General features: G+C 34.2%; 2 protein-coding genes across 2 annotated transcripts in view; one reads left to right on the top strand and one right to left on the bottom strand.

Moving 5' to 3' along the window:
- Positions 1–15076: 15076 nt before the first annotated feature.
- LOC146993226 (eclosion hormone-like) lies at positions 15077–92450 on the bottom strand. The gene is made up of 2 exons (XM_085807318.1): positions 92037–92450; positions 15077–15516 (listed from the first exon to the last, which is right to left on the bottom strand). The coding sequence occupies exons 1-2, from the start codon at positions 92049–92051 to the stop codon at positions 15292–15294; spliced, it is 240 nt and encodes a 79-aa protein (XP_085663444.1). The 5' UTR covers positions 92052–92450; the 3' UTR covers positions 15077–15291.
- Positions 92451–107605: 15155 nt separating this feature from the next.
- LOC118188027 (chorion peroxidase-like) overlaps positions 107606–119152 on the top strand; it is a 240501-nt gene continuing 228954 nt past the window's right edge. Inside the window, exon 1 of the mRNA XM_035358359.2 lies at positions 107606–107831. Within this exon, the coding sequence (XP_035214250.1) occupies positions 107824–107831 (8 nt within the window). The 5' untranslated portion in view covers positions 107606–107823. The remainder of the gene's footprint in view (positions 107832–119152) is intronic.

Raw genomic sequence — 119152 nt, forward strand, 5'->3', positions numbered from 1 at the left:
CAACTCATTAAACAGAGAAAGGCTACCCGAAAAACATTGCAAAAATGCCGGCATCCCGCGGATAAACCCGCTCTCAACAGGCTCAATCACGAGATCCGACTCCTGACACGTAAACAAGCACAACGCAACTGGGCTGATTACCTGGAGTCTCTTAATCCAGAAGATAATTCTATCTGGAAAGCGACTACAAAATTTAAAAGATGCTACACAAATATTCCGCTCCTTATTGGCCCCCGAAATATTGCCTACACCGAAATTGAGAAAGCTGAGTCGCTCGCCGATCACTACGCTACTCAGTTCCGCACCAACAACGTTTCTCACCCACCAACAGAACACTTGGTTAATCATACGCTAACAAATTTCTTGACAAATCCCCACACTGACAACATCCCTAGTTATGCCGTCAGATGTCCCTGAATATATATGCAAACTGAAAACCAAGAAGAGTCCTGGTCTGGATAAGATTTCCAATAAAATGCTTGCCAACATGGGTATTTTTATGATCTTCAACCTGGTTACTATCATCAACTTTATTATCAAAAGTGGAATTTACCCTAAAAAATGGAAAACTGCAATCATATGCTCAATTCTTAAACCAAGAAAAGCTCCCTGGGATCCCAGGCTCCCTGCAGACCAATAAGCCTTTTATCAGCTTTAAGTAAAATCGCTGAATATGTCATTTAAAAAAGGATCATGCAACATGCGGAAGCAAATAATTCATTCATCAATGAGCAATACGGCTTCCGTAAGCGACACTCACCTCACTGACAAATTAATTAACCTGGGTTTCCCAGCTTACATCATTACACTCATTAACTCCTATCTTAAGGATAGACACTTTGTCGTTCGAGTCAATAGCACATAATCAACCCCCAGACCAATCATAGCTGGCGTACCTCAGGGCTCTTTAATTTCTCCAGTCCTCTATAATGGCTATTCGAACGATATCCCACAACAACAGGACACAACCACAGCCATGTATGCAGATGATACGGCAATACTCACCCAAAATGCATCTATCAGCTCAGTAAAACAATGACTCCAAAATCACATCCATGCACTGGAGTCTTGGCTGCTCGCCTGGAAAAATGGCATTAATGTCGAGAAATCCAACGCTATTTTGTTCACCAGGAAAATCAAAACTGATGAACACATTCAGATCATTATGTTTAATACTGCAATCCTTTGGGCCAAGCAAGTCCCTTACTTAGGAGTAATTCTTGACAAGCATCTCACACGGTCGCCCCACATTAAACACGTAATTAACAAGTTACGAGCTCGTAAAGCTACATTTTCCCCTCTAATCGCTCGGAACAGCGTTTTCTCAATAGAAAATAAAATACTCATCTATAAAGCCATGCTATGACCTATTATTACCTATGCCTGCTCCGTATGGGGGTACGCTAGCAATTCATCTATTAAAAGTCTGCAAATTGCCCAAAATTTGGTCTTAAGACAAGCCACTAATTGCAGATGGTTCATTCGTAATGAAGCTATACACAGAGAATTCAACGTAATGCCCATTAACGCCTACATGGCAAAGTTGGCCAAAATTTCTTTAGGAAAATTCCTAAAGTCCAAAACTCAACAATCCCAATAGTAGCTTACGACTACAGAAGCAACAGAAATAGAAGAAGACCGAGAGCAATTTACTATTAAACATCTAGTTTAATAGTAATATTTAAATATATAATTATATTAAAAATTAATTAATTAAAAATATTTCCAAATTTTAGAGACATTTTATCTTAAAATTATTCTTTAGTGCTGCATTTTCTGACTTCCCACTTTCCTCTCTGAATGGCCTGATAGTTTTTAGCACTTTACGTACCTGCTCTCTTATAGCCAATCAACACGACCTACTTGTGATGATGCAGATGAGACAGTGTTTCCTCGGAGACTCTCTACTGTTTATGTAATCAACCCACAATTCATCTAACTGCCATCTAACCCACTTGAACGTTTTCGGACTCACTCATGCTCAGTTACATTCCAGATAGAAAATTGCTAACAACATTTTCTGGGATTGCGCTGACGCGCGGGAGCCCGCTTCGTGAACTGCGTTCGTCTGAGTCGACAGGCAAGCTCAGATATTGTCGGCTAGCTAAGTCGGCCGAGGAAATCGCTACATGTAGACGGGCCTTAAGAGAAAAGCTGCAAATGGCCTATCATTCCCGTCTTCTTCAAGTATTTCGTAAGCGAAAATATCTGCAAAGCCGGCGGACGTATTCTGCGTAGCTTTATCATAAAATTTAGCATTTATTCTGCGCAGAAAATAAGAAATACGTTTCACTTTCAGGTCAGCATGCAAATTTGTGTTTCTAACGTAGGCCTAAATTCTAAATAGGTCTAAATATTTCTAAATATTCTAAATATTTCTAAATAGGCCGGATGACCTGAGGTGTAAATTTGCTTTTACGATATAGTGACAGGAGCTGATCCTTTAGAAGGGAATATAATCTCAAGGGTACTTTCCACGCCTTGCTGTGCACTCGTTGGATGTGAGAAGACCATGTGAATGAGCAATTTAATGTGATTCCAAGGTAGACAGTTTGGGTGACTTTTGGAACTTGATGTCCGAAGAGGGTGATGTTATTGGTGATGCTGCCTTTGGTACGAAATTTCTGATAAGTAAGACTTGCGAATTATCTGGATGAACTCAGGTCTTCCATTTAGCGCACCAGCCCTCGATAACAGAGATCTTTTTTTGTAACTTGGCAAGAGCGTGGTTCGGCTGACAAGACTTTATCAGGGGTGCAGTGTCGTCTGCATAGCAGGCGAGCAAGGCGTTGTGATCATTGCTGAAGTCCGGGAAGTCGGTACTACGGTAAACCGTAGTATTGAAGTTGGATGTGTTGGGTGTGACCAAAATGTCGAGGAAGGGAAAAGAATTGCACGTCTCAAGTTTAAAAGTGAGCTGAATTTGCTATATTAACCATCGAAACTAGTCCTGTGAAAATTTGCAAATATAACGTTGATGTTTGTTGTTTGACTTCTAAATCAATATTTGTTTGGCGTGTTATTTTACTTTACACATGTCGTACTTAAATATTTTGATATTTCTAATTTAATATTATATTATGCTTCAATTTTAAATGTCTGTGCTTTAGTACTTCCATAAAGAAATTCATAAATGTAATATTTATTATTATTAAAAATTAATAAATCAGCTTTCGCACTAGTCACCCTCACTTTCCAGGTAATCATTGAACAGGTAAGCCCTATGTGGACGAGCATTTTCGTCTATTAACAGAACCCGGGACCAACTGTACCCCTAAAATGTCGAACATATTGCTCAAAGATCTGTGTGTACCTCACTGCAGCCAAAAGGATTTTATTAAACACATGCAGCGGTGGGCAGCCGTCCAACGTAATGCCTGCCCAAACCATTTCACCTTCTCAACAATATTAATCTTTTTCCTTGATGAAGGAGGGATGATATAGCGTTCCAGGCTCTCTGTAGATATAGGTACGCCGAAAATCAGTTTCCAGGCTGAATCTCGACTCACCTGTAAAAAGCACGTTGCTCCACTAAAGTCTGGTCCAAGGCACATGTTGTCCGTAATATGCTAAAGCAGTGGTAGTATGCAGCTCACGGGAGATCTTTGAAGCTGTAACAGTCCTCTGTCGCAGAGCTGAAATTGCCAAATAACGATATTCTTTCGTCGTTGCGGATCTTGGTTAACTTTATTCAGGTCTTTCGGACCTGGATCTAGTGTCCTGAAAGTGTTTCAACAAATTACAGGCGGCACTGGGCGTTACATTGAGCTTTTTGCTCACCTGCGCTTGCGAATGACCTGCCTCCAATTTACCGACAATTCTCCATCTTATTCTCTCATCCATACTTTCGAGGCTACTCATGTTATCCGATAAATGTTTTAATTAGCGAACTCTTGCGAGAAAAACGGCAAATGTCGTGAAGGAGTAAGAGCACACACATCGCAAAAATCCCCTCGTAGGCTTGTATCCCCTCCATAATCACAGCTCCAAGGGCATGCACGTGTACGCTTAGGTATTTTACTTTGAATATCTGCAGAATTCTTCGGCTGCATAAAAGGTATCTTTGGTAAAAATAGACATAATTTAGAAATTCGTATAATTTTGCACGCGAGTGTACTTGTGATAGGAGAGAAGGTAGGTTAATTGATTAAGGAAAGGTAATTCGAGGACTACCTGCTTATGGGAAGGGATGCTTTTGTGAAGGGCTTTCTAAGGGAACGTGGTTTGTATCTACGTTGTACATAGGGAAAAACCATTAAAACTGAAATGCAGTTAGCCTGTTTGCCAAGATTCGTACCCGGGAGAACTACCACTGTTCGCCAATTTTACCGCTTGGCCGCCGGTGCGCTAGGAGAAAGGAAGTGACTGAGCGTGACGAATAGTACGTTCCATTTATTGTGTCCATGATAGCTGTCGACACAAATTAGGCAATAAAGTACTCTGAGAATTTGAAGCAGAAAATAATTTGAGAATTTCAAGTCGCAGTTAAGAAGGATTTCGGCGGAAAACTTTCTATAAAAAGTAAAAGAAAGTAACCCCAAAATTGTTTCATTGTTTAGAATTAATTCAGTCTTATCAGTATTTAATTTACAGGGTATTTGGCAAAGAGGGCTAGAAGCATTTCTTCCACAGATGTTGATTCTAAACATACACTGGTTATCATAAATTAAGGAAAAATCACAAAAAATCACGATTACTGAAAAAGTTACATGTAAAATTTTATGAAACGTACTCACAATATACAACACATAGTAAGGTATCAAATAACATAAAAATAAATTACCAGACAATTATGGTAGTATAGAAATTAGCACATGTATAAAATGAACAAATCGAAGGTTTCGGTTTGCTATAGCAAAAGTACTTTCAATATGGAATATGGTCGCCTCTAGAAGCAATACAACACATACAGCGATGCGTGATGCTTTCAATTATGCGGTCTATCAGTTCCATAGGAAGCGTGAGCCATTGCTCTTGCAAAGCTGTTGCAAGCGCGGCAAGGGTCTGAGGGGGGAGGATTGAGAGCAGTTAGACGTCTTTCTAAAGCATCCCACATGTGCTCGATAGGATTCAAGTCCGGGGATCGAGCTGGCCACTCCATGCGCATAATTGTTTCCTGTTTAAGATAATCATATGCGATGCGAGCCCTGTGTGGTCTTGTGTTGTCGTTCTGTAACAGGAAAGCATCACCTATTGCCCTGGCATATGGGCGCACATAAGCATCAAGGATGTCATCTCTATAAACATGAGCATTCACGGTTCCTCTTGGAAAAACATGTAGGTCTGTGCGTCCACCCAAAAAGATGCCACCCCAAACACAAACACTGCGTCTTCCGTGTGCATCTCTTTCACGGATGCTTGATGATTGATAACGGGTTCCAGGTTCTCTCCATATCAAATAATGCCTAGACTAAACCTGGACGCATCCGTAAAGAGAATAGCCCTCCATTGCTCAGGCGTCCAGTGGACATGTAGTCGTGCCCACTGCAAACGGTCCCTCCTATGGCGTGACTTGAGCAGCACGAAAATGGTTGTTCGCCTCGCATACAGACCACCTTCGTGAAGCCTTCTACGTACAGTTGACGTTGACGTGAACCTTCCGGTGGCTGCAGCAAGGGAGATCTAAGGAGAGTCGGAGTAGCGGTTCTATTCCTGCGTGCGCATAATGTCAAATATTGGTCATCGACGCTCATCGTAGCAGTTGGCCGTCCTTGGCTGAACCTCTTAGATGCCGAATCTGTGGTTTGAAATTGCCTCCAAAGTCTATGAACCACAGAAGGAGTCCCATTTAGCCATCTGGTCACTTCTGTTTGACTTTGTCCTGCCTCTAGTCTCCCAATGGCTTTCTGTCGTAGTTCTGCAAGCAAATGATGGCTGGAGATCATTGTTACGAATTGGCTATCTCAGATTTCTGATGTCCCTATCACAGTGAACTATGTGGGCTTGCTCTCAAACATGGAGTTTTATGGTCCTCGCAGATGACGTATTCCGAGTGCAGCGCCACTAATTTGCATATTGGAGTTTTACTCAGCTGCTCTTACTTGGCAACATATTGAATTTTTACACGGTTTGGCTTATTTTTGAGGGAGTTATCGGCATTTTTGTGATTTTTCTTAATTTATGATAACCAGTGTATATAGGATTTCGGTTACAACCTTTCTAGAAACACGGAAGAAATTTCAGCGACTGACCCGTGGCCGAGTGCGTAAGACAGCTGAGTTCTAGAAGCTCTTCCCAGTTCGAATCCTGAGGAAAGGACTCATTGTATGGGTGTTTTCTGGTTTTCTCTTGGTGTAACAAATATAAGAGCTCCCTTTAGACAACTAACCACGAAAGCATATGTCTGCTTAATCAGATGGTGCTACGGCCGTATACAAATAAGCAAATAAACAAGAGAATTTTGCGGAAACATTTCCGAATTTAGGAGTGAAAGTTGCTGCGTAAATAAAGTTCAACCGTTTGCATAGCCCAGAAAAGGTGAAAAGTACCGTGCTTGTATAAGCTGAATTCAGAATGCCCGTGTATTTGTGTGCAATACGTATAGAGATATCTGTAATCATTAATGCAACAGAATCAGTTTCGCAATCAATAAGCGTTATTTTACTAAATTTGGAACCACTAAGCTCCAAATTGAGCAGTTTTCGTTCTATAGGCTCTTCTTAAATCAACATCAGTATATATATATATTTTTTTTAAATTTCAGACTTATACTGTGATATTATCAGTACTTGTATTCCTCTTCACTTGCTTTGGAAACATGAACTGTCCTGACTCGGAACAGGGAGCTTACTTAAACTATGTTCAATAAGTTTTGAAGTAGACAATACACACAGGAAGGGTATACGAAACCCTTTATTTTTCTATCTTTACAGAGATTTCCGGAACTTCGGAATACAGAGACCAACCACTTGTGGTCTGAACGTAAGAATATAAAACTACTATCTAAAACTCTAACTAAAACTAACTTTGGATTAATATACAAGTGCCTAGCTTTAAGATTGGCCGTTATTTAACAAAATCCGTATGTAGTACAGAGAGCTGCTAGAATTACGATACGTTTAAAATTATCAAGAGGACTAAACCTCTGGCCTTGAAGGCAACCAGTTATATAAGTTAAAATTTTTGGCATTACTTTCACTTTTAACATATCACAGTATTTCTTACTTTTAAGATAACAGTTCACATTGTATACGAGGACATATTAACATTCCGTTAATTTTACGCATTTTAAAACATACATTAGTAGTACATTGTTAACTTCTATTTTTTCCAAGCAAGTGCCAATTCTTCTACATTGAAATACTACATTTCAAAAGTCTTTCAGACTAAAACTTCTTTCTTGCCAGAATCTTTTAAATAAAATTTTATACAATAATTTTTACAATTTTCTTAAGGTACCTTTCTCAAAGATTATCAATGCTTTTACAATATTCAAGTATTTACACATTCCTATTATACATTAATTTTAGTTTTACTCGCGAGTAATTGAAAAACATAATACCAAAATAGGTAACAACTCATTTCTCGCCTTTTTGGCGATAAAGGTAGGCCTCACATGAGGTAAAACTTCTTCAATTCTGCCACTTGCAGTAAAAATGAAAAATTAACTTAAAAGTTTCAAAGTAACATAAAGTTTTACTTATCTTTGTGATATTCAGACATCCTTTTTTCTGCCCAGACCTGGAAAGTGGCGAAGACTACAGTCTGGTTGATCTTCCGTCTTGTGCGGGTTCGCCCTTCGGTTCCTTCCTCCATGAGCTTTCTTTTTCTTCCAGTTCGGTCACCCTTGAAGACCTTCTTTTTAGCATCTGCTTGTGGTCTCGGCCGTTTGATGGCAACTGGACTTGGCGGAACCGGGACAACTCTCTCTCGTTGTTGCCTGGATCTCGTTGCTGCCTGTTCAAATTTTTCTTGCTTCTTTGCATCTGCAGCCGGTTTTCCTTCATCAATTCGTTGACATTTGCTGCGTAGACTCCTATCCGATGGGTAGATCTTCCGTTTTGGAGCCGTGTTATAATTGCTGCCATTTCTCCTGGCTCTCTTTGTATTAGTCGAACTTCTCCCTTCTTCATTCTGGGGGTGGTCGTGCCCTCTCTTTTCTGGTCGGTGGAACGGCTTCTTTTTCTTGTTACCTTCAGTTTTCTAACGGGGAAACTTTCTTTTCAATTGCTCCTGTCTACTCATGGCTTGCCCTTGTGATTGTCGTTGTTCCACCTCCGGAGATTGTGCCTGCCGTGCCGGATCCTGCAAAAGATCTTGAAATATTGGCATTTTATTACGATTATAAAATGGTTTTATCTGGTCAACGTTTGCGGTGCAGGTTTCACCATTCCTGGCTTTTAACACCACTACAGCCTGAGTTACTTTTTCTATGACATATGGTCCTTCAAATCGTGGACAGAATTTGGCAGTTTTATCTTCTGGTGCTGAAGAAAGTGGATGCTTAATTTTTAACACTTCATCCCCTACTTTATAAGTTACTCCGCGTCGTTTCATATCATAATATAGCTTCTGTTTTCTTTGTGCTACTTCAGTGTTCTTTTTTGCTTCTTTAATTAATTTTTATATATCGTCCATTTTAAATTCTGGGGCTCTTTGTTGAAAATAAAATAATTTATCTAACGGCGTTATAATCTTTCTGCCTAAAAATAACTCAGCAGGAGTTTTGCCCGTCGTATCATGTTTTGCGGTCCTAAGGGCGAAAGCTAATTCATTGACATAGTTATCCCAGCTTTTATGATAATTTTTAACATAACTACGGATAATTTTCACTATATTTCTATTGACCCGTTCCGCTATATTTGATTGCGGCCGATACGGGACCATTTTTAAATGACGTATGCCCAGTTTTTGGCACATGTCTTCAAATATATTACTTACAAATTGAGGACCATTATCCGATATAACTTTTAGGGGCACCCCGTATTTTAAAATATATTTATTTAAAATAGAATCAGTAACTAATTTCGCGGAGGCTCGTTTTAAGGGAACAATTTCGGTCCACTTACTAAAATGATCAACCATAACAAGGAGATACCGACTTTTAAGGCCCAATAAATCGATGCCAATTATTTCATTTGGAAATTCCGATTTAATGCTATTTAGAAACCCGGCCGGCGGAAATTAATATAATTAACTGCTGGACATGTTGGGCAGGACTGGACATACGCCCTTGTACTTTGCAGCTTGTACTTTGCATACTTCACTTTTGCAGCTCAGGAAAATAAACTGCTTCGCGTACGCGTTGGATGGTTTTTCGAATACCAGCATGAGAAGCTAAAGGGGAATCGTGCAACACCTGCAGTATATTTAATCTAAGACTAGCTGGGATAACAGGTCGAAATTCGTTGTTGGAATTCGTAGTTTTTGTATAAAATAATAGACCGTATATTAGTTCGTAATGGGCCGCCCTATTTCTTATCGACACAATATCTTGGTGGCTACAATTTTCAGGATCTTTTAAATAATCATAAATATTTTTAAATTCCGGATCCTTACCCAGTTCGGTTATTACAGTTTCTCGGGAATGTATCGTACATGCTGTGAGCATTGCCACCTTTACAGTATTACCTTCTTCATCTATTTTTATTCTGGATAGGGCATCTGCTACGATATTTTCCTTTCCGGGGGTGTGCTTAATTACCAAATTATAGTCTTGTAACTTGAGTGCCCATCTTATTAACCTTGGGGATAAGTTTTTTCCTGAGTACAATCTAGTTACCGCCGCATGATCAGAATACACTGTTACTGGCGCCCTTCCAAAATAGACTCGGAACTTTTGCACTGCTAACAGAACTGGAAGTGCCTCTCTCTCAATTGCGGAATAATTTCTTTGTGTTTGATTTAAAGTTCTACTAAAAAATGTCACGGGCTGCTGATTTTGCGAAAGTACCGCTCCTACCGCATAATACGAAGCATCCGCTGAAATTTCTAAATTCTCATCGTTCTCAGGAAATTTCAAAACAGGGGCTTGCGTTAATGCTTGCTTTAATTTTTCAAAAGCACTATTGGCTTCGGCCGTCCACGAGAATCTTGCCTTTTTCTTTTTTAATTTTAACAATGGTTCAGCAATAGCTGCAAAATCTTTTATAAAGGACCTATAATATGAACAAAGTCCTAGAAAAGAAGAGAGCTTCTTCGCCGTATTTGGTGGCGGATACTTTTGCACAGCGATTATTTTTGATTCGTCCTTCTCGATTCCTTTCTGAGATATTTTGTAACCTAAGTATTTTAATTCAGGGGCTGCATATTTGCACTTTTCGACATTAACTTTTAGACCGGCCTTATTTAATAATGAAAAAAAAACCTGTCTTAAATCCTGTACATGTTGGTCGAGATTATCACTAGTAATAATGATATCGTCTAAATAGATAAATGTGGTCTTTCCTAGAACAGGCCTTAGCACAATGTGCATACATCGCTGAAATGTTGCCAGTGCCCCTGAAAGGCCAAACGGCATACGCAAGAATGCATAAGTGCCAGACTTGGTTATAAAAGCAGTCTTAGGCACATCTTCTGGTTTAACACCTATTTGAAAATAACCAGTCGTTAAGTCTAACGTAGTCATGTATTTCGTAGAAGTTATGTTCCTTAAAATTTCTTGAATAATAGGTAACGGATATACCGGATATTTAGTCATGGAATTTAATTTACGATAGTCAATTGCAAAACGCCACCTTTTCGGATGTGTTACTGGATAGTCATTATTTTTCTTACATAACACAACCGGGCTAGCATAACTACTTGAGATGTGCGTTATGATCTTTTTACGTAACATATCTCGAATGTGCCACTCTATAATTTTTTCTTTATTTTTATCGTACCGATACGGCTTGTGGCGAATTGGCAGTGAATCTCCTGTGTCGATACTATGGTTAGTAACTTGAGTAAATCCGGGAATATCACTAAATAACGAAGCAAATTCACTTACCACTTGGCGAATTTTTTGTTGCTCTCCCGTAGGCAGGTGGTTGAGATTTAATGTGGGTGGTTCTCCTTTTTTCTTCCAGAACTGGTTGCATGGTCAGCTTAAGGGACGCTTGGTTGAAATTCAGCGTTGCTTCTGCCTCTGAAAGAAAATCTATCCCTAAAATGACATGTGCTTGTAAATTTTTTACGATAAAAAACATGATCTTTACTTGCTCGTCTTTAATGCGAATATATAATGGTATTTTACCTATGCATTTGCATCTTTCTCCCTGCGCAGCTAACACTGTCGTATTATCTGAATTATATATTTTGTATCTACGGAAATACATCTTAAAAAATCTTCTGCCACACAGGAACACTGCGCGCCTGTATCCAGGAGTGCGGTGGCTGGGATGTTGTTCACCAAAACTTCAATCTTTGGAAGAGTCAAATTTTTCACAATAACTGTAGTTAACTTGAAGGAAGAGGGGTTTTCTTGGCCTTCGGATTTCCGAACCCTCCCGTCAGGAGAAATCCGTTTTAGTTTAAATTTTCTTTCTTCCTTCCCATGCCTTCCTTCATTTTCAGCTGGCCTTCAGACTTTTTTTCTGGCTTACTATTGAACTGTCGACGTTCGCCGGTTGTTTTTGGATACTCAGGTTTCCTTGCCCACTGATTCGATTTGCTTCCGTAGCCGTGTTCTTGTCTTTGCTGTGGTCTTGGCGCACCAAATTGGCTTCGTTGCTCATACTGGCGTCTTCTTTCAATGTCCGCCGTTCTTCTACTTTCAAACTGGATTGCTAGCTCAAATAACTTTTCCAGTGTAGTCGGATTCCTTAATTCAGTAGTCTTGTACTTGGGGAAGTAACCTCGGGAAAATCACTTGGATTATCTCAGGATCCGGACGGCTTCCATACAAGAGTTTAAAGACGTGAATTTTTCTTAAAATAAAGCTTGAGAGATTTTCAATTTGTTGCTGGTATATGCTGAAGAGTTCCGCTTCTAATTTTGAACGATTTCTTACGACAGGGAAGGATTTTACTAAGTCAGTCTTAAAATTTTCGTAAGTATAGGTGGGACTTCCCGCTTGAACCAAGAGGTTTATGCCTATACATTTGAACCAATTAAGCGCTTGGCCCCTCAAAGCGCTGGTAGCTAAGGTGACTTTCTGGAATTCATGGACTGGATACAGCATGAAGTGGTCATCCAATTTTTCCAAAAAACTGGTTACCGGTGAGCTTCCATTGAATGTTGCTTCTGGTTTCATCGATGCGCGCATGGTCTGGACGATGTACCCAAATCCTTCGAGGGCGGCAGCTGGCATTTCTGGATTCTGAGCCGTTTCTGCAGGCAGCACAGGTTCTTCTTGAAACTCGGCCATGGTTATTCTACTTCGTCGGGCGCCACTATCAGGACTTGTATTCCTCTTCTTTTGCTTTGGAAACATGAACTGTCCTGACTCGGAACAGGGAGCTTACTCAAGCTATGTTCAATAAATTGTGAAGTAGACAATACACACAGGAAGGGTATACGAAACCCTTTATTTTTCTATCTTTACAGAGATTTCCGGAACTTCGGAATACAGAGACCAACCACTTGTGGTCTGAACGTAAGAATATAAAACTACTATCTAAAACTCTAACTAAAACTAACTTTGGATTAATATACAAGTGCCTAGCTTTAAGATTGGCCGTTATTTAACAAAATCCGTATGTAGTACAGAGAGCTGCTAGAACTACGATACGTTTAAAATTATCAAGAGGACTAAATCTCTGGCCTTGAAGGCAACCAGCAAACGAGTAAAACTACTATGGCAAGCGGCTTGCAATAACTCATTCCTCTCTCTTGCTTGGCAAAAAGCCACAACTTAAGTACTTGGCGTTAGCAAGACAAATTTGCATAAATAAGTTAAAGATTTTAATTCTGGCCGGAAGTAGAAAACAAGAAGTGATAGTAAAGATTTAAAATAAAATAAACGTTAGTAAAACTTAGGATCCTTACAATATGAGTTGAAAGGTGAACTAACTCAGTAAATTTGTTGTCTTATAACCCCTCTAATTTCGCTGGTAGAGGTATCTAAACATTTTTATTTAACTTACAAAGCACGACGAAAGTATGTCGATAGTTTATTAACTGGTCTTTTTGATTTGCGGGGATTTTATAAAATACAAGATTTACTTTTATACATTTCTGCCTCCTACAGAATTGAAAACTGATTCCATAAAATTTTCAACCCTATTTTAAGAAATTTACTAGTAGGAAATACATCTCTAGGATCAATATGCAAGAAAGTAAAGATTACTATTATCGCTTTGATATTTCCTAATAGATTTACAATTTTGAACTGAAGTTTAAGTAGAAGTTAATAATGTATGCAAAACGAATTGCAATTTTTCAAACTAGTTTCTCATAAAAGTGTATTTGGGAAAATTGTTAACAGGAAAAACAGATAAAAAAATAAAGGTACTTCTGCATTACCTCCGTTTGAAAAAAGCCTATATCTGATTTTTTCTCTTTCTTTTCAGTGCTATTTTCTTTAAGAAGCTTTCAGAGGCATTAGGTTATATCGATGCAGGAACATGAAAAATGTGCAATACCTTATTTCTGGAGCCAATTGTACAATCTTGTAGAATTTTCGATGGGAGGGGGAGAACTGAAAAGTTCCGCAATGTCCTCCCCGGGACTGGAGCTCCTGATCTCCTAGACACGCGTCGAGAGGGCTTCCAGTTAACACCACGAAGGCATGAAGGAAAAAGTACCTTAAAAAAGCTAAGCTTCACAGGTTTGAATATCATGTTCCAGTATAACAGTTTTAACGTAATTTGATAGACATGCAGTTAAACTTAGAATAACTTTTAGAGAGAATCTATAAGAGGCCAAAAGTAACAGATCCAAAAGCTGATCCCAAAAGTAACAGAAAAAGAAAACATTAAATAATTTGAAAAAATATAGATAGCATCACAATTTGGTTTTCATAAAGATGCACAAAAAGACAAGGTTTTTTAACAGCGAAAACTTTTATTGCCAGAATATTTACTTGTTTCGCTGATAGGTAGGATGAAGTGGTCTGGTACTGTGTTTCGTACGGTACCGTGTGAAGATCACATAGGTTCATCCTCAGATTTTATCCTTAGAAACCCAGCACATAGAAGCACTAAAATCCAACCAACCCAATTCGAGGTAAGTCATGAATCTGCAAATTGGAATTTTTCAACAAGCGAAAAACCGTGCGAACTAGCTGTCAAAAGTTCTGGGAGCCCCATTCACTTAATGGAAGAACAAACACACACAGCTGTCGCATTTGGGTAAGGAGGAACACAAAAACGAGTGTGAAAATCTCTTTGCATTAACCAGATATGACAGCACACTGCAGGTTTACTGCATCATTCCTTATAGGCCCTTTTCCCTTTGAGAAAGACCTCGGCGGTGCATTTGGAACTGGTTTCTATTAGATTCGAGCATTCAAAGAGACATTATCATTCCGCTCTTGCGTGGGAGGCTGCAGGAACGGAGAGCCTCCACGCAGATCCTGCACACCCTCTGCTGCGATCAACACAAAGCGTGACTTTTGATCGTAGGGTTACTTCAAGTCACAGGCGTACAGAAGTCCGCCGACGTTACTGAGCGCATTGAAAAATATTATTCTCCATTATGTGATAGGAATTGAGTTGAACCCTTTTGATGCTATGAATAAAGTCGTGCCACCTCTGGTGGTCAGTTTCATAAATTACGGCCATTACATTAAACATTTGTAACTGCCTGCTGCTTTGTGAAGTGTGTTGCGCCACTGTATAAACTTGTGGTATAATTGAAGTAGCACATGTTGGTGAAAAATGCAATGATTTTGGCAAGGCAATCTTTAATTATTAAAAAAAATCCCATGTCTTTCAGTATATTTCTGTGAAACCTGCATCATGATATTGTCTCCTTTTACAAATTATTAAACGTTTACTTTTGCTATTACTTCGGGATCACCTGGTACTTTCCCAAGATAATAAGCAAACATCTCCTTCCAGATTAAATAGAGAATACTAAATACTTTACTTTAAAGATTTACTCATGTTCTTAAATTCCTATATACATATTTGTACAATTAGCAACTGCACTAAAATATTTAGCTAATTTTTGAATGATTATCATTAGCTAATCATGAACAGAAACACAGAGCTACAATTTTCTATGCGTTTATTATCATTAATGAGAAATTATTCAAAGATAAAGTCAAAAATTTCATTTCAGACACCAGAATTTTACATTCATCATTTTTGAGTCAATTTATTGAATCTGCTTTCAAAGTATTAATTTCAAATTTTAATCTTTTTAAGTATTTATTTTCAAATGAATTCCAGATTAAAGGAGCTCCAAAGATGAGTTTCGATGACATCATTCTAATTTTGTAATAAACTCAGCTATAGAATCCAAATCAGAGCAGTCTGGCAAGGTTGAATCGGAGACTTGCATGCACCATTCAGCACATCGTTGGCCTTCGAAGAAAGGTCCAAATGTTCGCTTACACTGGGCACAGTTGTGAATACAAAGGGCAGCATGTCTGTCCAGAGCACCTTCGGTTGCTACAATGAGCAGCAGGGTTATAATGAGCATCGAAATCTGAAATAAAAGGATGTTCAAAGGATGAATTTATGAAACAAAGTAAAATTATGTATATATAATAGCAATATTAAGTAATTAAAGCTAACAATGACTACAGTGAGAGATACAAAAACGACTGCACTTTTTAAATATTGCATTAAACGTAAACGTTTACTGTCCTTTGAGTTATTACAAGATATAGCGTTATGTACTGTGTTCCAAAATTTAAGCATGCCTTGTGAATCTTCAAATTATTTGTGGAAGTTATTAGGTGAAATTTACTGATACTGTTGACTAAAATAGGCAAGTATCCCAACAAAAGGGAACAGTTACATGCTTGAAGAACTATTAATTTTCTAAAAATAGGCAGATTAGGGCTGAGGTGGGAATGACTTGCTTGTCCTAACAGTTTTAATGGTGAAAGGCAGTTTTAGAAGAGTGTTCGAACTGATTTTGAACTAAATTAGCTTTATTGTGACAGAAAGTATACATTTGGAAGTTTTTCGACGCTGGAGTCTTGCTTGGAGGCTTCGAGGAAAGGCAGTCTTTAAAATCACCTATATCAATTATTTATGCTTTAATTCTTTATCTTCAGTTTTTACATTAAGTCTACTTTTCTTAATTTTCTAAGCAGCAGAGACAAATGTAATTTTAGGATCAAGGCATTTCCAAATAAGTTATATTTTCTTCCTTAAATTTTTAAGATCATTCTGTATTCATCATGTATTATAGAACACAGTATCAAGGGATTCTGTTCAATTTTTCAGTTAGAATTTGGGACGAAGTTGTCATACCAACATTAAATGCTTGAACTGATTATTTGAAATATGACAAAGTAAGAGAGGGCCATCTGTCCAAGGAAACGCATATTTTAAGGAAAACTGGTTTATATTCATGTTACACAAACATTTACACAAGCAGCTCATTCTCTAATATTTGAATCCAGAGCCAAATGCTAGTTTTCAGCTTACTGTCTGGCTGCCTGTAGGCAATAAATGTTTTAGTAGAAGGAATACTTGAAAAATTAAATTTAGGACTAATTCTGCAATTTTGTATTCAATGAGAAGGATGTAATTTATTAATAATTAAGTTTTAAATCTGGCAAAATGCCTGTTCAACTGTCATTTATTACTTCGATTAATTAATCTATTATTTCAATTAATGGTCAGTAGCAGAAGAGATTAAAAAGCATTTATGCTTAAAAGAATTATATGTTGTAATTTAAATGAATAACACAATTAAGCATGGAAATAATTAATTTTGGATAGCTTGTGATAACTGAATTTAAATTCATTGTTGAGTTATATCTGTAATGTTTTTTAGAATTTAAGGAAATATTTATTTAGAATTGTTTATTGAAACAATTTCATTAAAATATTTTTTACTGTAATCATATCCAGTTGCAGTCTTTTTAGATTACACTGTTGGGGGAAAAGGAGCTTGATTTGGTTTAGTTTATTTAAGTATGGCAAAGCACACTAGGGCTATCTCCTTAAGGAGAGGGATGCCTTTGTGGAGGACTTTCAAATTTAAACTGGCTCGTATACATGTTACACATGGGGAAAACCACGAAAACGCCTATGCAGCCAGCCCATTCGCGGGATTCGAACCTCGAACCGAACTACCAGTGTTCAGCGGGGGGGGGGTGAGGAGGAATTCTAGAACATTACTAATTTATTGCCAAAAAAACCATTAAGTATAATACACCAGTTTTTTTCCAGCTATTTCATGATGCATATGTAACTTTCAGATGTCTTAAAATTCAATAAAGAAAAATAATGGAGATCTAAGAAAAGCATAAAATTTGAGTTTCTTTCTAACTTTGGGAATATTTTGCAAGGAAATGCTGTATATCTTTTAGAAAATCTAAGGTATTTTTCCTTAAAACAACTTAATAATAATTAAAGTTACATAACTTCCCTTTCCCCACAAATAAATTAATGCAGCATGTTTCGTTACAAGCAGTAGCTGTAGACATTTCACATGAAACATATGTTCTACATGTGTAGTTATTTATAGTAATATTACAATTAAAATATTTAATATTTGAGAATACGTCATTTATGTATTTCGTATAAGACAAATATGTTCTATATGCATAATTATTTGGAAGAACTTTTAAGTAAATTTTCTGCAAATTTTTACATGTATATCCTCTAATATTTCTAATATTTCACATGGAATATACATGTTCGTCTTACATAATCACTTGCAATAACCTTACAAGCAGAACACTAGTAATCTACAAATGTTACCTTTAGTAATCCACATACAAAAATGACGTTCTACTTACATTATTATTTCCTATAATCTTTACAGATGTATGCATTGGTAAACCTCATATAAAAACCATGTTATACTTACACGATAATTTCCTGTAACTTTACAGATCAAAGATCTGTATCCTTTACGGACACATGCTTCGGTAATCAACATACAAAAACTTCGTTATGCCTACAGAATATCTTCCTGTAACATTACATGTCAAAGATCTGTAACCATTACAGGTGTAATCTCTGTAAAGTTACTAAGAATATTCCTGTTATTGATTATTCAAATAGTCCATGGCATCCCAGTTTCCACGACTTTTCTTAGTAACCTTACAGATTTTTGTTACAGTATAACTAGATCCCGTAATCCCTTCTTCCTTCTGAATATCTGACCTAAGCAGGGAATATATTCGCCAGTTCGCAAAGTATTAAATATAAAATATAGAAATTTATCGTTCAAACTAGTTTTAGGGGTACACCTTTGCAGGAAAAGTTGTTTATTGCGTTTTGGGCTCCTAATTGTGTTATATGCTTTAGTTAAGTCTGCAAAATCACTAGTAATAAATAATAAATATTCATTTGTAATAAATATTCATTTATGGAAGCATAAAAGGGTTACAGCATTTTGATAGACCAGTACTGAAATTTGCTGAAAATATGATATTACTTCACTTGAAACTGCCTTTTATATCCTCAACTTATTTAACTATTGTTATAAGTCAGAATCATTAATCTCAAATGATAAATAAAATATTATTATCATAGAATCATACTTAATATTTTTATTACACGTTTAAAATATTTAAGTAATGTTAAGAAGGACTCAGAGGAAGTCTGTCAAAGCTGAAGTTTTTACGAAAAACTTTTGGAGAAAATTTCCTTTAAAAGTTTTGCTTTAAAATATTACCTTTCCTTATATTAAAGATTAAGTTAAAGCAAATAGTATAATCTCATATTAATAGTAATTAAAAATGGGCAATTAATAACAGAAATACAACAATCGTTTAGTTACAGAAGTTGTAAAATACATATATACCAATTCTCTTTCTTTGCACTGGAGTGCTCTATAACTTAATCTTTTAAAATTATAAATTTTTCCGCAGTTTCCCAGTTCAGAGTTTAGCACACTTCATACTTTAGCACAATTTGTAATTTTACAAAGCAGTAATGAGTACAACGATGGCTGAAAAGCAAACTTTTGATGAAGAATGTTGTTGAAACCCTGGAAATTTTTTTTTTCGCCAGATATTGGTACTGGTGCTGCAATCCGTAAAATATGCAAACATTAATATTAGAAGTTTCAAACGGATATTTTGTGTCATTGGCATTACTAACATTTCGAGCAAGAACAACCACAGCGACAAGCTTGCATGGAAGAATTTTGAGCAGCTATTTAATATAAACTGTACTTAAGCTGCCATTTGAGTTGCATGTTAATGCATGCTTACAAAAGTTTCAAAACGCTAATAAGATGATTATACATGGGCTAATACCAGCAAGAAAAAGAAAGGAAGATCTCACACCTGCAGAACTTAGATCTCTAACTTATCATAATCGCTGTTGTTTATTTAAACGATATGAGAAATTTGATGCATATGTAAAAATTAAGTAAAAATACGCTATTAAGAACTAAATGGCGGAAGGTTCGGAGCGTAATCGATCATCATATTTCAATTTTGACTTTTCTTCTTTTTTTTCTACATTTCTTAAACAGTTATCCGAATTTATTGACAAATGGGCATATATTTAGTGAAATTAGTAACAGTCTGCGTGACTCAGTTATTTAAGTGCCTTGAGTAATCTTGAGTAATCTGCCATCCAAGGACAGCTGTTAATTTGAATAAACAGACAATATAATATTTCTCATTTTTTATAACTCGCCAATTATAGTTTCACAGCCACCTAACGTAATATTCGGTTCTGAATATGCGTATAATGCTGTATATGTATAAACAAATTGCAGATTCTTTACAGACATATACATATTACCCTTTTCGGTACTATTCTGTTTTGAGGGCCGTAAAAAAATTGCAGCGAAAATGTATGCGCAAAAGCGCCAAATCTAGCAAACGCGCCCATTTAACAGCGCGCCAGATCTAGCGTACGCGTTGATTACAGATTGCGTAAGTTTATATAGTTCTATATTTCTTAAGACGCCAATGACATACTAGTTTAATTTTTAAATCCTTTTTTGATTTTAAATTTTTTTTTGATATCCTATGGATTTAACAATTTGGGAATTGCCCATGACGAAAAGTCGGCAATAGAATTTTGGGTAAAGTGCAGAATCACTCACTGCTTAATGCGTTTTTAAGAATTGCACATACTCAGTACATCGACCTATTTTCACTTAAAAAAAAATCCTAGAATAGCACAAAAATGGCACTGCGCACACCCTTGACTTTATCTATGTACACATCGACCTATTTTCACTTAAAAAGTAAAAGAAAATTGACAAACATCCAATTGTTTTTACCCTTGTAAAAAAGCGGCGAACAAATAAGTGAGCGATTCTGCACTTTACCGAGAATATTCTCAAAGAAAAGGCATCATTCATTATAGAAAATTACGTTTGAACAACCAACGACATGAAATTATGCTTTAACGATAAGTCGGTAGCGAAATAGATATGAAAGCATCATTCATTATAGAAAATTACGTTTGAACAACCAACGACATGAAATTATGCTTTAACGATAAGTCGGTAGCGAAATAGATATGAAGGCATCCATTCAGTTGTGTTTAGTAATTTTTATATAAATTATAATAATGATCTGAAATAGTTATTTACTCTTTTGGCTTCCATTCAGTCATGTTTAGCCTTTTTCATATAAATTATAATAATAAAAAAAGTATTATATGAAATTAACCTTTCATCTAAATTAAAACATCAATCTTAGATAGTTATTTACTATTATACCGGGTGATCAAAAAGTCAGTATAAATTTGAAAACTTAATAAATCACGGAATAATGTAGATAGAGAGGTAAAAATTGACACACATACTTAGAATGACATGGGGTTATATTAGAACCAAAAAAAAAAAAAAAAAAAGTTCAAAGGTACTGTTATCGGGCCTTTTTTTCTTCGAGGAAATGCGTGATTCTGGTTTTGTAACTGCTACCGTGACGGGTGAGAGTTACGCCGATATGTTACAGAATCGCATCGTCCCCAGCCTGGCTGATAAACACCTGCTGGAACGTATGATTTTTACGCAGGATGGCGCTCCACCCCATATTGCTAGACGCGTGAAAGATCTCTTGCGAAGGTGATGATCGTGTGCTCAGTCGCCACTTTCATCATGCTTGGCCTCCCAGGTCTCCAGACCTCAGTCCGTGCGATTATTGGCTTTGGGGTTACCTGAAGTTGCAAGCGTATCGTGATCGACCGACATCTCTAGGGATGCTGAAAGACAACATCCGATGCCAATGCCTTACCATAACTCCGGACATGCTTTACAATGCTGTTCACAACATTATTCCTCGACTACAGCTATTGTTGAGGAATGATGGTGAACATATTGAGCATTTCCTGTAAAGAACATCATCTTTGCTTTGTCTTAATTTGTTATGCTAATTATTGCTTTTCTGATCAGATTATTGCTTTTCTAATTATTGCTTTTCTAATAAAACCCCATGTCATTCTAAGTATGTGTGTCAATTTTTACCTCTCTATCTACATTATTCCGTGATTTATCAAGTTTTCAAATTTATACTGACTTTTTGATCACCCGGTACTTCCTTTCTTGCCGCAATTATTAGGGTTGCCGCAATTATTTTTGGCAGCATTGGCATCAACAATAGTTTGGCGATTTTTTACGGCCCTCGAAACCGAATAGTACTCATTTTTCTTATGAGTCGAAGAAAATAAAAGGATTGCGGTAATTATTCTTAGGCCAGAAAACAATCTAAGTAGTTATCACTATATTTAGAAATAATGTAATATAATTTCGCTGCTTAAGTAACGTTAATAAAAAATACTTCTCTACCATTGTTTTAGTTTAACTCATTTTCAGTGGCTGCTGAGAATAGGAATTCAGTGAAGTATTTTACTAACAAGCAGAAACTCAAACTTATTTTATTTAAAGTGTGAGTACAGCCACTTACCATACGGATATACTATTTCGAAAAATGCTTGCCAGGAACAATACGTTATTATATTTTACAGAGCCTATTTTTAAACGATTATCACTGTATTTAGAGAAATATTTTACCTACAATTTTTGTGTTTTAAATGTTCTATTTTATAACCCTTATTCTTCAATGTCTTTTTACTTCTTAATAAAGACAATAAAGCTTTTGGCAGTATCGGAAGAGGTTTGTCCCATTCCTCTTCAGTGGCTTTCCAAAGTCCAAGGAGTGATTTAGGTCGACGTCTGGACAGTGAGCTTTTCTAACAGTCTAAAAGCGTAAAAATTCATGGGTCCATCAGGAGATTTAGTAGGGGATATGAGTGAAGGGTATGGTCTTGATACCCACTTCTTGTTCCCTTTTTCTCCAGAAAATTAACAGTGGATTTTGATGTGTGGCTGTTTGCTTTATCTTGACTCAGTTCTACTGATTGATGGCACTTTGGGTAAAGAGAAGGTATTTAATATTTGAAAATTGGGTATAAAATATGTTTCTGATAATATGTGGAATTGATCTTAACATCTTTTCCCACTCTCTTAACTTCTCACTACACCAGCAACAATAATAAATCCCTTTCAAAACTTTCTTTAGATTCTTTGAACCATGTTTTAACATTTTGTTCTCCTCTTTGATGACAATAAATGGATCTCTTTTTATTGCAGCCATTTAAATACACCCAATGTATTGTGAGAACATTTTCCTTTTTTGTCCAGATTTTTCTGATAAAGAATTCTGCGTTCAGCGATATGTGATGGTAAACGATGCCTTTTTATGATTTAAATCAACATTAATCATAGTTGACACTGAGCATTTAAATGATTTTGCAACTGTCCTTTTAATTCGCATATTTTTGTTTTAACATTACAGGTCTTAACTATGCAACATTCGAAACATCCCTTTTTTTCCTTGGATATGTATTTGGAAAACGTTTTCCGCTTGAAACCAAATTTTGACGTTTTTTTCCCTTTCTTGTTGACAATATTACCTATCGTAGCTTTAGATCAGCGGTTCTCAACCTTTTGACTAACGCGTACCATCTAAACAAAGACTGAAAACCTTTAGTACCACCACTACAAAGTACTACTACCACCACCACCACTTTTGAACAAGCTAAGATCGGATAAATTTACTAGCGTTAGAGAAAAAACTCAATCAGGATGTTGGAGTTTTAATTTTTGAATTCAATAGTTAAAAATATCTTACTTCTTTGCGTACCACCTATTTTTCTCTTGCGTACCACCTATTGAGAATCCCTGCTTTAGATATCGAAAAATCATGGCTTTCACAGCGCTTTTTAATAATTAGAAGAGAATAAATTGCTTTGGAAAGAGCCCAAACATAGCTTTACATCCATTGCTTCTATAAAATCGCTATATTTGCTTGAAAAGAAAACTGTCAAGTAGCAGACGTTAATGTATACTTTCAAAAATATAGCTGCAGTTAAAAAATTAGAATAGACGATTTTTTATAGCTAAGCAAAATCGTCTAAAAAATGTGCGAACAGCCACTGTATCTTCAGCGTCTTGTTTCGTTTTTTTTATTACGATAAAGGGAAGAGATACATTTGTGCAAGACTTTCTAAGGAAACTGTCTCGTATCCACATTACACATAGGAAAACTCCGAAAACGTCCTTCCAGCCAGCCCGTTCACCTGGAATCGAAACCAGGTCACATTACTAGTGAATTTACCGTTCTAATAACGCCCTGCACTTAATAATATGATTAGAAGTACGATATAATATCTAATTTAAGGAATTTTTAGCAACTATACAGAAATGGAAAAATATTTTTTTTCCAAAGGAATTTTTGTAAATTAATATAATACGATTATACGAAATATAATACGAAATATAATACGATTAGAAGTACGATATAATATCTAATTTAAGGAATTTTTAGCAACTATACAGAAATGGAAAAATATTTTTTTTTCCAAAGGAATTTTTGTAAATTAATAATTAATATACATCTTATAACTGCAAGCCTGACAGTTAAACCTTTTAGTTTAATCTGCCCTACCCCTCTTATTTATCTATTTTTGAATGCTTTAGCAAGCATAGGTTATTCAAATAAAGCTGAGGAGAAACATAAGCAGTCCTGTGACTCAACGATTGTATCAACTGATGTGTTAGACATAATTATTACCTCAAATATTACACAATTACCTTACCTCTACGTAGACAATGATATAGACTCTGATCATCTCCTCGTAAGATTTACTTTGTATGGATTAAAACAAGGACTCCCACCTGCTAAAAGTCATGTAAATTGGAGTAATTATACCCATACCCTCAACTCTAATATTATCGCTACCACCAATCTTCAACACAGCTCTGATATTGATATTGCCATCAACTATTTAAATCAAAAAATTACTACTGCTATTAATGATTACAAAATTTCTAAAAATAAGGAAATTATCATCCTGCCCACGAATATTCAACTGAAAATAAAAGGAAAGAACAGACTTCGGTAGTTATCGCAAAATACTCAAGACCCTCGCGATATTCATCTATATAACAAATGCAATAGAGAACTCAGGAAACTTATAAAAGAATATAAAGATGACACCTGGAGTCAGTTTATCAGAAGCCTTTCGCATACAGAACATTCAGTCTGGAAAAGAGCCAAAGCTTTAGGAAGAAGTGACAATAATATCGACTCAATTACCCATAATAATATAGAAATTCACAATTTAGACTAAATAATAAATATTTTTGCAGGTTCTTTTGAACTTCAAATTCTGAAAACAATTTTCCAAATGCAATTGATCAAAATGTAGTTAATCACGAGAACAACTTCATCGCAGCCAATAGTAATTTAAGAAACAGCCCTTTCAACCCAAATGATATTAAATCGATTATTACTAAATTAAATCCTAGAAAAGCATCTGGATATGATAACATTTCGAACAAAGCCTTAGTAGAACTTCCAAGGAAAGTAATAGTCTTAATCAGCAAAATATTTAATGCCTGCCTCCGACTTAAAAATCTATCCTAATCTCCGGAAACACGCTTTAATCACAGTAATAAAAAGACCTACAAAAACGGGAAACAACACAAGTGATAATCACCCTATCAGCCTCCTGCCTGCTTTAGGGAAATTGATTGAAAGAGTAATTATAAACAGACTTAACATCTGAATCTTAGAAAATAATACCATACGCGACCACCAGTTTGGTTTTAGGAACGGATTCTCCACAACCCAATCAATCTCTAGGGTAGTCGAGTTCGTAGAAGAATGCTTTAATAAGAAAGAAATAATTTCAGGTCTCTTTTTAGATATAGAAAACACGTTTGATAAGATTTGGCATTATGGCCTCCTTATCACTTGTTTCTCACAGTCTGGTACCAATCTTAATAGTCCTCACCTCAAATTATCTAAATCAAAGAACCTTCCAAGTCCGAATTAAAGACAAAAACCTCAAGTATCAGACAAATAGCTGGAGGGCACCGGGGAACAATCATGGCGTCCCTGCTCTTCAGTATTTCATTAACGACATACAAATTAATAATAATACCTTAATCGCTTGCTATGCCGACAATACGCCATCCTTTGTAAATAACTCAACTTACAAGCTGCTCAAACGAAACTTTAAGATACCGTCAATATAATATCCATATGGTTTAAGGGATGGAGGATAAAAACCAATGCAACGAAATCCTCTGTTATCTATTTTAAAAATACTCCGCAAGACAACACTATGAAGACATCATGCTCGACGGAGCATTTATATCACGTGACACCAAAGTAAAATATCTGAAAGTTTATCTCGATGAAGAACTCAACTTTAAATCTAACAAAATTGGAGCCAAAGATGAAGCTTTTAAAGCTTTCTTGAGTATTTATACATTAATTGGAAGAAATTCCCAGCTTAACCAATTCCAGCTCAATACCAAGAAAATTCTATACAATTAATTAGACCTATTTTACTATACGCTGCGCCTACATGGGCAGCTGCTTCAAGAAACAATAGATTAATACTCCGAAAATACCAAAACGAAGCACTCCGTATCATTATCAAGGCTCCTTGGTTAACAAGAAACATTGTCATTCATAATGATTTGAATATAAAACACGCTGACTCCGAAATTCTACGATTACGATTTACGCATAAATTCTGCAATAAGTGTGATAAGACACCCAGGACGTATAAAAAAAATTAGGAACTACGAATATACCCATACTACAGCCTCATAGTGTTTAGCTTCGCTGACTGCCATGCCGAAGGGCCCGAGTTCGATTCCCGGAGAAGGCATGGATGTTTGTCCTTGCAACATGGGGGCACTCTAAACATGCGGTGAGCCGAAAGTCCTCTCGAGAGGTTGGTTGTAGGGAAAGAGGGGTGGGAAGCGTGTTCTCCATCAAAATTGGGGGCGGAACTGAGCTGAATCGCACTGTCACCTGTATGGTGCCTACAACAGGCGTAAGCTTGCGCTCATTGCCACGAGGAATTTCATGGGCTTGGGCTGACTATAGGTCAGACAAGTGGGTATTAGCAACAACAACAACCAGAACAGCCTCACAAAAGACCGAAAACCATCCATCAGAAGAGTGACTGGTGAAGTTTTCGATTTAATTTCGGATGTTTACTCATATTTACAGCGATCTCAGTAACCAAGCGGTGTTAGTCAAGGCTCCATTCAGGCGAAATTGTTGTACAGTTTCAATGCCACCCGAACAGAAAATATAACAAGGACTTGTAAATTTTATTTATTTTTATTTTTTCTTCATTTACTGCGTATTCAATAATTATTAGCGTATTATTATTCAAGAAAGTCTGAAATGCTTATAATTGGTTAAAGTGTGTAATAGGACTTTTCATGACAAATTACAATTTTTACATGTTTGCTTTACTGCTCTAAAGAGACTACTGCACAAAGGCGCTTTTCCCTCTGTCTAGAATTAGAATTTTTCAACTTTTCAGCCCAAGGGGAAATGTGAAATGATTTGGCAAAGTCCCTCAGGGATGGAAGACCTCTAATATGAATGACGATTCACGATCCACGATTGTATCACAGATTACTGCACCGACTTACCTTTATGAACACCATTAAAGGGTAGACTTAGTCTTGCAGCCAAGAAGTTAAGACTAAAATTTCGAACTGAAAACCCAACTAGAGATTTATTTAGACTTATTATAAAGTGGTAGATCAAGCCAGGGGCATCAGCCTAATATGACAGAAGCTTTCTTGAAGGATTTTCTAAGGGAAGCGTGATTAGCTATACCTACAGAAAACCAGGAAAGGGTATTGTTCCACTGGGGAATTGTGTTTGGTTTAATTAATTACGGCAAAGTACGACTAAGAGGAGGGATGCCTTCGTAGAGGATTTTCTAAGGAAAACTGGCTCGCATACACGTTACACATGGGAAAAACTACGAAATCTCCCATGCAGCCAGCCCGTTCGCCTGGAATCGAATCTAGGTCAAAAATACCAGTGTACACTATCTTTACCGCTTAGCCGCTAGCGTGCGTTCCACCGGTGAGTAGTGATGTGATGATTTCCAGTAAAGAGTAGTTGTTCGAATATATAGCAGTACTTTGCGAACTAGCGGGAACTTTGACTTCCAGTAAAGGGTAGTTGTTGGAATATGTAGCAGTACTTTGCGAAGAACTATTACATTTCTGGTACTATTAATGATAAAACTGAAATAATTCCATTATGTTTACACTTTATATTACGAGATTCAGGTAATGTACATTACAGGAATAAATAACATGTAAAGAACATGTTATTTATTCCTTGTAACATGTAAAGAAACTATTGTAATAACAATTAAATTTAGTGCTTATTTAGGAAATATAAAAGGCGTAATAGATGCAAAATTTCGTGTGTTTCAGAAATAAAGTTTTTAATTTAGATCACATAGAAGCAAACATTGAGCTCTGTTATATAGCTACACATAAAAATTAAAAAAAAAATAAATTGACCTGTTGCGGATGCATATTCAAAGAGCATTATTACAGTAACAATAATCTTACTATTTCATTCATGCGAAATCCTCTTCTTGGCGAGAATGAAAGCTCTGCTCTATTTATACAAAAATTTCACTACAGGAATTGCCGTATATTTCTGAAACTATAATTACAGCCCGTAGAGCCGTGTACTTAAGTTGCAGTAAATTCAATCTAACCGCATGCCACTGTTTTATTTTTAGTGGAGATACTACTTCCGAATGCTTAATTTGCTGCCTTTCAATAACCAAAGACTCTGTTATTTGGATTAAGCAATATCTTGAGCAGCATGGGGTACGTAAAAGGAATTAGCACTATCTAAATTTGATTTAGAAAAAGAAATTTTTCTGCAAAGCGTTGGCAAAGTTCGGACGCAGTACAATCGAATCAGAAAAGGAAACACGTTTTGACACGCAGAGTCACAATGCAAAAAACCTTATGCGACGGATTTGTTTTTTTTTCATATTTATCATTTGATTAAATTTCTGATTTATGCTTTTACTTTAAAAAATACTGCGACATATCTGCAGAAAACACAGAATTCTTGAATGGATTTAAAGTTCTTAGATCACGTAACAGCGCTAGATCAATAGATAAGAATTCAGCAAAATTTCAAGTTTTTAACCATGTCCTTGGACGGGAACGTTATATAAATGTAACCAGAGTGCAATATGTTTAATAACGAACTGGAGAAAACTAACATTTGCTTAAGGAGTATGATAACGCCCAATTGAAAACAGAAGAAGCTGGATATCAGGAGCTTCTGAAACGCATGAAATGTCTATATTAAATCAAAAACATAAGCTACAGAGCAAATATTTAATGTTTTGCATATAGTGAGTTCAAAAGAAAATTATCTAGTGTGTCGGATTTCTTGATTCCAAAAACTGACCCGTAATATTGCTCTTAAAATTCGATCCTATTTTGTTGCAAGTGAATATAAAAATTATCAGACATACTTTCATTTTTCCCTCGGGTAGCCTTTTTGTTTAGTTCTTTAAATATAAACTAATTTACATTTATTTAAATGAGGAAGATGAAGTACGCAAACCTGATTTTTGATTATTTTAACATTATGTACATATAAAAAAATGAAATAAATAAAAGATTACGATTGAGAACGATTCAGAAATTTATTCATATTAATTTGAATTTAAATGTTATACAATAAAGAAAAATATTAATATTTGCCGTACTAAATTAGTACACGAAGAAAATGAACTCAAATGAAAATGGAATGAAATGGAAAATCTCATGGATTGTCTGTGTATTTTCAAATATTTTTTCAAAAATATAAAGTGCCCACCAGCCGCCGAGCGGTAAAGTCGCTGAACACTGGTAGTTCGGTCCGAGGTTCGAATCCCGCGAACGGGCTGGCTGCATGGGCGTTTTCGTGGTTTTCCCCGTGTGTAACGTGTATACGAGCCAGTTTCCCTTAGAAAGTCCTCCACGAAAGGCATCCCTCCCCTTAGGCAGATAGCCCTCGAGGCTTTGCTATAATTACACAAACAAATCAAAAATATAAATGTTTTCTAAAACTGAGTAAAGTTAGTCAATCCAATTATGGTTATGTTTGATGATAAAAGATCATTAAATAATCTAAATATTGCTTTTATTTTAGTTGAATTATATCTAATCGTAAAGAACGCATCTCTTAACTGTTGTAAGTGTGCTGCGTATTAAAAATAGAAAAAAAATCTTGTGTGAGAAATGGATATTTATTATAACCACGTATATCAGCTCGCCTGAGCTTTCTGCTGTAGACAAATTTAATTGAATGTGAAGAGAGAATTTTTCTTCTGTAATACTAGATTGAATTTGGTAAACACTGTCTTTGCCAGCATCACCCAGGGAATTATTTTGACTGCATTCTCAAGATCTTATGTAATCATTAGAGGTATCAGCTGTATCATCACATCAAAGATATTATGTAATATTTATTACTCTAGCTTGTAGATTTTTCTTCTTGAAAATAGCTTAAAAGACATTTTCGTTGATAACCTGAGTTTTGAAGGAATTAACGATATCCTCCTTCTTGCGTTTATTTCATTTCTAATTTTAGTAACAATCTGTTATGTTATTTCTCTGCTAATTAAATTTAAATTTGCAAGTATTAATTTCTGTGCTTCTTACGTCCTGATCGTATCGAATTTTATGTTCTTAAACTTCTGACAGTGACTTAAGTAGTTTTACTGTTTGTCATCAAATTTTCAGCACTTCATGAATTCCTGTTATCGACGTTATCAATTAATGCTTATCAAACAGTGCTTCTTAATTGATATATTTATTTAAAAAATTCCCTCCTTTGCACTGTTTATATCGTCTTGCTTTGTAATTAAAACTCAATGATAATAGATTATTTTTGTGATAGCTTTTGCATGTTTTTGAAATAAATTACTATTAATAGTATAACGACTAAGCACTTTTACAATTTTCGGAATATCTGTAACTCTTCCTTGATTATTTCTCATATACTGATATGTTTAATCATTACACTTTCAAAATTATAGTCATATTCATATTGTGATAATCCCTTTTCATTACCGTTTTGTTATTCATAAAAGAAAATACTGAAATTAAAATTGAGTCTAAGAATTACGTAATAAAATTACATTAACAACATAAGAAAATAGAAATTCAGAATTCCCCCGATTCTTAAATCAATACGTCCTGCTGCTCTTTTTATCAAATGAAAATTATGTCAGTCATATAATTCTGGCAGTTTTCTTCAGGGCAAATTTTCCCGATTTTTTTCAAGCCCACTTTTGCTTTCTTACCACTAGAATATATCTACAAATAAGGTTAATTTTGTTTGGTTTATTTTATTATGGCAGACTAAGGGGAGCTATGCCTTTGTGGACGATTTTCTAAAAGAAACTGGCTTATATACACTTTACGTACGCGCAAAACCACGCAAATACTCACGCCGCCAGCCCGTTCCCGGGATTCAAACTCTGGACCGAACTACCAATGTTCAACGATTTTACCACTCGGTCGCTCTGGAGAATAAGGAACAACATTCTAATTAGAAAGTTCTTTGTAAAAAGCGCATAAAAATTAAAATTTCAGATATTCTTATTACAAGAAATCATGTGATCAAAATTATTATAAGTCTGTAATCTTTCTTAATTTCATTTTTTGAACACTCTAGGCCACTGATTTGGTATTTGGCTGTGGACCACAAAAACAGTTATTCAGTAGCATTGCTGTTAAAAATATGTCCGGATGTTTTTAATTCATTTTGTATGATTTAGAGAGAAAACCTTAGGTTTTGTGATGAAACTGGAATGCAAAAATATTTTAAATTGGCCTTTGTTTGAAAACTTTTTCATTAAAATTGTATATTTTATGCATTAAAATTTTATTTATTTGGGCTTATGAGAAACGGCTTCAAAACAACAATTGTTTTTTTAACCGAGATTTATCGAGTGTGTCTTCTTTTAAAAATGTTTTTTTTTGGAGAAGGGTAAATCAAATAAGTCTTATTTTTCCCCCAAAATAGTGCTAAAAATGGAGGTACAGACCTTTATGACATACATAAAAGTGGTAAAGATGCAGACCTTAATAAGAATGAAGAAGCAAACTAAAGCATGATTTTCAAATAGTGCGAACACTAGTTTTGCTTATGTTTTACTAATGACTCTATGTCGGTTGTTATTTCCGTTCGAAGTCCAAACACTGCTTCAGGTGTATGCCTATTACCTTATTCTTACCAGGAAGGTCTTTCAACCTGGAATTATCAATTAAAAAAACTCTATTAATGCATACATAATAACTCCTAATACTACACAGATAAACAGTATATAGATAGGATTGGATTATTCAATTATGGAAAAGCACACGACGGCTATCTGCCTAAAGGGAGGGATGCCTTCGTGGAGGACTTTCTTAGGGAACTAGCTCGTATATACGTTACACATGAGGAAAACCACGAAAACGCCCATGCAGCCAGCCCGTTCGCAGGATTCGAACCTCGAACCGAACTATCAGCGTTTAGCGTCTTTACCGCTCGGGCGCTGGTGGGCTTGTATATAGATAGAATCCGTTGCTAGTATTACATAGACCAGCAGTTGGAAAATTGTAAAAAATAATAAGATTTGGCGATACGGATCTATTTGGAAGCTTTTCAAATTGTCAACATGCAATTTCAAAAATCTGATCACTAAGATGGTCGATTCATGCAAAAATATGAAATACTAAATAGAGAGATATCAAGCGAAATATACATATTTTGGTTATCAGTTCAGAGTAGCTTAAAAGGGAAAATTAAATAGAACTAATGGGAATTAAATTCTCTGAAAAATTAGGTTAAAACTGGAAATTGTTTTAACGAGCAAGAAAGTTTTATACTGCTGTTATTTTAGCGCGATATGAAAAGTACACACATTATTTAATAATAAATATGTTGATTGCGGATTGAATGTACATTCGTGTGCAAAGTTAAGAGAATTTGCACATTATATCAAATTTCAGGAAAACTAATGGACAAATTTTAATGAAATTTGGCATGAATATACATTTTTAACAGAGCAAGAAATATACCATTCGAAATTCATTTATGAGAGCTTGATTATCAGTAAAGCTCATAGTGCAGAGACGTGACGGTATACTGGATGGGAGGCAGTTGATGAGACCCTGGGGTAGTTGATTTCACTCCCGCAGCAAGGCAGTTTTCAACTCCGGATTGCTTCTCAGAGAGCAATAGCGAGATGAAATTGTTCTCCCAAGAACGTCGCAGACATGCTCTATAGGATTAGGGTCAGGAAATCTGGATGGCCAATCCTTGCGGGGATTATTCCTCCCTTTCTAGGTAATCGTCGACCAAATGAGGCCCTTTGTGGACGAGCTTGGTCGTTCATTAACAGGAAGCCAGGGCCACCTGTACCCCTGTAAAGTACAAAAAAGGGCTCTAAGATTTCCTCTCTGTACCTCATAGCAGTCGAGAGCCTTTGTAAAACATATGCAGGGATGTCTGGCCGCTCAACATCAACATAATGCCTTCTTAAAACCATTACACCTCAAACACTGTAATGATCCTTTTTCCTGATGAGGTATCGTGTTCTAGGCTCTCTGCAGATATGAGTATGTCGAGAATCAGTTTCCAGGCTGAATCTGTACAAATCTGTAAAAAGCAAAGTGTTCCACTGAAGTCCAAGGCGCATATTTTCTGCAACATGCTAAACGCGCTCTCTCGTGCGCTGCAGTAAGCGGAACTCAAGTAGTGGGTCTTCTGGCATAAAATCGTACCTCAGGAAGCTTCGGGCAATTGCAGACAGAGAAACTGGGGCTGCAGTGGCATCATACAACTCCCGTGAGAGCTGTGAAGCTGTATCCGTCCTGGGTTCTCAGCGCTAAAAATGCCAAATAATGATCTCCATTCGTTGTTGGGAACCGTAGACTTTGTCCAGGTCTTCTCCATATGGATCCAGTATCCTGAAAGTGTTTGCATTTTTACTAGGCAGCTGAGTTTAGAGATTACATCTGGCTCTGGAAATTTTATATTGCAACAAACAACGTACAGAAGACTTAATGACAAAGAACGTTACGCCAGAAAGGCTATTTTTCACTGACCTTGCAACAAATGAAGGCTCACCTATGCAGAACGAGCATAAGAACTGGAACTGAAATTGACAATAATCGTTTAAGATATTTTAAGTGATGAGACGAGGATCTTTTCATATCTGATTTAAACATGTATATAGCTGGAGGAAACCCAAAATGGTAATATTTCCAATTGGGTAATTTGACCAGGTAATTTGACCATTTCTAAAGTGTAGATATGATGATATTACGGGGAATAATGATCAATGTGTACATTGTAAGGATTTTAAGTTTTACTAACGTTTATTTTATTTTAAAACTTTGCTATCCTCTCTTATTTTCCATTTCCGGAATTGCTTATGAGGTTGCAAACTGTATAGGTATTTAAGATGTGGCTTTTAGCCAAGAGGAGAGAGATTTCTTGCTGCCTTACCACGCGCGTGTTTTCAGTTAGTTCATGCCTGCTTTTAAGGCCAGAACTTAGTTCCTGCTGATATTTGAAGACGTATTGTACTTTTTGCATTTCGCTCACTACATACGCAGTGTCAAAAGGCCAATCTTCGCGTTACTAGTTAAGCATCTAAGTTTACTAATTCAGAAGTCAAACAACAAAAATCAGCGTTGATTTACAAAATTTTCACAGGCCTAGTTTCGATGGTTTTACCGAACCATCATCTTCAGCTGCAAAACCGCAAATGAACAAGATAGGAAATAATGTTTAGATAAGATAAGAAAGCCTGGACAAGAATAAGCAAGTGGCGCCATCTGTTGGCGAAACCAGAACTAAAACATAATTTCTCTAAAAGCCGAAGGCAAATTTGGATTGGAATTAGGATCGTTAACTAGAACAGAAAGATTTTTATGAATGTGAAATGCCTCTAGAAAATCCAGTTCTCCAATGGAAGATGTTTTTTGAATAATTTTGGCAGCAGAAAAATTGAAAGTGTGATTTTCGGACCAACAATGTTGAGCAACAGAAGACTTCTGTGTTTCCTTTTTTCTAACATATGCCTCATGTTCTTTGACGCGAAATTTTAAGGCTCTCTTAGTTTGGCCAATGTAAATTAAACCGCACTGGCAAGGAATCCTATAAATACCCCAGGAATTCATATCCGGAATGGGGTCCTTGAGTATAGAAGTTGGAATTTTATTGATGGGAGAGTAAACAACCCGAAAGTTAAATTTCTGCAAAATATGTGCAACTTTATAGCTAATTGATGGAAAGAAGGGAATGACAACAGAATTTTTATAATCTCCTAAAATAAGAGTGTGGCTTTTAGTGTGTTGAGATGAGAATTTTTTAACTGCTTGATTAATAATGTTGGGTGAAAAGCCCCTGTCAATAGCTATTGCTTTTAAATAATTTAGTTCTTCATCAAGGGCTAGTTTGGAGGAGCAAACTTGAAGAGCACGGAAAACATAGAAATAAAATGAAGCTAACTTTTGTTTAGTCGGATGACATGATTTAAAGTGTGGTGGAAGGCAAACCGATGAAGGTTTACGGTAAACTGTAGTACTGAAGTTGGATGTGTTACGTGTGACCAGAATGTCGAGAAACGGAAGAGAATTGCAAGTCTCAAGTTCAAAAGTGAACTGAATAGCAGGATCAATAGAATTCATTGTTGAAAGAACTCTATTTAAATCATCTTTATTACCTTCAAACAGGGTAAAAGTATCGTCTACGTAGCGGAACCATGCCGGGAAGTTTAAAGTTTCAAACAATTTTGATTCATAATAATGCATGTAGATATCAGCCAGGATGGGACTGAGGGGGCTTCCCATGGCTAATCCCTCAGTTTGCTTGTAATATTTATTTTGGAAAACAAAATGTGTTTGTTTCAAACAGAGTTGAGTGAGAGAAATTAGCTCATCAATTTCGATGCAAGAGAAATGAAATTCGCGAAGTCTGGTTTCTAGACATCTTAATGCACCCTCCACTGGGACATTGGTGAATAATGATTTTACATCAAAAGAAACCATGAGTAAATTACGAGGAGAAATGTTTTTAACCTTTTTTACAAACTCTATTGAATTTTTTATGGTGTAAATGTTATTGTCTAATAGAGTGGAAAATCTAGAAACTAAATATTTAGCTAATGGATACGAGGCAGTACCTAAATTTGATACAATAGGGCGGAAAGGAATACCACTTTTATGAATTTTGGGAAGAGCATATAATCTGGCACAATTCGCAACAGATGGGATAAGCGAATGTTTTAAGTTGCTTGAAATGATTTGCGAAGATTTGATCGCAGTTTTTATTTTGGATAAGTCCGAAGGTGAAGGATCTTTAGGGATCGGATTATATGGTCCTTCGTTTAAGAGTTTAGTGACACCATCGATGTAAGTGTTCTTATCCATGACGACTATCTGGCCACCTTTGTCGGCCTTTGAAATGACAATATCCGGGTTAGAATGAATCTCGCGCATTGTAGCTCTTTCTCTCGCAGTTAGATTTGGTTTCAAAGGTTTATTATTGAATTTCACATTATGAGCGATAAGATGCCTAATCATTTCTTTCTGTGAATCTGAAACTTTACTGAACTTGAAAGCTTTTTCGATAGGAGCCAAAATCTTTGGAATCGAGGGTTTACAGGTTTGTGAGAAGTTAAAATTATATTTTAGAATTCTCTCTTGTTCTTCTGAAAGACTAACATTAGAAATATTAACTATTGGCTTGATGTTTACAATGGGAAGATTTTTTGAACTACTTGAACTGGAAGACTGTAAAAGAAGTTTTTCGAATTTAAGTGCAAGGGTGTTTTTATGACGGTTAACTGCATTCTCCGTTCTAGACCAAGACTTTTGTTCAAGGGCAGTGAATTTTGGATATGTTTTAGCGAGTTCCAGATGAAGCTTATAGAGTTCATGTTCAATTTTGGACAATTGTTGACGTGTATCCCTTATCACGGACCGAAGTAAGGCAAGTTTGCAATTTAACAGAATTCTTGAAACGCGACTCGAAGGTTTTTGATTAGATTTGATTTGAATAAAATTGGGGATCAATTTTTTACATTTACATTTAAGTAAAAAGTCAAGATGATTCAGGAATTTTTGCCGTTTCAGGCGTAATTTAGTGAAACGATTAACGGATGAAGGCATGATAAACAATGCAGAAAATCAAACTAAATTAACTGAGCAATAATAAAGTACACACAAAATAGCAGAAAAATCCCTCACTGAAATGAATAGAAAACAAAATGTTTGTAAGCAAAATGCATGAAATCAGACAAGCAAAGCACAATATCCAAATGTACAAAATATGAACATAACTTGAAAATTGAAAAAATGTACTCACCGAAACTCCTACAATCACAAAATGGCGGCCACACCACGTGCAAAAAAGAAAGCAAAATATAAGCCTGTTTGGGGCTTCTATAATTAAGACACAATAACACGCCGAATAAATACTAATTCAGAAGTCAAACAACAAAAATCAGCGTTAATTTACAAAATTTTCACAGGACTAGTTTCGATGGTTTTACCGAACCATCATCTTCAGCTGCAAAACCGCAAATGAACAAGATAGGAAATAATGTTTAGATAAGATAAGAAAGCCTGGACAAGAATAAGCAAGTGGCGCCATCTGTTGACGAAACCAGAACTAAAACATAATTTCTCTAAAAGCCGAAGGCAAATTTGGATTGGAATTAGGATCGTTAACTAGAACAGAAAGATTTTTATGAATGTGAAATGCCTCTAGAAAATCCAGTTCTCCAATGGAAGATGTTTTTTGAATAATTTTGGCAGCAGAAAAATTGAAAGTGTGATTTTCGGACCAACAATGTTGAGCAACAGAAGACTTCTGTGTTTCCTTTTTTCTAACATATGCCTCATGTTCTTTGACGCGAAATTTTAAGGCTCTCTTAGTTTGGCCAATGTAAATTAAACCGCACTGGCAAGGAATCCTATAAATACCCCAGGAATTCATATCCGGAATGGGGTCCCTTTACTCTCCCATCAATAAAATTCCAACTTCTATACTCAAGGACCCCCCTTCTCTACCTAGAGATTTATCTTGAAAACCCTATCAGTGGATGGAACTTATTCACCTAACTTTAATTAATCATATTGTTTACAGCATGAAGTCTCGACGTATATTGAAATGTAGGTGATCATACTCCTTATTAGTAGCAAAAGTTTTAATTTGTTTCGAAAATTATTCACTATTCCCCGAAATCTCATTGTCGAGTATTATTTTTATTTTATTCGTTTCATAATTAAATTTTGTATTATTGGTACCCATGTCCGATTTTTTAATTTATATATATGTTTCATGAGGCCATGTATCACCTCAAATAAAATTAGTCAATTTTAGTTGACAGTTTTTAAGAAATCAGTATTTCTGCGCATGTAAAGATAATTCTGGGTATCAATGCAATAAAATTATATATATATATATATACAGTGCATGTTCAAAGTTTAAGATTGAATTTTTTTCAGCCAATCTCAAGAGCCTAGCGTTGTGTTTCCTGAATCATCTTAATTTCCTTCAATTAAAATACCGTACGCTGACGGAAAGAAGTTTGAACTGAATTTTTTGCTTGAAACTGTTGCCAGGAACATCCTATATCTGTTGGCATGAATTCAATAAGTGAAGAGAAAAGTAAGAAAGGTTTCTTCGCATTTGCAACTGCTGTGAATAGGTGGGATGTGTGAGGAAAGATAAGCAATGATAAAGGCATTTTCCTGATTTTGACTTTTCACATATTCGGTTCTCGCTGCAGTTATTGTGTGCATCAAAGTTTTGCATGAAAGCAATAAAAAATAGCATAACTTTATTACTTGTGTAAATGAATATTAAAAATAACTGCATGTGTTCTCGAATGTTTATTTAAAAATTATAAGTTATTAACATACCTTATATTACTTTGAAGTTAACATTTTCGAACTGAAAATTATGAAGAATTTTCTCGTCCAAAATATATAATTATAAATTTAAACGTTTACATATAGAGTTATTAATCAGTTAAGAAAAGATTATTTGATAATCTTAGATAGAATTCAAATTAGATTATTAGATAGAAAAAATAATGAAGCAAAAATTATTATTTGAACTGGATTTTGTATATACCATTTTTAATTAATGCCGTCACTTAAATCGCATTATAAACAATTCATATTAAGATAAGAACGTTAAGATAAAAATTTTGATATATTGAAATCTTAAGTAATTAAGAGGAATGCGTTATTCTTTTGGTGGATATAAGGAAACTTTTTTATACTAAGTGCCTAATAAGGCTAATAGTTTCGTGTCTTTCCTGGATTTTTTTCTTGAACATTTGTGCTGCTTCTTACTTTGTAACATTTCTAAATGATTTGCATTTGATGATCAAATAGCTGTGTTGTCAGGAAAAATGATTATCCCAATAACGCTCTATTTGCTTATTACGCATGAAGCACTGATTACTTCCTCAACAGTTTTGTCACATATTTATAAAAATTAAAAAATTTATCAACAGTCTATAAGGAATTGATGCGAAAAAGTTATTAGAAAGATCGGATTTATTTCATCTAGAAAAACCGAAATTTTATCAGATAAAAGAAGCAAGGAGTGATTTCACAGGGCGTAGATAGATTGTAACCTTTGGTCGTAATAAAAAAATCTCCCAATGCAATAAAACTTCACCAAATGACACGTTTGACAAGAAAGTAACTAGTATTTTGAATATAGTTCAAGAATTATTACTTTACTCTTCTGATATTATCACTTATTAAGAATTATTGGGATCAAGAGGAGAAGAGTGATTTCAAACTGCACGTAAAAATTTCATCTGGAATTAGTTAAGTTAGAAGGTTAAAAACAAAAAATAGAATGGAAACTAACATATATTATTAGAATAGAAATTTTTAACTTTGATTCTGGAACTAAGAGGTTATGAATCCTTAAAGTTTTGATTTAATACACACAACTGTCTGATATCTAGTTGTACGACTAAAACTTTCATAAAGAGATCTGCTTCAAATTCAATGTATAGCTCTACTCATTTTTATGCAGGTCTTGAATCAAAAATTCATATCCTAGATATCTTTCTAACTGTGCATGTTTAATTATCTAGGCACTTACTCATCCTGACTATTATGAAAAATTGCTAAAGAAATGAAAATTCGCAACAATCTATTTAAATTTGCTTGTTTGCTTTATTAAAAGTAAATTATTAGGTTTATGCCCGATCAAAAATAATGATAGAACATAATACAGTAATATAAAATAAATGTATTAATAAGATTTCTTCTTAAGAAGCGTAATAGTTTAGTAGCACTGGTAAACACATTTATGGACATTATCATTTTGAAGCTTCCCACCACTTTCGATTCTGAAGAGGAATCGTTTCGAAACGAAATTGAGAGAATTCAATGGTAATTTTATTAGTATATCTAAATATGCCTATAATGTGAAAATTCACTGCTAAAGTGAAAATTCACTGCTTGCTACCTAAGAAGCAAATAATATTGTTTGAAACGTTACTGGAGAGTCAGAAATATTATTTAGTTATTTAGCATCCTTTGGCGACTTTTCAGTTCTTGATGTTGTTTTTGCAATATATTATCCGAGTGGTCTCAAAGTGGCTACCCCGCTGACACCATACGATCCCCAAAGCAATTATGTACACATTTCCCGTACATTAATTAGCATTTTTATTACATTATTTATTATGGCAAGGACTTGAAGAAAGTTGCAAGAGTTTAATTATTATGAATCCAGTTTTACATTATTTTTATTATTTCAGTTCTTGAAAATTTACAAACGGAGCTGATGAATGTAGTGACATAAATCTCATTCAAAGATTTGAAGATACAAATCTGATTAATTGTTTTTCCTGTTTTTGAAAAATAATTACTATCGGTTACAAAATTTTGCAATAAGAATAATCTCTTTGTTTTAGAATACATTTATATATGTACAGTGGTTTTTCGCGGATGATAATTAATAAGTCTAAAAAAGAACCAGGTTGATTGATGAGTATCCAACATTTCTTGATAAAGATAGTTTATATTGATTTTTCATTAAGGTTACAAACTTTAATGAAATCGAAACGACATGCGATACTGTAGCTGAAAGATGTAGTAAAATATAAAGACGTGTCTCATTATTTAACTACAAGTACACTCATTGCCATAAAAATTTGCGCACCAAGAAATAATTGTGGGATCGTAACGAAACTTGGCATGAAGGTACATGCATGGTAGATATGCGAATAATTAGAAATGCAGCATGATTGCGTATTGTGTAATGCAACTAGAGGGCGTTGAACTTCGTTCTTCTTGGAGTATAAAACAGGTAAGCAGAGCTTGTTTGAGTGTACTTAATCTTTTGCTAAGGAAACGCTGAGGTAGACATGCCGTTACGCCGCCATCGAAGCCAATAGCAGAAGCTGTCGGCGTTCGAGAGGCGAAGAATCATCGGGATGATGGAAGCTGGGTGGTCAGCTCGGCGAGTAGCTCGTCAGGTAGGCCGTTCTGATTTTACTGTGAGGAGTTGTTGGAACCAGTAGACAGAAGAGACGTCATTTACACGGCGATCAGGCTCAGAACGCCCTCGACAGACCAGTCTTCGAGAATACAGTCACATCATACGACACGCAAGCGTAGAGGCAATTGCCTCGTTGGACGTTATCCAGACACAGGGAGCAGCTTCATTAGGGGCCCCTGTGTCCTCCCGAACCATCGCAAGGCGTCTGGTTGAAGGGCATCTGGTATCGCAGCGTCCCTTACATGTGCTGCCAATGACACCCACCCACCGACGCGTCCGTTTGGAGTAGTGTTGCGCACTACAGGATTGGATTTTAATGGAATGGAACCAGGTCGTCTTCAGCGACGAATCTAGATTCAGTTTGACCAGTGATGAAAATCGTGTTCGTATGTGGAGACCCCGTGGTGAACGCCTCAAACCTACCTTCGCTTTACAGCGACACACCGTTCCCACAGTTGGTGTGATGGTATGGTGTGTGATTGCTTACGATACACGGTCACCCCTAATATTGATCCATGGTACAATGACAGGCCAGCGGTACGTCCATGACATCCTTCAGCCACATGTTTTTCACTCATGGCAGGGCTCCCAGGAGCCTTTTTTCAACAAGGCAATGCTCGGCCACACACAGCACGGATCTCAGAAGCCTACCTCCGTCACACTAACACTTTTACCTGGCCTGCTCGATCCCCAGATTTGTCACCAATCGAGCATATCTAGGGTCATTTGGGACGGCAAGTTGGACAGTCTACTAGATTGGCCGAACTAGAGGCGCGTTTACAGCAACTGTGGTACGAGATGTCTCCGGACACTATACGGAACTTGTATACCTCAATTCCCACTCGTATCGCACCGTGCATTTGCGCTAGAAATGGTCCAACAGAGTACTAAACTTCCGTTCATATGTACTTTTTTCTGCAATAAATGATACTTTTCTTCTTTGATTTTCTAAGCACTTATTTATATCAAAGTAGTACTTACATATGTAAAATTTCATTTCATTCTGACAACGCTTTATTAGTGAGCAAAATTTTATGGCGATGAGTGTATATGTATATTTTATATATTTTTTGTATGCGTCAAAGGACACGTTTTATAAATAAACAAGCTAATCGGTTGTCATTATTTATTCTCAAATTTTGTCGCACTTGGAAAGTTTTCGTAGTTTGATTATCTTTAGACTGAGTAAGTTATTTAATGGTTAACTCAGAGCATTAAAATTTCATGAAATAAGTGTCAGTGTGAAAACTTAATATTTTAGCTCTCAGTACGTTTAAATTGCAAAGCCGAACCAACACAATTTTCTTGTGGATCCCCAGCCTTCCGATTTCAGACAGAAAATTAATATAAATTAGAATTTTTTCCATTGTTTCATTATTATTGCCGTTTATGTATGTTTTGATAAATATTTTGTAAATAAAATTTAGTTAAAAACTTTTTTATTAAAAAAAATCGTTTAAAAAATTTCTGCGGATGAGCTGCTTTTACATCGTCCCTTCGGTCCACATGCAATTTGAGTTTGAGACCACTGCATTATACCAGTAAAATGCATTAAGTCTTTTATACAATATATAATACCACATTTTCCCAGGGCAGCAAATACCGGCTTACTATTATACTTTGACAGCCGCGACTGTAGGGCATATAATAGACAGACCCTGTTCCTGTTATCCGAAAGGGCAGCCTATGCTATCCTAGAGGATAGTTGGCTTCGGTCCTTCGAGTGGGGAAGCGACGACCTGTCCCTCACCGAATATTCGCTCCACGGCTTACTTGATGCGTTGAACTCTGCGAGGCCATGGCTTCTGCCCAAAATGGAGAGATCCAAAACGAGTGAGCCTTGTTGTGCGGTACTCTAATAGCATGAGGAACAAGTAGATATTTATTATTATAATAATATAATACCAACACGAGTGTCTTATGACTGCGCTTACATAAGTGTAATGCGCTTAAAATTTCCACTGCTTTAAATTCCAGTATTATACGTGTGTAAACAATAAGCTAATTCAAAAGTGAGTTCACTTCATTAAGTATTTGACTATACGGAGTTCTATTCCTTTTATCATTATGGTTTTATTATACAAATGTACTTTCGTATCTAATGAAGTATTCTAAAATCCCTTATTTTCTATTTCATTATTTGGGAACTCGTCACTTTTACTGCATCACTTAAAACCTCAAAAGTATGCTTCTTCATTCAAAGACCCGAAATCCAGTGTGTCGTTCACTTCATCGCTAACAGTTTGCTGTCTTCAAATTCAGATAATTCTGTTTTTAGATATAGTATTACTTCTCTAAGATCATTAGTTCCATTCCATTAATTCCGATTTCTCGATAAAATATCCAAACGACGTTAATGCTTAGATCTCTTACGGCATTTTCCATCTGAAAGCCCCTTGTTGCAAAATTTAAATTCCTAAATTTTTAGGTAATTAAGCGAAAGCACTTCAATATTTAGGACTTACCAGTGTGAAAGAAAGATATAGGACACTAACAACTCGCTAGTCTCTTTCAATTACATACAGGGTGATTCTAAATTGTTTTTACAATTTAAGAGGGGTGATAGTACTCATCCAGACGAGCAATAATTTCTATAGAATTTGCCATAGTTCTCAACCTCGTAAACGATTGCAACAAGTTAATTATCTAATCAAGGGCTAAATATTATCAACTAACTCCAACTTCTGCTGTATGCCGAAATTAGTATGAAATGTCCATGCTGTGTTCCGGCTGACAGAATTTCGTGTCCCATAGAAGAGCATTTCAAGTGAAACGAGCGCTTCACAGTAAGTCCAGGAGAACAGGCTAGAAGATAGCGAAGAGGGAAAAAACTGCTACCTTGGGATGCTTGATATCAAGGTAGCAGTTTTTTCACTCTAATAAATAATTTCTCCCTAATAATTTAGATAATTAACTTGTTGCAATCATCTTCGAGGTTGAGACTTTGTCAAACTTGCATTTGAGAGGTTGCCATCAAAGTCTGAGCTCGAATTAAACACTCGTAAGCAAAGTTTTCGGTTTTATCCGTTTTGTGCACTTTCTGTGAGTTTTTCACTAAACTGATTGTGTAAATTTTGGTCTCGTTAATTCGTTGTAAGTTCAGGTTGGAATTCTAATATTTCTCTTTTCTGCTTCTCAAAGTGGAATGCAACCTTATGTTCTAGTGTAATTATTGCTCTTCTGGATGAGTAATATCATACCTCTTAATTTGTAAAAGCAGTTTAGAATCACCCTGCATAAAAATACATATATATATATATATAAATTACATATAAACAATATATATAAACTACTAGCATAAAAATATATAGTATAAATGAATATTTAATTCGCTGAAATTTAATTTAAAAGGCTTTTGACATTGGAAAAAGTAACTATAATGACAAATATTTAAATTTAAGCGTAAAACTTTAAACGCTTTTTGTCTTCTGCTATTTTGTTCTTTTCTGTTGTATATCAGCCAGCAAAACATTCGAAAGCTATTGCTCTCATAATGGTAAACTGATGCCTCATTTATCAGTTTGGCGGATTTTCTCTTTGTAAACTCTCGAGGTAGGGTTTCATTACATTTTATGCTCATATTACATGATATATATTACATGATACTGGAGTTCGTTTCGTATCCCATGAAAAACGTATCCCACAGCTTGCCGACAAGTGTAGTCTATCTGGCAAGACACTGAATAAATTCCATTACATTAACAAAAGTCTTGAAATATTATAAGTCTTTCCTTTCTTGTCGGATTTTGACCACCTCATTTTCATAAAAATTATTAATACTGTTGAAGGTAACATTTCTGTAGCTCATGACTGACTAATATTGAAGCGCGTTCTAAAGTACACTCGTGTTAAAAAATAAGCAAAAAACGTACGCATGTCAAAAGGGGACTTAAATAATACAATTTACATATGAAGTAGTGGTTGCACCGTCGAATGCAAAGAGGTAACCAAAATTAGCATAAAACGGAATCCCGCAGTCACACCCCAACGCCTTAGAAAGGGGAATGTCGAACCTATACGCAAGTTACCAGGCAGCAATCATTCCGTGTAATCCGAGATAACTAAAAGAAAAGCCTGAACCGAAAAACATGATTTGCACGATGAAGTGTGTGGAGGGCTACAGGATGTTGGTAACTGGTGTAAGACAATCCAATGTTACGAGAGAGCTGAATGCGCATTGCAGTTTCATCAGAATGCTGTGGAGTCGTTACCAAAGCGATCAAAATGTCTGTAGAAGTCGTGGTTCTGGACGCTGGAACATAACTCACTGCTGTTGCATGACGGCCCATATCCCCCTAAACTGTCGTCGAGTGCATGAAGGAGGACTGTACCCCCAACGACCAGTGTTTTGTGTTCCTTTTCCTCATCGCATGTCAGCGCGCGGTCGAACTGGGCCCGTGAACTTGGCAGTTGGACACCAGAGCGATGGTGCCATTTACTCTTTATAGATGAGTCTCGATTTAACATCCAGAACGATTCCCGAAGGTAAATGATATGGCGAGAACCACGGACATTCTTATCGTGCGTGAAACATCGTCGAAAGAGACAGTTACAGCGGAGGAGACTTACTTATATGGGCTTGGATAGCAAGTAACAGCCGCACCGACTTCTACGTGATTCCTGGTGGTTCCGTCACAGCTGTTCGATATCGAAACGAAATTCGACACCCTCTTGTGTGTCCTTTTGTCGTTGCAATGGGTACCGATTCGATATTTATAGGACGATAACATCCGCCCGTAATGAGCTCGAGTGGTGCTGAGTTATCTGGAGAGCCAAAACCATTTCACATCTGCCGTAATCTGCTTGATCACCTGATCTAAATCCTATATAGTATGTGTGGGGCATGTTGAGACGATGCATAGCAGGTCGCAGTGTGTCGCCAGGCACCCTCCATGAGCTCTGACATGCATTAATACAGGAATGGAAGCTACTGCCACAACAGGCGATCAGCGGCACTATTGCCAACTTGCCTAGCCATTGTCAAGCATGTAATTCAGCTAGAGGGTATCATATCCGTTATTAGCGTGATGTTTCCATTGCACATTCTTCTTACCCATTTTGTTTTTTCCCGATTTAATGATCGTCGTTCATGTGTTTTTTATGTCTCTGCTTTATTGTTTGTATGTAGTTATGCCACATCAATCTCTTGGATCAGTTTCACGCATACCCATTAAATAGTTTTTGTTTTTCCGTGCTTTACCTTTGTTGCTTATTTTTTGAGCAGTAGTGTATTAAAAAAACATAAACATAAAAAACTGAAATATTTTCTGAAATGATGTAACCGATGAGACACGGGAATAAAATTATATTCTTCGTTCCAAATCACAATTTACCTTCCTACAAATAGTTTGAAATTTATTGTGTTAAATAAATGTGACTGTAGGATTTACTTTCTTAAATGTTAATCATATTCAAATATTTCCAACTGAAAATTTCTCAAAATCAGGTAGAGCCTGTTTTGAAAATTGTTCAATACTAAGTGGAGGAGCAGTGTAAATATAAAATTCAACTTTTTGCTTTGTCCTGTAGAGCAAATATTCTAATTAGTAAGAATTAAGTTTAATATGTTAAATAGAAAATTTTCTTTCATACACTTAAGTGCAAAATTCGTGGAGATTTTCGAGAACGAGTTTTGCTGCTTTACAGCATATTTTAGTGCCTCTGTACAAGCAAATTTAAATGTATCTTGATAAGATTTAGGAAGCAGCTAAAAAAGAGTTAATCATTTTGGGCGACTAATGCTGTGATAATAGCAGCGCTAGTTGTAGCGGTAGCCTGACTAAAAGAAAATATTAACTGCGAATATCGGTGCAAATATTGCATGCAAATGTAAGGAAGGTTTTACATTTATCATAGAAAAACGTGACTACTATTTTCTTTGCCGGACGTTTTGCTGTACGGGAAATATATAAAATGTTAGATTTTTAAGGAAGTTAAGGGTTTTAGTAAATGTTAGGGAGCGAATTTTAGGGGTTTAAATAAAAGTTAGATTTTTAAGTGCTGGAACCATTCTCATGAAATTCTTATTTTGAGAAATTATAAGCTTACAATATTCATCTTGGACAAATATTTAAGAAAATAAAGCCTTTAGCAGCCGTTTTCATATAATCCTGTGAAATAAAGTCTATTAAGCCTAGATCTAGGCTTACAAAGCTGACTTATTCATCTTTCAACGAGCGATAAGTTACTAGCAGATTAGATCATTCAACCCTTTACAACCACGCTGACAGTCAAGGTTGATGTGAACTAAGCAGTGCATTTACAAGTTTTCACATTCGGCACATTTTCGATATGACCATAATTTAGAGTAGTGCAATTTATTTGTCTTGATGTGTGCTACTGCAAGTCATTCCCTTTTCACAAGAGAAATATGTTTTAAATTTTTATTCCAAGTAATCAAGTCCTACTAAATTGATTTATTTTGAGTTACAGCTATTTGTAAAGAATTGAATTCATCAGCTTTTTTAAATTTTTAGATAAAAATTTATTATACTAAGTAAAATAACTAAGTACCTGTTTTAATTATCATTTATATTTCAATAAGAATTTAAACTTAAAAGCTCTTGCAGTGTCTCCCTTTTAGACATATGTATGTGTGTTTAAGTAAGGCTTTACGAAAATAGTAAAACAGATTCTAAGTTCTCAATGTAAGTCCGGAAAGTTTTCATCTCTGTTCTTTAACTACTGTTTTATCTCATGAAGTTCTGTAAAATGAAATTAATGAAATCATTTATCATTCCGAATGAGAGTTCGTGAAACTTAAATGGATCTCAGTGGCCTTCTGTTCCCGAGCACGACTTTAAAGATGTCAGTTGTTTATTCTAATTTGTTGCTTAATGTCTTTGAGCAAACGGCCTTTTAAATTCTATATAAAAACATGTACTCGTGCATGTTTTTATTTCTTTGCACACTATTTGTTTCTGGTGCACATTTTCCTTGAATGAGGACTTTAAGAAATTCAAACAAATCATAAACTGAAATAATAAATATTGTGTCGAAAAAAATCATTCGAGCCATTGATTTTTATTTTAACCGAGAGAACATCAGTGAATTTCAGAAAATATTTGGAGATAAGGACAAAAAAAAAAAAAAAAAAAAAAAAAAAAAAAAAAGGCGAGTACCATTCTGTATATATATATTGTATACATATGTCTCGTTAACTCAGGATGAGTACTTAGCACAGCATTCAGAAACATGTTCTGTCTCTTCTCTTCTGTCTTTTCTGTTCTGTTTGTTTAAAATTGCCCTATAAATCTAATTGATTATAAAAGATATTCCAATTGACATCTAATTTGAAGACAGGTTTATTGCTTATTAAGTCGGGGTAGAAGAAGAAAGATGTAGTTTATGGCGTCTTTTTTAGCAGAATTTGGAATTTTCGAATTTCAGGACCTGCTTAGGACTTGCCTAGGAGTCTTCTTATGACAGATGCTTTCGAGGAAGACTTTCTGCTGAAAATTTTATACAAATTATTATTTATTTAGAGCAATGATTTTTAATGTTTCATGATTTAATAATAGAAAAGTGGAAAGACATTATAGATAAATATAATATTTTCATTTTGCTGTCCTAATATGAATCGCATATGTAAATTGCATATAATGTAAAACGTCAGAAAAAATAATGTATTACATTTTTCCATGCTAAAGAGTAACTTTAACCTAAGCTGAGTGAAATCAGAGTAATTAATTTATAATAGTGAATCAGAGTAATTAATTTACATAAAGAATCTAATTAATTTACATAAAGCTATTTAAAAATCAATTATCGCAGTTTCCGAGACTGCATTTAATCCCACCACAAACAAAAAGTATGTTTACTTAAAATTACAAAAAATACAAATGAAAAGTATATTTACTTAATGAAATTACTGTCTGAAAGGACAGTAGTTTTTTACAGTTAGAATTATTTAAAAATTTTTATTTCAAAAGTATCAATATTTGTTTTAACTGAAAATTTTTACTGAGACTTGTTTTGTGGCATACTAAAAGTTTTAAATACAATAGAGCTATGGATTTAGTTACCCAAAAGTTGCTACTGTTACGTTGTTATGTCTGAATATTTATAATCATACACAACTTCGAATAAATAAAATTTCTGATTTACGTTATTTTTAAATTACGTTAAAAATATATTGCAGAATAAAACTACAATGACAAATCACTTGGCTTTAACAAGTAAAAAATGCGAAAAAAATCACTAAATAAAATCACACCGCAAGGTAATTGTTATACCCGCGATTACTTAACAAGCTGAAAGCGTTAACGGCCAGTCGGATCCAGCCCGGTATGTTAGCCATTGCATAAGAGAGCAACAAAAATAGTGATTACATTCTATCATGCATAACAACTACCTTCAAATACAAGCTGTCGTTTTACTTCTTGAGCAGTCGCATGTCTTAATCAGGAAATATTAATTGGCCATTTGAATTGGTATCAGTCGACCTAACGTCGTATGCACTGGACATCCTTAAAACTCGCTTTCACCTACAAGCATTCAGGGAACAGAAGAGGTCAAATATCTCTTTCCTTGACATGGCCGATATTACGTAATGGTGCGGTCTTTGGTTATATGTAGGTTTACAGGGCTTCAAAAAAAGTGTCAGAGTGGCATTGAACTGATGTTGACAATGGCCCACTTTCTATCGTTGTTCACTATCGGGGATAAACTGCAAATTCACAATGATGTTTTTTTTTTTTTTTTTTTTTTTTTTTTTTTTTTTTTTTTTTATCGACATTAAGCGTATAGCTTGGGATTTAAGCCCTACATGTTCATTAGAATAAAATGCGTCTTGTTGGTCTTTTATGCAATACTAATGAAAGCAATTTTAGTCTGGATAACAAACGAAACACCAAACAATAATTTATAAATTTTACACAAACCTGTAAAATTAGAAAAAATGTGAATATATAATTACATAAGAAGGAAGCTATTTTAAAAAGAAATACGAACTGAAATATTTACCAACAGAAAAGAACATCCTTTATATCTGTAGACTAAAACAAGAAATTTCTCTCCTCTTAAACCTTCGTAAATTCTTGGATATCAATTTTCTTAAATGAGTTGAGCATTTAATCATAAACTGTAAATTGTAATTAATTAGAAAATCCTCGAAAAATTTTAGATAAAAACTGAAGCATTAAATTAAATCGAGCGAATTTCCAGTATCTCATTTTATCTCTCAATTTGCAGAAAGGTATGAATTTTAGCATTTCTTGCTAAATGATTGTATATATAGAAGCTGTTAAAAGCTGTTGAAACTGGCTGGTCCTTTGTGAAAGGTATGATTCTTTCTTCTGTTTTGCTGATAATATTACTTTCAAAACATAATATAAACAATACCGCACATCGAGAAAAAAAGAAAACTGGAAGATTTTGCATTTTTGCCCAAGCCTATGTGAATGTTTCCCTCATATGTGTTGTAAATAACAATAGCTGACATGTTTACTTGATTCGTTTGTAAAACATTTTGTTCATTTCATGCAGAGTTTATTATTTCTTAATGTTCTAACTGAAAGCACAAATTATATTAAGACGCATTAACTGCATACAAAAGAAGGTAGATATTAATAAAATTATTATATATCAGTATTAAACAATGTTGAAGTAATGTTTCTAATAAAAGTTTCTGCATCCAGTTAATCGTTTCTAAATTTGCACTTTTGATGTCGTATTTTAATTTCATTAATTTGATCATTTATTAAATCTTTGCAGCAAAGGTTCAGGATTCCAAAAATAGTCCTACTTTCCATTTTGTCTTTCCCTCTCTCTCTCTATCTATATATGCAGATGTATAACAACTGTCAATATATATATACATATATTGACAATTGTGTTATAAACATATTACAGTCGATGAATTCGAAGATTTTGCCTATCAAAGCGAAATACTGCGGTCAGTAGGAGTCACTTTCTTCAAAGTAAATGATTTTACATATTTAAGTATGGCACTTTTACTGAACTCGACTTAAAGGTTTTCAACCAGTGTATATAGCGCATGAGGGTCAAGTATACTGCTAAACCCTGTAAGAAGATTAAGCTTCGAAGAAAAAATTAGAAAAATATGCTAAATTGCTCTCAAGTTGAAGTGATAGAGAGAAGTAAAAGAGAAAGAAATAATAAACTTCATTTTTATTTAATCTTCCGTTTCCTCTACTACTGTTATCTTTTCGTAATAATAACAATAAATATATATATGAAAAGCGACAACTGATCGAGTGGTTAAGATAACTGAATACTGGTAATTCGACTCTTGTGCAAACCTCGGTGAACGAGTTGTTCGCATAGGTAGTTTTTGCAGTTTCCCCAAAGTAATGTGAATACTTGCTAGTTTCTCTTAGAAAATCCTGCATGAAGACTTTTCCCCTTAGACAAATACTCCTCTTGCTTTCTGCCATATCTAAAAAAATTTTAATTGGTGTGCACATACAAGTGGTCGAATAATGCATTTTCTATAATTTATATACAGTTCTCGGTCATTAACTATCCTTCGTATTTTCTTATAAGATAAAATTATATATTCAAATATTTTTTATTTCTTATATGGTTTTTTGCTAATAATAATAATGTGGATAAAGTAAAGAAGTTCAACTCAAAGAAAAGGATTACACACTTCACATAAAGTTATAAGGTATTTCTCCCACCTTCCTAGCGAGCCTTCGTGGTATAGTGGTTCTGCACACTGGGCCGGTATTCCAGAGGTCCGTGGTTCGCTTCCTGGCGAAGGCGTTTACTAATTTTTCATCTCTCCGGCTTCTAAAAAAACCTAATGTATCTACAAAGTAATGAAATAAAATTCTTATTTGTTTATTTACGAAAGGAAAATTTTGAGTTTGATGCTCGCTTTCAGTTTCCCTTGCGGAAAATTATCATTCCTTGCTGGTATATTCGAGGCCATTTAAAAAGAGCATGTGGAGCATATGGAGCATAGAAGAAAACCTTTTATTTAAACTGCGAAACGATTTCCAGGCATAAAATATGGAAAAGCTGAATACAAAAGAAATAGTTTAAGTATATTTTAAGCGCCTTGAAGACATTCTGTTAAAAGGCTTTTTAAGTTACAGAATATTCTTGTATTTTGGAGGTATATTAAAACCGAATACTAGAAGCTGATGAGCTATGGTTTGATGTTCTATGGTATTGTATTATAAAGCAATTTTTTTATTTATAAAGTACTTTGCCATTAGGCACTATACGGAAAGGCAGGGATGCCTCGTGGAGGACTTTCTAAGGGAAACTGGCTCGTCTCCACGTTACACATGTAGAAAACCATGAAAACGCCTATGCAGCCAGACCCGACAGAACCTCAAACAAACTACCAGTGTTCAATGCCTTTTACCGCCTGAGCGCTGGTGGGCCTAGGTAAAATCGTTTAATTTATTAAAAATGCCTTCAGTTTTCCGATGATCAAATTTTCTTATCTTTTTTTATTTATAAACAGGGCCTACCAGCGGCCGAGCGGTAACGTCGCAGATCCCTGCGCAGATGTATGTATCTCAATAACTGGGTAAAACTGCACATGAATTTGTTTAAGTGGATTTTGAAAATTCCTGATTTCTGAATTATAAGATTTGATTCAAAGTCAGTAGATCTTACAATAAAAAAAAACCTGCTTAAGTATGTACTCATTTTTGGAGAAGAAGAAATATAATATCGAAGAGTATTTAAAACATGGGAAGTGACAGGAAAAATTGTAAAATCATAAAAATTTACATTTGGAAAAAGAAGAAAGAAAAAAGGTGAAAAAAAGATAAAAATTAAAATTTATTGTCGAAGAAAAAAAAAAAGAAGGAAGAACAACAGTCAACAATGAAAAAAAATGCATTTACGGAAACAGAAAAGTAAAAAGAAAAAAAAATTAAACTTAGACTAAATTACAGAATATTACTTTTCTAAAATAAAAAAGTGGAACTTAAAAAAATATTTTAAAATAAATATGCGAAAAAGGGGGCGGGCTGGAAAAAATTTTGTAAAATAAGTAAGTGAAACTCAAAAAAAAAAAAAGTTTTTAAAAATATTAGAGGAGAAAGTAAAAATGTATTCAAAAAGAAAAGAAAAAAGAAGAAAAGGAAAAGGGGGAAAAACTTTTGTAAAACGTGAGAAAGAAACAAATGTAAGGAATGTATTTATCTTTATAATAATTAAAATGTGGAAAATTTAGTTTGTGAAATTAAAAATAAAATGTACGTTTGCAAAAGACCAAAGCATGGAGTAAAGAAATACGAAGTTAATTTTAATCAGAATGAGAAGAAAAAAGAAAATTCGAACAAATATGTTTATAAAATAAAAAAGGTTTAAAAAGCAGTAAAAATTGTGGTAAAATGTAATGTCACAACTAAAATAGCAGAAAATAAATTTAATGAAATGCCTTCAGAAAATATGTTCCATAAAAATGGCAATCATCTAAAAGCACGCTTTCAAATGAACATTAGTTTCATCAGAATACCATTTGAAAAGAGACGGAGGAGCATTCCTATTTCTTGTCTTTGTAAATGGACTTCTCTTTGTGTGATCGTGCTACAACCTCGCTGTGGAGAAACCGTAACCAATCAAGCCATCAATCTCTTATTTTAATTTTCCCTGTATTCTGGGGGCTCGAAAACATAAAGCGACGACTGCCTGTTGGGAGTTTAACGAACCAGACCACATTTAACTTCGACAAGTGAGTGACGTTGCTGAAGCCTGACGATAATTTTCAAATCAACGAATCTGACTCGGGGGAAACGGAAAAGTGGTTAAGTAGATTTATTTCAATATGAATAAGAAAATCAATGATAATTTTACATTACCACAGCTAGTAAAAGACCGTGAAAGGAATCATGTCTCTGAAGCAACGATGCAACAACGGGGATATATGATGCAGCATCGGATGTAGATCACGTGGAAAGCGAACGCTCTTGAGGATTTTTTGAATGTTGGGAATTTAATAATGAATTACGCAGTAAATACGACTGATTAGTGGTTAAATACTATTTAAAAAAAAAAAAAGAAAAACTTGCAGAGCTTGCAAAGAAGCCGGTGCTACAGGTAAGAATAAATTAGATAAGGTACTTTCTGTCTCAAAGAAACTTTATGAACATAAAGCACTTCAGACTATCAAACAGCTCTTTCATTACCGGAAAAGCGCAAGCTAAGTCTCTGGAAACGGTACACGCCAAAGCTTTCTAAAATGGCAACAGCTAACGCATTTAGAATAGCTTAAAATCTCGTTAAAAAATCGAACTTTTCATAATTTTGAATAAGAAATAGATGGGGAAGATCTGAGTAGAATTATTGTGAACCATATTTTACACTCTACTAATGCATGTATTAGTATAGTGAACCATACTGCAGTGGAAATGGAAATCATTATCATTAAAAATACAACAAAGCCGAATAAAGAAATCGCTTTCCTTCCAAAAAAGGCCCACCAACGGCAGAACGGTAAAATTGCTAATCACTGGTAATTTCGATCTGGGTTCGATTCCAGGCGAACGGGTTGGCTGCATGGGCGTTTTCGTGGTTTTACCCATGTGTGACATGTATACGAGCCAGTTCCCCTTAGAAAGTCCTCCACGAAGGCATCCCCAATCTTAGGCAGATAGCCTTAGTGTGCTTTGCCATAATCTATCAAATCGAACCAAAACTTATCGATAAAACTACTGCAATAAATCATAAGACCCCACTTATGCAAGAACCACATTTCATGATAAAAATGAACCGATTCTTTAAAATCATAGAACTTAAGATTATCACTGCTAAAATATTATTCAAGATGATGATGTCCATTTATGGAAGCTTGGTTTACATGATTGTTTTCTAAAATAAAGTATAAGGTATATTTTAATTTTATAACAGTTATTTTAATTTTGAAATCCTTTCCTTTCAATTCTAGTTTCCCACTTACAACTCCCTACCAGAATGAGTTTTTAGAACCATGATGAATGCAAATAAGTCAGGAGTAGTATTTAATGGAAGTTCAATTTACTTCATAGAGGAGAAAGAGTACTTAGGAGTCTTGAGTGGAGCGTGTTTGTCTTCTGGCTATTTCATTCTTGAATTTAGTATTACACTCGGCCGTATTGTACATGCCTGTTGAGATTCGCCGGCTAGTTTAATTTAAGGGCCAACTACGTTAGATATTTGTGCCTAGCATCGGCTAAGTCTATTTTATTTAGTATTAGTTTAGTTTCCTATTTTATTATCCTGATTTAAAAGCTCGAGTGGAGGATTTCCTGTAAGCCGGAGAAGGGGCTATCCGTCATCATTTCTGTGAGTGAATAAAAGGGTATTTTAACCCTTCTCGAGTCTACGTTGTTAGTGCTTGAAGCCAGCGATAATTCGCTACACAGTTCACTAGGTTCCTCGACATTTTATCATAGACAAAGAAGTGAGGAATATTATAAAAGTTTTTTCGCAGTTACAACTGATGGCAGTACAGTAATGCTTGACTAAAACAAATGTGTAAGGACATTACTTCAATGTGAATTCCCCCGAAAGTTTTCTTCGGCACAGTGCTAATCACAGATTAAAACATTCCGTCTTAGAAGTAATAAATAAAGTCTTCCTATCACAAGTAAATTAGTTCCAATCGTTCATTGCTGAATTAAAATTACACACTGTATAACCAGTGGCTTAAAAACACAAGGGACTTTAAAAACCATGCAGTACGTTTCGAAGTGAAATTTTTAAGAATTGAAAGGATTTTAAAATTAAATGGATTGCTTCCAGTTATTGGCGTGTTCCTGCTGTTCGGCGAAATTTTGAGGCCTATTTCTAAAGTGCTAATGCACATGAAAACAAAGACATAACTAAGCGAAATTTGTAAGAAAGACGACTAAAAATTACTAATATTAATTTTATTTTAGATCTTGGTTTCATATGCGATATTTTTCTACAATTAGCAGAATTTAATATAGAATTTCAGTGTTCATATCTCAGTTTTCTGTGTGTGCATAAATTTAAAGGATGCAACTTGCGATGGACAAGGAAAGCCAGCAGAAGAACCCGGAAATGCTAATGAACACAGAGTCATGCCAGTCTGGAAATTACTGTAGAATTATACAATTTTGAGAGGAAGGATAATGCACGTTCTTGATAAAATATTTTATCCGTTGACTGCATTTATTTTTTTCCGAAATTTTCTGAGTCTAACTTGTAAGGTATATCTCTCGCCTTCTTGGTTTGGTTTGGTTTATTTAATTACGGCAAAGCACACTAGGGCTATCTGTCTAAGGGGAGGGATGCCTTCGTGGAGGACTTTCTAAGGGAAACTGGCTCGTATACTCGTTACACATGGGGAAAACCACAAAAACGCCCATGCAGCCAGCCCGTTCGCGGGATTCGAACCTCGGACCGAACTACCGGTGTTCAGCGACTTTACCGCTCGGCCGCTGGTGGGCTCTCTCTCGTCTTCTTAGCGTGCCTTCGTGGTGTAGTGGTCTGCATGCTGGAGACGTATCCAGAGGTCCGTGGTTCGATTCCCGTCAAAGGTGTTGCTCATTCTTCATCTATCCGCTTCAAAACAACCTAATGTCTCTACAAACTGAGAGTCATCATAAGCATATTTCTTGAAAAAAAAAAAAAAAACCTAAGGCAAAGTATTAACTATTTTGTATTTCAGCCTTTTCCCTATTAACAACAGCAGAAAATTTCGCTAATAATAAGGATAAAGTAGCCAAGAAAATGCTTTTGATTTAAGCATTATTAAAGGCATGTGATGCTAAAATTTTCTTGTGTGAAAGCAGTACTATTTTGTTATGCACCTACATTTCTTACAAACTTACGTTTATTTCAAAGTCTCAGAAAGAAATTTTGAATACACGGACATTATACTGCTCATCCTGCAATTAGTAATGATGAGTAATATATTTAAGTTATTACGAACGGATGGAATACTATCAGTAACAGTTGATTATGCAGCACATCAACGTATAAGGTATTTCTCCCGCCTTCTTGGCATGCCTTCGTGGTGTGGTGGTCTGCACGCTGGGCACGTATTCCAGAGGTTCGCGGCTCGATTCTCGGCGAAGGAGGTTGATAATTTTTCATCTTTCCGGCCCCGAAAAAACCTAATGTCTCTATAGTGAGGCCCGAACTAAAAGGGTGTTGGACGGTGATTCTCCCCACCCAGGATTTGGCGATTGGGTCCCCTAAAAGCCCCAGTCGCCCTTTAAGAGGGGAAGTATATAAGGTATTTCTCCCGCCTTCTTGGCATGCCTTCGTGGTGTGGTGGTCTGCGCGCTGGGCGCGTATTCTAGATGTCCGTGGTTCGATTCCCGGCGAAGGCGTTGCATATTTTTCGTCTTTCCTGCTTCCAAAAAATACCTAAAATATCTAGAAACGTATTAAAATATTTTTAAAAGTTACAGCTATTAAATCTTAATACGGAATAAAAAGTGACAGAGCTATGTCACCCTGAAGAATATTCCATTGAAATTTATATTATCTTTGATCATTCCCGTATTAGCTAGTGCGATCCAATTACATCTCTCACAAGTAGTTCTGTACAGATACTGAATATTTTGCTCCCCTTGTCTTATTGTGTCCTTACGCATGCGTCTTAATCTAGGGCTGCCAAAAAATTCAGGAGGTTTAGAAAGATGTCGTGTCATTATCTGAAATGAATCTAATTTTTTTAACAGCCAGCGGAAGTGCTGTACAAGCATATTTGAATTCAGGTGACAGAAAGAATGGAAAGCTATTTCGTGAGTGGTATTTTTCTTGATATTAATTTCTACTAGCATAATGAATACTTAATATAAGCAGTGTTATGTATGAAGTTGATTCCTAATAGTATAATGAAGTATATACTCACTGGATATTTTTTCGACAATCAGAATCTGACTTCTTACGACCACTGGATATTTTTTAAAAAATTTAGTGCGTATAAGATAAGGCAAGGTGAAGATTCTGGTTGTTCAGCAAACGTTTCAGCTAAAGAAGCTAATTCAGGCGAGAAACCTAATTAATTCATTAGAAAATATCCTAATAATTGATGAACGTCTATGCAACTTTATTGTCTTGTCTTCTGGAAATTATGTTTAGAAAATTTAAAATTATCTGCCCAAGTATGATATTGCTGAAAAATAAGCTTCATTGCATGTTATTTGCTTAAGAATAAATTATGACAAAATACATAAAAACTTGCTTAACTTTGAAGAAATATATCAGCTTTTCAGTATCATAGGATACTACATCTCACCCTGTCGTAAGTTAGAAGTCCTGCTGTAAAGTTAAAAGACACCAACCGTAAGGTAGAATACAATCTGTTTTTCATCTAGCACTGGATTAAAGCTAAGACATCGATAATAGTTTACAGTAAAAATAATAACGCACTTTAAAAATATGAGACTAATCATTTTCTGAAAAAGAGTTCCTTTAGCATAAAGATACAGATCAAATATCTTCTAACAATGAATTATGCAAGTTAGAGTATTTCCAAGCTTTATTTAAAATATTTTTTTAAAATTTCAACTTGAAGTAATTTATTTAATTCATTAACACGAATAAGTAACAGGTGGTTGAATACAGGATTTTATTAACTTGAGACACTCAGGGAGTTAACTAGAAATTAGTTGCCTTACGTTACACATATAAGGAGATGTTCTCCGAAGTGAAGGTGCATTGCAACGAAGATCAGTGAAGAGATACATATATGTCGCAATTCCAAATAAACATTGTTTTCACCTCCCGCTAACTTACAGGCAATAAAGGTAATGTTTTCCGTCCAAAAATACGAGAGAGAGGTTTCAGGGAATAAGCACGAATTAGGGTCCTCACAAGACGTTTTTACTACTTTTACAATAATGTTTGGATGTCAGCGTGTCTTTATGTCGGTGATGAGTTTTTAGTTCACGATAACTCTTATACGAAATTTTCAAAAATTTATCTGTTTTTCTGCATTTAGACTTTATATGGTTTATAAGGTTGAGGCTTTATATATTATTATTATAATTAGGTTTATCTACATTTAGGCTTTTATAAAATTGTATATGTAGAGCTGATTAGATTTGGGGTAAAACTGGACAACCGGAAGTAGTACTTTCCAAGAATTCCATAATAGTCTTTAATATGCAACTGAAAGTGGCATTTTGAAGCCCAAAACAGTTTTAGTGCAAAACTGTATTAAAATGTAATAAAAAAATTTCAATTTTAGTATTTAAGAGTTTATATCCGTGGGAACAACATATGAGATTTTGGTTAAAATTAATGAATCGGAAGTCCTATTTTACTTGACGCTCTGAAAAATATTATGAGACAATCCAAAACTCCTCAAATTTGATATTTAAAATAGGTATGTGATTGAAAGCGTATTGCATTTAGAAGCATTAAATGTATTCTTGGAATTATGCTAAATGTAGTCTGAATAAGCTTATATTGTATTTCTCCCACCTTCTTAGCATGCCTTCGTAGTGTAGTGGTCTGCACGCTGGGCGCGTATTCTAGAGGTCCGTGATTCGATTCCCGGCAAAAGCGTTGCTCATTTTTTATCTCTCCTGCTTCCTTATGTCTCTACACTGGCGCCCGAACTAAAAGGGTGGTGGATGATGATTCTCCACACCCAGGATTTGGCGATTGGGATCCCTAAAAACCCCAGTCGCCCTTTAAAAGGGGAGTATATAAGGTATTTCTCTTCCCTTCTTAGCATGATTTTGTAGTGTAGTTGTCTGCACGCTGGGCGCGTATTCTAATGGTTCGTGTTTCGATTCCCGGCAAGGGCGTTGCTCATTTTTCATCTCTCCAAAAAAAGTACCTAATGTCTCTAATAGCTCATTATGAAGACGAGCTCTCATTAAGAAGCAATTGAATGTATGAGTAAAATTTAAGAATAGCGGTACCAAATGTTAGTGAATTATTTAGAGATAGATATTTTAATTATTTTTCTGCACTGCTGCCGCAATCATCTTGATTGAGGAAAATTTCTTTTGGTGCGCCATAATAACCTAAAATGAGATAAAAGATAAATCTTGACTTGACCACGTATAGTACCAAAAAATAACGCATAATATATTGAATTGTAAAACCCATATTTATTCATAATATTAATGTTTTATAAATTAAATACATATTTGGTCACCAAAACCTAGATAACACCAGTCGCGCATGAAATTCGCGAGTTCGTCTTGGAACAGACATCGAAAGAAGTGAAATCTTGAAACATCGCAAAAATCGCTAATTAAATTTGATGTCATGCTTGCAAGATACTACAGGACTTGGTAGGAATGAAAAACTTGGTAGATATGAATGGACTTGGTAGATATGAATTTCATATCTCGTTCTAGGTATGAAAATAACCTATTATGTGAAGAAGCAGGAGGACTTGCTGAAGAAAATTATACCGCCAAATCGGCGTGGGACGAAAGTTACCAGAAGTGTCTTGCAGCCTTGATTTACGCGTGCAAGCGTAACACTAAAAGAGGGAAGAGAGCCACAAAACTTTAAAACCGGTCTATGTATATTCTATTTAGCCAACGTCCGTTGCTTCTATCGAAAAGAAATTCGGGTGAAAATGGTTACTTTCACATTCCCTCCGCTGAGCGAAGAAAAGAATTGCCATATTACCCCATAGAAAACTTTAGTTACTGATCTACATGGAATATATTCTTGCAAGAAGCAGTCCGAAACTGGCTATGAAAACTTGGCTGCACTAAGTTCACAATAGTCACATTTGTAATTTCCAACTACACTGTTAATTTTAGCATGATATCTTCATAATTTTGACACTGATCAGTCTTTACATTCTTTATACACTCTTCCTGGTATTTTCACAATTTTGGCACATTCATAATTTGACGCTACATTTTTTTTTTTGTAATTGCATTCTATTTTCACAGTACAATGCCTTCATATTTTGACACTATACACTAAGTGTACTGCCTACTTCATATACGATTCATGATTGAAAAAATTACATGTAGTTTATATTTTACGTACAGTATATCACTAAAATAGTAACTTCAAACCCGATGCTATATTTTAAAATCTTATTTTATCTTAGTCAGTTGGACATTCAATGTCCCTACATATCAAAAGATTTTACGTAATTAATCATTTTTTTGTTTCAAACCTTCTAATTACGAATAACAATTTTCATACAATGTCAGTACTCATACAACATTCTCATTCGTTTTATTTCTTAATTGTTTCCATCATTAAGTTTTTTTGGATTATTTGATATGCACTTTCCTTCTTCAGTGATCCCTCACAGTTATTCAAACTATTATATTACGTCTAGCCTGTTAGTTGTATCAGCAACTAAGTGTCCTCAATAATTGTTTTTGATAAAGTTAGTAAGTGTTTTTTTTTAAATTCCATGTCCTTAGTCAGCCCAGACCAGGCTGCAACTAACCAGACGTATAAATGTAAATGTCCACTATACCTTCCTACTGTACTGAATAACTAAATTCAAAATTGTATGAATTAAATCCTTGAACGATTATAACTACGTGTGATAATATTTTTTTTATGCACTCAGGTAACAAGAGAAACAAGCTCGAGGAAATGAAGTGCTTTTAATTTGTCAGGTTAGACATCGGACGAACCTATTTAAGTAACTTACTAATGTGAATTTTTTTCAGCTTTATTGTCATTACCTTATCCCTAACATCGAATTTAGGCCTTTCTCTGCCTTTTATGAATTTCTCATGAGACTTAAAGTACTTATCTTCATTTTGTTTGACTAAATTTCCAGTAGCTTTAATATCTTCCTTTTGATAAATCAAGTGTTGTGAAGCATTTTCAGCTATTGATGGCTCACTGTTGATACCCAAAGGTGCATTTAGTTCTCTGCAAAAATATAATTGTGGGGAAGTAAAATCTTAACGAAATACTTTGAATTATTGTAGTGCAATTAAAAGCAAGCCAGACTACCTGACCACTCTATAACCTAATCACTGTTTGATGAACTTACTCTATGATACAATTAGACTGTGTATAATAAATAGAAATTCGATGCTCAATATTTAGATCGTTTAAAAAATTTTCAAATTCCGCCGAACAAAACTTTTATACATTATCGGATAACATTACTTTAGGGATACCAAATTTTGAAAAATATAGGCTCCTGAGCTTAAGGATTGTTGCTGAAGTCATGTTAGTTAAAGGAATAGCCTCTAAATATCTAGAATGATGATCAATTACTGATAAAATAAAAAAATTTAAATGATGTGATCTGGGTAATTTTCCTACTGTATCAGTTGCTAATATTTCTCCAAGGACTAAACTGAATTTTTTATATAACTCGTAACTTGTCTTGAAGGTTTGGGTTTTTGCTTCAAACACTGCTGACAACTTTCACAAACGTTTTTGTATTTAAAATATGCCCTTCCAAAAATACTTCTTCTTTATGAATTCATAAGTTTTATTGGTTACATAATGTGGAGCATGAGCAATTTCTAGACAACGTTTTACTAAAGAATTAAGAAGTAGAATTTTGCTTTCTACATACTTTGTTTTTAATGATGTACTTAACTTTATTATTACCACATCATTATTCTTATCAATAAAATGCTTGCTGCAAATTTCAGTATTATTGTTATTAATTTTGCATGTAATATCCTTAATTTTTTATTAATATTTTGTTGTGTTTGTTTTCTTTCCTTATCGTAGATTTAAGAAGTGTCATTAAAATCTTTTAAAACAGAATGGATTATACATCCACAATATCTTAACGAATTCTAACAAATTGTTTAAACTCTGCTCTTGATTTAAGTAAGTAGGATTAGTAATTTTTGATCGAATGATAATCTAGATTAACAATTAATATAAATTATTTCACCATATATTTTATTTTAGGTTACTGATCAGGCGAACATTTTCCCTAGTTGTTTAATTCAGATTTTTTTTTTACTGGTTGGCTTCAATTGCTTCCTTGAATTCCTCATTTGTGTTTTAAAATCGAAAAAGAACTTTCTTAAGCTAATTTCTAAAAAATTCTCACTTGAAGTTTCTCACTTATTTTATATGCCAACTATCATGTCAAAAGATAAACAGATGAATTTCTGTTTATCTTTGGAGAGATTTTCTGTCCAGTTTCTGAGAATGAAAAGCCTGATAAAACAGATGAGATGCCTGTTGCCGCCTCCTCTAGATCATAAAGAGTTAAACGAACTTGATCTTTATGTGTTTTGTTTACCTTTTAGTGTAAAAAGAGGTCGTGCTATCAACTTCCTTCCTGAAATGAAGTCTGAAGCGTTATTAATGACCCTTAAGCCTAGAGCATCTCAAGTTGAACAACCTCTTTTAATGTTGACACCAAATGATTCACTGCTGTTTTGAATAATTATCCTAATCATAGACTCAAATGACTTTATGATTTTATTTTTGAACTTTCATTTCAGACTGTACTATAGTGCAGTAGGACAAAATATTGAGAACCACTTAGAGACAGGTGATAGATTGAATATCTTAACTTGAAAAACTACTTAATTCCTTTTTAGACCATGGAAGAAATCTTGAAGAGATTCGTATTATGAAATCGTACATGTTTGGAGTGGGAACATAAATGTCATACATACAACTTGAGGTATTTGTTGTTGAATTAATAGGAAAATGTCAGATCGCATAATTCAGAGATTATCATATCTGCAACTTTCCCATCCGCAATCCTGGTCTTGCTAATGTTCAGAACTTATTTCTCATAGCGAGGAAAAATTCGGTCATGACTTATGTAGTGCAATATTAGCAGGATGGGAGAAAATGTTTAATATTATTCATTTTGAATCTATTGTTCCAATTTACTCGAATATTTTCAATTGCAAGAATACTAGTAGAACTAACAGTTTCGATAATACAAAGAATAAACATTACTTTGGAGTTCGAAATTATAAATAAAGCTGACTTTCTTCATCGCAAAAATGTATTTTAAAATTAAAACAAAGTCTCTTTAAAATTAAAAAAGGTACAACAGCAGGATAGAATATAAAAAAGAAGCCCTAAATTTATAAAATATCAGCACAGAGCATCCAGTTTATTGCACGACTGACGTCAGACGTTCCAAATCCAAAATGAAAAGGAAAAGTGTCGTTGAGAACCAGCTAAATTTTAGAGTGTGATTAAATAATGATACTGTTTTCTTTTTAAAATCTCTGTAAAGCTGATAGATCTAAACTATATTGCATTTTAGAATGCAATTTATCACTTGCCATGCAGATGATTTTTGACTCTGCATTTTACATTAGTCACTTTTCCAAACACATTGTAACTATATAGCAACGTTACTTTCCCACCACTCAATATGCATGCAGCAATTTCTGATCCTAAGACAAACTTTTACATTCCGTAGTCTTCCTATAGTCATCAGATATGTTCCCTTTGTGACTATTCTCTCTTCTCAGAAATAAAAAGATCTCTCAGAGCAAAAGTACTTTTCAAGCAGTTATGTCCAAAACAAACAGCTACAAGCTTTCTTTTTTTATATCTGATTTGTTTCTATCCATTGTTTGAATTAATGTAGAATAATAGTGTTTTGGGTAATATAAATTAGTGTAAATTTTAGACATCTAATTTTTTTAACACTTTTGTCGTTATTAATTGTCAAACGAAAAAGAGCGTGCTTCATGAAACTGATATAGCACCCTGTAATAGAAGTTTAATAACAAGAAAGACTGAAATTTCACTATCGCTGTCAATGTTTTAGAAATTTATAACAATTGAATTAGAATGATTCTCTGCTAAAATAGAATCCTTATTCAAAATAACCTACTTTGCCGTCATAAAATAGTGCATCTTAATGTAGTGAAAGAAATTTTAATCAATTAATTGATTTCAATATTAGCAGAGAAATTATCAAATACGGAAAGGAGGAGTATATCCTGAATTTCCACAAAGAACATGCTATCTAAAACCAAATTTTCTAAAAATTATGCGATGTTTGGGAGTTAGCATTATAGAATTTGAAAGCTGATTGTATTATTTGCTATTAATTTTGTTGAATATTGCAGTGGGTATAAAGTAATGAAATACATATTATGAAAGTTCAAAAGTCACTAGGTTTAAGGATTAACGTGTACCTCCTTATACAATTTTGAAATTAGTTAGGATGGTTGCACAGTTTATATTGCAGTCAAAATTCAGTTTTGCTTTGTTTATAAAGCCTGCATTACAGTAAACATTCAGATATGCTCAGATAGCCAATTACATTATTCAGTTTTTGCTTTATTTTAAAGGTGAAAGACGTTCCACTAATTCAGTTGATGCTTACATTGGAGGAAATAGCTAAGTAAACGTTTCACTCACAAAGCTCTGACTACTGCTTTTGTTTATATTATGGTATTAATTCATATATAGGCACATTTTCTACCCGAAGAGAAAAATAAAGTGAAATATTTGCACTTTATTTATTTTGTGCAGTTCAAATATTTCGTAATACAAACTAGTGGTAAGTTTATTTAATAATTTATGTACTAATTAACTATCATTCCTGATTGAAACAATCTGCAAAATTGCGATTATCTTTGTATGATATTCACAAGAATGTTTGAACTGCAATTTATATCATTTGGAACGACAGGAAGTGTTCGCGAACAATTCTGCTTATTTTTTCTTCGCCTTTCTAGATGTAACAGTTTTATTGTTAATGTTCATTCTTATTGTAACCGATGTAATTTTACTTTTATCAGCAGACTGATCAGAAGTTTTTAGTGGCAGCTTTTGTTTTTTCAAGAATTTTTTTTAATTCATCAATCGATTTAAATATCAGTACACTTTTATTAAAGCCTTGCACGTATTTTCAATTGCTGATTCTAATGAAGATATCTTTTCTGTTGTTTTGTAGATGCTCACTTGTCTGACCTATAGTCTGCCCAAGCGCATGAAATTCCTCGTGGCAAGGAGCGCCTGTCATTTGCAACAGCCTTGAGCACTTTACAGGTGACAGCGCGATTTAACTCACTTCCGCCCCAAATTCTGATGGAGAACATCTCGGAAACACTACCAATATGACCACCGACCCTAGGATTTAACGACTTTCGCGGTGTAATTATCATGTTGGCAGATGCCATATAATATCTGCTATCCGTGGTTACAGCTAGCAGGCAGGATGTCATTTTTAACAATTCTCCAAAAGTTTACAGTGCCACATACAGTTTTACATAGACATTTTTACATATAATACTATACATTTTCGATGCTAGGATGTTAAATACAGCTATTTGTTATGACTTATTTAGCAGTTAAATTTCCTGTTTGTTGGAAATTGCTAAAGATTTATTTTACTAAACAGTTTCAGAGGTTACTTTGCAAAAGTGTTAACAGAGCACATTATTAATTTAATACAAAATTTACAGTTGCACAAGGTTAATAGATTCCGTTATCCCACAAAAGGCTTAACAGAGCACATTATTAATTAAATACAAAATTTAAAGTTGCACAAGGTTAATGGAGAACATCCCGAGGGGACGGGTCCGAGGGTCTTCTACAGCTCTTCCCCTACCACAGCCTCTGGAGAGGACTTCCGCCTCGCCGCATATTTAGAGTGCAATTACGCACGGACACTATACATTTACAAACATCTATGCCTTCTCCGGGACTCGAACCGGAACCAGCAATCAGCGACGCTAACCACTATACCGGTTAGGCGGCTATCTTCTTTGTAGTATTCTACTGTATCTAGAAGCTTGTGTTGAAGTCCTACAGACCCTACCAGACTGGAAGCGAGTTATCACTTAGTCTAGAACAAATCAAAAAATAAAAATAAAAAATAAATAAATAAATAAAAAATAACTTAAAAATATTTCTTTTTTATTTAAGTCTTAAATTAAGAGAAAGGAAAAGCTTCCGTTCCAGACTAACATTCGTTACTAGACTGTATTTAAATTAACTTAACAGAAAGTTAAATTCAAAATGTATTTAACGTAGTCTGAGACTACGACCTTAATAGATTACTTAAGCTAGCTCAATGTATTTAACGGCGCGTATTTTAAACGTCAGCTAGAAAGACACTGAAGCCGGAATTAAACTGAATCAAAGCTAGCGGTGGTAATTCACAACAAGACGAAGCCGCAATCTAAACATGAATTACTTAAAAAGATAGAATTCAAACTCTCAGCTTTTAAACATACAAACAACTAATTTGCGTTATAGTGAGACTGCGAAAAAAAGAAGTAATGGTAAAGATTTAAATCATAATAATTGGTTAAGTAACATGCAATACCTTATATCTAGATAACTCATGTGCGGAAAGCTTTAAACTTATTCTAATATAACAGCGAGACTTTTTGTATTTTAAAATAAATATTAATAGCATAATGAAGTTGCTAAATTCATATCTGGTGTATGCTCTTATTATGTCATTATCAAACAACTGAAAGAACACACGCACATGGCCCCCCCCACAAAAAATGAAAACTTTCTTTAACATCTTAAGCAACTAAAGGGTTAATATTTTTGCCTTGTTCAATATGAGAATGTCTTCTGCTCCTATTTGTACATTTACTGCACATTAAAGGCAGATTTGTCATTTTATTTTTTCTACCCTAGAAATTTCAAAAGCTAAATATCTGTTGAATTATCCTTTTTAAAATCAACTCATTTAATTTCAGACGGGCTTCAAATTTCTTTAAAAGATACTTAATCCTATAGGTAGAACAAATACTCTATCAAATGTAACTTTAACAGAAATAAGGTGTTGGTGTTGGTGTATTTAATTATGGCAAAGCACACGAGGGCTATCTGCCTAAGGGGAGGGATGCCTTTCGTGGAGGACTTTCTAAGGGAAACTGGCTCGTATACACGTTACACATGGGGAAAACCACGAAAACGCCCATGCAGCCAGCCCGTTCGCGGGATTCGAACCTCGGACCGAACTACCAGTGTTCAGCGACTTTACCGCTCGGCCGCTGGTGGGCCTTTTAACAGAAATAAGGATTACTCAGTTTTAAACTAAATATACAGTGCAGCATTAACCTCAAAGCAGAAACACCGCCTGTAGCATACTAAGAAATAATAATAAATTGCTCTACATTCATTGCCAAACAATGAACAGTTTCTCCCTTTAAGTTGTAATGCGATAGTATGTAATTCGTCTACTCTCAGATATTATAAAAAAGAAGGAGAAGGAGGGAGAAGTTCTTCTTTGCCCATCAGCGCAGCGCGTATTGTCTCCTTTCAGTAGCGGAACGGCTGAAGTGAAACAGGTCATAGCACTGCACAATACGTTTCGTTTTGAATTTCTGACTTTAAATCGATAGTTCAACGCATAACTACATATTAAACGCAATTATTAAGGATTTATTATACGAAGAGGTTGAAAAACACTAATTATTTTTCAATTTTAAATTTATAGGCACGCGGCAGGCACAGGCACTGACGCATGTCCCTGATAGAAAGTGCGACTGACGATGCCCCTCAGATGATGGCACTGATGAAAAGTATATCTAAGGGGGAAAATTAATAAGCCGTTGTACATTGTGAAAAACATCGAATTTTTCTAGTTTTGGATTACAATAGCAAATGTTAAATCACTGAATTAATGAGAAACCCATATGAATAAAGCTACAATTAGCAGTAAAATTCAAATTGAATAAATATGCAAAAATCGTTTAATTCTTTAAAATCATTTAATTAAATCTTAAATGTTTTCTGAATTACTGTGCTTAAATGAGATACATTATCAAAGTTGTTGAAATTATTCTTCAGTACATTTACTGTTTCCTATAAATTACTTTTTAAACAAGCAAAATAATTTTAATCCCTGATAAACAAGAACACAAGATTTCTCTGGAAATGTTACTTTAACTGGAATGAGGTTAATTTTTATTGAAATGAATGGAAAAAAATTGAATTTTAATATAGCTGAAAGTAACATATTTTAAAGCAATATTTATAAGAGGCTATTTTATACCTATGGACAGCGTTCTTTCTCCTTCGAAATCAAGGAAATATAAATATCAACTTAGGCAGTTTAGCGGAAATTTAATCTTCACTCTACGGCAATTGGATCTCATTAGTATCTCATAATCTAATTAAACTAGTAAATAGTTCTTATATTTAAAGGAAATGACAAAAATTATCGGCTCATATCACCAAATAAGAACAACTTTCAAACTAAGCAAGATTTTCAACAACTATCGTCCAATTTTGAGAGAGTAGGAGAAATAAGAGAAGGTTAGCATTCGTTTTGAGGTTAACAGCCTTTAACTAAAACATTCTCTGAGCAGAATTTTCTTAGAGCCTTTTCGGTGCTGTAGGACGCCTGACCAGGAATGTGCGAAGCTTAACATTTTAAAGAGCAATGAGGAAAAAGAGGAAAAAAAAAAAAAAAAAAAAAGAGAGATTTCAAAGTTCGCGAAAGAATTTTTTTCCTTCTCCCCCATGCTCGCATAACCTTCCCTGTCTTTTACAAATTTTATATTTTGAAAATTGGGAGAGGAAAATTTCGTGTTCTCTGTCATTTCCGAAGAGAAAGATAAAGAAAGAATTTAAATTTATCATTCTAAAAAGCACATAGGAATAGACATACAAACACTGTTGTATTGACAAAATGCTGTTGTATTTTTTTTATTTCAAAAGAATCAACTACAGTTAATACTTTCAGAACCTAATTCTTTTAACCTGTACGCCCTGTAATTTGCTATCTGTTCGTGCCTCGTATGTTGCTATCATAAATTAGAAACGTCTAACTTATATACTGAGAAGCTTAGGAGGGTATACGCGACGGAAGAAAATTTTTTTATTAAATATGTGAATTCTATTTTTTAGAACGAAGTCAATTTTTCATACTTTATTCTTAAAGACCAGAAATCCTTTTATTAAATTAGTTAAGTTTTGCAACAGTATTTTTTCCTTTTGTAGCGAATTTTCCTTTTGTATAAATTTGTATTTCTTTTTTGTTTTCTTTTGAGATAAATTTTAGTTGTGTTCTTTTATTACCTATTACATTTTCGTTACAGATTTCCTTTTATTTCTTCAAATATTAATATGCAGTCATATCAAAGTTTTTATTTTGGAGCAGGAGATACGAAAAATGTGCAATTATTCGACGGATTTTCCGATTGCTAGCCGGACGTAGTATCCAATTATACTACGAAGGAACCAGGGATGACGGTAGAAAATACCTTATATATATGTGTAAAGATTTAAGTGATTAATAGGTTTGCATTAAAAATAATGTGCTAATATTAATGATACAAATAAAAAAGCTTAAAGTGAATAATATTTTAAGAATTTATCAAATAAACTTATGATTATTAATAATTCGGAAACGGAAAATACAGTAATTTTTGCTGTTTTAGTTTGAGAGTCACTTTTTACATGTGTATGACAGTTCGACAGTTTAGATTATTTTAGATGCTGTGTATTGCCAATTAATATTGCTTTCGTTATTTGTTGCTAATACGTGCATAATTGATTTTACATTTTCACTAGTTCTACGTTACTCATAAGTACAATGGGCAATTTGTAATAAAAGAAGATATGATTAAACGATTGTGCTGGAACGGAAAAAAAATAGTTACTGACTGAACAATGTGTTACTCGTTTTCGGTGCTGTTAAAAAGAGCAAGGGAAAGATTTTTGGCAGATCATCAAAAGACACACTACGAATGTCAAAACACGGCATTGTAAGAATTGGAATTGTCGAAAGAGGTCATAGTACTGCAATCATGCCAAAAAGACGAAAGAGCTCAAGGAAAAGTATAATAACACTATAGTAGAAATTGCTATGATGTATTTAAATATTAGTGAACGGTGTCAAACAAATAATTTCAATAAAGGAGATCGTTGTTCAACACATTAAAGAGAGTTCAACACTTTATTGAGACTTTCCTTGACCCTGCAGCAGAGAGAGGCGCATCAACAGTGGTGCGACAACGACGACACTAGGCACAGGACCGGAATCACGTTGTCTTTTCAAACGCATCCTGGTTTTGCGAACAGCATCATGATGGACGTATGCATGTGTGTAGAACCGAGGAGCTTGCCAGCTTGCATTCGTCATCGTCACATGGGCCAAGCACTTGTCGTACTGGTATGGGGTGCCAATGGGTGCACCTTTTGTCAACATAGCTGGTAATGCGGACAGCCGCCGTTAAATTTCTGACATGCTAAAGCCCGTGGTTGTACGCTTTGTTCGAGTTTTAAATGACGCCATCTTACAGCAAGATAATGCACGACCGCATGTTGCTCGTGACCACATGTTGTTCTGACCTTCCTCGATGCAGGTGGTTTCGACTGTTGAACGTTCTTAACTAGCCCGTTCTCCAGATCTCTCACCCACTAGAAACATCTAGTCATGGATTACTGAGAAACTGTCACACCTCCACTCGCCAGCCACTACGACTAATGAGCTGAAGCCACGGGAACTGAAGTACCTGTATGTGTCAGCTAAGCTTAAGTCGACTCCATGCTCAGCCGGATAGGAGCCGTTGTTGCTACAAGAGGTGGTTACTTTGTGTACTGAATTCTATAGGCTGCGCAGCCCAAACCACTAGCAAATTTAATAATATCCTTCTCTCATTACAGCGTGTATGTACAATAAACAAGATTCTGCTATTTGCTCTCCTACTTGGTGTAGCAATCTGAATGACCAGCAGTGTATTTAGCCGTATATTTGATTTGGAATTACTAAACAGGTTTTATAGATTCCTCAACGGAATATTTTACGCTTCATTAGCAACATAATGTAAATATGGATATGTCACTGGCTTTTCAAGCTATGAATTAGAATGTTTTATAAAAATCGGAACATGAAAATAAGTCCTAACTGAAATATTAGAGCTGACCGTCCGCAAAATTGCGTTTAAACTAAGATCAGAACAACAACTTCTTTTCATTAAAATAATATGCTTCCATGAACTAACCTTATAATAAATCAAAAAATGATATGAAAAAAGTAATTTTTAATAGATATAAATTCTAATTTTTAAATTTTGTTCATTAAATAGGCCAAAATAATTTTTCAAAAATGTTTATTTATATCAATTTTAATATTTTAAAGTTTAGTCCATGCACATTCATTAGTTACATGCAAGCGCACGATGATAATTATTTTATTTTATTTTAGTTGATTTTGTTTATTTATTTATTTGGTATAGTGTGGACAGGCCCAAAAATCTGAAACTAAAAAAGTTAAAAAAATACAGATTTACGTATATACACATTTCAAATAAATGAAAATTTAAAATGAAATAAAGTTAATTTCACCTGTAGAGACATTAGGTAATCTGGAAGCAGGCAAGATGAAAACTTAGCAACGCCTTCACGGAATCGAACCGCGGACCTCTGGAATACGCTTTCAGCGTGCAGACAACCACACCGCGAAGGCATGTCAAGAAGGCAGAGGAAATACCTTATACACCTACCTATGTAAAGTAAATTTTCTTCTTGTAGGAATATTGATTTGCTGTTTTTCTGTTTCATTATTTACGCTTATATGCAAGATATCTAACATGCAAGACCATCCTCTAATTTTTGCCAGTTTTAGGTGAGAAAATTTTGCTTTGAAACCTATCTTCATGTAATGGTACCAAGATTTCAGTTTCATTGCCGTCTTGCGTTTAATTGTTGTACACAATTTTAGTTAAGAGTTAGAACAATTTCCTTCACTAAATATTTGCAACACTTTTATAACATGCAAAAAGCCTTAATGAAATATTTCAAAAAAGAAGAATTTCTCAACATCTGAGTTTTGAAACCAAAACATTTTTAATGAATCTGATGATAGTTTAATAAAGATCCACTAGCATTCAAGAGAGGCATAGATATAGCATTCAAAGCGGACTCGGCTATCATGTTTGTAAATTATCAGTTGCTAAATTATGCTGTAGTGGCCCAGTTATTGCATGAGAAATAATTATTTTTTATTTCATATATTTGTTCATGTGTTTAATTATTTTATAAAATTAACTTTAATATTTTGTTAATATTCATATTTATATTTCTTTTATGCTGAATGGCAATAAGTAGTTCATATTTATATTTAAATTTCTTTATGCTGAATGGCAACTAGTTCTAGTTCTGATTCATGATTGCGAGGTTTTGGTTTCAAAAACGTTGCTCGTAGCGTCGCATTTCGATAGCTGGAAAATAAAATGCAATACCTTAGCATTTGTTTATAATTCATGCTGTTCCTAGTCATAAATTAATTTTAAGCATTAGTAGCCAAGGCAACAATGCGTAGCCAAGCACTAGTTAGTTCAGTGAAAACCCTTGGGCAAAAGTAGTCGATGGAATTACCACAAGAGTTTCCTTTCTTCATACGATATGAGTTGGAGCGATGTATGAGTTTTGAGTAAATTATTCAGAATTGTTTTAAAGGTTAAACTGTTTAGTCTAAAGAAAGCAGAAAAAACAGGATGCCGAAAGAGCACAATAAATCGGTATAAAAACGAGAGACACTTAAGAGTTCTGTAGTGTCTTACACCTCTTTCTGTCTAAAGCCTGATTTAGAAGGAGAAGGCTATACTTATTCGTCTCAAATCCACGTGATAACGAATTATCGTCCACCGCATTTTAGATCGAACACCAATCTATAGTCATCAGGTTTTCGGAACAGCAAATCACAAAAATTTGGCTAATAAGCCCGAATATAAAGCGGTATTTTTTGACTAATAATGTTTCGTTAAAACATTGACTCGTGCTAAATTCGATGTCTAGGTAATGGAATGTAAGTAGAGGTTCTCTGATAAACACTAACTCTGTGCTAGTCCTTGATAGGTTTTTTTAGTTAGCAGGTTTTTTTAAAAATTAGACTTCTTCAAAATGAAAAAGTGTCGATAAATTAGTCCTTCCTTGCGACGGGATGTTTCTTTTAAACTCAAAGTTCTCCAGGCCTTTTTCCTAGAAGCTGTGAATGAAAATGTAACGAAATGGTAGATGGCTAACCAGCTAAATATAAGCTGGTCATAAAACGACAGCTTGGAATTAAATCACGATATCTTCAGATGCTGTGATACGGCTTGTTTTCAATTAATGTTAAAGGGAAATGCATTCTTTAAAAAAAATCAGTTTAAAAAAATCGAGTTTTTGAAAGTTGAAAACTATCATTTTTTTTAAATGTGAAATTCAATGTACGAAAGCAATTTCGAACATTTCATTTTCTTTCAATATTCTGCTTTCCTCAACACTTTGAAACCTCTATCTTAAAGTTCTTGAAGAGAGAAAAAGGCATTTGTATTCTAGAATTTTGGTATGTTAGTACGACCCTTTCTTTACTTTTTAAAAATGCTAACAAAATTCTGTGTTACTTTAATTCCCTTAACATTAAAAGGAATATATTTCTTTTTGTAAGTTTTGTTTGTAGAGTTAAAAAAATCTTCCACTTGTTTCTTTTCTGTTTATTATTTTGTGTCTGAAGTTCCTTCTATTTATTATTATTAATTTTTGTATGCATTATAGTTCCTTTTACTACCATTCTTCCGGGATACATTTCATGGTTTGGCTAAATATCACAACAGAGGTTCTGTTTGCGTTTTGGACCCAAAACGATTTTCATTAATACATTTAGATGAAAATTGAATTCTTCCCGCTTTTCGTGAAGCATTTTCAGTCATATATACTATTTGAACGTCGACGTTTTTGAATATATATTTGAACAGTCGACTTTTTTTGTAGTTTAGTATTTAACATATAAAGGCTGTCAAATTTTGATGAAGACGATTATTTTAATGCTGCACTGTTAAAATACTCTGTCCCTAATAATTTAAGTGAGCTAATAAGGTATTTCTCCCGCCTTCTTGGTATGCCTTCGTGGTGGGGTGGTCTGCACGCTGGGCGCGTATTCGAAAGGTCCGCGGTTCGATTCCCGGCGAAGGCGGTTGCTCGTTTTTCATCTTCCCTGCTTCCAATTAACCTAATGTCTCTACAAGCTTTAAGAATACATTTTTCTTTCTTCTTAAATCTCTGCTGCATTCTTGTATGATACAGATTTTAATTTCAGACAGATACTTTCAGCTTTTAAAATCTTATTGCTACGCCAAAATGCAAAAGTAAGCCATAATTGGGCAAAGTGTAATTGAAATTATAATTACATTGTTATTATGATTGACTATATTATGCAATTACCATTACAATATAAATGGAGTTAAATTACATTATTACATGCATATTGTGATATTACAAAAGAAAGGCTTGCAGAATCATTAGGTTTTTTTTTAATCAGGAGACGCGAAAAATGTCCATTGCCCTCAAAGGAACTCGAAGCCTGAACGTCTCGAATACGCGTCGAGTATGCCTTCGATTGCACCATGAAGCCACGCGGAAAGGTGCTACTGATAACTAAAACTAAAGGTTAAATTTGCAGACCCTAATAAGACTGAAAGCGAATTATCGCTACGGCTCAATAACTCAAAAATACGGTTTAAATAACCTTTTTATTTATTTTGAATATTCTGAACTTTGAACGTAAAAATCACGACTAGTGCTACAGACAAAGCGCCGCTTGTGGGTAAATTAAGCAATAATAGGCAATTAAATTCAAACACGAATAATGAAGTCTAAGATTACACATTCAATAGAATAAGAAATAAGCTGACTCAATTATTTTGACGGCTCGTAAGTTTAAAGCATCGGCTACGCACAAGATTTCTCCTTCAACAATTCAACACACTCAGCTAAAATGCAGTCAAGGTTAATTTGCATTTGGCGAGTATTACGGAAGGAAGAAGTTATAATAAAGATCAAAATCATAATAATTGGTTAAGTAATATAAAATACGTTACACAGCAACAATCTTTAGATTATTAAAGGACACGGAGAGAACTGTTGATAGTAAATAAAGCATGCTGAACGAAACCACTAACAACTTGGATTGCATGTTTTACAGGAAACATCACTTAACAGGTTTCTGTTTTATTATAAATAACAAATACATTTTTTTTCGTATTTCTAAACCATGTAGTCGAAGGAGATTATTTGGTAAAATATTATAATCTTTTGTCTGAGTATATCATGGCACTTGCAATATATTAATAATATGGCCATGGACATTCTGTATCAAAAGTAACAAACAATTTAAATGAAATCCTTAAAGTGACCAAACGTAATCGTAATGGTGTTGCATAATTGATAGGTGGTTCGATGAGTTGTTGGGTAGGTGGAACGTTTTAAAAATAAGCCATATACCTTCTTCAGGAATTCAATCCGAGTCTTCAGATTTTTAACTACATATGTTACCTACTACAGAACACTTAAGAGTTCTGTACTGTCTTACACCTCTTTCTGTCTAAAGCCTGATTTAGAAGGAGAAGGCTATACTTATTCGGCTCAAATCCACGTGATAACGAATTATCGTCCACCGCATTTTAGATCGAACACCAATCTATAGTCATCAGGTTTTCGGAACAGCAAATCACAAAAATTTGGCTAATAAGCCCGAATATAAAGCGGTATTTTTTGACTAATAATGTTTCGTTAAAACATTGACTCGTGCTAAATTCGATGTCTAGGTAATGGAATGTAAGTAGAGGTTCTCTGATAAACACTAACTCTGTGCTAGTCCTTGATGGATTTCGAAGCCACTTCAAGTCAGTTGTTAAGGAAAAATTGAAACAATCCCGATCTTGTAATAATACCGGGTGGTATGATATCCTAGCTGCAAGTCTGGGATGTGGTTATTAATAAGCCATTTAAATGACTAACTGAAAGGCCACAAAAACTGGGTATTAGCGGGCAATCACTCATTAATACATTCTGGAAAAATTAAAAAAAAAAAAATCTTATTTTTAGGAGAACAGGTTTGATGGTGACCAAGGGTCCCAGCCCATACTGGGAGAAACACCCCCAGACCATAATTCCACCTCCGCCGAACTTGACTGTTGGCACAATGCATTCTGGCAGGAGACGTACTCCAGGTAAACGCCAGACCCAGACCCTGCCATCCGAACGGTAAAAAGTGAACTTTGATTCGTCATTCCAAAGAACCCCTTTCCACTGATCTACGGTCCATTTTCGATGTGCTTTGCACCACATTAACCGAGCAGCACAGTTGGACTTTGTGATCAAAGGTTTATGGGCAGCAGCACGACCATGAAAACCAAGCAGATGTGCTTCCTTACGGATGGTATTCATTGAAACAATACTCCCGGATGCCTGTTGAAACTCCTCGCGGATAAGGGCTATCGGTTGGGTGCGGTTCTTCCGAATTTCTCTGGACAGCACTCGTCGGTCTCTATCCCCCAGTTTCGTTGGTCTGCCGACTCGGGGCACATTCTGACAATCACCGCTCACCTTCCACTTCTTAATCACATAGGCCACTGTCGATATTGGGTACTTCAGATCGCTAGATATGTCCCTTAAGGATCGGCTACATTTGTGATACCCGATAATTATACCTTTCTCAAAATCAGAGAGTTCCGAACTGCGAGGCATCTTGCATGCGACTAAAGCCGATGCTGTTTCCTACACGATATATACCAGCGGAGTCCGTGGCGTACCTTGGGACCGCAGATATCGTCATTTGCATAGGTGTCCAAATACTTATTGGTAGTCAGTGTACACTAAAATTTCTGCTAGCTCAGTCATTGACATGTTCTGTGCAAATTACGATGGATGTTACTTTCCATGCCAGTTTGAATACAAAGCTCGGTAGGGTTACACCCTACCATGGGCCACAGGGATTAAATAATTAGTGATTTCAACTTCGGTTCTACATTTTTCTCTGCGGTAAATATTCGCTGTAGCAGATCTTCCATTATTTTACCCAAATACGATATAACTGTGTGACAACTGTGCTTTAGGTTTTACTGAAATATAATTTTAAATTAATTTCCTTGATTTTTTGCGATACTCTATAATATCAGAGGCTTATTCAAATTGAATGGCAACTTGATTCGATTAAAAATAGGAGGTCATTCTTCACTGATCGCTTTTGTAGCTTGCTCCTTGTTCCTGCTATCTTGCCTGTGGAAGTTACCTGCTGTAAGTGTGAAGATGTCGAAAAGTTTAGCTGTGTTCATCAAGTTCTTAAGAAAATCAGCCATCAGTTTCGACCCCCAGTTATTTGTAGATTTGAAAAGCCGCTGATATAATGAACTGCAATCGCAGTTTAAAGGCAATTAGCCCTTTATTGTAAAGTTTGATGAAAAATATTCGATTTTAGTTGCTATATTTTTAGGTTTATAACGCACAGAAATCATAGCAAATAAAAGTTTTTGTGAAGCTTTACATTATATTCTTACCTTGTATTTGAAACAGTTAAACAGTAACTTAACAATAACTTCCTTTAATAAGGCTTGGACAACTCCCCCATAAGAGGCAGATTGCTGTTTTACATATTATGGATGAAAATTAATTTGGTCTAAACTATCCTAGTTGTACATAAAGCACAGTATTAAATAAATGATTTAGCGTGAAAATGATAATGGCTTAGAAATTTCCATTTTCAGTTTGAAAAAATCAACAAAATTTATCAAAAGTACTCTATTTCAGGTGCTTATTTTAACTCCAAGAGTTATGTTACACATACTCGCTAGCCTTCTTGGATTATGCTGAATGTTTGTAACGTGAGGGAAGGTACAGCGCTAAAGCAGCTTTACAACAGTCAGCCCAGACTGGCGAACGTGTTCCACTTAAAGATGCTTAGGTCACAGCATGCTGATGCCATGTCTCAAGAAATCGGTATCTGTTTATATATCTTTTCGTTAGAAAAAGTATCAAATTCGTCGTTAGGATCAATATACAGTGTAACAAAATTCGGTGAGAAAACGATTATTAAGCCTCGAAAAATGTTTTCGAACCGGAAGTGTTGCTATCGAAACTAAGTTTAAAATTATTTGAGTATCGGAAGTATTGAAGCTGAGGAAATGTTACGCAAGAGAAGCGTGGCTATAACTAACATGTTCACTGTTCAAGATAAATATGTTCACGGTCAATTAACTCAAAGCTTAATCCTTACTTGGATGGATAATGATGCTTGTCACAAAATTCATTAGATAAAAGATTCGAATGTAAAGTACGATTACATGACTTCATTATTTTTAATATCGATCAAAATTTTATATTTCAAAAAATTTTTAAACTAACTTGCAGTTGGATTTTTTTTTTGTTATTTTTATGTTTCAAACTCTTATTTCCTGAGATGCAATTTTTAATGCTCTTTTTTTGTTTTGCGGGCCTATTTGGAAAGCCGTTGTGAGCATATGTATTTGGCAGCTTTTAACATTTTCTTCAGAATGAGATGGTTGTTATAACAACATGCTCATGATTTTCTGTGCTTCTAAAATAACGCTATACATTAATTCACTGTGGTTGTCAAATACTTTTATAACCAGCTAGATCACCAGATCTCTCCTCAGCAGAGCATGTTTGGGGTCTGATGAGCAGGCGTTTCCGACCGTCTTAGGATGTCGCAGATCTAATTCTATAGCTCGAGTGATTTAGGAAAAGAATTCTGGAGGAGTTCATCCACCTTTTCTGCAATTCAATGCCAAGCCAGATAACAGCTTTCGTAAGGACCAGAGGGGTTGTCAACGTTTTATTGATTTATTCGCTCTGGATAACTGCCTTTGATTAAAGTACTTAGTTCCTTAGAAATTGTTATTGTTCATTTTTCGTTACATATACGTTAGATCTACCGAATTTCATTCCATTCAATTAAATAAATCCTTCTTGGTGTTTTTATTTATTTATTTTGTTTTAGAGTGTACATAAATTGAAATTTGAAGTTAATGAAGAAACTGAAGAAAAAGATTGGCACTATAAGCCGAAGCATAAGTAAACTTTATAGAGATTAAATATGACGTTAAAAATGCAAATATTGTAGCTCATACATTATACATTGGAGCTCTTCCATGATTTACAAAATTCCAAGTAGTATGAACATACAGATGAAAACAAACAGTAAAATTACTTCTGTGAAAGCAAAAGAGTGGATATGATGAAATGAAATATGTGCAAAAATCAGTAAAATGCCGGAAATCCGTTTATAATAGAAGTCTGTTATGAGACTTCTCATCGAGAATGGAAAACACATGGTATATAATCAAATATTACCAATCACATTTTAAAGGATATAATGAAACTTACGCATTTTGATAAATTTAGGAAAAACGAAAAATAATAACTGATAATTGTCAATATATAGTTAAGAATCTGTGCACCCCGCCCATGTGTGACTAGACAAAAATGCGAAAAATGGAAATGAAAATTGCAGATGCAAATATACGTATAAATAATTATAAATACTCGTAAGTAGTTTTATGTAAGCAAATTAAACAAAATAAAGCCATAAATATGGAATAAAATTGAAAAAGCAAAACACTGAAGCAATTTTGTATAAGCATTGTGAATGATATAATTTACTGTCTGGCAATGTATAAAAAAGTATGTCTTTTCAAAATATTATTTAAGAAATATTAATGGAAAATGAAACAAATTGCAGGTATTAGAACACAAAGACTAAGCAATGACAGATCCTTAATATAAAAATTAATCTGCTAAAATGCAACATATGGAAATTTCATCACAACAACATAGATACTCCAAGACATAATGAGTACATAGTTGATGAAATCTTAGGAAACAGTACTGCAATGAATAAATGGGAACAATATTCATGCTTTTAAGTGTTACAACGAGAAAAAGTGGCTAAATAATTCAGAAAGTAAATTCTAAAGAAAGCAAATGTAAATTAAGCTTCAATTCTATGAAGCCCACGAGTAGAAGTGAAATAAGTATAGATAGACCCTAACAAAATTTAGATGAAAATATAATGAAAATTATTTGTCATGAAATTTAATGGAAAATATATTTTGGAACTTGGAATTTGAACATTTGTAATACAAAGTGAACAAGAACGGTAAAGTATAAAAAGCTAATTTAAGGCCTGACTGGGGCCACAATTTTAAAACAACATTTAAATATTTAAAAAATACAGATTAAGAACATAATTAGTAGTCAATAAAAATTAAATAGGGAAGATAAGTTTTTTACGTGACATAAGATATGTTGAGATTCTTTGTGTTCACATGCGGTACTGTGTAATAATGAGAGATTGTTTAGTGTTGTCAATTTATCAAACAACTTATTTCATAGTTAACATAACAGTTAAGTGTTATAAGATGATGTAATTAATATTGGAATAATAAATCAAATTAAATTAATCAGAATGTTTGCAATTTAAAGGAAGTATAATTAATATAAAACTCAGATATGTAAAAAGTAGTAAGAAATGGAAACAAGATTCTCTGTGTTAAAGTAAAAAGAATTCTTCCTTTTCTGCGCCTAAAAGGACTCTAAAGAAATAAAGTGGTCCTTCAATGAGTGCTAATTAAGAAAAATTTCATATGTATACGTATATATAAAAATGAATAAAATCAAATTACTATTGTAGTTAAGAACGTTGAATTACCTTACAACTGCAGCTAAGCGGCATGCCAATGAGATCTGCTTTGAATAGTGGTAATGAAAGAAGTTTTTGGTCTGACAGAAATTTTTTTAAATACTTCCGGAAGTATATGTTATTTGAAGTGCAAGATGATTAAAGTAATAGGTGCACAAGATGGACAGTGTTTGGTACTGGGTTACATAATGTTAAACATAAAAGTTAAAAATGAAGATCACAAAGTGGTGGTGTTTTGGGTGTTAAAAGATTATAAATCGGTGTTATTTTTTTGGGTGGATTTCCTACGAAAATTTTAATTAATCGAAGATTAAATTAGAAGGAAACATGATAAGATTATCCACGGATGAAATATATCTACATTCCAAGTCTATGCCAAATATTTATGTTAGAATATTTTGCGGAGGTGATTAAAAGAAATAATGGAATCATAATAAGATTTTTAGCATTATTTAGGAATAAGCTTGGACTAACTCATGTGGAAACTCACGAAATTGAGATAGGGAAACATCTTCCTTAAAGATAAAAGCCTTATATACGCAGTCTTGGGAAGGAAAAAAAAAAAAAAAAAAAACGATTATCCGGTAACGGATTTTCGGATTGGAGATTTGCAGCTGACTACAGTGAATTAAATAAAATTACGAAATGCCCCTATATCCATTGCCCCTTAAAGAGGAAATAAATCCCTTAAAGAGGATAAAAAGTACACAGTACAAGAGATCGTTAGACCTTGCTAGTGGATACCGTGATGTTGATTACTAAGCCAGAAGATGTCAATAAAATGACCTTTATTATAAAATCAGGGAATTACGCGTTTATATCCTTTTAGGTTGTCGGGCAGTCCAGCAACCTTTCAGCGGGTGACGGATATCATTTTTCTGCTGGTACTGGGCAAAATTTGTTTTATATAGTATTTAGATGATAAAACTGTAACCTCAGAATCAATAGAAGAACATGTAAAAGTCCTCCGTGAACTAGTTTTATTACTAAAAGACAAAAAGTGAATATAAAAAATATATTTTAAGTGTAAAGAATTAAAGTACTACTTATGATTTGAGGCCACTAAAGAAGGAATTAAGATCCACAAGTGGAAAATTCTTGCTGTGAAACATCTTTCCCATCCTAAAGACTACCAAAATTTAGTTTCGTTCCTCGAATTATGCTCGTATTAAGGAACGTATTTTTTGGATATTGCCGGACTTCTCTTAGAATTAAAAAGAAAGAGACAAGGTATAGATGGCCCGAGGAGGCAGACAAGATCTTTCAGAGTACAAAGCAGGCATTGATAAGTGTCTCGGTTTGAAAGTTCCCGACACAGAAAAGACCTTACAGTTTTACATACATGCATCTGAATTTTTCGATAGGAGTGGTCCTGATGCAAGATGGGCAGCCGATAGCGCATTTTATTTTAATAGAATTATGACCCTGGGGAAAGAAATTATTCCCGGACTGAAAGGGAAGCTCTTCGATGTGTTTGTGTTATAAGGTATTTCTCTCACCCTCTTGGCGAGCCTTCGTGGTGTAGTGGTCTGCACGCTCAGCGCGTAATTGGGAGGTCCGCGGTTTGATTCCCGGCGAAGGCGTTGCTATTTTTTCATCTTTCCTGCTTCCAAAAATTACCTATTGTCTCTACAGTGTAATGAATAAATTTAGAGTCTATTTCTCGGGAAACAAGTCGAAATAGTCAGCGATCATGCAGCTCTAAAGAAAAAAGAATATGTGAAAAATTTAACGCTGAGAATGATGGCCTTTAAACTTCATGAATACAATTTGAAATTCGATCTTCGCCATAGGAGGGAAAATTCGAACTTTGCCGTCGGAATAACAACTTATTAAGCACTAATTCAGAAGTCAAACAACAAAAATCAGCGTTATACCTACAAAATTTTCACAGGACTAGTTTCGATGGTTTTACCGAACCATCATCTTCAGCTGCAAAACCGCAAATGAACAAGATAGGAAATAATGATTAGATAAGATAAGAAAGCCTGGACAAGAATAAGCAAGTGGCGCCATCTGTTGGCGAAACCAGAACTAAAACATAATTTCTCTAAAAGCCGAAGGCAAATTTGGATTGGAATTAGGATCGTTAACTAGAACAGAAAGATTTTTATGAATGTGAAATGCCTCTAGAAAATCCAGTTCTCCAATGGAAGATGTTTTTTGAATAATTTTGGCAGCAGAAAAATTGAAAGTGTGATTTTCGGACCAACAATGTTGAGCAACAGAAGACCTCTGTGTTTCCTTTTTTCTAACATATGCCTCATGTTCTTTGACGCGAAATTTTAAGGCTCTCTTAGTTTGGCCAATGTAAATTAAACCGCACTGGCAAGGAATCCTATAAATACCCCAGGAATTCATATCCGGAATGGGGTCCTTGAGTATAGAAGTTGGAATTTTATTGATGGGAGAGTAAACAACCCGAAAGTTAAATTTCTGCAAAATATGTGCAACTTTATAGCTAATTGATGGAAAGAAGGGAATGACAACAGAATTTTTATAATCTCCTAAAATAAGAGTGTGGCTTTTAGTGTGTTGAGATGAGAATTTTTTAACTGCTTGATTAATAATGTTGGGTGAAAAGCCCCTGTCAATAGCTATTGCTTTTAAATAATTTAGTTCTTCATCAAGGGCTAGTTTGGAGGAGCAAACTTGAAGAGCACGGAAAACATAGGAATAAAATGAAGCTAACTTTTGTTTAGTCGGATGACATGATTTAAAGTGTGGTGGAAGGCAAACCGATGAAGGTTTACGGTAAACTGTAGTACTGAAGTTGGATGTGTTACGTGTGACCAGAATGTCGAGAAAAGGAAGAGAATTGCAAGTCTCAAGTTCAAAAGTGAACTGAATAGCAGGATCAATAGAATTCATTGTTGAAAGAACTTTATTTAAATCATCTTTATTACCTTCAAACAGGGTAAAAGTATCGTCTACGTAGCGGAAGCATGTCGGGAAGTTTAAAGTTTCAAACAATTTTGATTCATAATAATGCATGTAGATATCAGCCAGGATGGGACTGAGGGGACTTCCCATGGCTAATCCCTCAGTTTGCTTGTAATATTTATTTTGGAAAACAAAATGTGTTTGTTTCAAACAGAGTTGAGTGAGAGAAATTAGCTCATCAATTTCGATGCAAGAGAAATGAAATTCGCGAAGTCTGGTTTCTAGACATCTTAATGCACCCTCCACTGGGACATTGGTGAATAATGATTTTACATCAAAAGAAACCATGAGTAAATTACGAGGAGAAATGTTTTTAACCTTTTTTACAAACTCTATTGAATTTTTTATGGTGTAAATGTTATTGTCTAATAGAGTCGAAAATCTAGAAACTAAATATTTAGCTAATGGATACGAGGCAGTACCTAAATTTGATACAATAGGGCGGAAAGGAATACCACTTTTATGAATTTTGGGAAGAGGATATAATCTGGTACAATTCGCAACAGATGGGATAAGCGAATGTTTTAAGTTGCTTGAAATGATTTGCGAAGATTTGATCGCAGTTTTTATTTTGGATAAGTCCGAAGGTGAAGGATCTTTAGGGATCGGATTATATGGTCCTTCGTTTAAGAGTTTAGTGACACCATCGATGTAAGTGTTCTTATCCATGACGACTATCTGGCCACCTTTGTCGGCCTTTGAAATGATAATATCCGGGTTAGAATGAATTTCGCGCATTGTAGCTCTTTCTCTCGCAGTTAGATTTGGTTTCAAAGGTTTATTATTGAATTTCACATTATGAGCGATAAGATGCCTAATCATTTCTTTCTGTGAATCTGAAACTTTACTGAACTTGAAAGCTTTTTCGATAGGAGCCAAAATCTTTGGAATCGAGGGTTTACAGGTTTGTGAGAAGTTAAAATTATATTTTAGAATTCTCTCTTGTTTATTCGGCGTGTTATTGTGCCTTAACTTATTAAGCATTAAACTGAACGAAAATGGAAGTACATGAAATGCAGTATGTTAACATATGTGTTTTAGATTCAAAGGAGATGCGAATAAAGAACTACAGCTGGCTCCAGAAGTCATACAAATTTATACATATCTAAGAGATTGTGATAAGTTTAAAGCAGTGAACGAAATAGGAATTGCAGGTAGGAACGAGCATTATGAATAATACATGACATTTTATTTCTTAAAAAACCTCGTGAATAGAAAATATAGAATTAAGAACAATCATCCCAGTGGTTTTATTACTAGAATTTTTGCAGGCGTTTCATGACCATCCAAATTCAGCGCACGCAATGGTACGGTAAACAATGCCAAAGTGAGGGAAACTATTCCTTCCCAAGTTGACACAAATGACTGGCGAATCCAGAGACGTTTCAGATGCAAGATGTGTAAATACGTAAATTTTGCACCGGACGACTATTTAAATAATATAAGATCTAGTTTTCCAAATGAAATCTGAAGAGTAGATTTTTAGGTACTTACCCTAGCAGTAAGGTAAATATAGCACATTATTTGTTATTGATCACTTTTCTAAGCAGTGTAAACTAACCCCGTTACGTCGTGCTTCTACTAATGTTGTGGCAAACGAGCTCTTAAAGAAATATATTTTATTTTAAAATACTGGGCCTCACTAAAAATAATTTCAGAGAATGAACCTCAATTTGTAAGAAATATTTTTGAGAACATGTACGCGGACCTTGACATTAATTATATGAAAATGACTCCATATAGACCTCAGTCAAATTTTTCCGAACGTGTAAGAAGTAAAGGTAATTCCATTTTATGTGACAAAATATTGCAGCAGTTGGAATTTGACTATCGAAGGATGCATTGAGGTCCGCAAACTAAACGCCAGAAAAATTGTAGAGATATTAGGATTTTTTGAAGCAGGAGTCATGAAAAATGAGCAATGCCTTCCCCGGTTCTCGAGCCTCAGACCTCTCGAATACGCGCAGGGTTGGCCATTACGCCAAGAAAGCATGCTAAGAAGGCGGGAGAAATACCTTATACACTCCCCTTTTTAAAGGGCGACTGACGATTAGAGGACCCAATTGCGAAATCCTGGTGGTGGAGAATCATCATACACCATCCTTTTTAGTTCGGGCGCCACTGTATAGACATTAGGTATTTTCTGAAAGCAAGAGTCATGAAAAGTAGGCAGTGCCCTCTCCGAGACTCGGAACTCAAACCTCTCGAATACGCGCCGAGTGTGTTGGCCGTTACACCACGTAGGCATGCTAAGAAGGTGGGAGAAATACCTTATAAAATCAACTGCGAAATTGCCTCTGTGCTGAAAGATAATGACATCCTTAGATAATTTGTTTTTCGAAGAGGAAAAGAAAGCTGAGTTTAAACAAAAAGACATTCGGAAGCTAATCGGTGGGGCGCTCAAGATATCGGATAAGGATAGAGAGAAACAGAAATTGTATTGCCATAAAAGACGCAGGGAAGTAGATATGAGAGTCGGAGACAAGGCGTTGAAAATAAATCATACGCTGACATCCACGAAAAAAATTAGACAAGTATCCTGCGTTTGAGGAGTCGAAAAGAAAAAAGAAAACAATAAGGGCCCTGCTGCCAAGAAGATAGGTTTTCCGGCCGGAAAGGGGAATCAAGACAATAACTGCTGAAGGTCCTAAGCTCAAGCGACAATAAATAGTAACAGCATGGCAGCCTTCAGAAGTAAAGAGTTATTTCATACCTCTAGGAGGTAGAAGAGAAAAATCGAAGAAATCCAAGTACCGGAGGCCCACTGGCAACGAATCTTTACTATCAAGTAAAGAACCCCAGTATCGATGGGATGGATACAAACGCTGCAACGCAAACAGTGAGAGTCGGTTTCACAGAGAAGTCTATAGTACTCTCCGATGACACCGAGAAAATTGACCCAAGTACCAACTACCGTCAACTCAAATACAGGATGGCCGAGAGCACTAAGCGAAGAATTTCAGCGGATGATGTTAAGAATGGATGACGGAGTGGAAAAGTATAAATAGATAAACCAAAAATTAATTTTCTTGTACTGCCTTAAACTGAATATATTGCTTCAAAATTAAGGCGAAGTAACCCACGTGTGTTGTAGAAAACGTTAAAGTAGTGAAATTAAGTGGAATTACATGTAATAATTTAAAAGTGAAACAAATGCGTCCATAATTCTGGAAATATTTCTTTCTTTCCAAATTGTAATTTTAAATTTAAGTATTTCTTTTTCCTTTCCAGAGTCAACATTTACACATACATAAATATGTTGAAATGCTGACTTTGGAAAGGAGTTAATTATTTAAAAAACTATAGAATATGTTTTCGTTGTTGTTGTTGTTTTCTTGTCCATATTACATGGAACAATGGTTGCCAGATTCTACTCCAAAGAAAGGTTGGACTTCTATTTTCCTCACCCCAAATTTTGAGGGAGAACACCCCGGGGGGATCTGAGGGACTTCCACCAATCCACACGAGAGGCCTTTTGGCTCGCTGCAAATTCTGTGCCTCCATGCTGGACCGACACTATACATTTACAAACATCCATCTTCTACAGGATTCAAACCCAGGCACTTCGGTACCATAGTAGGCTCTCCTAACCTCTATACCATCTGGGCGACTATAGAGTATATTTAAAGATAAAAAAAAATCTTAATTTGATTTTATATAAATAGGAAATTTAATAGACAATGAGAGAAATAAATTAAATTTACGGTGAATAACGGCGTAAAATGTGAAATTCCAGGATTAGATTAAACTGTTCAAATTTATAGCACTTTGAAGAAATTTTGCATTCAAATCAGGTCCAGGTGGCTGGTAATTTTATATTGTATATTTTAAATTAACCTCTTGCAAATGTTAATTTAGAAATCAAACAACAAAATGGAAATGGTTAGGGAGAATAAATTTATAGTTTATTTCTGTGCATTTTTTTGTTTTAAAATTAACATTTCTTGTGAGGATAATTCACTTCACCGAATCTACGTAACACCTTATTTTGATTGCAGTTGAATTAGCTAAATTAATTTGAACAAAAGACAGCTCACCAGCGGCCGAGTGGTAAAGTCGCTGAACACTGGTAGTTCAGCCCAAGGTTAGAATCCAGCGAATGGACGGGCTGATTGGATGGATGTTTTCGTGGTTTTACCCATGTGTATCTATATATACGAATCAGTTTCTCTTAGAAAGTCCTCTACGAAGGCATCCCTACCTTTAGACAGATAGCCCTAGTGTGCTTTGTCCGTAATTTCAATAAAACAACCAACCAACCTTGAACCAAGACAGGTGTTACAGGTTGACCACCCAAGAAAAATGGTTTGTACTAACGCCAAAATTTTTCTTGATCTAGGGGAAAAATGTTTCATTTATATTTGCTTATGCTTCAATCTATTTATAGCAATTACAATATTAGTATCTTATTATCATAAATAAAATCACTGTAAATCTTGTAAATTAGCATGCGCTTTACAAATATGAAAAGGAAAAGGTCAGAACTTACTTCACTGTGGTTTTCTATGAAGCTTTCACTTATTGTTACTTAATTTTTCTGTTATTTTACTTATTTAATATGCAATTTACATACAGAAATTTTATTTACTTTATTTGCTAAATACATGTGTTCTTACATACAAGAAAACAATAAAAGTACTTATCATTATTTTAAGCACATTTGTTAAATAAATTAACTTAAAGAAATAGTAAAATTTATTTCGGATAAATTCTTAATTTTCCCATTGTCAGAAAGAAAGAATCATGCTTCAATAGAAGTTAATGTCGTATTTTATTATTATTCACTATCAGTGCTCTAAATATTCTTTCAGTTTCTGCTGACAAATGATGCAGGCACAATACATATTTAACAAACATTGTTCCATCAGGAGACATTTGTTCTTTTACAGCAGTTTTCATTTCAGGAACTTTATTTGAAAACACCACGAATTCTTCAACTTTTAGTGCTTCTGCCGTCTTTCGTAAATGCATTTTCTGTTAAGATCTTTACAGTTATTTTGTTCTGTAAGTTTCAGGAAACTCAGTGAAAGTGCAATTAAATTAAAAATGCAGTCTGATTTGTTCATTTCCGAATTCGGCATGATTAAACCGTTTTTATACATGATACCTGAAAATTTATTTTTAGAGATTTATCGTATTCGTTATAGAAGGACAAGTATTCCATCTCGAAGTTTCATGATGTCATTTTCTGGAATTTTAGCCTCACCTGACATCATTTTAGAAGGATTTCCTCTCTTCTTCTTGAATATATTTTTTTATGCCTATTAGCTCGCACCAGTGGCCGAGCGCTTAAGACTACTGGCATTTCGACGTCCTTCTCGACGGTATTCTTTCCCTTAGGGAGACAGGCTCGTTTGCTTTGCCGTATTCAAATAACCTAATCTAATGTGTAAAAAATGTGAATATTTTTCGTTTAGGCCTTTTCTCCGGCTGATGTCATTTGTAACACATTAAGATGTCATAAAATATTTCACAAATATTTTCATTCTATTTCCTACTAATGAAATTAGAAAATGAAGGAGGCAATACTAAATTTAAGTTTACTATTTTGGTAGAATGAATGCTAAGAAGAGAGAATATTCTTGAATTAAGGAATTTTGTAGTGCAGCTAAAACTAATCTGGGTTGTTAAATACAGGATGGTTATAATTAAAGTGATAGATCTACATAGAACCCGTTCTGATTGACGTATTTTACTGAAATTATATAATATTTGTAATGTTATATACATATATAATGCTATATACATAATAACATATATAAAGCTATATACATAATATAAACCACGGGGAAAAGCAAACTGCAATAAAACGTATTAGTTTAAATTCCAATAACGAAGAAAGGCCGTTATGCAAATTAGGAATTTTATAAAATTAGGGATTTTTATAAATGTTTGTACCAAGTTGTAACGAAATAAGTCAGCTACGGCTCTACGTAGATCTGAGGAGGGCCACTATAATTATAACTACCCAATATCAATCATCTTCTGCTATCCTAAAGCGACCAGACGTCTGACTGGCATTGTGAAGGAGGATTCCGTATTTCGATGCAGTTTTTGCTTCAGGATTCGTAACTTATAACCACAACGCTTTGAAATTAACTTGAAAGCACAGAATTTAATAAAACAATTCTTTAATAACTAACAGTTTTACCATATGCATAAAACTTTTCAACGTAAAAGAACACATATTTATGCTTACTTTAACTGAAAAATACAGAACAACTTAGACACATACACACAATTGAATAGCAGATTTATTATACGTGCAAAATATTTTGTGTATAAGAATAAAAATTATTCTTTGTGTATTTTTATTCTTATACACAAAAAACATTATACATTACTTTATCTGGGAACTTCCGTTAATTAAATAATTCTGAAATAAACAAACTGTGTGATAATGACTTTTTCATATCCATAATATGAATAATGGCAGCATCTACTTGGTATTGAAGATTCTGATGCACTCTCGTTTGGGTTGATGACTGTTTTTGTGTTTTATATGTTTTGAGAAATATCTTTCATTCTTTTACTGTTTTCTTATTTTATATACATGCCTTGCGCTCGAGTTTTGGCTGTACCGCTCCGTGCAGCCATAAAGCTGTTTTCTTGAAATCAGAAATATATTCATTAATTAAACAGCAAGCTTTTTAGATACACGTTTAGGAAAGTCGTGAAAGAGGACAGAGTTCTGAAAGAATTTCCGGATTTCTATTTCAGATGCGCTTTGTATATGTAAAATGGGCCGTAAGATGAAGAAGACGTTTTAAATAAACAATAATTCTGAGGGATTTTAAATAGATCATGTTTTAAAAATTTAGTGGTACATACAATATCAGTAAATTGAACTTCCGAAAGAAAATATTTTGAGAATTAAGTAATTACTGACAACAAATTATCCAACGAAAATAAAAGATATATAGCACTTGAAAAATTAAACAGCTATCCAACTATAAAATTGAAGGTGAGCGAAATGGAGAGAGATGTTTCTCTCAATCAGAGCAATCATTTTTCTTTTCAATTCTGCATCATTGATAGCTAATCTTAGCTTATGAGAACAGTTACAGCAGAAGTGCATATAGTATTTCTATAATAAACCCAGGGAAACTGTCTTGGCGACAGTTTCTAAAAATTGACAGTATTTGTGAGAACACTGATACTGAGCATCATATTCTCCAAGTCATTCACCTTCACAAAAACCGAAACTGAAAACGTAAGGGTCACTGTAACATGTGAGCATGAGCAATTTAAAGAGACTTCTATTTAAAATAAGAAGATTATGTTTTAAACAAAGCAATTTTTTTAAAGTTGCGACATTTTTTTTTTTGCTCTGTATAGAGATCCTAACAATTTGATTACTTAAAATTAGGATCAATCATGAAACAGAAATCTATGGACTCATTTTATCAATTTATTCAATAATTAAAATTTTTACAAACGTATCATTGTTACAAAGACTTTATAATATTTTCCGCATGTTTCCTTCCTTGACCAGAATGAATGCCATTTCTGTTTTCTTAGCTAAGATTTTGTAGAGTTATCAAGTTATATCGTTTGCTGGGGACATGAAAGTTGTGTATTTGCTATCTTCGGGATTCCCGATTCGTAACATTCCTATTTATATTACCTTATTATAATCTGCTGTCTCCTTGTTTGTATTTTTTTTGCGTGTGCCAGAGAGAAGAAAACTGAAAATGCTGTTCGTGCAGTCATATTGGAACAATTAATAACAATTCAACAACAAAATGATGTAATTAATCCAGAAATTTACAGTCTTTTCAAACCGTTTCGAAATGCATGTCTTTCATTACTTTTGGACTTATGCGTTAATAAGAAATTTTAGTAAAATTTTAGTCATTATTTCAAATTAAATACGAATAAATAGTTCAAACTTGATAAGAATTATTAATAATTTAACTAAATAAGATAAATCAAATTAAATAGTCTTATATATTGAGATAAGTTACTTACCATCTGGAATATCATCAAGAATTAAAAAACCAGGCACGAGGAATTTCAGAAATGTAGATTTAAACCAGATTTTAATTAAGAATATAGTCTATTAAGCTAATGTCTAATGGCACTGTATAAGCTGATCATCTGGATTTCAGTAATCAGAATAAAACATCTCAACGCGTTAGGTGACATAGGCTGAGAGACTGAAGAGACGTTGTTTCATGACCTGAGGAGTGACTAGCATAATTAACATTTTGCTTAATACACAGATGTATGATATTTTTTAATGCATTCATAAGCAAACACTTTCACTTGAAAACGAACGTGATACTTGCAGTTTGGAAATAACTTCTTTTATGGCTTCCCGCAGGGAATATTTTTTTTTCATTCCTTTAAATATTAAACTGAAGTTTATTATACGTGAGTTGTTTTGAGAAACAGAGAGTATGCATTTCATTGACGGTCAGTGTTCCTGTATTGCATTGTGATATTTTTCAGAAGGCAGTATGAACCATATTTTAACAGGGGTGTGGGGGTTGATATTCAGTCGCCCTACTTACCGTGACAATGAAAGGCTGAACTAGGAAGAATGGGGTCATTGCGCTTCAGTTGCATTAGCCAGGGGAATTAGATAAAAAGAAGGCAACTAACTCACTTGCATGACTAAACAGATTTATTAAATTATCTGACTATAATATTTCATATTATAAAGCGGTTTTTGTTGTACAATATATTGATGGCTATTTTAATAAAGCAGGCATTTATTTTGGGCCTTTTGTTGCAGTGTGTGAATGCTTAAATTTTTTGGAAGTTGATTTTCCATTAAAAAACTACAGTTACTGATCGAATTTCAATGGATGAAGGTAGCTATTGAGCTGCCTACTATCATGATTCACTTGCACAATAGTACCAGCCATGAAATGTTTACTTCACATGATTTTCATTTGATCGGATTCTTTATTAAACTAGGTTTCTCAGTAATTAGTACTCATTGAAATACACTATGTAACATAAAATTTCATAATCGCTAATCAAGGAAATCATTTCGAATCATTTTGATTTTTACCAAGATTTACTGAATTCTTGATCATAATGCAATTTTTAGTAATGCAAATGATTTTAATTGTTTTTTCGTAAAATTTATATTTTCCAACATCCTTATTTCAAAAGTTGATTTTTATAACTTAATTACTCTCATTTCTTTTCATTGTTGATGAGAAAAGAAATCCCCCCTATGGACTGAGAAATTAATTGTACATAAAATAGCTCCTTATGCAAATAGGAAAATGAATACAGGAATGTGCTCATTGATCTATTGAAATTGTGATGGTAATTTGTTATTAAAAATGTATTTAAGGGAAATGCTCACTATTAATTCAGATTAAACGCTGAATTAATAAAGTTTGTGTTTTAAAACTACGCACAAGATATTAGTTGCAAAATGTAATTGACCACGATGAAGTATTTTTGACCCAGCTTGGTTGTGTGTAGAAATTTGTAAACCAGCAATAGCCATAAAAGTTGAAAAGTAGAATTCAACCTCAAGAATCATCTAACAATATGCCAGAACCGATAAAGTATTTCAGGCAACAGTGTTTCTCTCTCTATACATGCTACTAATGTACATTTATGTTCTGGTGTAGTGGTGTGTGGTGTATTTAATTATAGCAAAGCACACGAAGGCTATCTGCCTAAGGGGAGAGATGCCTTCGTGGAGGACTTTCTAAGGGAAACTGGCTTGTATACAAGTTACACATGGGGAAAACCACATAAACGCTCGTTCGCGGGATTCGAACCTCGGACCGAACTACCAGTGTTCAGCGACTTTACCTCTCAGCCACTGGTGGGCCACATTTATGTTCTGATTTGTAATGAACGCTGTTATAGGTTTATATGCCTAGAGTGCATGTTTAAATATAATATAAAATACTGGATGCTCAGAGGCATTTTCTCTAAATAAGGCATTTTCATTATTATATGGTGAGGAAAATAAATTTACAAACTGTCTGTAATAACTTGGGATATAAATGCTTTAGATCCTCCCCCGTGTTTCTACAAGCACAAACGTATATTTATAGTGGTAGAAAATTAGTTCTCTTTCTAAGCTATACGCGATCATTATCATCGAAAGGTGTTGGAAAAGCTATATAGAACGTTCTCTTGCTAGTTTTTTGTTAAGAGATACTATATTACGAACAAGTAACAAATGTCATCAGTGTATGGTATGTATAGATACACAAGCATTATTACAAACAATTATTCTCTCCACCATGTGAAAACAGAGACTAAGACTCAAGTATTTCAGATCTGCATACATTCATTTAAGCGTCATATATTGACTACGTTGTATACCAGGAACGGCCATAGCGAGGCCTGCGAGCCTCGTGTGACTCTTGTAAGCAAGGATATCGCTTACTTAAAAGAGCCACACTTGCCTCTTATACAAATAAAATATATGTATGAATGTGGTACACGAAAACTATTCAATGTTCGAAAGAAAAGTAATTAATTAATCCCATTTCTTTTTACAAAGTAATTAGTAAACTTAAACTGATCAATGCTCAAAAGTAATTATTTTATTTCTTTTTTTGTTAGTTAAGAAACTTAATAATGTTATTCTAAAACATTAAAAAAAATAAAAATATTGTGCTGATTCTATGAAGCAGCTTTGCAAAAAAAAGTTTTTAAAGGTTCGATTTGCTTATGAATACTTTATGAATAGATGAATGCATGCTTGTGAATGCTTTACAGGAAGGGTATGCCGAATTTCTGAATAACTTGTAGTAGCAGAAACGAAACTGAGGCGGTCTGTGAACGGAATAGGAAATGTATGTAATGCATCAGAAACATTTAATATCATACAGAATTTGATACAAGTTAAAAATAATTTAGAAGTTAATTAGGCGCCTGAATTGATGAAAAATTTATGGCTATTGGAAACTTTGTGAATTACTAATAAATATGATAACAGCCACAGCTTTGAAGACGATATTACATTTAGGAAAATTTCAGAATCCCTAAACTTCGAGGACAACAGATATAGAGCTTACCTGCCGTGGAACGAACATGTAGGAAAGTTATAGGATGATTTTGTGGTAGCATAAAAACGACTTGAGTCGTTAAGGCGCAGATTTAAGAAATATTTGAAGTTTCATTAGTATTATAGAGCTGTGATAGATCAACATTTAAAATAAGGTATGGCGAAAGAATAAAGTACTTAAAATCTGAAAAAAGCCCTTTTTACCGCATCAGCTGCAATTAGAAAAAAAGTAACGTTGTCTTCGACACATCATCACGCCTTAAATAAACAAAACTTCGCATCTCATGCTGACAAAATTTTGAGTTGTCTTCGACGTATCATTGAAGGCAAACTATCGTTAAATGACTGTTTAAAATCAGAGTTTCTTTCCATTTGAAACCTGTTTCACTACTTTTAAGATGATATAAATATGGAATTTTGGAAAATGTAGGTGTGGCTCTCGAACTTTCCTGAATTCCAACATGCGGCTGTTACTGACATGAAGTTTGGTCATCCCTGTTATATACTCAAGGACCTGAAGAAAAGCAAATATCAGCCATCTATAATGCAAGTATTATAAATGTGTTTATTGCCATAATATGCTTATTTTGTACTTAGCATATAAGGTATTTCTCCCGCATCTTAGCGTTCCTTCGTGGCGTAGTGGTCTGCACGCTGTGCGAGTATTCCAGAGATCCGCGGTTCGATTTCCGGAGAAGGCGTTCCTCATTTTTCACTTCTCTTGCTTCCCTCCCCCCCAAAAAACCTTATGTCTCTACAAGCATTGCTAGAAAACATAGTTTTGTTTGGATCAAAACAATCTTCGCAAAATTAGTAGCTTGACCTGACTTTAAAAATTACGTTAAAGAAAGCAATCAGTGAATTATTACTGCATCGAGTTGTTAGAAGGTGAAGAGTTAGATGTTAATTGAAACAGAATTCAAACTGATTAAATGTTTTTTTAAATAATGAACTTTACGTTCAGAAGCAATTTCAAGTGAAACATTCATTTGCATAAAAGATTCCTGTAATAAACTGTAACTCTGATCTTTCCTCAGCGTGCTTCGGAGCATAGTGCAGCTTAGGAAAATAAAACTTTAAGAAACTTTTAAGACAGAAACATTTATGGCTGTCGTATATTGAAATGCCTGCAATATCTTGTTGCGCAGAAAGATGACTTCATTTTGAAAGCGTTTCTTTTAGTTTACGTTTACAGGTATATTCTTTATACACAAGAGTGTTAATATTCTGTATAAATAGAGCTGCCTAAATTCATTACGTGAAGTTAAAAGTGACTTTTTTTTCACTTAATATTGTAAAAAGAGGGAGGTTGGTAGCTGAGGTTTAGGAAGCTATAAATATCCTTAATTAACAGGAAGAAAAACTGTTATAATTTCAATTAATGGAAAGTCTTCGATAGCGTAAAAATACAGGGAGAGATAACAAATTTAAATATGCAATAAAATTTTATAATTATTTCTAACACTAAGAACGGCTAATTTATCAGGGTAAAACTTGCTATGGGACTTAGAAGGGTTGCCTTCCTTGTGAAATTTCTAATGCAGACTGACTTATATTCATGCTATACGTCTGAGAAACCTCAGAAAACTAAGGCAGCCAGCCGGAAGCTGCACCCAGGAGGAACTATCAGTGTTCAACTTTGTTAACCACTCGGTCATCGGCAGGCTCTAAGAAAAAGATGTACGAAGAAGAAATGAATTGTAATGTTACATATTGATATATTTTATAGCTTTATTGGGAGCTGTTTATGTTCTGTGCTCTCTGTTAATTTAACTATTCATTATTTTTCTTATAGATATAAATATTCAATATGCACTTCATATTTTAATTCTTTTCCGATTACACTAGACGCCGCTTAATGTGATCACAGCTAATATTATCATTCGGATATTGTCATATAATTGCGCAAGTCCCGCTCATTTGTATACGAAAGCATGGAAAATACATCGCTTATTGTTATCAAAAATTCGATTAATATTACCACAGTTTTAGGCAGCAATTTTTTTAACTGAGTGAAGTTGCCAAATAAGGCCAAAATAGATAAATTTCCAAGTGTGAGAAAAATGTCACCAAGTAAGGGATTAAACAGACGAACAGATTTTTATTTCAGATTTTAGCCAATCTTTTAAAATTAGGTAAACCTCCCCTTAGTTTAGCTTAGATGTTGAATAATTCTATTGATTTTGAGGGTGATCAGACACAGGTCCCTCTTCTAGAGGAGCAAAAATCTAAATATTCTGCAGAAGGTTGGTTTTCTTGTTCCTGAAAAAAAATTTCTCTGAAACTTCAAACTAAAATTGCTTTCTTCACTAATTTTAAATTTAATAGTCGCACGCCTTCTTCCAGTGAATAAGGGAACGCTCTTCGAGTATTCAGATTAGAGATATATGACTGTCCATACAATTCCCAGAAACATTTATGAACAGTTCATAAAAATTTTTTTTGCCTTTGCCTAGGTTAAAATCTTGTGAAAATACTTCTTTATATAGACTAGAAGAGAAACACGCTAATGTGACAATCAAAATCGTAAAAAACAACCTTATATTTAGCGTAGGTATAATGAAACACTCAATCGATTTCGAGGGCAGCTAAAGGTCCCTCCTCATCAGGAGAAAGAAATACATAGAAAGAAGAAAATAGGAATCACAGAAACACGTGGTGCTTATCAGCACTGCACGTGGTTATAACTAGATTTTTAATCAGAGTTGCACTGGCCGCCTACTTTTACTGAGCCAGGCTGTCTGATCAAGCATAAAGAAATATTAGCGAAGTTAAAATAGGGAGCGAGGGGCAAATGCACATTACGCTCAAAATCTGAACTTCAAATAATGGAAAGCAACCACTGAACGGATTTTTATACCCTCTGGTAGTACCAAGTGCGAGGAGGTAACGCCATCTATCGGCAAATATAATTGAATTAAGACAGTAGAATTTTAAAGGCATTAGGAAGGACTGGATTGGACTTCAAATCATTAACTAAACTTTCTAAATCTTTGTGAATGTGAAAAGCCTCAAGAAAATCCAATTCGCCTATGGAAGAAGCCTTTTGGATGATTTTTGCAGACCCAAAATCAAAATTATGGTTAAAAGTCCAGCTATGATACGCTATTGAAGACTTGTTAATTTCCCCTTTTTTGACATAAGATTCATGTTCCTTGATACGAAACTTCAACGCTCTTTTTGTTTGGCCAATATATCTTAAACCACACTGACATGATATACTATAAATTCCCCAAGAATTCAAGACAGAAACGCAATCTTTTAGAATCGAAGGGTGAATTTTATTAATAGGGGAGAAACCGACTTGAAAATTGAATTTCTGGAGAATCCGTGCAATTTTATAGCTAACAGAAGGATAAAATGGAAGCACGACAAGGTCATTGATATTATTTCTAACAGTGGAATGTCTTCTTTGATGGGAATCTGAAAATTTTTTGACGGCTTTATCAATAATCACGGGAGAAAATCCACGGTCAATCGCAACTGCTCTCAAATAATTAAGTTCATTGGTAAGCAAAGATTCAGAGGAACAAACTTTTAGCGCGCGGAAAACATAATAGTAAAAAGAAGCCATTTTTTGCTTAACAGGGTGGCATGACTTGGCATGGGGTGGTAAAGTCCGGTACTTGCTGACATTTATATGCACTATTTTGAGATGAAATTATTTGATAAATTATCTTTTCGTCTTTGGATTCAGTATGTTGACGACACTTTCGCACTTTTTGACGGTTATAAAGAGGATTTATCCGAGATTCTATCTATTATGAATTCAATTGATCCAGCCATCCAATTCACTCTTGAAATTGAATCCAACAATTCCCTCCCCTTCCTCGATATTCTTATAATCCGCAATGAAACCGATTTTAGCATCACTGTGTACCGTTTACCACCCCATGCCAAGTCATGCCACCCTGTTAAGCAAAAAATGGCTTCTTTTTACTATTATGTTTTCCGCGCGCTAAAAGTTTGTTCCTCTGAATCTTTGCTTACCAATGAACTTAATTATTTGAGAGCAGTTGCGATTGACCGTGGATTTTCTCCCGTGATTATTGATAAAGCCGTCAAAAAATTTTCAGATTCCCATCAAAGAAGATATTCCACTGTTAGAAATAATATCAATGACCTTGTCGTGCTTCCATTTTATCCTTCTGTTAGCTATAAAATTGCACGGATTCTCCAGAAATTCAATTTTCAAGTCGGTTTCTCCCCTATTAATAAAATTCACCCTTCGATTCTAAAAGATTGCGTTTCTGTCTTGAATTCTTGGGGAATTTATAGTATATCATGTCAGTGTGGTTTAAGATATATTGGCCAAACAAAAAGAGCGTTGAAGTTTCGTATCAAGGAACATGAATCTTATGTCAAAAAAGGGGAAATTAACAAGTCTTCAATAGCGTATCATAGCTGGACTTTTAACCATAATTTTGATTTTGGGTCTGCAAAAATCATCCAAAAGGCTTCTTCCATAGGCGAATTGGATTTTCTTGAGGCTTTTCACATTCACAAAGATTTAGAAAGTTTAGTTAATGATTTGAAGTCCAATCCAGTCCTTCCTAATGCCTTTAAAATTCTACTGTCTTAATTCAATTATTTTTGCCGATAAATGGCGTTACCTCCTCGCACTTGGTACTACCAGAGGGTATAAAAATCCGTTCAGTGGTTGCTTTCCATTATTTGAAGTTCAAATTTTGAGCGTAATGTGCATTTGCCCCTCGCTCCCTATTTTAACTTCGCTAATATTTCTTTATGCTTGATCAGACAGCCTGGCTCAGTAAAAGTAGGCGGCCAGTGCAACTCTGATTAAAAATCTAGTTATAACCACGTGCAGTGCTGATAAGCACCACGTGTTTCTGTGATTCCTATTTTCTTCTTTCTATGTATTTCTTTCTCCTGATGAGGAGGGACCTTTAGCTGCCCTCGAAATCGATTGAGTGTTTCATTATACCTACGCTAAATATAAGGTTGTTTTTTACGATTTTGACTTCTTTATATGTTTCATGTTGTATTTATATTAAATTAGTTAAATTCTATTGCTGATTTGAATGATATCTTTTTCGAGTTAAATGTTATCGTTCGGTTAATGTTATCAAAAAAATCGTGGATAAATGTGATCACGGGGGTTAAGCGCAGCCTACTGTATTTCGCTTCAGTTTAGCTCTTTCCTAAAACTTTCACGAGCAGTTATATTAAAAAGTGTTAAACTCACTAATATGATTATTTTTTCTCTCTCGGTATCACTAATTCTGCCAAAATAAATAATTGCAAAATTTTTTCATTTTATTAGATACCGCATATGCATTGCTCTTCCTTCCAATCAGACACAGAGTGTTACGACGATCACAATTTTGGATGGACTGCGAAACTGATTCCTGAAATGTATGGTACAGCGAATCCACTTACACGTATGTGCAAATAAACGGAAAATAAAATAAAATGGCATTTACACATGTTTTGCTGTCTAATCAAAATATAAATCATTGTTTTTGAAATAAATCAGTTTTACTTCTATTTGCGAAAAAGGCATATCTTTATAAAATTCCGTTTAATTTTGAATGAATACTATTTGAAACTATTCTTATACTAATGTCTCACCCTTTTTACATTATGTTTCTAGAAATTTACCAGATTACTAAGGAGATACCGAGAAAATATTTTAGAGATTTTTTTAAACATACAGAGCGGAGTGAAAGCTGCGAACATCGCTATTAAAATACAGATTCATAGCTTAAAGTATTTTATTCTTTTTTTTTTTAAATCTTAAAATACTTCCACATTTCTTATCACAATTGTGTTGCCTGGATAATTCCCGGTCTGAAAATTTTGAAAACAATAGTTGAAATAATAATTCTGAAAAATAATAAATAATAATTTTTTTTAAATTAAAGATAGTTTTTTCAATAGATACGCAGTTTCTTAAAGCTACTGAACGAGACAAAATTTAATAAACTTAAGTATTGAAATATTTGAATAAATTCTTGCAGAAAATTTAAACTTTCGCTAAAATTTCGCGGTAGATGGATCACTAATGTATTTTAAATTATTTCTAAGATTACTGAGATTACCGATATTGTTTCTTATCATCTAGGTCTACATTATGTTGGGAATAATTAATTTTACATCAAATGCATCAAGAATACGTCACATTTTAAATGCTAGTTCTGATCTAGATGTTTTTATTGTAGGAAGTTCGTATTTTAGAGTGAATAAAAATGCGAAATGATTTTTAAAAGTGATCTTTAATTCAGACATTTATCGAATTAAGAATTACACTAAATAAATAAACATCCATGATAAAAGCTAAATTTCTTAAAGTTCATATTTTAATATATTTGGATAAATTAAAATTTATTTTTGATTTCTTTGAAACGGAAGCTGTGTAAAACTATTCGTGCAGCTCTTCACGTTTGAGTTTTTCATTCTCATGCTAGTTATCATTAGCTCTTTAACAATACCGTTAATTGTTATTAAAGCCAATAGAAGAAAGAAAGTTTTCATACAATGCCCGAATTTTTCTTTTAAAAATTTCTGATCTTAAAAAGTAAAATTTCTAAAGAACTTGAAAAACATTACTTCTTTCGAAAAACAGTCTAAGCAAAAACATTTATAATATGTTTTTGTAAATTCATCTATCTTTACGAAAAGTGTTGTAGATTGAATCAGCTGCCGAATGGCCTTGCTGATTTTTTCGTAGTTATTTTAACAAATCAAACATTTCTTCAAAGAAAAGCTATTGAAAAGTTATGTTCCCAGTCCCTTCCGTTCGAGAATGTATTCAGCAATTTGTGTCAGGAATTATCTCTGGCAAATATCTAATCTAATTAAAATCTAATTTCTCTCAATTGATCATCTGCTATTTTTAACAAACATTTCTGAAATGACGACGAGACGAGATCTTATGTTTTTTCATAGTTTCAGGGCGCGAAGCGCTCTTTTACTGTTTTCATTGAAGTTCCTTTCTGTGAAGTAGAGTAATCATTATGCTGCTCGAGTCTGGTGATGAAAAGATGTCCGGGTCTGCAATCGATCGGCTATTTTCAGTGTGGGGGGGGCACGTAGTCATGTGTGTACGGGTGCCAGTGAAAAGATTGAAATGTAAAAGTTAAAAAAGGTATCTGTAAAAGACTTAATGTTATGGTGCTAAGATATAAGCTGGGTATTTGTGCTTTTCATTTCTGAAATGTTGGGCTATTTTAGGAAACTGTCTGCTTTTGAAAGACATTACTTCTGTGTAATTAAACTGCCTGTTAAAAGTTAAAAAAAAACATATATTTGCTTTCAAATGTAGTTTATACAAAGAACACAAACTCTAAAAATTACCTGAATTAGAGCTTCGTTTTGTTTAGAAGGAAATTTCAGCATAAAGCGTGCTAATTGTGCTTTCACAAATGTTTCACGTTTTAATAAACGTTATCTGCAAACTTCGTTTAAAAAATTTATTTCGAAATACAGTATTCTAAGAGGACTCTATTAATAATAAAATATTTTTAGGCGAATCACTTACTAATTGCATTAAGACTAAAAGAAGTTTGCTAAAAGAAGTTTCATGTTGATTGTAATGAGGGCATCAAAGATGTAGATGGCTAAACACTGGAAACATATTGAACACAAATTGCGGAATCTGTTTCTGAGGAAACATTCAGCGTTAAGGAGAACAACGAAATCCTCTTCCATAGTAAAAACAAGGCTTTTATAGCAACTAGAAGTAGCATAATTTATTCTTTTAGCCATTGTTTCGAATTTACAGAATGCTCAGTTCTGTTGGAATAGACAGTGTATTTACTCCAACAAACAGGAATGATGCTTATTGCTTTTCTCAGATGAATCCAGCTGTAATTGACAATTTGAGGATTACGTCATATAACGGTTGAATAGCATAAGCAAACGAGCAGGTGGAGTTGTTTTGTTGGAGCTGTGGAGCTTCATACTTACAAGGAAATTAGTGTCATGGAGTTTCAAATACTTCGCGGTATTGTAAAGAAATATTTGATGTTATAAATGTCAAATTTTGAAGCTGTATAATTATTAATTAATTAACTTCAATGTATGGTAATAATACATAATACCAAGCTACATTAACGCCCGAATTTTTGAAGCCGAAACTGTTGACCTAATTGAATAATTAGCTCGATTCCTCGAGTTTAAATACATTGAACGCATGTGTGATTATCTAAGAAAAAATGTTTTTGTCTTCCAAGAATTTTTAGCAAGCTAGAATACGGATTGAGGAGGAGAGAATCTTTATTTTTATTGACTGTCAACCTAACTGATGTCTCTGGGAAGAAGTGAAAATACCAAACGTGTACTAAAATTATGATACGATATTTCCTATATTACACCAACAGCCCTTTCTGAAATTTATTCCTCCAGAAATGTTCATATATTTTTCATTGCATGTTTTCAAAAAGATGTTGCTGTTTTGTCAGATATATATGGTTTATAAAAAATACTAGAAATAGAACTCTTGTATACTGCCTGACGGAAAGGGGGAGAAGCCATATTAAGAAAACATAATTAGAAACAGACCAAGTTTTGCACATTCATAGAAATTCAAACGCTTAAAATGGTTTAATTTTTCAAACATGTGCAACCATAAGACAATATGCATTTATGGCATGCAATAAGATGTTGCACTCTCATTTCGGGCGCTACATACGTGAACAGGTAATTCCATCGAACCAATAAGTGTCCAAATCATGTCCTGCGGTATCGTGTGCCATGCGTTGTTGTTGCGACCTCACATTTCATTTTCGTTCCGGGCAAAAGAGGAAATATTCAAACGACGTCAAATCATGTCTTTCGGATGCTCAATTAGCGAACAGTCGGGAGATTGGACTAGCCAAGACAATACTAGTACACACTGCAATGCATTCAAGGTGAAATGATTAGCGCGTGGGTGGGCGTTATCTAATAGAAAAATGACGTTTGCGATGATCTGAAGATAAGGAAGAAGACAGCACTACAGAACGTCATCAGATATAACGGCGTGCCATTAATGTGCCCTTAATTTGTGCTAAAATTGAATAGCTTTTGCACTAATGGTAACTCAAAACATTATTTCATGTTGACGGCCATATGTCACTCGAAAATGGTATAATAATCATCTTTGTGGGTGAGTCGCATGTGCACATTCGCAGGCTGATCGTCTTTTGCAAGGCAAAAGCAAGATTCTTAGTTGAAGACTACACTGTCTTACTCAGCACACTGCGCAGTTCTATTACGACACAGATTAAAACATTCATGGCGATGACTCATTATTAATCGAAGCCTTCGTAAAGGATGGCTGCACTCCAAACATGTATCAGCCAAATTCCGCAAATCTATCTGCTTTCATACTGGAATAGCGGAAGCATCCTATGCATTCGCAAAATATCTAAATGTGTGAACTATGGGTCAGATATGGCAGGGCGTTTTATGCGGAGATTAATGCCTTCTGATATCCCTCTCCGTGCTCCAAACCCTGGACCCTGGACTCAGGTTATGTTGTCCGGACCTCCTACACGTTGCACATATCCTTCATGGGTGCAGTATCGGTAAAACCCACTAACAACGGCACAAGGACCAACTAGAGACATACGGAGGGGTAACATGCTTTTCGTGAACTCCTTCGTTTGCTAATACTTGGTAAGACGACATTTCAAAGTATTTACCTTGTCCTCTTCATTTATCAGACCTGTAAATAGCAGTAAAACTCGAATATTATAGCTTACACAACGCCGTAATGTACTATCGTACACTGTTTGGATGTTTACATTTTGCGTTGCAACGATCTCATTTGCTTGCATAATTCGTATGTGCGCAAAAATTTGCATAGCAATGCGTTTGCTTCTTCATAATTTATGTTCTCTACTAGAGAGTAAAAGAATTCTATATACAACGGTAAAAAATCAAATCATATTTTAATTTTCCTTTTTAAAAGTTACTTATAAGAAATCATCTACTTTTGACAATGGAATCCATCTTCCCTACACGTATGTTGCTGAAAATAATTTAGAGGGCATTCAGATTGCTTTTAATATAAATTTTGACTCAATTAATGAAGTAATCATATACATAAATGTCATGAAGAAGTTTGTGTAAAGCAATACACTGGGAATTTCGGATAAAGTACATATACATAAAAGAGTGTGATGCTTGAAACTGATTTAAAAACTTTTCTTTTGTTCGGATATTTTGTAACAACTGAGATTACATGCAACAGGAAATTGAGTATGCTACATCAATTTCAGGTTCTGACGGAAATGAACATATCGCGATGGTTTTACCGTAATTGCTGTTTGATATCGGATTAAAGAATGGAGAAAAAGGTTTTAACAAATTACTGCCACTTCGTCTCGGATTAATGATTTTAGGTGCAAATTATCATACAGACATTTTGTATTTCTTTTTGTTTTGTATGACACTAGAATAAAATAAACACGTTAAGTGTAGTTGAGATATATTTCAGGTTACAATCATTTCTTTAAAGTTTTGAACAGTTTTTAATTTCACATTTTGAAACACATGTGTTAATTCATGCTTTTTATTTTTTAATTTGCTTAAAATTAGTTTTTGTTTATTTTAACTGCGAATTATTTTCAGCACAACTTTGACAGAGACTTTTCTTTTCTTTCTTTCTTTTTTGTATGTTTGTGAGTGTAAAATAAGAGTTAAGCATTTAGAATGAATAACTGTGAGTCGATGATTTACGCTCTCTCAGACTTTAAAAATGAATAAACAATGCTTTGTTAGCATTAGTTTTAAGACACTACTTTTGTTAGATGAATGACCATAAAGAAATCTTTCCTAATTTTTTCCCCTTCGCCTAAGTGGTTAGTGAAGTTTGGTTTAAATGACATTCGATCAAAGCTAATGCATACACTACGCAATTTAAGTATTTTTTATAGACAATGCCTTTCTCCGGAGGTAAAAAGATAAGCAGTAAATTAATGTATCGTTTTCTGATAAGTTGAATCATAAAAGCAGATGAATATGGGAATAAATAATGGCAAAGTGATTTAACTAATAAAGCATCCAGCTCAAGGATATTAGTTTATATTTATGAGCCGCTACATATAGCGTTCAATAAGTTTATATTACTGATCAACATGTATTCAGCGTTAAAATTATTATATGAAGCATACCTTAAATATTTAACTGTAATGCTAAAATGTAGAATATATTATGCAAGGCCCAATGCACTTACCTTTAAAACAGCCCAGATCTTGGGACATTATATTTTACTGATTTTGTCTTATTTAATATTGTTGTAATACAGTATGCTTAAGCCCCATTTAATGAGCTTCTACTAAATATTCTGAGAAAGTAAGTTATTGTTTTGATCGTGTCTGTAATAAATCAGTGGTTCCAATTAATGTGCGAAGCTTTCTAAATGATGATGATGAATGAGCGTTCTTGTGCAGTTTTGCATCATATCTCAAAGAAATGCGAGCTCAGAGTACTTCTGATGATGATTATCGATGGTTAGCTGCTAAACTGAGGTTTATCAGATAAGACAGTTGATGGATCTCGAGATGTACAACAAAAACGCCCCTCAATGAAACGTTTATCTATTTTACTTTTTTTATTATGGGAGATATGATTATGGAGATGAGGGATTAAAAATCAGTTCAATATTTAAACAAAAAATATTCAGTTTACAATTTTTTTTACAGATGGGCAACAAAAAGAAAGACAATAGTTTGTATTTCTTTTCAAACATTTTTATATGCTAAAAATATATAAATACTTGGTGATATTGAAGAATTCAAGGTCTGATTATAGCTGTTATCAAATCCAAAACGTTAGCTGATTATCCTGCAATAAAAATAAGGCTAGCTCTAACAAATTGCTAGTGAAACTGTTGCCGTAATAAATACAGGTTTGTGCAACAATCAAAGAATTCGCCTCATGTTTTGATGTTATTTAAGGTATACATACCTCATATCTATTATTGCGTTCTTTTATTAAAAACCGCAGTCCTTTAGAGGGGTACGCAATTTTCATTCAGATTTTAAGGAAGCTGAACACTGCAAGTAGGAAAATACTTAAATGACACAAAAGTTATGTTTCCAAACTACACAATGTTTAATATAGCTTTTCAGTATGAATTTGCGTAATATTTGATGAATGCTTTTATAAATCATTACATTTCCAAACTGCTGAAATACATTTAAATAGAAATAACGTTTTCAAAATTTTAATATTCAATAATATATATTGAATATTCAAATGTATATTCAATGCGCTATATCTCTAGCATCAGGTTATTAGAGCAATAAACAGGTTGAATTTCGTTTATTAATTACCAATCTTTCTCCTTGAATACCTGTTATCAGACAATAGGAAATAATTTCCTAGTGCTTATTCTTTCCCCTTATCGTAACGATGAATGAAAGTGAGCAGGAACACTGAATCCATACTTTCGGTAAATTCTCACCCGTCACGGTAAGACGGCTTAAAAAGCGAAAAGAAATGCTTCGCGAAAAAGGAAAACGAGTTTATTACAGAATCCGAGGAGTAAAAAATTTCCCTTACTCTCAGTGTCTCCAGTGGAAGTGTTTGGGTTGGCCGCAGGCACTCACTAAAGGCCTCGATTCATAAAGTCTCGCATAAAACTAGGCTAACAGGTGGAGCGGTTTTTCATTGTATATAAAGCTTCCCGGTGCTGATACCCGCTGTTTGTCGGTCGAGAAGCAGCGCTGAGGACGAAGAAATTTATATCTGTTGATTGCTTTATATGCACGTGCAGCGCCTACCCTCTTTGGAAATCGGACTTACTTTAAAATGTTGAGGTGAGTTTCCCCTACTCTCCTTTTGTTTTCATATTTCTGTTTTGTACATGTGCCTTTATATATGTAGTTAAGATTGAGTGATAAATCAAATTAAACAAAACTATTCAAAATACGTTTATTTATTAGCAGCACATATGCTGATATAGCATGGAAATACTGATTAGCAAGTTAAATTAATAAAAAGAAAGTTTTGAAAATTTTAATTCACAAAATGTTTAATTCACAAGAATAAATACTACGTTAATTAGAAATTTTTGCATACAGCTTTACTGTCTTAGCTAGAATGGATTAACTCAGAATATTCGGCATTAAGAATGAAGGATGCAATAAAAAAATATACAGAAAATAAACGTGCTACTAAAAAACGTGTTGCCAAATTGTAAATTTTTTTACAGTTACCAATTAATTTATCATGATTAAAAGTAGTTTAGAACTAGTTTTGAAGAAAGCCTTTAATGTTTTTTCTGAAAATGCATGGTCAGTCTTCTTCAAAATAATAGAGGAACCCCCTTTTGCCTGCATTATTTTCAAAAATAATATGATTTTAATTTTATTTTATATAAACTTCGAAATTTTATTTTTGAATGCCATATTTTCAATTGAATTACATAAAGGAAATAATATTCAAGTGTATGTAAAAATAATTATTGTAATTTTATGTAAAAATAATTACTGTAATTCTGTAGCATTCCACTGGCAAATGTTTTCACACAACGATAAAAATTTACTCGCGTTTGGTTAGAACTTACTTTCCCAATAATTTATTATAAGGTTTTGGTGATGGTCTTCATCTTTAAGGAATGTGTTTAATGGAAAAAAAATTAACTGCTATAATCAGTAAATGCTCATAAATAATTCAAAATCCTATCTTAGAGACTTTACTGCCCCCTGTTTCTGAATCAGTATATTAACTTTACTTTTTTATTATAAAATATGGGTTTACTTCCAATGATGAGACAACGAAGAAACTGAATTAAAGAAAATTTCAAAGTAACTAGTTCGGAATCGCTCCAAAATTTCTGTTAAACGTTCTGTATTGGCATTCAGAGGAATTTCTGGTACGAGGGAAAATAGTTCTTCCTCAAGACTAGATAGCTTACAGTCTGAATGGAAACAATGTATATAATTAGAAATAATTATTCAGCAAACTGAGGTGAAACAGAAACTCTGTTCCTAACATTTAAATTTACACTTAAGGTAATTCACAAGAATCGCAAGGTTTTTGAATAATTAATTTCTTACTATTGCCTTTTCATTAAATTGGTCAGCGCTGTTAGATAAAATTTTTTTCTGAAAGGTAAAAGGGTAGATTTTTTTTCAAAATCAAATAAGAAGTAGTAAAATATGTGAATTGCGCAATAAAATAGAAGGTTTCTAGTATCGAGATTCATTGACCTACTGTCTGCAACATTAATTCCTGATATCAAGGACGAAATGAAAATGAAAAAAAAAAAAAAGTATGAAAGCAATTCTCCCTTTCTTCTTCTTTTTTACTATTTATAAGTATTTACTTTTTATAAGTACTTTTTATAAGTATTTACCTTGAAATATATTTTTTTTGTAATTTTCAAATTAGTTTTACTTGATGCTTTCAAATTCTGCTGTATAAAGTATGATGAATAAGCAAAATGCACATTTAAATAGTTTTATCGAATGAAACAGACATACTAAAATTAGACAAATAGGAGCAAATAATTGAAAATCAAACGTAGCGAAGTAATATTTACTTTATTCTTCTGACGGTTAAAAAGAAAAAAAAACTTATTTTGGTTCACATTAATTAATTATGAAACTAATTTTCATATGGTTAGCGAAATCAATCATTAATATGTGTTTCTGATAAAGAAAGCAATAATAAAAAAACAAAGTTTATATGTTCTTTTAACCATCACAGACCTATAATAATCTGTGCTTCAGAACTTCATAATTATTTTAATACTGCTTCATTTAAAAAAGAAAAATATTCTTTTATTGTCAATTTCAAATCCTTGTAAATTACTGCTTGTCGAAAGAATGATTACACTGTGGGAAAGGAGTTGTTTTAACCAGCATGTATTTAATAATTTAGTTTAAAGAGTAAAATGGAATAATGTAAACTAAAGCATGCCTTGCTCCATGTGTTTCACTGTATTCCTTACAGCTTGCCTCCGCATGAATCTGGCCTTAAAGGTTTCTTTTACCGTAATTGAATTTTGTAATTAATATACCAATAACATTTACTTATTCTTAATTTCTATAAATCTGTAAGATGCTTAAAGCGTTTACATTTTCTAGTTAGTAGATTTCTTTCAAACCTCTTTCGATTAGCCTGCCGGATATGGTTTATGTTCATCGATCATACTTTTTTGTGCTTTCTGGTATTTAGGTTTACGTGTATTCTATAACTTATCGTTGCTATGATGACAAAGATGTTTGCTTCTTACATGGATGATTCTGCATTACATAAGTATAAGACTAAAATATGTATTACAGAGTACATGTTGATTGTTCAAATTGTGACTCATTAACTTTCTTTTCTCTTTCCGTTGCACTTGGAATGAAAAACTGTGCTCCAGTCTGAATCAAAAATAATCTCTAATACAGTAGAGCAGCAGTTCTCAATCTTTTGACTAATGCGTACCATCTAAACAAAAATCGAAAACATTTAGTAACACCACTACAAAGTACTACTACCAGCACCACTCTTGAACAAAGCTCAGATCGCATAAATTAACGAGTGTTAGAGAAAACATTTAATCAGGATGTTGGGGTTTTAATTTTTGAATTTAATACTTAAAAATAATTTGCTTCTTTACGTACCACCTATTTTTTCCTTGCGTACCACCAGGGGTACGCGTACCACCGGTTGAGAACCCCTGCAGTGGAGTATGCAGATATGAACGCTTTTGGCTGATTCTTGATCTAGTTGGATTTGCGGTTAATGCAAATAAATGATTACCTAACTTTTAATGATACGACTTTTCTTTAATCTCTCTTGTCTTCCTTTCTTTATTTTTTTTTTTTTTATTTCTCTGCAAAGAACGTAACAACAGACACGCATTGTGGTTTGACTGCAGTTTTGATCGAAGTTTTCTTCCCTTCATAACAAACGAAGATTCGCTCCATTTTTAGAGCAAGGACACTTTCTGTGGCGTGACACTTTTGGAATTGAATGAATTTTTCCACCCCACAGATCATACAACGAACAAGCACATTGGTTACGTCTGGACGCGTACGTAAAAAGAAAGCGAACGCGGATAGCGTGGTTACGCTATTAATACCATGCATGAGAATAAACTCAAGATAAAAAGAAATGCAGATACAGGGTATTTGTACAGAAAAAAAATATGTATAGGTCTAAGGTAATGAAAGGTTGAGTCACGATCATGTGCAGTACGAATTTCAGAAATTGTGAAAAAGGCATTTGTATTGTATTTTTTCTAATCTAGCAAATTTCGCAGAATTGGTATGATTGGATTTTGCAGTTGTCAAGATTTTGATGAATTTTATTAACTTGACATGTGTTGAAGAAATAAAAATATTATTGAAGCAAAGCAATGAAGTAACGGAGCTATAATTCGAATTTTCCTAAATGAAGTGTTAGGTAAGTCGAACCGTGGTTGTACAAGAACAATACCATATTTACTCGCGTTTATCCCCCTCCTTTTTTTGACAATCTTACCTATTGAAAATCAAAATATTAAATTGAAAAAGAAAAAACTACTACTTTTAATTATACTTCTTACTCGTCAAATTTGGCCCCTGGAGACTATTTTGTGGTCTCTAATGATGATATCTGTCTTTAAAGAGCAGCATTTTCAAACGTTTCAGAAATTAAGTTTACCGTACCTGCAGGAATAGTAAATGTTCTAAGAAATGATTTCCGCGGAATAATCCAGATGCTCTATAAATGTACGAAAAGAAGCATAACATCAAAAGGCGTATACTGAAGCATAAACAGTGATAATGTTATTTTATTCAGATCTAGACAATCTAGATTTAGTGCCAAAATTTTGTAAAACTCATTATGTTCTGATCTCTCTGTTACCTTTTTTTTTGGGGGGGGCATGAATATAACCTATGAATAAGCAATAATATATTACAGTAAATTATTATTTATGCTTTTAAAATCTTTATTTGTAAAGGGCATATCCAGTCACTGTCAGAAAGAGGTTCAAATTTGCAACTCTCTTAAGTAGTTATCTACTGGCTTTGTTATTACAGTGTGTAGAGACATTAGATATTTTTTGAAAGCAGGAGAGATGAAAAATGAGCAGGGCCTTCGCCGAGACTCGAATCACGGGCCTCTCTAATACGCGCCGAGCGTGCTGATCATTACGCAACGAAGGCATGTTAAGAAGGCGGGAGAAATACATTATATACTCCAACTTTTAAAGGGCGACTGAGGATTAGGGAAGTCAGTCGCCAAATCCTGGTGGTGGAAAATCATCATCCACCACCTTTTTTAGTTCGGGTACCACTGTAAAGACATTAGGCTGTTTTTGAAAGCTGTAGAGATGAAAAATGAGCAATGCCCTCGCCGGTACTTGAAACACGGACATCCCGAATACGCGCCGAGCGTACTGACCATTGCACCACGAAGACATGCTAAGAACGCCGGAGAAATACCTTATAAGTGGTGATATTCCCCTTCATGGAGAGGAGATTACGTTCAAATCCTACTGAAAACTGAGATTTTACATATTTGTATCAACTACTTTAAATTTGTTTGTATTCCATGAGTTTGAAAAAAAAAAGCAAATACTGCAATTGAGGAGAGCTTCGAATATGAGGCTTTCTGGAAATGTGCAGATCACTTAATCAGATTTTCAGTCTTTTTTAGTGATTTTAAGCATTTATATGCAATGTTTATGCAATAATTCGAAACTTACACATTATACAATGAAGAAATTTGTATAAAGAGTACCATAATTTTGAATGAGAACTTGCTTTTAATTGAAAGGATCATATGAAACAGTATTTTAAAAACTGAAATCAAAATTTTCAATTTGCTTTCAGAAGGAATACAAGAAGCTACATAAAATGAAGGATCAGGCTAAATTTCTTTTTATCCTGAAATTCTTGTTATCCTGCATGGTAAAGTCCTGAAATTCTTTGTTATTAGAATATTCTAAAACTTGTGTCCTTTTAAAGTGCCGAGTCTAACCTTCAAAAAACAAGTTCATTTATTTTACGTAGTTACCTATTTATGTAGTTAGCCCATGGGCTAGCTAAATTATTTAATTTTTAAATTGAAATATATAATTAAGGATAACAAGAGGCAGGTAAAAAATTTGCAATTTTATTAAAAAAACGTCGATAATATTGTGGTCGTGCATCGGACGTGTTTTGAAAATGGTTTCCATATACTTTTACAAGCATAATCATGAATATTGAATTCCTAAAAGTGCTTGTAGACGATAAAAAAAAAAAGAAAATTCTTTATATTCAGTAGAAAAAGGGCATTTGAATACTATTAGAATAACTTACTCTGTTCATTGGGGCAGTATCTTGCTGTTAAAAATAAAAGCTGTTTTTTCCAGTGAGTTCTCTTCTTTTTTCTCCTTTTAGTAAGCAACCAACCTGGAGAAATCTCCACATTACTAAAGTGTAATTTTAAATCCATAAACATTTTGCTTAATCTGAATGGAACGAGGAAAAATTAGCAGCATGACTCCAAAAGGAAGATAGGGAAAGCATACGGGCATTCATCTCACTTTTCCGGATAATTTAGAAGTTGAACGTAACTCATTTAATCTCTTTTAACCCGATGTATTTCCATTTCTGTTCTCATTTGCTTTAAAAAAATGTTTAGGAAGACATCAGGAGTAACGATCTGTGTTAGGAACAATAATCCTCTTTAAGCAGGAATCTTTCTTTATTTATGGCGAAGATTTAAAGCAGCTGAATTATTCGTAACATGTTTGGTTCAATAATTCAGGCGAAACAAGTGCAAAATCTGGGATATTATCTGCATCTATGATTTTATTTGCAAGCAAACTACGTTCATAAATGTTATCAAATGACCTTCAGCATTTTCCATTAGAATGCTCACTAGTATTTTCTGATATAGAATTTGTTTCAACGGAAAGCATTGTAGATTGTTATAAAGATGTGCAAATTCTGAAAGAACTACATTTCATGTTGTTGGTACTTTGTTCAAAGTTACTAAAGTACGCTCCAAAATTGAAACCTAAAAAAATACTACCAACTATTATCATAACACGAGTTTGTTAAGTATGAGACCGTTCAACTCAAATGTAATAAAAATAATTTCAAGAGCACTCTTATATCGAAAATACATTCAATCCTATAACCGTTAGACTATAACAATAAAATGAAATTTACCATCTAAGTGGTCACACTTTGCTTATAATTGAAATATATCAGAAAATTCCCCCCCCCAAAATAAAACTCCTTAAGATTTAATTGATATTTCCAACTTAATTTAATATTTCAAGTATTTGTTTTATATTAATATTTTGATTTAAGATATTTTCCATCTTTTTAAAAAATATGTATGTATATATTATTCACTGAAGTGCCCAATAGTACAGATGGGCTTGTATAGTAATACAACCTCTGTGAATCAATAGTTGCGTCTATCAGTGCGTATATAATTGATAGACATCTGCGGAAGCTTCCAAAGCTATTTACATCATAGAAATGAAAGTATGTGGATATAAAGGATTTTTAATGCTATTGGTTGGGGTTCGTCAGAACGGTCATAGAATTTTGTAGGTGGAGACAGTGTTTGGATTTTCACATATGACAGTTTCGGGAATTTAGTGTGACTGTAAAACATCCTACAAAATTTTCAACTTAAACAGCAGTGTGCCTGAAACAAGTTCTAGATGAGCAGGACCAGCATCAACTGACAAGAATTATTTCAGGCGACAGGAATAGAACACTGCTTCAAGTAATATCTGAATGCAACACTGGGCTTCAACAAACGGTGTAATTAAAGGTTAAAAGAAAGGTAAAGTGATTGTACGATAAGGGAAAAAAGGCTCGCTCAACTTTTACAGAGCCAGATAAAACACTTTATTAAATTTATTAATTTTATTCAAACTGAGAATTCCTTAATAACAGCTTTAACAGTTATTTTTTGTGCTAACAGGGATTATAGTAAATGAAGGAATTAAAATACATAAAAGTTATTAGAACTTAAGCCTCGACTATGCATGTTTTTTAAATGAGCAACGTTCTAACTTCATATTATATTCAATTAAAAGTCCTTTATAATTGTAGAAAGTTTAATCAAAATCAATAACGTTAGCCAAAATCAAAATAAAATAAGTACACGAGTGTGCGCTCCCTTTATTTGCATTTTTAAGTAACAGAGTGACTCTTAATTGGTATCTTTGAATTCGAGATTTAGTTAGGATAAATGGAATGATCGTTTCTGTTTTGTAAGACCACATGAGTTTTTAATTGAAATTTTAATTCGAAAAACCTAATGATACTCACTCAATGGTGGAGTTTCGCATTTCATTGCGTGCTGTCATGGTGTTACTTGTAGCACATACTTTAGCAATCGGAAGATCTGGACTACGAATCCCATGCGAGGGCATAGCTGGCTTTTCACGCTCCCGGCTGCGAAATAAAACTTGGTAACCTTAAAAATTTACGGAAATGTCCAAAATTCAGCAAACTGATGTATTCCAGCAATTTCATGTCTAGTGCTATGAATTTTGACCTTCCAAAGCATTTTTCTCATGCTCATTCTGCTTATATTTCTTCTTAAGTGGATGAATAGGTTTTTATTTAATGTTTAAATAAATGAATATGTTATAAGACCAGGTTGCGATCTGTTGCACTACTTTCAAGAATTTTTCGAAATCTTTAACTGTTAAAAAAATTTAAATCCTTTGTCTTTCTGGCAAAATTCAAACTGCGATTCTATGACTTTTATATGCAACCCAAACAGTTTCCTGAGTCAATTTTCCGTTGGATTGCCTTTTTAGTATGAGTTTCATTCATACTTCAAACACTAATAGAGTAACAAAGATGGAAATAGGTTTTCCCGGCTAAATTAATATACAAGACTCTTTGTCTGTGAGCTTATGCTGACATAAATAGAAGACATAATCCTTTATCTCATTACACTCATATAATTTATAAGTGACGTACTAAATACATCTAACAGATAAGATGAAACAAATTGCATATTTCTTTTTCTGACTGTGATCTTCCCAGTTTCCTAAATATCATAAAATTCTTACTTTTGATCTAAGCTCATGGAAAAAAATATCTCTGCTTTGGTAAAAATATGTGAGATCAAGTGCGTAAGTACAGTAAAACTTGTTCACAAACTTAATTCGTTCCTGAAGATAGTCCATCATCCTAAATATTTGTAAACCGAAATAATTTTTCCCATTCGTTCCCAGATCCCGAATGATTGCTTAGAAAAGAATACTACTTTGAATGTAAATTATTAATGCATGAATGGAAATTATATTAAATCCGACACATAAACAATATTCAAATATACACAATATTTAAGAATACTAAATGTATCAAAATAGAAAATCTCGAATTAAATTTTACCGTATCCCTACGAAGGAAAGCTGATGGCGTAAGTCGAAAACGGGTAAAAAGATAGAGGTGCAAAATATTGTTGTTTAAAAATGGAAATCTAATTCAGAAAAAATTAATCAAATAACTGCAGTCTTTCTGGATGCTTTTTTTTTTTTTTTCTTAACCCCGCTCGCCTCTACATGCGCACCACTGGAACCTTTTCCCATTAAAAGTTTTTCGGTGTGATTTGTTTCTGTCTAAGTTTTAATGTGTATTTAAAGCAAGACATGGCATTGTCATCGCGAATGTTTTTGCTACGGCTTACTATTGCTTCATTAGGTTAAAAATAACGATCTATGAAGCTTTGCCCCTTTACCTCATTTTGCATGAATTTCGCGGATCGGATAACTAGGAACATCTTCAGGTTCATTTTCTTTTCCTGGTGATATTTTAGCCACTGCATTAAATGCATTTTAGAGTATCATTTGTTGCCGGCTTAACTGTTCACATATTGGGATACCGTTCGTCATCCAGTCAAACTTTTCATTTTGAAAATTTGTTCGTAGTTTAAGGTTCCGCTGTAGATGTTATAAAAACAGTTATTTAGAGCTTAAAGAGCGGTCCTACACATAGCACAATTCTTTTTAAGTAAATTCATTTGCAGATCATTAGGTTGTTTTGAAGCAGGAGGCTTCAAAAGCGTGCAAAGCTCTCGCCGGGACTCGAACCTTTCGAATACGGGTCAAGTATGCTTCCAATTACGCCCCGAAGGCATGTGGAAAGGAGGAAGAAAATACCGTATACATAAAGTAACTGTGAAAACAAAAACGCCTCTACATGAAATGTGCATGCATAGACAAACGTTACTATTAAATTTATTAACACATTGTATTAAATCATCATTAAAATTTAAATGAATTAAATGTTTTTTGAAAAATTCTCATTTTATAGTATGGATATTGGCTCTTAAGCATATTTCTTTAATATAATAGGCGTGTCTCTTTGCGTTTGGTTTACTACTACTGCAAGATTTGAAATAAATTTACTACTGAAGGACTCTGATAAAAAATTTCGAGTAATGTAAAAACAAATTGTATAAACCACTTATTCGCCTATTGCGGAAAATAGCATTTATTACATACAAACACCAAAGGCTTTAAAATTTATGCATGTCATGCACAGCAGTATACTGACAAATTATATGCAGTTTTTAGAGAATGCTCGGAGAGTCTCATGTTAAGGCATAATATTTTTCTCTTTTCCTTTGAATATAATTCGAAAAAGATTCATGCTTAGCTTGTCAAGCAAACAATGCTGTTAGAACTCTATTTTAGTTGCTAAGTGGTATCTTCTAGGTAGGCAGATTATGCTAAATTTACGCTAGCATAAATTGCCTGAGTTTTTGCACTGAAAGTTATATCTTCCATATTTTGTGAAAGAATATTTAATATAGTTTCAATGCTGCTGAATGAAAAAATGTAGCAAAAATGCATGTTGGGGGTATACAATCATGGAAAAAATAAGTATTACACTGTGGTATTGTTCAGTTGCCTAAACATTCATGCTGAATAGAGAAATTGAACAGGAAAAAAGGCTATTACGAACAGGGAAAAGGACTAAAATTGAGTTCAAAGAAACTTTCTTCAGTTTTAGTGCACCATATTTTGAAATTTTAAATCGTGTAATCTGAAAATTGTTCTAGCTTAAAAAATATATATGTTCGCGGGCATTACGGAGAGTTTTAAGTTTGGAAAAAAAATTCTTTCATACCACTAAAATTTGCCTGAAGAATTTTATGTTGAAACAATTGTGCAGTATTCAGTCTTAGAAGTTACGTTTAAAGCAAGAATCAATATTTATGACACCAATATAAAAAGCGGAATAAACTTAGCAGCTTATGTTTCAATTAAATTTCGAAAATAATGCCTTGTAAGGTATATTTTAATTTTATAACAGTTATTTTAAGTTTATGCTTCTTTCCTGTCTCTTCTAGCTTCAGCTTACCATTCCTTACCAGAATGAGGTTTTAGAATCGCGTTATATGCAAATGAGAAGTTGAATAGTATTTATGTTAAGTTCCGCTGAATACGCCAGAGAGAGTTAAGATTCCTGAATAGCGCGCGTTTGCCTTTGGGCTACATCTCTCTAAGTTGTTATTACGCTCGGCCGTATTACGTACCTTTTGATAGCTTCGCTGGCTCATTTAATGTTATTTTCCAACTAGTTTAGAACTGTGTTAACTTCGGCTAAATCTCTTTAGTTAGTCATTAGTTAGTTCTTATTTCTTACATATTGAGTTTAAGCCCAAGTAGAGGCTTTGATGTAAGCCCTGAGAAAGGGGCCGACTGTTAATGTTATTTTGAGGGAAAGACAGGGTAATTAAGTACTCCTTCTTGAGTTTACGTTTCTGTTCTTGGACTTAAGCGATTATTCGCTTTACAGTAAATTAGGTTCCTCGACATTACATACAACAAGCTAAAAGTGAGGAACTCTACAGCCTTTTGTCTGAAAATATTATAAAACATAGTCAGATATTCGTAATTTTTCAGGAAAAATGATTATTTCATTAGTTTTGGTCTGCTTCCACACAGAATATTTTGTCTTCTCACTTAGAAGATTTACTATTATATTGAGTTCTGCGTAAAAGCTATTTTCCGTATTCAATTTCTATAGTCACTGCGACTGATTAGCCAGCTGAAAAATGCTACAATGTAATGTTACTTTTTACCATGATTATATACCCACAACATGCACGTTTTTGTTACATTTTTCTCATTCAGCAACACAGAAACTAAAATATGAAATATTCTTTCACGAAACAT

This window comes from Stegodyphus dumicola, chromosome X1, assembly GCF_044657685.1.
Source record: "Stegodyphus dumicola isolate Sdum_Otavi_A_Nest chromosome X1, ASM4465768v1".
NCBI lineage: Eukaryota > Metazoa > Arthropoda > Arachnida > Araneae > Eresidae > Stegodyphus > Stegodyphus dumicola.